This window comes from Balaenoptera ricei, chromosome 18 (genome assembly GCF_028023285.1).
Source record: "Balaenoptera ricei isolate mBalRic1 chromosome 18, mBalRic1.hap2, whole genome shotgun sequence".
Taxonomy (NCBI): Eukaryota; Metazoa; Chordata; class Mammalia; order Artiodactyla; family Balaenopteridae; genus Balaenoptera; species Balaenoptera ricei.
In genome coordinates this window covers 82,981,944-83,111,826 of record NC_082656.1, presented here as the reverse complement: position 1 = coordinate 83,111,826, position 129,883 = coordinate 82,981,944, and the positions used below count along the sequence as shown (strand labels likewise).

Sequence of the window (129,883 nt, the reverse complement as noted above, 5' to 3'; positions counted from 1 at the left end):
TTCCCTTTTCTCCACACCCTCTCCAGCATTTGTTGTTTGTAGATTTTCTGATGATGCCCATTCTAACTGGTGTTAGGTGATACCTCATTGTAGTTTTGATTTGCATTTCTCTAATAATTAGTGATGTTGAGCAGCTTTTCATGTGCTTCTTGGCCATCTGTATATCTTCTTTGGAGAAATGTCTATTTAGGTCTTCTGCCCATTTTGGGATTGAGTCTTTTTTTTTTTTTAATATTGAGCTGCATGAGCTGTTTATATATTTTGGAGATTAATCCTTTGTCCGTTGATTCGTTTGTAAATATTTTCTCCCATTCTGAGGGTTGTCTTTTCGTCTTGTTTGTAGTTTCCTTTGCTTTGCAAAAGGTTTTAAGTTTCATTAGGTCGCATTTGTTTATTTTTGTTTTTATTTCCATTACTCTAGGAGGTGGATCAAAAAAGATCTCGCTGTGATTTATCTCAAAGAGTGTTCTTCCTGTGTTTTCCTCTAAGAGTTTTATAGTGTCTGGCCTTACATTTAGGTCTTTAATCCATTTTGAGTTTATTGTTGTGTATGGTGTTAGGGAGTGCTCTAATTTCATTCTTTTACATGTAGCTGTCCAGTTTTCCCAGCACCACTTACCAAGGAGGACTTCTTAATTCAGCCAAACGGTCCTGTAAAACCATAAAACACTTTATCACACGTATAGCCTCCCTTCTAAGTGGTATGTTCCTTATCTTATAGGCTGAGTATAATCAGGAGGCCTGTCTATACCGCGTTTCTCAACATTTATAGGCCAGGCACAATTCTGATAAGTGGCTCAGGATCACCTTCCTAGTGATTTAACAGAAACTACCAGTGAGATGATCTAGTTGAACTTTATTTTCTGCACTTTACTTGATGAAATGATGAGTGCTTTTTTCTTTCCCCAAATATAAACTTTCGTATTGTGTACCTTTATAGAAAACATTTTTATTGAGATATAATTCACATACCACAAGATTCACTCCTTTAAAGTATACAATTCCATGGTTTTAATATATTCACAGAGTTGTGCAACCACCACCACGAAGTTTAGAACTTTCCATCACCCCCAATGAAAACTCCTCCCCATTAGCCCTCACTCTCCCCCCACCTCCCCCAGACCTAGGCAGCCACTCATCTACTTTCTGTCTCTGGGATTTGCTGATTCTGGACATTTCATATCAATGGGATCATGCAATACGTGGTCTTTTGTGACTGGCTCTTTCATGTGTTTTCACAATTCATCCACGGTGTGGTATGTGCCACTGTTTCCTTCCTTCTGATGGCTGCATAATGTTCCATGGTCTGAATACACCACATTTTATTTGTCCATTGGTCAGTGGATGGAGATTTGGGCTCTTTCCACTTGTTGGCTATTGTGAAAGATGCTTTTACAAACATTAATATACAAGTCTTTGTGTGGACATATGCTTCCACTGCTCTGGGGCCTATACCTGTGAGTGGAATTGCTGGGTCACATTGTAACTCTGTGTGTAGCCTTTTGACGAACCGCCAGACTATTTTCCAGAGAGGCTGCACCATTTCACATCCAGCCAGTAATGTATGGGGCTCCAGTGTCCCCACGTCCCTGCTGGCATTTGTCATCATGTGCCTTTTTATTATCGCCTTCCTAGTGGGTATGAAGTGGTTTCTCATTGTGGTTTGGATTTGCATTTCCCAATGGCTAAAGATGTCGAGCATCTTTGCATGTGCTTATGGGATCCTTGTATGTCTCCTTGGGAGAAATGTCTATGCAAGTCCATTTCCTTTTAAGATATGGATTGTGTTTTTGTTGTTGAATTGTAAGGCCTCTTTATATATTCCAGAGGCAATTTTCTCATCAGATACATGATTTGCAAATATTTCTCCCACTCTAGGGGTTTTCTGCTTTCTTAATGGTATTTTCAATACAAAGTTTTAAATTCCGATGAAGTGCAGTTTATTTTCATGGGTTCGCTTTTGGTGTCATATCTGAGAAACCATGGCCTCGTTTTACAGTTTAGGTCATGAAAGATCAGAGGACAGGGATGATGTCTGTCTTGTTCACTATCCCCCACCTTCGCGGTGCACACAGTAGGTTCCCAAACAATACCTGTCGAATGAATACAGTGCAGCAGAGGCCATGTGCCGGGTGGTCTCTGGAAGTGGACGCTCACCCTGACAGCCCCTCACTCACTGCTCTGCGTCAGGCTGGAGAGACTTCGCTCCTGGGTGCCTCCCCCTCCTTACGCCATCGAGCTTCTGGCAAAAATGACACTGGGTAGCAAACCCCATCCTGTCAAGAGGCAAGCCGTGAGTTAGCACGTTAGACCCCCGGCCCCTGACCGGGAAGGTGTAGCATGTGTGGGCCTGAGCCAGAGTGACCCCCACGAACAACATATGAGGTTGAACTATGTGATCTAACCCCTATATGACCCACTTTACCTAGAAAAATTGCAGCTGCAATTGGTTCAACATAAAAAATTTGAATTAGTTTCCACCAAAGAAAATGAAAATGCATTTAATTAAAAATCTTTGTTTGAAACCTACAAAACTCCCTCCCTCATCCGGGGTTTTTCTCTTTCTCTCTCTCCCTCCATGCAGGGAGCACGTCCAGGCCCAGCTCCCGTTCCACTGGAAGGGTGCTGGGACAGGTCCGCCCTCTCTCCCGATGGTGCGAGGTAGGCGCTACCCCGCACGTGGCATGGTGGTGTCTGAAGCAGGACTTCTTGGGCCTCAGACTTAAGTTCCCTGACTATTTCTTACAGGGGAACTTACAGACAGCTGGTACCAGGCAGGGGCCAAGGACAGAGGACATTCTGTACGCAGCAAACCAATGTCATTAAATGAAGTTCTACATAAGTGATGATCTGTTTTTCTGCATCTACCTGGTGACTAAGGAGAGGAATTTCACTTCGTTGGTTTTTTTGTTTTTTTTTTTAAGTGTTTGTCATATTTTGTTGTTACTTGAATGATTTGGAGTTTTTCCTTTCCTTTTTACTTCACTAAATTTACTTTCCCATTTTCTAAGTCAAACTTGACAAGCACCTTGGATAATACATGATACATTATTCATAAGGAGCTGCTTGAAGTAAGGAAATTTAAGTTAGCCAGTTTCCTGAGAAATTCTACTTATAGCACAAAGTTTGTGGTCTAAGTGTTGATGAAGTCCATTCATGAATAAAACATGAATATCAAGGAGGGCATTTTGCAACCGTTTTATATTCCGTTTTGCTTTTCTGACTTTCCTTTTACAATAGCTGTGCTTTTCCTGTGCACCAGGTACAGCCCAAGATTTCAGTAGGACGGGGAAACTTTATAATCAAGGAGCCTGCATGATAATAAACTTCAAAGGCTGGTGTTTTAAAATTGGAGGTCATGTAAGGTTTTGAACGGCAAAATGCCAATCATTGTCCTAAATGCTCTCCAGGCCTTATCTGCGTGACAAGCGTTAAAATCAAGATTGGCCAGAGTGCTGTGTGGCAGGTGACATGGGACCCTGGAAAGTTCAGGAACATTTCAGGACCCAGGGCCTCACAGTGGATGGAGCACAGGGTTTCTTTTTTCTTTGTTTGTTTGTTTGTTTTTTATTTATTTATTTATTTTTATTTTTGGCCGCTTTGGGTCTTCATTGCTGCGCACGGGCTTTCTTTAGTTGCGGCGAGCGGGGCTACTCTTCGTTGCGGTGCGTGGGCTTCTCATTGTGGTGGCTTCTCTTGTTGTGGCGCACGGGCTCTAGGCGCCCAGGCTTCAGTAGTTGTGGCACGCAGGCTCAGTAGTTGTGGCTCTCGGGGTCTAGAGCTCAGGCTTAGTAGTTGTGGCGCATGGGCTTAGTTGCCCCGCGGCATGTGGGATCTTCCCAGACCAGGGCTTGAACCCATGTCCCCTGCATTGGCAGGCAGAGTCTTATCCACTGCGCCACCAGGGAAGCCCCACAGGGTTTCTAACACAGCTGGGTGGTGGTGCAACCCGCCATCTCCCAGATCTCGGTCACAGGGTGTGCCTGTGCATGTCACTCCATCTTACTGGGTTCCCACTTTTCTTGCTATAAAATGGGAAATTTTGCACCACCTCTCCTTCGAGGGAAACTTGTTCCTTCCTCGTGCTTACAGAGTCCGTGTGGTCACTCTGAGCTGCTTTACATGCTTAACAATGGTGCCTTTGGGTGTTATTGTTATTATCTTGGAGTTCTACCTTGAATTGTTCTTTGAATTTCAAAGCTTTTGAAGAAACACCTTCTGATTTATTTGCCTGGCATAAGGCTCTGCTTGGCCCGGAGAAGGTCCAAGGTAGATGATTCACAGGATGAACAGAGAGGTGGGGGCTTCAGATGAGACTTTGCCTCGGATGAGCAAAGGGAGAGGGGAACTTAGGAAGGAACACGGCTGGCCAAGAGAAGTTGTGTGAAATGTCTGCTTCATGGTGAGAAGTGTGAATTCTCACCCGTCGAATTTTCCGTAAAAATGTTTCTCGTTAATGAGCTGGATATTGGGTCTGTCTGTCGGGGTGGGGTGTGGAGGGGGCCGGGAGTGGCCTCAAGGTGGCGGCAGGATGAGAGCCGGGAGCTCTGTTCAGCCACGGGGGAGGGGAACGCAGCCCCACCGCTGGTTCTCGCTGGTGAGGGGCCCAAGAAGCCGCAGTGGGGATGGGGCCGCCATGGCCACGACGTCCCATCCCGAGGGAAGTGCGCATTTCCAGACCCTGATGGATGGAGAAGAGGCTGCCTACTCAGAGAGCCCCCTACACCCTCGTCCACGTGGACCCCGCACGTTTGCAGCAGACGTAGAAACCCTGAGGCTTCGTGATGTTTCTCTAATTTTAGACCACACAATGGTGACAGTGAGCATCGTGTTATCCTTCACTTGCAAACGGTGGGACCGTCCCCACTCGTCCCCTCCCACCACAGAACTGAGGGTCCAGTGTGTCTAGAAGGAGCACGGACTGGCCTGGCTCAGAGGAGGAGGCAGCTCTTGCTTTGGTCGATGCTTGAGAAATATTTGTGGAGCAGAGGAATGAGTGAATGAATGAAGGTGTGAATGGATGAATGAATGAAGGTGTGAATGGATGAAAGAATGAAGGTGTGAATGGATGAATGAATGAAGGTGTGAATGGATGAATGAATGAAGGTGTGAATGGATGAAAGAATGAAGGTGTGAATGGATGAAAGAATGAAGGTGTGAATGGATGAATGAATGAAGGTGTGAAGGGATGAATGAATGAAAGTGTGAATGGATGAAAGAATGAAGGTGTGAATGGATGAATGAATGAAGGTGTGAAGGTGTGAGGCGTGCTTTCCCGGGCCTGCTGGCCCGACGTTTACCACATTCTGTGTTCCACTTGATTAAACTCCAAAGTCCCAGGCGATGCAGTGAAGACGCAATTGAATATCTATGCTTCTTAAGTCCTGAAACTCACACATTTAGAGAATCAGATCAAGACCCAAGGGCAGAGGGCCTGTGGTCCTTCTCCTCGCCTGACTGGGCCCCTGTCAGCACCCGCATGCCTTGCCTGTGCCCCTTTCAGGCCCTGATGGTCACGTCCACCCACCGTCAACCCTCACCTCATGGGCCCGGATCCGTCACCCTTTCCCACACCACTGGATTGTCTAAATCGTCTGACCTAAGCTTGGAGGCCAGCACCCTCAGCTCCACCCAGGCCCCAGAACCTTTGTTGGAAGCTCTGAATCCCCGTGGGACCCGAGCTGGGTGCTGGCCCCTCTCCCCTCCAGGCGGGAGTTGGCCCTGGTGGGGGGGTTGGGGGGGGGGTACGTGTCCGCACTGAGACCTGACACCCATCGCTCTCCCGGAATGAAGAAGTCCACCATCTCATTGTACTTGTTGAGAAAAGAAACACAAAAACACTGACCGATAATCTAGGGAACTTCCTGTTGGCAAATCCTTGGAGCAAGATTATTTTCACCTATTCAGCTGTTAAATTCATAACTTGATCAGGCCTTTTAAGAATTAGGTAAGACCCCCGGAACCGGAGCCTCCCAGAGCCCCGTTCGGAAGCTCAGCGCTGAGGACCAGCGGGGATACGCACACGTGCTGGGTTCGATCCCGAATTCAGAGCGCCCATGTGATGCTCCGTGTGGACGCCAAACACAGGTCTCTCCTGCGAAGAGGCGGAGACACAGGCGTGAGACCGGTGTTTCTGGTTCTTATCTCCCATGGGGCCATGTAAACAAGCTGAGGGGACCCAGCTTTACGACAGAAACGGCCTCAGAGCTGAGCTCACTTACTTCTCACTGTGTTCAAAACACTGACCAGGTTGATGCAAGGCCACAGACTCAGCAACACCAAAAATCCACTAGGGTCCCTTCAGGGGTTCATCCAACGCTCCTACCAGGTTCCTACGAGGCTTGAACTGAGAAGGGCCGAGCTGAAGAGCCCTCGTCTGGGTCAGCAGGATGTAGGGACATGAGGTCAGCCCTCTCCTTCCCACACTCTGCTCAGAACTTGAGACACCAGGTGAGGCTCTGAGCTGCAGCCCCTCGCCCGGTATCTTGTCTGCAATGCTGAGGCACAAACAGAAAGACATTGAAACCCCGAGGTGAGTGAATTAATTATTAAGCAGTCTAGCACAATCGATACAATATTGCTGCTGTGTTTCCTTGTAGATATTTCTGGAGTTTGCTTCAATATTTAATTCAACCCCAAACTGTAGGTCGTTAGAAAATGTGTACTCCAGGCTTCCACAGGGTACAGCTTGTGTTATGTGGTCACCCCACAGGAGGCCTGGAATCCTGGATGCAGATCTGGGGTCTGGTTTCCAAGACCCCCTCCCCCTTAAAGGAAAAGTCAGGAGACACTCCTCAAGGCTCTTTTCTTGTCCGCCATTTTTAAAAACTGAAATATACTTGACTTACAATGTTGTGTTAGATTCAGGTGTACAGCAAAGTGATTCAGTTATACATATACATGTATCTATTCCTTTTCAGATTCTTTCCCCTTATAGGTTATAACAAAGTATTGAGTAGAGTTCCCTGTGCTGTACAGTAGGTCCTTGTCGGTTATCTATTTTATATTTAGTAGTGTGTATCTGTTAATCCCAAACTCCTAATTTATCCCCTCTCTATCCCCTTTGGTAACCATAAGTTGGTTTTCTATGTCTGTGGGTCTATTTGTGTTTTGTATATAAGTTCATTGGTATCACTTTTTTTAGATTCCACATATAAGTGATATCAGATGATATTTGTCTTTCTCTGTCTCTTGTCCGCCTATTTAAAAACACAGGTGGGGTTACTTCATTTGCTAATTCTTGAATCAACGAGTTGCCAAAGAGTTTGGTGTGGTGGGGTCTTTGTTGAAAAGAGGAAGAAACAGTGTGATTATACCGAAGTGCTGTGTCCTGTGTTTCTCCTTATTAGTGTGTAAACAATGAGATCAAAGGGGGGGGGGGAAACTTTCATGTTTTTGGTGTTATTGAGGACGTGGAGAATCCTGCCCAGAGCGCGTGACTGGACTTGGCTGCATTTTCTATTTGACCTGGAAAAACAACAAGCCAGAAACCCCACACAGTACCTTTCATCCTTTTAAAAGTGACTGAATTGTTCCACTGGATGATGGGGTGAGCTGCCCCCTCCCAGGCCGAGCGTCTCCTCAGTGGGGAGGAAGCGGGGATGTCAGGCACGTCTGTCTAAACTTTACTTGGAAAGAAAGATGTGTGATTCCTTGGGTTGACCTGGCTACTTTGACACAGTTGCTTAGAAGAATGACGTAAAGCAGCTTCCTCCGACCCCTGTTGAAGCCCAGGTGAGGCCGGGGCCCCCGGGGGCCCTCCTCCCCCATCCTCCCCTCCCTGGCGTGTGGCTGATTCTACGCTGTCACCGTTTGGGATGTCCCCGTCGGGGCTGAGCCACGATCCCGCCGATAGAAAGGGCAGCCCTTACCAGCCGTGAGCGCCTCCCGTGGCGGCTGCCAGGGCCAACGAAGCACCACGGCCGGGCAGCGAGCACAACAGAAAGTCCGGAGGCCAGAGTCAGGACCCCGGGTGTCGGGGGCCGGGCCCCCTCCTTGGCTCGCCCAGCTCCCGGTGACGGCGGCTGGCTGGCAGTGCTTGGCTCGCAGGTGCAGCTCTCCAGCCTCGGCCTCCGTCTTCACGTGGCTTCTCTGTGTCTGTGTCCAAGTTTCCCTCTTCCTATAAGGACTCCAGTCGTGTTGAACTTGGACCGGCCCTACCCCGGGATGACCTCAGCTACCTCGATGACGTCTGCAAAGACCCCGTTTCCAGTGAGGCCGCATTCACAGGCTCCTGTTGGGCGTGACTGTGGGGGGACACTGGCCCTCCCTGAGCAGCTGCCACTGTCCTCTGGTCTGACCGCCGAGGACCGTGATGGGATTCCTGAGGCAGGCTGTGAGGTCAGGGCCTGGACACCGCTTAGGGCAGAACAGGATGGCCGAGGCCTTCTGTGTGTGGGCAGGGGTGGCCGGGGGTCCGGGGTTTAGGAGAGGACGACAGGGAGGCAGGAGCCCAGAGAAGAAGCAGCACCCACTTCACTTCTGTCTTGGGCGATGCTTTCCAGCCAGGTCCCGCACCCGCCATGTCCCAGCCCTGCACCCCACGCCGCCCGGGCCGGGGAGGGCGCTGAGGGTGTCACTGCCCCAGCCAGGGTCGGGGGGGGCCGGGTCTGCCCCTTACTCTGGAGCAGGTGGCCCAGGGCCACCGCCAGGCGGCACAGCCTCCATAGGGCCACTTTGTACCAATTTTAAACAGGATTCCTTCCCTGTAGGTGAAGAACGTGTTTATATTTTAGCTTTGTGCAAGACTTGCATGTGGTAACGAAAGGCAAATTACAACTTTCAATAGAGTACATGGTAACATTCAAAAAATTGACTCCAGAATTTCCCTATCTGGTTCTTAAACAGGATGCATTACAGAGGCATTAAGATACTTTTGATAAAATCCAATCAAATTTCAAGAGTCAGTTATTTTTACCAGCAATGGAGACCCTGTGGAGAAGATCCGACCTGTGACTTCAGTTCACACGAGTTGTTGTTCCTTTTCTAATTGTTTCAAGGGTCTAGAGGTAAAAAAATGACGAGAAAGCAGAATCTTCACTGTAAAAGAAGGAAGCAACGTGACTTTTAGAGAAGGTAGATGTGTCTGAGGGATGCCCTTCTCTGCTTGAAAGTAAAATTGGCTCTGAGTTCATAAACGGTATGAAGGGGTGAGGGGTCTGTGTTCTTCTTAATGGAGGAGAAACGAACGTCTTGTGGGAGAATATTATGTAAATAAAGGAGGGAGAACATTTTGGGAGGCCGTTCTAGATTGAAACAGACAAAAGAGACATTTGAAACAAAGCACAGGGCATGAATCTTGACTGGGCTCTGTGATTAGAGGCATTGGGGCAGGATGGTTGGCGTTCCCTGTACGACAGGAGGACTTCGCTTGTGTGAGAGACACAGGGCGAGGCGGTTGGGGGTGAATGGCCACCACGTCTGCATGAAATGGATCAAAAGAAAAAAAAGCAATAGTTAAGGACAATTGGGTTACTTTTTTCAAATGTCCTCTATATTTGAAACCATTTATGATGAAAATAATCTGACAAAGCACAATATTAGCAGATGCCTGCGATCATGAGGCTGGCCTCCGTTGCCTCGGCCCGGAGTCCCCGCAAGTGCTCAGGCGTCTACCGACGTTCCGTGGGCGGGCGTGGAGCGGTCGCCGTGTGGCCGGGGGGCAGCCTGCGTGGCCCGAGCTATTCGGTGACCGCGCTCCGGCACGGGGGGACGACCTCCTTTGTAAGTTCTCTCCTTGGCCTTGCATCTGTTTGTGGAGTGACATCCGTACAACCCTGGTCTTTCTGGGGAAAGTTTGTTTGGAGACCGTTGCTTCGGAACAAGGACGTGAGTCCTGCGGGGTCTCGATTTGCCAGCGATGAAAGCTAACGCTCGTTCGGTGCTTCCCACGGGCCAGTGATGGAGGCACGTTAACACTTACGTGCAGCGTCGCACTGCTGGGTCCACATAGAGACACGTCTCACAGACGAGGGGCCGGCAGAGACTGGCTTGCCCGAGGTCACACGGCCAAGATGCGGCAGAGCTGGGCTGAGGAGGGGCTGGTGTCCCGTCAGGGAGGTTTGGTTTGAAATACACAAATAGCAGGAAGGCTTGGGGAGAAGGGCAGGTGGATCAGACGGCGGCTGCACGGCGCCTAGGCGGCGGGCTGGTCACTGGACGATTCATTCACATCTGCCGAGTTGGAAGTGTTTCGTAAGAAAATTTTGGGAAAACATTTAAAAGTGGCAGGACTGAATTTCAGGCCAAGGCAGCCGTGCTCCAGGGTCGAGCTTCTTGGCGTCCGTGTGCCACTGCCTCCCAGGCAGGGGGATTTGGGCCCCAGACGCTTAAGGGATTTGACCAAATTCTTGCTGCAAAAGCATCACAGGCCTGGGCGGAGGCTGAGAAGTTTCTGCTCAGCCCTCCCCCGAGGGATGAGGCTCAGGGCGGGGGAGGCTTGCTCGGGGCCTGGGGGAGGGGTGGGACCGTGTCCCCGACCCCCCTGGTGCTCGGTCCAACCTCCCTTCCCGGCGGCCACGCCCCTTCCTGGGAGCAGCCGGGGCTGCTGTGTACCGTCTGCGTGTTTGGCCCCAGAACAGGCCTTCTCACGGGCGGCCGGGCCCTGCCTCCTGACGCCTCGTTCGCCGTCGCGCCATCCACTGCCCCACGTCAGAGCGCTGTCCTTCACCTTCCGTCCTGAGTGCCCAGTGTACTGACCTGCACAGGACATTCCGCCCTCTCGTTTCAACGTCTGCCGGTTTCACTTCTATTTTTAGTACCTCGGATTCATAGAACACCCTTCTCCGATGAGGTCAGGAGCTTCGCAGACATTAGGTCTTGAACCTTCCCCTACTGGTGGGGCGGGTATTGCTGACCGGAGGCCACAGAAGGAAAACAACGACCTCCGGAGCTTCAGTGACTCTCCCCAGCTCGCAGGTGCAAGAGGAGGAGAGGAGCCGGCGTCCCCGCTGCAGGAGGTCTTCATCTTCTAGGGGCCGGGAAGCGACGCCTGTCCGGCGCAGGGCTTACGTCCGAGCGCAGACGCGCAGCATTTCAGCGCACGGAGGGACCGCGTCTGCCCTTTACTGATGGGGAGATTAGAAAAGTGGAGGCTCGTATGAGGGCGCAAACCTCCTTGATGGCGAAGCCTCTCGCAAGGTCCTGGGTCGCCTGGGTCTCGGAATTCCACTTTCGGATGGTTATTCTTTTATTTCCTACGAAGTAATATTAAGCCACGCACATAATTCCTTGCTTGGGGACCATGCAAGCCTTTCTCAGCCCAGGACAATTCTGCCTTTCAGGAAAATCCCCTTGGAAGGTTGCCGTCAAGCCTGGAGACCTAGACAAGTCTGTAAATTTGCGTCCCTTTTCCAAGTGTGTTAGCACAGGCAGTGCCACTCTGGGGGAGGAAACCAGCTGTGCTGGGGGATCCCGGGTGAAAGGTCGGGTCCTAAGAAAGGCATTGACATGGAGAGCACGCTCAGGGCCGCCTGGACCAGGCAGGTCAGCAGGGCGGCGCCAGTGGGTTTGGGCCGGGCTCAGAGCTGCCGCCAGGATGCTTCATGTCTTGGCCTGAGTGTCCTGTGCGGGGCACCTGGGTTCTCCTCCACGTCCCACCCATGGCCCAGTGGACGCTCCACAGGAACCAGTAACCACGGTTCTGTGTTGTTTCTGGGCTCCCTCAGCACCTTTGGGGTTCTAGGGGGCCACCTCCCAAATGGAATACTTTTCTTTTTTTTCTTTTTCTCTTTTTAAAATTAATTTATTTTATTTTTATTTATTATTTTTGGCTGAGTTGGGTCTTCATGGCTGCATGTGGGCTTTCTCTAGTTGCGGCGAGCGGGGGCTACTCTTCATCGCGGTGCATGGGCTTCTCATTGCGGTGGCTTCTCTTGTTGCGGAGCACGGGCTCTAGGTGCGCGGGCTTCAGTAGTTGTGGCACACGGGCTCAGTAGTTGTGGCTCGCGGGCTCTAGAGCGCAGGCTCAGTAGTTGTGGCGCACGGGCTTAGCTGCTCCGCGGCACGTGGGATCTTCCAGGGCCTGGGCTCGAACCCGTGTCCCCTGCATTGGCGGGGGGATTCATAACCACTGCGCCACCAGGAAGCCCTGGAATACTTTTCTAGGAGTTCAATTAACGCTGCAGATGGGTCGATGTGGACACCTAGCCAAGTTCAGGGAGGCCTAGAGTGGGAACTTGAAGGAGGTCTTTGGCCTCCACAGTATAAGACGTTGATACCATTGGTGTTTTTGTAAAAAAATTCTGCAGAGGCAACAGTTCTCAGTTCTTTTCAATCAATGTCCCCCATAATATTTTCTCATTTCATCTTCCAGATACCACCTCAGTAAGGAAGATTTTGGGGGGCTCAAGCTTTATTCCATTATTTATTATCCATCCATCCATCCATCGACCCATCCATTTATTAATTTAATTAATGTATTATCTCTCCCTATCTAACCAGACTCAGGTGTACAAGCCGGATTAGCATGTTTCATCATTGGCCAGTGGATGGTGGGTGAGTTACTCGTTAGATATCTTCGATAATGTAATAAGCATCTATAAACCCACACCCCAAACAAAGCTAGAACTTCTACCATAACCTACCTTGAACTGTGTAATTCCACCTCAACACCTGCTCCATGCCAGCCCCTTCACTTCCCATCCCAGGCAACCACCGTCCTAAATCTCATGTTCATTGTTGCCTTGCTTTCATTTTTCTGTGGTTTTGCATTCGTATGTATTTCTAAAAAGTATGTGTGTGACTTTGTTATACAGCAGAAACTAACAACATTGTAAAGCAATTATACTCCAATAAAGATGTAAAAAAAAAAAAAAAGTATGTGTGTGAGTGTGATTGTTTTTAACTTTGTAAAAAGGGTCTTGCCCTTTCTGTAGTGTTTCTGAACTTACTTTTTCACTTATTAAATTGTTGTTTCCCTGTGTTGCCACGTCTTGCTGTAGTTCTTTCACCATCATAGGAATACAGCACCCAGAACTGTGACATGACCAGGTGTTACCCTACTTGAGAGCTTTCATGTTAGCCCGTCAGGTCCACAGATCTGACAGGAGGCAGGAGACCCCCGTTGGGGACAGAGGACTGTGTGACGCCTGGCCCTGCAGGCAGCAGGGACATCGGCGTGACTGTGTGGTCCCCTTGTCCAAGTCCCACGGGGGACACAGGGGCCTGCACACACAGTGGGTCCCTGGGCTCGGGGAACGTGAGTCTTTTACTGCAGGCAGTCAGCATGCCTGCCCTCTGCTCCAGGGGGGCCCGGCCATTGCTATCCTCCAAGGCTGTCAGCTGCACAGACATTCTGGAAAAACTAGTGGGGACAAGGGCAGTTGGTGCCTTGCTTGCAGGATGTGCAGAATGTGAGAGATGGTGGGAAATTAACTTTCACACTTTAAGGTCCTGTTGCGAATGGAATAGAAACATCTCTAAGAAAGCAAACATCCTAAGCCTTATCCATCCATTTATATCTTAAGGAAAATGAATTTATCTGCTTTTTACCACTTTCAGAGGTAAATGAGCTAAGCTTTAAAGTAGAGAACGGGGAGGGGGAGCATTTTGGGTTCCCAAGTCATGGGAGGTGCATGGAGAGTAGAGGCTGCCAACGGGAGGATGGGCTGCTACACTTAATTTCTGCCTCTCGGGTGATTTTATCCGAAGTGACCATGGCCACGTATCTGATGGGATGGATGCCACCTGCCTACATGGCCATGACACCAAGTAGCAATTAATTGATCTGACTGCATTTTTATGCTGTGCTGATTCAGCGACAAAGTCAGGATGGACGAGAGGGAACCTGGTTCTAGGAAAGAGTGAGCTTGGGGCTGCAGCATGGTGCCTGGATGTGCTGACGTCAAGCTAAGACGACGCTGCCTTCTCAGGAGCCCCCCCGTCCCGAAACTCCAGCCCCTTAACAGCACAGGTGGTTTCTGGGGGCGGCTGAAGAGGTGGATATACCAGGGACATCCCATAGGAAGAGTCTGAATGCTCACCTCCCGGGCACAGCGGCTCTTGGGCTTGGCTCCACCTGGGGTAACCTGGGGACTGGTAACAAAGCCCCTGCCAGGCTATGGCCACACCAAGCGCTGCACAATCCCGGGGCAGCTCGGACCTCACACAGACCTGGGTACAAAATAGGGGTTCACCGCATCGGTGCTTCATTGAACTGAGCAGATGCTCCTACCCCAACCTGCAAGACAAAGATCCAGAACATGGCTTTTCACCCGTGTTCCCAGCAGAGTCACCCGGGATGGACTCAGAAGCCTGGTGGTGGAGCCCCGGCCGAGGCTTGTCTGGAAGGCTCCCCAGGTGAGAACTACAGCCTCAGGGGAAGGAGTGAAGACTCAGCCTGTCCTTGCCGTCGGCTCAGGGTCAGCCTCGGGGTCATCACACGGACACAGCGCAGGTCAGGGGCGCGCGGGAGCGAGGGGTCCGGCCAGCCTCCTTCTCCAGGAACTGACCGGGTCAGGGACTTAGCCAAGGGGTTGCTGCTCTTCCCTGTAATTGAATGAAGTGTTTCAAGAGCTCCTACAGGACTCCACCCGGTTTCTCCATGAGATTCTTTGGGGGGTTTAATCAGTGGCGGAAGCTTCCTGAAGCAGAGGTGGCGCTGAGTTGGCGAGTGTGAGCCGCACTGAGGAGCCTGGGATTTAGCCAGTTCTTCTGGGGCCGTGAGGCTCCTCTGTCTGGGGTTTCTCTGATTCCAGGGCGGGGAGGGGAATGGCCGGGTCTCTGCAGCTGGCCTTCAGCATCCCTCGTCTGTTGCTACGTGACAGAGCCTGGCTGTGCTGGTGGCAGAAGCAGCATTTAATTGTTTCGGCGTCTCCTTTGGGGCCTTTCCCATATTTCCCGTATTTCTTGAGAGGCGGTGCTTCTCACTGGAACCGATCGTGCTAATTGAGAGAAGCATCCTTAGGCTGAGTTTGGTGAAGGGTTTCGGACTGGTTGTGAAGCTGCCTGAAGCCTCTCAGGCCTCCCCCTGGAAGACTCACAGGGGGTCTGGGCTCCTGAGATATGGGTCTCAAGGAGGGAGTGGCCACATGAGGGTGGAGGTCCCACATGGGCCCTTGTCATCGACAGACCCCAGACCATTTGGCCCCGGCTTCCTGGTGCCCTGGGAGCCAGCTGGGGCCACGAGCAGACTCCGAGGAGCTCAGAAAGCTGGCGGGGGCAGCAGGACAGCATCTTGTGCTGGCCTGTGCCACATGCGGATGACACAAGTGCACCGCCCCTGTGCACGCGTGGACTCGGGAGGGGCAGACCGTGGTCGGCGGTGGGGGAACCAGGCCGCTGGGGGTTCGCACTCCGGCTCTACCCTGAGTCGCTGGACGTCTCCGTGTTCCCGGTTTCCTCACCTGTGACACGGGAATTGTAATAGTTCGCGAGAACCCTGCCTTGGACCGGCTCCTGCACGTGCTGAACACCACCGGGCGTTGGCCGTTCTTACCCCCGCCCTCCGGGAGGGAACGGGCAGCCCCCAGCCTGGGAGTGGACCGGACCAGCCGCCGTCCCCGCTGCGGGGAGCCGGGATCCCAGAGCTGGGAAGAGTGGACGCCGCACACCCAGCTGGCCTTGGACCTGCCCGTGATGCAGTCCCCTCGCTTTAGCGGGGTTTTCTCTTCACCGCGGCTGAAAGCATCCTGACGGTACAGCTGCTGCGTCTTTGCGCCTCACAGTCTTAAAATAAAAAGGGAAACCCAGTTCTGCTAATTCTGGATTGGCAACTTAGTCAATTTGCATAACTAGTTGACAAACTGTGAGCACAGGCTTGACAGAGGCAGCTAGCGGGGTGCACAGATGAGCAACGAACGCCGCAGACAGAAAGGGACCCACTTGAAAGGATGGGAATTTAAATGCTAAATTAAGGAAAACAGGATCTGACCTTTGAAACAGATGTTGATTTTTTTTTTTTCTATCAGAAAAACTTAAGGACAGAGTGTATTTGGAATCCCCCTGGAGCAAATAACCAGTATCAGCTAGAGCAATTCTCCTTTCAAATATGTGATCCTTAAGCATTTTCTTTTTTTTTTTAAATTTATTTATTTATTTATTTATTTATTTTTTAATGGCTGTGTTGGGTCTTCGTTTCTGTGCGAGGGCTTTCTCTAGTTGTGGCAAGCGGGGGCCACTCTTCATCGCGGTGCACGGGCCTCTCACTATCGCGGCCTCTCTTGTTGCGGAGCACAGGCTCCAGACGCGCAGGCTCAGTAATTGTGGCTCACGGGCCTAGTTGCTCCGCGGCATGTGGGATCTTCCCAGACCAGGGCTCGAACCCGTGTCCCCTGCATTGGCAGGCGGATTCTCAACCACTGCGCCACCAGGGAAGCTCCAGCATTTTCTTTTTTTACTTTAAAAAAGGCACTCATGTTCTGTTGTCATAATCCAAAATGCTTGCAGGGTTTTCATTTTTCCTTTGAAGATTTCCAAATTCTGAAATATCTGGATTCAGCCCAGCATTCAGATAGCCTGAAAGCGCTTACATTTTACCTAAAAATGGGTTTCGGAGGTTTTCATCTATCAGAGGCCCCACGGTTCTGCCTGGCCTTTCAGACAAGCCCAGAGCAAGGTGTGCATTTCCCACTGCTCAGTCAGTGACCCCCAGACGCAGAGACCACAGGGCAGTGATGTGGGACCACTGTGCAGCCCTTCGGCTTTCTCTGGACCCTTGGTCACTGGAAATGGCATTGTCGGTGCTGCCTCCTTGGGCCTGGGGTGGGAGTTATGGGGTCCCTGAAGTCCTCTTTCTCTTCCCCCGGACCCCTGTCCTCCCAGGGCAGAAAAGGAAGGCTACACGGAGGCTGTCCAGGGCCTGGGATAAGCCGCCCCTGCCTGCAGGCATTGCCCAGCTGCTTGGGGAACGGAAAGAACGTGTGGAGATCCAGGGACAAGTTAGGGGAGACCAGCTGAGGGCTGCTGATGCCCGTGGGTATGCCTTGCTGGAGGGGGGCCGCCCCCGGCCCTGCACATCCCCACCCAAACCGTCCGCGGCTTTGTGACCAAAGCTATCCGCTTCCGCGCCCTAAAAGACGGGAAGGCCGGGGACAGGAGACCAGGAGACGAGCAATCCAAAAGCAACGTGTGACCCTGGAAGAGATCCTGTCTTGGAGGGAAAATAGGATGAAGGACGTTATGGGGTCAGTGATACAATTGGAACACAGGCAGTAGATTAGGTAAAAACATCGTGTTGATGTTGAATTTACTGACCTTGGCAGCTGCTCTGTGGTTACGTTAGACAGCGTCCTTAGTCTAAGGAAACCCGCGCTGAAATAGTCAGAGGGCCAGCGACGTATGCAGCCCACTCTCGCACAGCTCAGGGGAAGGGATGCGTGTTTATACACGATCATACGTGTCAGGGAGAGAGCGAACACAAATGCCAAAGCAAATGGGGCAAAACGTTAACAATAAGTGAATCTGGGCAAAGGGTTTATGGACATTCTTTGCACTGGTTCTGCAAATCTGTAAGCTTGCAGGTTTTCCAGATAAAGTAGTTTAGAATCTCTGGACTGAACTTTAATATCTCTCTGAGGACCCTCTCTCTGACACACACACACACAAACACACACACACACACACACACACGGCATTTTCTGTTTCACTTTTTCCTTCCGTATCATTTACTATGGGACGAAGGCATGGTGTTCCACGATTCTGTTTCATTTGCAGAGCTAGTCTGAGAAGGTCGGCATTTAAATGGATGGGTCAGGAACGTGACATACTTTCCTCCAGTGTGTGGTGCTGTAGCTGAGCAAGGGTCCATGTGCCTGCAACACGCAAAGCCAAACTCTGACAGCGGGAGTTTGCGGCAAAGTCAGGGTTTATTTGCAGGTGCCAAGCAAGATGAACGGGCAGCTCGTGTTCAAAAATCCCGAATCCCTGCAGTCTTTCAGGGAAGGGATTTTAAAGACAGTCTGGGGGGAGAGGGTCGCAGGGTGTGTGATCAGCTCATGGACCTTCTTCAGATCGGTTGGTGGCGAGGTAACAGGTAACGTTTCAGGCATCTCGACCTTCTGGTCCCACCCGCTCCGGGGTCCACGTGCCTGTGGTCAGCATGTGGTCACCATCCCCCAGCTGGGTGGGGCTCTCAGTTTCTAGAGCACAACTCAGAGATATGCATGTGTCTTATCTCTGTCCCTTCAGAAGGACCCAGGCAGGAGGCCTGTGACTTTACTGTCCTATTAACTGCTGAATCTGCTCTTTGGAACTCAGGAAAGGCCTAGGGGGCTAAAGCCTTTTTTTCTACAAACAAGAAACAGGGGACACGGAGGGGATTTTGAACCCGAGAGGGCCCCAAGGGGTCCTGCTTGGTTCCAATCCCCCCTTTTCTGTGACACTTCTCAACCCTGAGAGGAACAGGGGCGGGACAGGAAAGGGAATAAAGCTTTGGATGGAGAGGTTCAACGTGAACTCAGTAAGGGGACTTGGTTTACGGGGGCTCGGTTTCAGTGGCTCAGTCTTTTCTGAGGGGTCTTTCATAGTCTTATAAGTGACTTGGCTGAAGGGATTAGATCAGAAACCAGGGGAACAAACGCCTAATACTTTGGGAAACAGCCCCTGATGGTCAGAACAGACCCACAGTCTTGCTCTCAGTGTTCTTAGGGACCTGAAGACAAGCAGGCCAGCCGTGAGGGCATCCTTCTGTTTTTGGAGCAGTTTCTCACCTTTTGGTACTAGAAGATGCTCCCCTTGTATTTCTCCTGCCCCAACTTGGAGAATCACCCTTTTCTCCAAGGAGCCCCACTTCTCCTTCTTCTTTTTTTTTTAAACATCTTTATTGGAGTATAATTGCTTTACAGTGGTGTGTTAGTTACTGCTTTATAACAAAGTGAATCAGCTATACATATACATATATACCCATATCCCCTCCCTCTTGCATCTCTCTCCCACCCTCCCTATCCCACCCCTCTAGGTGGTCACAAAGCACCGAGCTGATCTCCCTGTGCTATGTGGCTGCTTCCCACTAGCTATCTATTTTACATCCCGCTTCTTCTTATTGGAGAAAGGGATTAGAAACCAACATCTGGGCACAGGGTGTGCTCATTGCCTCTGGGGTGTCACTGCTCCTTGGCCATCTCGGCTGATGGAGCATGGAGACGTGTGCGTGTGTGTGTGCTTGTGTGTGTGCATGTGCTGACCCATGTGTGCACTCGCTCTCTGTCGTTGTTTCTGTATCGACCCACCTGCACACATGGTAAGCCAAGCGTGAGCTTGCACTGATGTCTCCAGCTAACCCAGAGCCACGTGGCAGATTCTAGCCTTTCCTTCTGTCACCTCTGAATTTCCTCTCCAAACAGTGGGCAGCCGGGCCCCCACCACCCACCGAATTACTTGTTCAACGTGAGGACGTATGTGGAACAGTTTCGAGACTGTAAACTCGCCCTCTGTGGGAACACATTTATCACCCTCCTCTGTGACGACCATGTCTATGTACCCCGGTTTCCAGACAGAACAGTTCCCAAATTTTCCAGCTTGATATGGTCGGAGTCACTCGTCACAGCCTGCACCCCATCCCGGGGTCCCCGACCCCCTGGTTCAGCCTCCCCCCACCCCCTCGGCTGGCGCATCTCTGTGGTGCCCACACGTTGAGTTCTGCTCACACCTTTGCAAGGTTCTCCGGGTGCACAGAGCTCTCACATGCATTCCTTCGGTCACCTTCCTTACAACCCTAAGTAGGCAGGACAGATAGTAGCAGCTTCATTTTACACACGGTGTTTGGAACGTGAACAGCACGCCCAAGACCGCGCAGGAAGGAAACGCCATAGCTGGGCCTGGACCCAGGTCTTCCGCTCTTCCTGAATCCTGACCTGCTACTCAGTGTCGTTCTCCATGCTGGAGATGCCCTGCCGCCCCGACAAGACGAGAAAGCCAGTAGGGTGCAGAATACACGATGTGTACACTCGACAAATGCCCTTTCTGGGAAGAACCGTCTTTCCCCTATACCTTTCCGGATATTTGGGGTTAAATGACCTTCCTGTGACAGACTGATGACAAAAACAAATCATAGCATTTTCAAAATACCACTTTTTTGGCAAAATAAGTAGTTGGCAACCCCATGTTGATCCCCTAGATGATGATTTCACGTTTAACCGTCCCGTGATCCAACACTCGGGGAATCCTTGCATTCTGTTATGTCCCCTGGGCCAGCCGTCTACACGCTGGGAAATTCCTCAGAGAGACAAGACCCCAGAGGAGGGGCTGCCTGCCAGCTCCACGTGACACTGTGATGTACAATAAAGAGAATCGAGACGGGCTTCTTCTGGGGAAACTCCCCCCGCACAGCCGTCATCCCCCCCTTACGCACGATTTCACTTTCCGAGGTTTCAGTTACTGAAAATATGAAGTGGAAAAATTCCAGAAATAAGCAATTCATAAGTTTTAAATGGTAGGCTGTCCTGAGTAGCGTGATGCTTTGTCCTGCCCCGGATGTGAACCACCGCTTTGTCCACCGTATCGACGCCCGTCAGCCACTCGGTAGCCTCGGTTATCAGGTACCCCAGGGCTTGTGCTCAACTGACCCTGACTTTACTTAATAAAGGCCCCAAAGCGTAAGAGCAGCGATGCCGGCCACTCGGCTACACCAAGAGAAGCCCGTGAAGTGCTTCCTCTAAGTGAAAAGGTGAAAGTTCTTGACTTCATAAGCTGAGAAAAAACCCTGTATGCTGAGGTTGCTAAGGTCTATGGCAAGAATGAACCTTCTATCCATGAAATTGTGAAGAAGGAAAAAGAAATTCGAGCTAGTTTTGCTGCTGCACCTCAAACTGCAAAAGTTACAGCCACAGTGTGTGATAACTGCTTAGCTAAGATGGAAAAGGTATTACATTTGTAAATAAGATATTTTGAGGGGTTGGGGGGGAGACCACATTCACATGACGTTTATTACAGGGTATTTGTAACCGAGCAAGGGCCAAACTCTTGAGGGTGAGAGTCTGCAACAAAGTACCGGTTTATTGCAGGCGCCAAGCAAGGGGGTGGGAGACAAGTTTCAGATCCACTCCCTCTTGGGCGTTGAGTTGCCGGGGTTTTTTTAGGGGAAGAACAAGGAGGCCGGGGTTAATCTTTATCTAGTGACATTTCTTAATCTCAGTTTCAGGAGCCAGGATGTCCCTGGTTTACGATTCTCAGGCCAGGTGGTCCCTGGCTCGGGGGTCTGTTCACTCATCTCGCCCTGGAGAGACAACCTGAGTTTGTAGGTGATGATGACGTCTATGAGAGCGGTTTTAGTCTATTAACAGTGTTATCGACAGCAGCGATCTTAGCCGTCTGACCCTGTTGATTAGTGTTCCGTGAGCACAGGATTGAGGTCAGAGGGCACAAGACAGGGAGTAAAGTGTTGGATGGAGGGATGAATCATAAACTCAGTTAGGGAACAAGGTTCTAGAGGGCTTGGTTTCATTCTGTTGTAATTGTTCTATTTCATTATTAGTTATTGTTGTAAATATCTTACTGTGTGTAATTTATAAATTGAACTTTACCGTACGGCGGTATGCAGGGGAGAAAACAGAGTGAACGTAGGGTTTGGTACCACCCGTGGTGTCAGCATCCACGGGGAGTCTTGGGATGTACCCCCCGCGGGTGAGGGGGCGACTGCACACACAGCTTTGTGCAGAGGTGAGGCGGAGGGGATGGGGACACACAGGAGGCGGTCCCGTTACACTCACCACCTCCACGGCCACATTGCTCTCCGGGCCCACGTGGACAATCTTCCTCACAAATACCCTTCTTCTTTTTCACATCTGCTGTCCATGGATAGTCTTTTCTGTCGTTTTTTTAAGGTTAAATTCTTTTCTTGCGTGACTTATGTTTACTTCTGTGTCTTACGTTGCTGGACCCCCCCAGCGTTCTCGGGCCCCTCAAATTTCCCCCGTCCCCCAAAGCCGAGTCGCCAGCCTCCCCCGCTGCTGCCCCCACAGCCACCTGGCTCCCAGAGTCCTCCATCTGTAACCTCTGAGCCCACCCTCAGGCCCCGAGCTTCCCTCTCAGAGTGTCGCTAAGCCCAGGAACCCCATTACAAATCACAGAAGGCTCAGAGGGGGGCTGGGGGGTTCACTGAGCACCCCCGGCTTGGCGCCGTGCCATACACGATCTATCGACTGATCGGTCCATCAGTGGGCGGGCGATTCACTCATGTCCCTGGTTTAACCTTCACTGTGGCTCAGAGAACATCCATGCCCTGTGCGCCCAGGGCGGGCGGGGACCAGGATGCCTGATTCACTGCTCAGGATGCTCTCCCCCATCCCCCTGCCTTTGTCTGTTTCTGGTCAGGGGACCGCTGGTTTGGCAGCCTGGTCTTTTCTTTAGAAAGGCTTCCTCTGTGAGGTGATGTATCGGATGTCCCAGGACAGCAGGTCGGGAATTCTTCTACTCCAACTCTAGGCAGCAGCCCTGGTTCCACACAGAGAAGAAGGGACTCAACAGCCACTGGCACAGTAAGCACGCAACTTGTCCTGGCCCCAGACACCAATTTGCTCCTCCACCTCTGACCCCACCCTGAACTGACGGCAGTTGTCAGACCTCCAGTGCCTCATCAGGTACAGGAGACAGCGGTGGGCGCGAGCCCCCTCTCTCCACCAGGGGTCAAGCGCGAGCAAAATTAATGCACCCCTGCCCAGATATCTGCTGGGGCTGCAGAGCCCAGCCTGAAAAGCATGCTGCAGCAGCGTCTGTGCTTTCTATGAGCAATTCTCATTCCAAATGAGTGAAATGCACATCGGTGCTTCTGGGTACAGGCACTGTTCCATGATGGGGCTTACCTGATCCACCAGTAATAAACACCTGGTCTGGGCCTTCCCTGGTGGCGCAGTGGTTAAGAATCCGCCTGCCAATGCAGGGGACACGGGTTCGAGCCCTGGTCCGGGAAGATCCCACATGCCGCGGAGCAACTAAGCCCGTGTGCCACAACTACTGAAGCCCACGCGCCTAGAGCCCGTGCTCCACAACAAGAGAAGCCACTGCAGTGAGAAGCCCGCACACCGCAACGAAGAGTAGCCCCCGCTCACCACAACTAGAGAAAGCCCGTGCGCAGCAACAAAGACCCAATGAGGCCAAAAACAAATAAAATAAAAATAAAATAAATAAAATAAAATAAAAAACACCTGGTCCTGGGAGAGGGGACCAGGGATCACAGGTGTGGTTAAAACACGGGTGGCAGGAGCGAGGGCTGGTAAGCAGCCTATTTCCCTTCTGCTCGGTCCCGGGCTACTATCCTCCAAGCAGCAGCCACGCATCGTCTGCGTCAGCTGTGTCCCAATCCAACGCCGGCCAGCGGATCATGCAGGTTCTCTCCTGCTTCCTCTCTCCTAGCCGCTCGTGTTTCCTCTTATCTCCTCTTTCCCCAGCACAAGGAGAATGCTACTGGTTGTTTGCTCTTATCACCCTGTCACTTTCCAGCCAGCATCTCAGGCCCTGTCCTACCACGGCCTACGCGTCTAGGTGACGACACCCCTGCACGTGGCCTTCACAGCGCTGGGTGGGGTTAAAATAACTCGATTTGAATTCCTCGTCATAAATGTTCCCACGAGACACTAAGAAATATTCCTTCAAATGTTGGTTGATAGTAAAACCCCTTTGATCTTGAATTTTAGAATTATGCCCAGAAATCCAGAATGATCAAGCAGTTTCCTCATTAATGAGTTGGTTATCCAACATTAGTTCAAGGGGTAATTTAATGTAAGCTTTCATCTTCATTAGAGCCGTGGTGACATTTCATTCTAACACTTTTTTTTCATAAAATTATTTCCATCACACTAGTCAACATCACTAGCTTGATTATGAAGTCCTGCCGCCTCCGAGAGAGGTTTTAAAGCCTGACTTTGTGCAGGTACAACTTCTCCCGGCTAAGGAAAGAAGGAGGCTTTGTGAGAGAAGAGACACGGTGAGCTTGGGAGAGACTGGCATCCCAGGAGAAGCAGGTGCTCGGGCTGCAAAGCCTTCTCCCCAGAGGAAGCACCGGGCAGGACGACTGCGGTGTGAAGCCAGCGCCCGATGTGCACGGTCCTTTTAGTGGCTGTAAATGGGCGTGTTCCTGTTCCCGAGCAGTGTGCGTGGAAACAGACACGTATCCAATAAACATGGGCAGAGAGCGGATAACAGTGCCGTTCCACTTTTTTACTGCCTTTGGCTCTTTTCCAGTTATTTGTCGAAAAGCTCCTTGGGCCCCATAAAAGGTGATACACTTAAATCAACAAATAAGAAATTACGATTCTTATTATGTTGAAAATTCTGAAAATATATCGTCTGTACAACTTATTTTAGAAATAGGTTCTGTCCCTTCCTCCATTCAGAGTAACTAGAGATCTTAATTCTTCATGAGACTCTTGAAACTTATATTCCTGAGTCAAGGGAATTTCTGCATTTATCCATTCATCCCGTATTTATCGTGTCTGCCCCGGCTCCCAGCTGGCAAGGCTCTGGCGCGTCTCTGCAGGAGCAGAGCCTGGCTCTCCCCCGCGGGGCTGGGTCTGCTGCTCGTGGCTTCTCCTCTAGTCTGTTTCCGCTTTCGGAAGGAGGTAGATGGTCCCGCAGGGAGGTGCAGGTCCCGCTGCATCTCCTCAAGTCTGGGGGCCTGAGAGAGGAGCTCACACCTGAGGGAGGGGTGGTGGACGTCGTTCAGCCCTGCGTAACTTCCAACAAAGGCAGACGGGGCGGGTGGAACGCGGGTGGACAGCAGCCCCCAGCGGCTGGGCTTGGGTAGGAGGCAGCAGCTCGGCGCCCTGACCTGGCAGAGGAGGAGAGGAATAAGGGCCTGGATTCAGGTTGCGGATGGGAGGTGTCCCGGAAGGAACGATTCTTCAGGATGGGCTTGATGAGCCCAGGTCCCAGGCAGGAGCTGTACCGGCAAGAACCCACCTCTGGGCGAGGACGTGGGGTCACCTTTGCTGAAGCACTTTAAAGGCAGGATTCGTTTCCCCCGTCTGGGGCAGGTGAAATCGGTCCTTCCGAGGGGCAGGAAATGGATCTGAGTGATGGTCAAGGTCCTTCCTAGCTCCGTGATTCCGCGGTTTCGCCACCGCTTGAAGTAAGGAAGGTACAACTCCGAATGCATTTGGAAAACTGAAAAGTCTGGGCAGGCTTTGCCAGGGCTCGTATGTGATCTGTTTGCACGTGCGGAGGTGATTCAGATGAAGGAAAATGCTCTGTCTGGTCTCTTCTAGACACCGGTTTATGAGAACAGCCAAACTCTGTAGGTCATCCAAACAGGTACTGGAGGTAGATGTACAACTCCAGCATCCTCTAGGACAAAGCACGTTAACTCCACTCTAGAAATTCTGGGAAAAGCTCAGACACTACAGCCCGAGGCACAGAGGAAGCATGAGAAATACTGAGAGAAGACCAATAGTAGTAGTCACCTAATGGGAAAAAGTAAGCTAGAAGGACAGAAATAGGAAGCCTTCAAGGGCAAGACTGAATTCTGTAAAACCGTGAGGGTCAGAGGCAGAGTGAAAAGACTGATTGCTAAACCCAGATCCCAGAACATGGATGGGGGAAGCTTCCTTTGACTTGGAAGAGACAAATTTACTACTTTTCAAAGAAGGCATTAATTTTTCACAATAAGTAAATTCATGGAACTCCTGATCCTATAATTAACACTAGGAAGGTTTAGAAGGCTTAAAGAGATGAATTGGCGATGGAGACACACAGTTCCACAGAGGAAAGCGGGGTTTTCACCATCTGCTGTTAGCTGTGAGAACACTGGCATGGCCCACGATGTAGCCCTTGTACCATGACTGTGAGGACACAGCGCCCTGGGTGGATGGACCCTGGGGTGCTGTGACGACGACTTTTAAGGGACCTCGTGGGGAGAGGCTGCCTCCTTCTCCAAGGAAACTGCATGCATTTGAGGCAGATTGAAGGCCCTGTTGATTTGAAGAAGTACAATTTTCAAGTTATTGCTTATTTGCCAAACTAATGAATATCAGACATCACTTCTGTCATCTCACGAGGACAAAATGAGGGGAAAAGGTGCCTTTTCTTAGGCTCCTGAAGTACTTACATATGCTTCCTACTTGGCCCTTCCTCTAAATATTTATGATTCACGAATGGTCTTTCCCCTAAGTGCCTTTTGAATCATATTGAATCAGCGTTCATTTATTTATTCATAGCAAATACTTATTGAAAGGCAATACGTCGGTATTGGGACACAGGTATTAATAAAGCGTGGCCTCTGCCCTCCAGGAGCTCCCGGTCCGATGGATGAACCACACGTTGAGAGGTGAGGGTGCCGTGCAGAGGACAGGCTCAGTCCCTGCTCCCTCAGCCCAGCGCTGACCGTTCCTAGCACCCGAGACCCCTTCTTGAGGGCTCCTCTGGCGCCCAGAAGCACAACTCCACCCCCGAGCTGGTGGATGGGGGAATGAACATACTCTGTATACATAGATCGTAAAAGCTAAACAAGGACAGAGGGTGAAAACCTGGGTGATCTACTGCTTAAGGGGTGGTTGACGGGGCAGGAACCACCGCAGGAGGCGAGGGCAGGGATGGGTGAGCTCCACAGACTGGGGTGGCAGGACAGTTGTCCTGACTCCAAGGGAAGAGAGTAGTCCCACTGGGCGAGAACTGAACACGGCTGGCGACCTGGGCGACTAGGAGGTGATGGGGGACCCGGACCAGGGTGCCAGAGGACAGGAGGAGCCCTGGGAAAGCATCGCACACGCGGACGTGTCCGTGACAAGCTGCCCTGAGGTCTGTCCGCGGGAGTGGTGGCCGCTACTCAGTGATTCAGCGTCTTAGCACCTGGGAAGCGTTTTGCGGTGATTGTCCGACTACTCATCACAACCCCATGAGGTAGACCCGGCAGCTATTCTCTCCCCAGCTCCACAGAAGTGTCCACGGTACAAAAGAGAGCTGAGTTTTAAAAAATTGCTATCATTTCAGTTGCATTTGGCATTTGTTTTCCCGGTTAAATATCAACCACCTGCCCAGACACTGCAGGGTGAGGTGAAGATGGTGTGACATTTGAGTCTGGCTTCAGGCATCCTGGGGAAGTGCAGGCCTCTGATAGGTGGGGTGTCAGGGCTAAGGACTCGGGGTCAGGGGTGACATCTAGGGGCACCGCACAGCAGGTGCACGCAGACCAGAAGCAGGCAGGCTCTTCTTTAGTGAAACAGGAGTCAGAGATTAAAAAGAAGAATTGAGACCCGGAGGCAGTTACGAGCAAAGCCCCGTGAAGAAGGAAAAGCAGGTGGCGCTGGGCCTCGGCAGAGGATGGGGCTCATCTCTGTTCTGCCCCGGGGGGAGGCCGTGACTGCACACGGAACACCCATCCTGGGCCCCAGGGATCCTGACGGGGCTTCAGAGAATTCTTCACGCTGTTGTGCAGCGGGGATTGGGAAGCACAGACCGTGTTGGCTAGCATGTTCTCGGGCATTTCTGGGAAGGTAATTTACATAAAGCACCTGCACTTAGTAGGTACATGGTGAATTCCGGTTTCCTCTTGTCTCTTTTACCTCTTTCTACATCATTTAAAAATATGACAAGGGCTTTTCTTTTCAACCATCTCCCATGTATTCTACAAGACTTGCAAGAAATGTGTCCTTGATTACAATGTTGTGACCTATGAGATCACTGCAGAAGAAAATCATTTTTTAACCATCATTTTATTTATTTTGCCAAAATTGCACTTTTGAGTCTGTTGTTGGCAGGGACCGCAGCACCATTTCTAAGCATTATTGCACAGCCGATGCCGGCGAATGGAAACCTGATATAAAACACCCCTTCTATCCTGCTTTGATATTGATTTAATATCAGAGTGCCATTTTCTCTTCATCTCTACCAGATGCTAAAAGGAACTTGAGGTGGATAGAAAGGACATTTCCTGAGAAAGGTAATGCTCATTAACCTAAAATAAAAGACAGCTTTTTTCCTTCCTTTGAAAAATCTTGTCGCATTTTTTTTATATATATAGAAAGCAGCTTGTAGCTGTGTGTTGAGACAGCAGGATTCTAAATGATAAAAATAAATCAGAAGGACACATTTTTGCCTCATTTTGCGTATCCTTCATTTTTTCCAGTTTTATTGAGCTATAATGATCAATAACACTGTGTAAGTTTAGGGTGTACAACGTGATGAGATACATATATATATATATATAAATGATTACCACATCAAGGTTAGTTAACACATCCATCACGCCACACAGTTACCTTTTTTTTGTGTATGTGTGGCAAGAACATTTAAGCTCTACTGTGTTAGCAAGTTCTAAATATCCGACACAGTATCGTTAACTTTAGTCCCCATGCCGTACATTAGATCCGCAGTACTTAGTCCTCTTAGAACCGAAAGCTTGTATCCTTTGAGCAACACCACCTTCCCACCCCGTTTCCCCTGTCCCCTTGTCCCTGGCAACTACCATTCTTCTCCCTGTTTCCATGAGCTGCACTTTTTTAGATTCCACAAATAAGTGAGATTATGCAATATATGTCTTTCTCTGTCTGACTTATTTCACTTAGCACAATGCCCTCAAGGTCCATCTATGTTGTTGGAAATGGCAGGATTTCCTTCTTTCTCTTGGCTGAAAAACATCGTTTGTCCACTCCTTCACTGATGCAGACTTAGTCGTTTCCATGTCTCGGTTATTGTGAATAAGGCTCCATTGAACATGGGGTGCAATATCTCTTTGAGATCCTGATTTCATTTCCTTCGGATATATACCTAGAAGTGGGATTGCTGGATCACATGGTAGTTCTGTTTTTAATTGTTGAAGGAACCTCCATACTGTTTTCCACAGTGACTGTACCAATTTGCATTCCCACCGACAGTGCACAAGGGTTCCCTTTTTTTCTACATACCTCTTGTTATTTCTGGTCTTTCTGATGATGGCCATTCTGACAGGCATGAGGTGGTCTCTCATTGTGGTGTTGATTTGCATTTCCCTGATGACTAGTGGCAACTTTTCTTGTATTTGTTGGCCATTTGCATATCTTCTTTGGCAAAACGTCTATTCAGGTCCTTTGCCCACTTTAAAATCAGATTATTTGTGTGTTTTTTGCTATTGAGTTGTAGGAGTTCCTTATATATTTTGGATGACATTTGGTTATACTGGGTTCACAGAATCTTCCCTTCTCTGCTGTTTGCTAGAGGAAATTGTGTAATTATTCTTTAAATGTTTGGTGAAATTTTCTAGTGAAACCACCTGGATCTGGATATTACTTTTTCAGAATTTTTAGTGCAAGGTCAATTTTTTACAAAAGGTTATATACCTATTCAACTTATCTATTTCATCTTGGTTGAATTTTGGTAGTTTGTGGTTTTCGAGGAATTGGTCCATTTCTTCTGAGTTGTCATATGTATGAGTGTATGTTGTTCATAGAATTCCCTTTTTATCCTTTAATGACCACAGAATCTGTAGTTATATTTATTGTTTTATACCTGATATTGCTGATTTGTGTATTCTATTTATCTTTCTCAGACTTTCTAGAGGTTTATCAATTTTGTTGCTTTTTTGGGGGAAAAACTGACTTTGTGTTTCATCGACTTTCTTGATGTTTTTATGTTTTTAATTGTATTGATTACTGCCTTTATCATTTTTTTCATTTTTCTTTCTTTGGATATATTTTGGCCTTCTTTTTCTAATTTCTTGAGTTGAGAACTTACGTTATTGATTTGAAACTTTTCTTCTTTTCTGATTAAGCGCTTAGAGTTATAAATGTTCCTGTCAGCACTGCTTTAGCTGCATTCCACAAATTTTGATATGCTGTATGTTCAGCTTCCTAGAGTTTACATATTTTCAACATTTCTTTTGAGACTTCCTCTTTGCTCCAAAGATTATGTATAAGTGTGTTGTTTAGTTTCCACATGTTGGAGATTTTCCTGTTGTCTTTCTGTTATTGATTTCTAGTTTGAATCCATTTGGTCAGAGAACACACTCTGTATGATTTCAATACTTTTAAATTTGTGACTTAGGTTACTGTTTATCTTGGTCCTTGAAAAACTGTGTATTCTGCTGTTACTGGGTGCAGTGTTCTAAAAATTTTAGATTCTGTTGGTTGAATGTATTTAGTTTTTCTATATCCTCATAGATTTTCTGTCTAGAAATTCTATTTATATCACAGAATAAGGTGTTGAATGAAGTCTCTAACTATAATTTTATTTTTTAAAATATTTCGGCTGACTTTTATTTTTATTTATTTATTTTAAAAAATACATCTTTATTGGAGTATAATTGCTTCACAATGCTGTGCTAGTTTCTGTTGTACAACAAAGTGAATCAGCCATATGCATACATATATCCCCATATCCCCTCCCTCTTGAGCCTCCCTCCCACCCTCCCTATTCCACCCCTCTATGTCATCACAAAGCACCGAGCTGATCTCCCTGTGTGAAGCAGCTGCTTCCCACTAGCCATCTATTTTACATTTGGTAGTGTATATATGTCCATGCCACTCTCTCACTTCGTCCTAGCTTACCCTTCCCCCTCCCCGTGTCCTCAAGTCCATTCTCTACATCTGCATCTTTATTCCTGTCCTGCCCCTAGGTTCATCAGAACCATTTTTTTTTTAGATTCCACATATATGTGTAGGCATGTGGTATTTGTTTTTCTCTTTCTGACTTACTTCCCTCTGTATGACAGACTCTAGGTCCATCCTCCTCACTACAAATAACTCAAATTTGTTTCTTTTATGGCTGAGTAATATTCCATTGTATATATGTGCCACATCTTCTTTACCCATTCATCTGTCGATGGACACTTAGGTTGCTTCCATGTCCTGGCTATTGTAAATAGTGCTGCAGTGAACATTGTGGTACATGACTCTTTTTGAATTACAGTTTTCTCAGGGTATATGCCCAGTAGTGGGATTGCTGGGTCATATGGTAGTTCTATTTTTAGTTTTTTAAGAAACCTCCATACTGTTCTCCATAGTGGTCATATCAATTTACATTCCCACCAACAGTGCAGGATGGTTCCCTTTTCTCCACACCCTCTCCAGCATTTATTGTTTCTAGATTTTTTGATAATGGCCATTCTGACCAGTGTGAGGTGATACCTCATTGTAGTTTTGATTTGCATTTCTCTAATACTTAGTGATGTTGAGCATCTTTTCATGTGCCTCTTGGTCATCTGTATGTCTTCTTGGTGAAATGTCTCTTTAGGTCTTCTGCCCATTTTTTAATTGGGTTGTTTGTTTTTTTGATATTGAGCTGAATGAGCTGTTTGTATATTTTGGAAATTAATCCTTTGTCTGTTGTTTCATTTGCAAATATTTTCTCCCATTCTGAGGGTTGTCTTTTCATCTTGTTTATGGTTTCCTTTACTGTGCAAAAGCTTTTAAGTTTAGTTAGGTCCCATTTGTTTATTTGTTTTTATTTTCGTTACTCTAGGAGGTGGTTCAAAAAAGATCTTGCTGTGGTTTATGTCAAAGAGTGTTTTTCCTATGTTTTCCTCTAAGAGTTTTACAGTGTCTGGTCTTACATTTAGGTCTTTACTCCATTTGGAGTTTATTTTGTGTTTGGTGTTAGGTAGTGTTTTAATTTCATTCTTTTACATGTACCTGTCTAGTTTTCCCAGCACCATTTATTGAATAGGCTGTCTGTTCTCCATTGTACGTTCTTGCCTCCTTTGTCATAAATTAGGTGACTATATGTGTGTGGGTTTATCTCTGGGTTTTCTATCTTGTACCATCGATCTATATTTCTGTTTTTGTGCCAGTACCATATTGTCTTGATTACTGTAGCCTTGTAGTATAGTTTGAAGTCAGGGAGCCTGATTCCTCCAGCTCCGTTTTTCTTTCTCTAGATTGCTTTGGCTATTTGGGGTCTTTTGTGTTTCCATATGAATTGTAAAATTTTTTGTTCTAATTCTGTGAAGAATACCATTGGTAGTTTGACAGGGATTGCAGTGAATCTGTAGATTGCTTTGGGTAGTATAGTCATTTTCACAATATTGATTCTTCCAGTGCAAGAACATGGTATATCTCTCCATCTGTTTGTGTCATCTTTGATTTCTTTTTTTTTTTTAATACATTTTATCACCTAACATTCTTTTTTTAAATTTTTAAATAAATTTTATTTATTTATTTTTGGCTGAGTTGGTTCTTCGTTGATGTGCGAGGGCTTCTCATTGCGGTGGCTTCTCTTGTTGTGGAGCACAGGCTCTAGGCACACAAGCTTCAGTAGTTGTGGTGAGCAGGCTTCAGTAATTGTGGCACGTGGGCTTCAGTAGTTGTGGCTCATGGGCACTAGAGCACAGGCTCAGTAGTTGTGATGCACGGGCTTAGTTGCTCCACGGCATGTGGGATCCTCCTCACCAGGGCTCAAACCCGTGTCCCCTGCATTGGCAGGTGGATTCTTAACCACTGTGTCACCAGGGAAGCCCCTTGTCTTTGATTTCTTTCATCAGTATCTTATCTTGATCCTATTCAAGTCTCCTATTTTATCAGGCAGTGCTTCTGGTTATGTTTCGTGTGTAAGGCCTAGCCTGCTTCTGACACCTGTAATTCCAATGACAATGTAGTTTTCAGGGCCCTTTCAATGCTATTCTGGTCTGCTTATATTTCAACAGAGTTCAAAATTTTACTAAGCATGTGTTCACTTTGTAATTAGCAAAATGAAAATTCCATGTGGACATGTATTTTTTACCCCATGTATTAGCATGGAAGACACCAAGTCCAAGTTAACAAAGAGTCAAAGGAATGGCCGAGGGTCATGGCCAGGAAAAGAGGAAGCAGATGAGAAGTTCTGGGGTTGGAGGGGAGAGGACAGTTTGACTGTACCCCAGGGAGCAATGGTTTGCTGGGGTGAGGTCTCTGTGGCCACTGGGTTAAGATGTGTCCATCTCAGAGATGCTCTCCAGCATCTGGGAGGGGTTTGCCCAGAGGCCAGACTCAGATTCAAATTTAGGGCTTCAGGCTCTGAAGTCAGAATGCTTTCTTTCAGCAAGTAAGACGAAAGACAACACAATCTCAAATAACTGACAAATTAGTTAATTTTCCACATTGAAATCTTGGTTATAGAGATTCCACCTTATATATGGGATCTCATTTGTGTCTCACGTGACTCAAGTGGACAGCAGTGCCCTTGACGGTGACCCGTGTACCATGTAGATAAAGTCAACAATCTCTACAGACCAGAGACCTGTGTACCATGTAGATAAAGTCAATAATCTCTACAGACCAGAGACCAGTGTACCATGTAGATAAAGTCAACAATCTCTACAGACCAGAGACCAGTGTACCATGTAGATAAAGTCAACAATCTCTACAGACCAGAGACCCACGTACCATGTAGATAAAGTCAACAATCTCTACAGACCAGAGACCCGCGTACCATGTAGATAAAGTCAACAATCTCTACAGACCAGAGCCCCGCGTACCATGTAGATAAAGTCAACAATCTCTACAGACCAGAGCCCCGCGTACCATGTAGATAAAGTCAACAATCTCTACAGACCAGAGACCCGCGTACCATGTAGATAAAGTCAATAATCTCTACAGACCAGACCTTTGCTCACTGGTTACGACTACTGAAATAATTTTACATATTTAGGCCTTTGGTTACTTTCAAATTATCTTTGATTAATTTTTAATACATGTCATAATACAATATTCACATATGTGTAATGCTGAATTAGTTTCATTTTTAAAATAGAGTCAATGTGATAAAAACGAATCTCTTTGTTCGTCCTTCTAATGTAATCTTGAAAAAATTCAAATACTGAAATCTACTAGTAGACATTCCATAACCTCCCTTACAAACTGTAATTTTCAAATGTTTACCAGGTTGGGTTTTTTTTTAAACATTAACTTGTTGAATCCTCTCAAAGTCTGGCAAGGTGAATATGTTCATTCTATTTTGAAAATTAGAAAATTGAAGCTGGAAGAAATAAGTTGCTCAGAGTCACACAGCTGGTGGTAGGGTTTGAGCCCCAGTCTTTCTGAAGAACTCTGCAGTACACTTTGATGTCTCCCACTTTCTCTCACTGATGGCAGAGTGAAACAGTCTCAGAAGCATTCTGAAAATGAGACTGACTCTTCCAACAGCATTTTTGAAGATAGCATTTAATTCGTTTGATGCAGAAAAAACACACTCCGGATTAGCTTTTTGCAGTAAGGCAAAGACTGTGGACCAGGATAGAAAAGTTAAGGATACAATTCTTACTAGGTTTATTCTCTAAAACCAGTTGATGGGATTAAGCTGCAATTTCCGGGTCTCAGGAGAGCAATTCGGACCATCCGGCCAGCAGAGGGCAGCACTAGGCCGGCACTCGGAGGACGGTCCAGCGGTGACCGGCATCACCTGGCCTCGCTCTCCTGATTGATTACCTGGGTATAGCCCATCCCAGGCCCCTTGCGGGGCACTGGTGACCTGGCGCTATTAAGTCGTGAAGGGCCTAATGGCAGAAGAGGGGGTTCCTCTCTGGTCCTCTGTGGGTTTACAGAATGGAGAGAAGAGCTGAGAAAATTCTAAACCAAAGGCACATTTTCTCCACCTAGTGATCCTGTCAGATTTCTGCATCAAATGTATTGAATGCTATGTTCCAAAATATTTCTGATTGTACTTCTTGCAGCAAGAATTCCAAATGATATCCCAGGAGCTAGATAACAAGATACAGAGAAACTTAAATTTCCCTGTAACCCACCAGGGAATTTTGGGAAGGAAACAGTGTACACTGGGGAAAAAAAACCCAAAAACGTTGCTTTTAAAAAGCGTACAGAGACAGCAGCTTTGACACGGTAGATGTCAACTGGCAAAGATTTTTTTTTTTTGGCCACGCCACCCAGCTTGTGGGATTTTAGTTCCCTGACCAGGGATTGAACCTGGGCCACAGCAGTGAAGGCATGGAGTCCTAACCACTGGACCGCCAGGGAATTCCTGCAAAGGTTTTTTTTAACACATGATTTTGCACTGAGTTTTTATCTCCAAATTTTTTTTTTATAAATTTTTATTTATTTATTTATTGTTGGCTGTGTTGGGTCTTTGTTGCTGTGTGTGGACTTCTCATTGCGGTCCCCCTAATTTTTAAATAGTGTTAAAATAAGAAGTAATAATTCATTTTAGGGACTTCCCTGGTGGCGCAGTGGTTAAGACTCTGTGCTCTCAATGCAGGGGGCCCGGGTTTGATCCCTGGCCAGGGAACTAAATCCCACATGCATGCCGCAACTAAGAGCTCACATGCCACAACTAAGGAGCCCGCCTGCCACAACTAAGACCTGGTGCAACCAAATAAATTTAAAAATTAAAAAAAAGAAGTATTAATGCATTTTATAGACCATCAATAATCAAATAGAGATTTAAAAACTACATTCTAATTGGTAATCCAAATTTCTATTACAGAGTTACTATAAGGTAGTGTGCTAATAGCAAAAACAGCCTCAGCCTGGAAGAGACATGAATCCTAGCCCCTGCTTGGCCATTTACTGCTGTGTGAGCTTAGGCAAAACACTCAACTTCTCTGAGCCTCAGACTCCTTATTTCTAAAATAGGGATCATAACCTCCACATCAGGGAGGCTTGGTGAGGCAAACTGTCTTATCTGCAGCTCCTGGTTAGGAGCGTAGGTATAACGAGACTTACCGTTCCGTGTCACTAAGAGGTTCAGTTTGTGTAGCATTTCGCGGTATGTTTACCTTCGCAGTGTGCCTGCCTCCTCTGTACTGACCAGGAAGCCATGACTCGAGTGTGTCCGTGCCTTTGCGATGGCCACACGGACGATCGACAGCAGAGCCAGGATGGGAAGCTCTCGTCTGGCTCCGAATCCTGCTCCCTTTCTTCCTCGCGGCACTGCCTGGTCAAATCTGTGAAGGGCCAAGCGGAGGCGGAAAGGCCGGAATCACTCCCAACTCGCTCTAACTTCTAATGAGACGGGCTAAGAGAATGTCATCCTCAAGGAAACAGTTCTGATGAAGACTTAGAGTGCTTGTCTCTCCAAATTCATGGCTTTACAAATGGACTTCAGCCGGCGTTTTGGGTCCAAAGCTGTCTTTATTGGCTTTAATGTTCTTTGCATATAATAACAAAACATTTGCAAACAAACAGGACATCCAGGATCATGAAGAGGGAGATTAATCACATAAATTGTGACATATCCATAAGACAGAATATTATGTAGTCATTAATGGTCAGGCTTTAGCCTATTTGATGACATAGAAAAACACGAGATGTGATATTGAGTGAAATTGGGGGTCACAAAATAGTACGTGTAGTACAATTGCATGTATATGGATGTGCACACACACAGAGGGCGACTGGGTGTATAGATGCTAAAGCATTAACGGGGAAAAAAACTAATGGGGGCTGTCCCTATGGGTGCCATTATGCCTGATTTTTATCCTTTAGGTATTTTTGTCGCTTCTCAATTTTTCCCATGTACATTTGTTATCTTGGGGGCAGAAAATAGTTTATTTTTAAATAGTTGTGTATATATAACACTGCCATTAAATAAAAACAATTTTGTAAGTTAATATATGGAGACCATTTCCCCAACTAAAAGATGCCAAAAGAAAACCTTAGAAAGATAAAATGAATGCATAAATTGAAAATAAGAGCTCATAATGCCAAGACACTAAGGAAAATTGGGTAAAATCTCATAAGACCTGGTAGAAATTAGAACAAAGCATTTGAAATTGATTGGATTGTTTTCTCACAGGACAATAAGAAATCCTATCAGTTTACCACCAAAATGCTTTTCGGAATTCTGGAAATAGGGCTTAAGCAGTGACGTCTTTGCCCGGAAATCTGCTCTTAAGATCCCAGGAAGGAAAACTGATCTGAATAGAGAAGGCGGACAGTTAAAGTTACAGTTACAGTTAAAACAAGAGAGTTGGAGTGTCGATTTGAAGCAGAGCCACCATAACAAAATTCTGGATATAAAGTGAGCAAAATCAATCTCTTGGGGCTTCCTTGGTGGCACAATGGTTAAGAATCCGCCTGCCAATGCAGGGGACATGGGTTCCAGCCCTGGTCCGGGAAGATTCCACATGCCGCAGAGCAACTAAGCCCGTGTGCCACGACTACTGAGCCTGCGCTCTAGAGCCCATGAGCCACAACTACTGAGCCCATGTGCTACAACTACTGAAGTCCGCACGCCTAGAGTCCGTGCTCTGCAACAAGAGAAGCCACCGCAATGAGAAGCCTGTGCACTGCAACAAAGAGTAGCCCCCGCTCGCTGCAACTAGAGAAAGCATGCGCACAGCAACAAAGACCCAACGCAGCCAAAAATAAATAAATAAAATTTTAAAAAAAATCTCATTCCTTTCCTCCCTCCTTTGCTTTCCTTTCTTTATGTACATGTTACCTTTGACCCCATTTTATAAACCAAAGATAAAAAATTAAGCACGATAAGTTTGTGGATGTTATTAACATTTAGGATTGTTATACTGAATTCTTAACGGCTTCTGAGTTTAAAAACAAAGCAAAACAAAGCTACCAAATACAGAGAATTAGTAATTAAATAAAATTACCCCCAAAGAACAATGACCCGGTTTTAGGAGGAGAAAATTCTGAAACAACCCCCTTATAACACAAAGACAGCCTTGAAAACTACAAAGATATCGCAGCCGTTCTTGGGATGCAATTTCTGCGAAGGCTGATGGGGGACCCTGAGGTGTCGCAGTCAGGCAAGGCCAGAGTGTACGGGGTGTGATCCACTACGTTGTTTCAACAAGAATCTGAAATTAATAAAATGCTGCAGTTTTTGTTTTTCAGATCAGAAAGCAGGCAAGAAGAAGTTAAGCGATCCGCCCGCGTAAGGACCAGGGCCGCCAGATGATCCACCTCTGGTTTTGGTGTTTTTCCTGTGCTTTAGTAAGTCTGCTGCTTTTTTAAAAAAAACTAATCAATTTTTTTATTGAAGTATAGTTGATTTACAATTTGTGTTAAGTCTGTTGCTTCTAAACTGTAAATTGAGGTTGTGCACAGGGAGACTTTAGAATGCAGACCTTGCCTTGGGAATATCTACACAGTAACTTTATATTTACATTATACACTGAATGTGAATGGCAGCGAGGGATTGTGGGAGAGTGTAATTGGTGTAAACTGAAGAGTTAATGTGTTGGCACAGGGAGATCAGCTCGCTGCTTTGTGACCACCTAGAGGGGTGGGATAGGGAGGGTGGGAGGGAGACGCAAGAGGGAGGAGATATGGGTTTATATGTATACGTATAGCTGATTCACTTTGTTATAAAGCAGAAACTAACACACCATTTTAAAGCAATTATACTCCAATAAAGATGTTTAAAAAAAAAAGAGTTAACGTGTAAGACAAAAGATGGGGGGATTTTCTCGGCTTTGATTCTGTGCTTCATATTATACAGACTCGCCTTGTGTTGATATATTCCAGCTGTGTCTTTAAAAATATATTCAAGCAAATTTTATGTAAAATGAACAAACAGTGTTGGTTGTGCATGATGGGTCATGGGTCCATCCCATTGTCTTCTGAGGCACAGCAAAAATAAAAATGTGACAAACAGCAAATGTCTTTTTCCACTATGCAGAGATGAGCTGAATTCTGTCGCTGCCAAGGTAACCTAGGATAGATATTTATAGAAATAAGCGAGCTGTCCAGACATTCATGTGCTTCAAATCAATCCCTGAGCACAAAGCCCCAAGCCCGGCAGAAAGAGTGTTATTCAAACCGCCTGGGAGACCTCAGCGGCCACAACGGCTCCTTGAAGAGTTTGTGGCTCAAAGAGGCTCCCTATCTGCCCATTGTTAACTCAGCGAAGCATTTGTTCAAGCAAAAGGGGACTAAGTGCTCTAATCATCTGGAAAACTAATTAACTTCTTTTTTCAAAGGCTTTATCAGATTTCTCCTTGCAGCGTTCCTCAAATTCCTCAGCACCGAAGGGCTGAAGACCCCGGAGAGCAGCTCCAAAATATATCAGTGATCAGGAGTGTCTGGAGGAGAGGCTGAAACACACCGTCTCGGGGTCCTGCGACCCAGATTTGAATCATGGGTCTGACCCTGGCCGTGAACTTGGACAAGGGATTGATAATTTCAGGTTGCAACGGGGAGAACAGGACTGGGTTTGTGACGATTAGAGATGGGCTAGCCCACACTGCACACAAAGAGCAGGTCGCGGCAGCTCTGTAACCTAGCAACACTGGGCCAGGTGGCCACGGTGGCCTGGTGGACATGGTGACCCCCGCAGCCCCTGCGGATGGGCCCTGAGGGCCTGGGAGTGATGAATGGACAAAGGTGGTCTGGGTCCCAGAAGCTTCACAGACTTTGGGGGCACAGGGTATATCCTGCCATGGAATCAAACACTGTACTAGGGCCAGCCTGGGCCGGCGAGGGCTTTAACCCAGGTTTCTTAGCCCCGGGAGGAGAGGAAGCCTCAGCCCACCTCATGTGCCTGGGGTGATGAGGGGCAGGCGCAGGGCACGGAGGGACCCACGCAGGAGGCAGCCCAGCTGTCACCTTTAACCTGACTTGAAAAGGGCGTCCAGTCCCTAATCCCGGAGGCAGGTTCTATCTTCCAAAGATCAGACGCCAGCACCACGAGCCGAGCACTGCAGACGCGACCCACCAGCTACGCAGACAACCTGCCCCACTGCGCACCTCCTCTTTCTTTACTCCTCACAACGGCTCTGCTTAGGCTTGAAGAATCTCTAAAACTCTGTTCAGTCTTCTACCAAGAGAATCCACCTATTCCCAGCCACCCCTAGACAACAGCATAAGAACATTCAACCAGATCATGAGTAAACTGGGAAGGTAAAGTTGGTAAATCCACAGTCAAAGGGGAGAGATGAGGGCAGGATGGAAATACTAGTCACAGAATTTTGTACCCAAACAAGGATATTTCATCCCCATTATAAAAAGTCATTTGTATTCTTTTAAAATAGTGTTTTTAAAATTAATTTAAAATACTTTTAAAATCAAAGAAGCAACGTGCCAGTTGAACACCATACTAAAAAACGTGATATGCTTCAAAAACTGTAAATATAGACCTGAGAAATAAGATAAAAGAACTCTGACAAAAACAATGCTAGAAAAGAGGGGAGTAGGGGCTCCTGCTTCCTAAGCTGGGGAGAAGGGCAAAGGTAATACTCAATCTTGGTGGTATTTATAGTAAAGCTGTGCCAGATGTCAGCCTTTGAAAACTGATTACAATTTTTTAAAAGTATGAGAAGAAACACTACATACTCACAAAACAAGATAACAGAAAGGACAGTGGCTCAAAAGACTTCTTGACTTCTAAAGTAATTTATCCATCCACTTACTAGGGTTAAATGACACGTTCCTGAAATATATGAGTTTTCAAAGTCTAATTGGAGTTTCTTTCTGTTGATCTGATGTCAGAACAGTAAATTATTATGGTCTCAAAAAAGAAAAGTGAATATCAATTTAAAAATTCATTGTAATTTGAAAGACTGTTCACTAGTTTTAGTCAATCAATCATTACTGATCTTTATAATCACTGAGTTGGGTACTGAAAGCTCGTTAATCACAAAGCTTCCGATTGAGGCAACTTGAATGGGTTTTTTCCTATGATATCAAATGTGACATAAGAGATAGAATATGAAAGAATTTTAAATGTAGCCCATATCAAGGAGAAGTGAGACAGAGCAGCAGATCACACGGGGAAGAAGGGAATGTGAATAGCCAGTTGTGGAAACTCTCTACTGTGGTATCCCACATGACTCTGCCTCACCGTTTTACAGAAAAGTTGAGACGGGGGCACCTGACCACAGAATTCGCTGTCTTACCACAATAACCCACCGCCCAGAAGCACTGGACTAACATAAACTACGGACTTTAGTTAATAACATGTCCATATTGGTTCATTAATTGCAGCAGATATACCACACTCATGCAAAATGTTAATAATAGGGGAAGCTGTGCCTGGGTTGGATGGGTGTATGAGCCTTTCTGTACTATTTACTCAACTTTCTATAAATTTAAAATGATACTGGGCTTCCCTTGTGGCGCAGTGGTTAAGAATCCGCCTGCCAGTGCAGGAGACACGGGTTCGAGCCCTGGTCCAGGAAGATCCCACCTGCCACAGAGTAGCTAAGCCTGCGCACCACAACTACTGAGCCTGCATTCTAGAGCCCGCGCGCCTAGAGCCTGTGCTCTGCAACAAGAGAAGCCACTGCAGTGAGAAGCCCGCACACCGCAGCGAAGAGAAGCCCCCGCTTGCTGCAACTAGAGAAAGCCCGCACGCAGCAACAAAGACCCAGTGCAGCCAAAAAAAAAAAAAAAAAAAAAAAAGATACTAAAAACCATTAAGTCTATTCACTATTTTTAAAGAACTCACGGCCATGAGGGAGTGTCCAAGGGATACAGGAGGCAGCTGAAACAGCTCCCAAGAGCCAAGGCTGGAACAATTTGAGCAAGAAAATAAGTGATGCATTATTGCATTATGACACAAAGTATAAAAATAAATACCCGCAAATGCATACTGATATAAGTAAATTGTTGAAAAACAAGCAAATGGGGGAGAATAAACAAATCTCCATGCAGAAAAATTTTACATAAATCTGTGTAGGTACCCCACACTTAGGGAAGAGGACCATAACTATCCACTCCCTAGGTGTGGACTGCACAGTGACATTCTTCCAAAGAACAAGAAAGGAAAGAGAAAAGGAGTAACTGTACGAACACCACTGGAGGGCAGCTGACCAAGGTCCACACCAGCAGTGATACGTCCAGTCAATAGACTGCAGCCTCGATGGGATGTGATTAGAATTGTTCTTCACCTCTGTGGACTTAATGCGTTTATATTTAATGTAATTTGTGAGCTACTTTGGTTTCAACATACCATCTTAATGTTTTCTCTTGTCCCTCCTGTTCTATGTTCATTTTTATTTCTTTTTTCTCTTTAAGTGGATGAAAATTTTTTATTGTTTTATATTCTACACTATCATCTACCTAGAGTGAGGGAAAGAGATTGAGTTATTTTAAGGGATTGGCTCACATGAGTGTGGGCATGGCAATTCCACAATCTGCAGGGTGAGCTGTCAGCTGGAGACCCAGGGAATAGCCAATGCTGCAGCTCGAGTCTGAAGGCTGCCTGCTGGCAGAGCTCCCTCATCCTTGGGGAAGGTCAGTCTTTTGTTCTAGTCAGGCCTTCAACTGATTGGATGAGGCCCACCCACGCTACAGAGGGCAATCTGCTTTACTCAAAGCCTACTATTTACATGTTAATCTCATCCCAAAACACACTCACAGAAACACCTAGAACAATGTTTGACCACACACCTGGGCACCACAGCCAGTCAAGGTGACACAAAAGTCACCCTCACAGCATTAAAATCCTGGCGGGGCTGCCACTTGTACCAAGTGGGCCCCCAACCTTGGGCTACTGTAGCTGGAGTGTCACCCTGTTCGTTTCCTAACAAGCCCCCTTTAGCTGGTGAGCCATGGCTTTTCACCTCCTGCCCCAAATTGAGCCCACCCCTTCTGGGACCAAAGCCGATGGTCGGGCAGCCACCATGCACTGGGAGTACCAGGGCTCTCCTGGGTCAAGCTGTGTGGTGGGAACTGGAACAGCCCTGGCAAGACCACAGATGCACGTTTTTTTCCCTAGAAGCTCCATCATTTTTTCAAGACTGAATGCTTTCCAATTTGTGGTCTATCTTTGGTTGATTTCCAGTGCCCTGGCTTGGTTCATCTTGGCAATTTGGTCCAGTTTTCTGCTTTTTTTTTTTTTTTTTTTTGGTGAAAAGGAGTTGCTTGCATCCTCACCCATCATCTCTGTAAGTCCCTCTGGCTTCACGTATTTTGAGGGTCTGTCATCAGGCACACACGCATTTACAGTTGTGTCTTCCTAAGGAATTGACCCTTTTATCAGCATGAGATGTCCTTCTCTGTCTCTGGACACTCCCTGTCTCCGAGTCTATTTTACCTGATGTTAATGTGGCCACTCCAGCCTTGCTATACTCACTGTTTTCGTGGTATATCTTTTCTCCACCCATTTACTGTTTACCAACTTTTTATATTAAAATATGGCTTAACCTGTAATTAGGTCCTGCTTTTTTCCTTCACTCCTTCTGGCAATCTTGGCCTTTTAATGGAGCGTTTCATCCATTAACACTTGTTGCAGTCATTAGAGTGGTTGGATTTAGGTACACTGTTTTAAAAGTTTGTTTTCTGTTGTCCTCTTTGATTTTTTGTTTCTCTGTCCACTCTTTCACTCCTTCTTTTGGATGACTTGAGTCCTTTGGAATTCTGCTTCACTTGCTGCTGAGAAGAGCCATCCTGATTCTTCAGAAAATGGAGGAAAGGCCAGACTCTGCACACACACACGAGGAGGGGTTTCCTGCTGTGTTTAAGAAAGTTCAGGTGACTTGGGTTTTCACGTTTTACCCAAACGTCTCCATCTCAAACCTCAGGGTCCACTTCTTCTCAATTAACCATCCACCCTTAACAGGAGAGACTTGGCAGGACTGTGTGTTCAACTTGCATCATAACTGGAGTCTGGTCCTCAGTTCTGATGACTTTGCAGGTACAAGAATAAGAGATTTCTTTTGGGGCTGTTATAGACGCCCTCTGATTCTGCCTATGGCTGCGCCTCTAGCTAGAAATGCACGGACCCCAGGTTTCCGCATGTACCCCAGCACAGTCCACCCCATCCTGTGCTCTCTGTAGCCATCATTACCCCTGACCGCAGCAGCTGCTTAATTTCCCCAAGTCTTGCCATCAGCCAGCCCTTTTCCCCAAGTAGCCACACGTGACCATATAACACATTTTGGTGGTCGAGCCTGCCCCCTTCTCTCGCTCTTGTCTGACTAGTTACCTGGGGCTGGGGGTGGGGAGGTGCCAAACAGCACTCTTATGAAAAGCTGGACAATGTGGCCGGTGTCGACGTCAGCCACGTGTCGAAAATCATAAAACCCTTGTACTTCTATAAACAGACTTCTCCACCCAAAGTGTAAGTAGAACCAATGATCCTTTAAAAAAAATTATGGACTGTGAAAGCGCTGCTGGGCACCCACTACTCTCACAGCAGGTCAGGGGCCGTCCTGCCCCTCTGCTGGGGACGTCTGGGGGTCGGAGCCGTCCTGACCCTCGAGGACACCTGGGCACGTTTGTGGGTCTGAGCACCGCGAGCAGCAGCGGCTGGGGCGCCTGGTGCCGGAACTTTCCTGGCTGGGCCGCAGTTGTCGGGAGGAACCCTTAAGCCGGCGCACCAGCGGCCCCGAGCGCCCGGAAGAAGCGGGGCATTGTGGGAGGGGCCCGCGTTTCGGCGGGTTCCGTCAAAATGGCGCCCTTCTTGCCGGCGCTGCCCGCGGGCCCTTAGCCTGTGGGGAACCCGGGAGCTCTCGGGGCGCGGGGCGGACGGGGGCGGCCGGGCCTCCGGAGCACGCCGGGCTCGGGGCGGGGCAGGCGAGCGCCAGGGGCTCCGCGGGGCCCCCGCGGGCAGCCCCGGGCTAGGATGGCGACCCCGGACCAGAAGTCGCCGAACGTCCTGCTGCAGAACCTGTGCTGCCGGATCCTGGGCAGGAGTGAAGGTAGCGGGGCTGGCCGGGCGGCTGGGAGGCGTCCCCGGGGCTGGCGGGGTCGGGGCTGGCGGGCCTGCGGGCGCTGCAGCCCCCGGGGCGGGGGAAGGAGGCCGGTCCCGGGGCGGCTGAGTCACCGCTGCCCGGCGCGGTGCCGGGGTGCAGCCCGGAGGACGGTCAGCCGCCGCGCGTCCGCCTCCTCCGGCCGCAGGGCCGGGCGGGCGCTCCCGCGCTTATCCGGATGGAGAGCGCGGCGGGCTGGCCCGGGTCACACGCCCGTGACTGCGCGGGGGCGACGCCGCGGAGGGGGTCCGGGTGGTGGAGCCACACAGTTTCCCCTTAACGTTAGCAAAGGAGCGGATTTGAGGATGATGCGAAGGTGCCTATGACGGTTACCTGCCACGTTTTCCTTCGATGAAGGGCTGAGGGTTGCTTTTCATGTAAAACCATTTCTGCAGGGTTCACATGGCGAGTCCTGCTACCAGATCAGTCCCGTGCAGTAGGTCAAGCCATTGTGTAGTCCTGGAACCGTAAAATACGGCACAGTTTGTCGTCTCTCGATGTTTGTTTTGGCGGGAGGGAGGGGGGAAGAGGGGGTGCGCTACGAAGGGATCTTTTGGGTAATTGAAGCAACTGGGTTCCTTATTCCTTGAGCACCATAATGTGGGAAAGGAAGTGTGCAGTTTTTACAGGAAGACTTAAGACAAAATTAAAGAATTGAGACTGCATTTTGACCTTTCATGATTCTGGACAATTAGCGTACATAATTTATTTGATGGTCTTAGGAGCAAAAAGATGAGTTTTCTTTGGTCAGTTTGTTAAATGACACTGACTTTACACGGTTCTTGCTCCAGTTTATGAAGTTTCACTCTTTTCCTTTGTTCATCTAAGAAATCTTTGGGCTCCCCCCACCTCCAGGCACTGTGCTAGGCGCTGGTGATGCAGAGGTAGAGAGACAGGTAATTCCTCTCATAGATGCTACATTCTAGTGGAGGATATGTGATAAAATCAGTAAACTTAGAGGCTTCCCTGGCGGTCCAGTGGTTAAGACTCATGCTTCCAATGCAGGGGCGCAAGTTTGATCCCTGGTCGGGGAAACTAAGATCCCACCATGCGGCGCAGCCAAAAAGTTAAATAAATAAATAAATAAATAAAAATTAAAGACAAGAAGATTTTCTCTTATTGTTAGAGTGGAAGAAACGTTACTTATTTAAAAAAAACAGTAAACTTATAATGTTTAGTGGTGCTGTGATGAAAAATAAAAGGGTAAAGGGATTTTTTTTTTAATTTACAAGTTATTAGACTAGATTTAATCTTTTTTTAAAAATTAATTTATTTTTGGCTGCGTTGGGTCTTCATTGCTAAAAGAGGGGCTACTCTTTGTTACGGTGCATGGGCTTCTCATGGCAGTGGCTTCTCTTGTTGCAGAGCACGGGCTCTAGGTGCACGGGCTACAGTAGTTGTGGCACGTGGGCTTCAGTAGTTGCAGCACGCGGGCTCAGTAGTTGTGGCTCGCGGGCTCAGTAGTTGTGGCTCACGGGCTCTAGAGTGCAGGCTCAGTAGTTGTGGCTCATGGGCTTCAGCGGGCTCAGTAGTTGTGGCTTGTGGGCTCTAGAGCACAGGCTTAGTAGTTGTGGTGCATGGGCTTAGTTGATCCACGGCATGTGGGATCTTCCCGGACCAGGGGTCGAACCCGTGTCCCCTGCATTGGCAGGCGGATTCTTAAGCACTGCGCCACCAGGGAAGCCCAGGGTAAAGGGATATTGAGGGAAAGCTGAGGATACCTAAATAGAGACCTGGGTGGAGAGAGAGAGGGGCCCTGGCACACCTGGGCCAAGGTCTTGAGGAGGGCAGGCCTGGCTGTTTTGTTTTTATCTCCAGCTCTTCTGTGTGTGTCTGAGTTGCCTTTCTGATTTGACGTTCCTGATCATAGGAGACACCAGGGAACTGAGATGGTTGGTCATGATTCACTCATGTTAAAGTCAGGGTTTGCATTACATCTGTGGGCCCTCAGTTTTCCTCCAGGGATAAACCACACATTCATCCGTTTCCATTGTCACAACTAGAATTTGAAGACCATTCATTCATTGCGAGGTGTCATCATGTTTCTCAAATTTTTTTTTAACATTTGAGGCTCCTTTTGATTGACTTAGTTTCACCCATTCCAGGAGGTTGAAAAACTTTTCAGAAAGTTCTGCACCATCCTCTCGCTCCATGTAGAATTGTGTCTAAATTAAGAGTAAATTGGCTCCTGTACACCTTAAACTTATACAGTGATGTATATCAGTTATATCTCAATAAAACTGGAAGGAAAAAAAAAGTAAATAAGCTGTCTGTGAGATCCTGAGGGGTCCTCTCAGAGTAAAATATATCATAAAATCCACTAAAACGATGCTCTGTTCTGTTCTGGACAGCTAGGATTGCCAAACAGTTGTATTCATAATTCCAAATTATGCTGCTACTTACCAAAGAATATATGTCTTTAATAGCTTGCCTTGTTCTGTTTTAATTTATTCTTCCTTAGTGAACAAAGGAGCAATGTTATTGCTGCCTTTACAGTGTTTGAGATTTTAAAAAAATTTCTTTTCATTGGTGGGTATTTTATCTGTTAACTTAGTAGAACATTTGATTAACTACATTTTCTAGTGACGTTACAAACAATTGGCCTTATGCTTTTATAATATATTGCTTTTTTAATACTGTGAAATTGAGGCATAATAGATACTTGTTACTTTTAATGTGAATTTCATATGAATTAATTTTTCATAAAGTTTTTTTTTTAATTTGTAGTTAGCTTCAAGGGGCCTTCAGAAGCAAAGCACCTAGCTATAATGATGCTTGACACTTTTATAAAGTTAGTATAACCATTATTTCCCACCTTTTCCAGCTTATAACACTTGTGAATTTGTTTGAAACACACAGTGCCAGTTATTGAGTGGAGAACTCTCTCCACATCCTTGAGCCTCTCCTGGAGAACATTTTACTTATTATTATGTATTTGGATAGTCATTATTTCTGTCTTTGGAAACAGTGTACTTGATGTTATAGTGTTGCCACTCTGCCAGAGGCAACATTCCTTTTCATACTTTGTAATCCTCTTTCTAACTAGAGATTAAGAAGAAATACAGGAGTTTTTTGTTAGGTAAGTGTTTTAGCACAAATGATTAGGTAGGACTACAGTAGCCCACATACTGAGGTCAGACGATGGCCCTGACTGGGAACGGCCATGTGAGGGCAGCGTGAGCCATGGTGCAGGCAGGGAAAGGATGTTGTCTTGGTGGTTTGTGGACCACAAGTGGTGTTGCTGTGGGTTTTATGATTTTTGAAAATTGTGAAGAGTTCTTGATGAAGTTCCAAAGAAAGTGTAGTCTTTACCTTGGGAAAATCAATGTATATTAAATATACATCAAAACATATTATGTGGGGAAAAAAAAACTTATTATGTGTATGTTAAAATGTACACTAAATGTTTATTAATGTGTATATTGAAATTTTAAAGGTTTAGGCTTCATTTGAAAATTGTACCTAATGGGTTTATTATTGCTGTTTTAAAATGAATTAGTATTTAAAAATGATCATGGTTTATGTTTCTAATACAGTAAATATAGATTGATGTAACCCACATAAATAAAAAACTTTTAGGGGTCCTCAATCTTAAAAGTGTTAAGGGGGCTTGAGACCAAAAAGTTTGAGAACCACAAACTAGAGCAATGATTTTTATTTTGTTTTTGTTTTAGAGCATTGCTTTTCAACTAGTGCTGTGATCAGAGTCATCTGTGATCTCACGAGAACCTGATAACACTGGCTGCTTTGGGGAGAGGAGCTGGTGGCCAGACAGTAGTGGAGGGGGAAGACTTTTTACTGTATGCAGTGTTACGTCTTTTCATTTTGAATTCTCTAAATGTGGCACTTATTCACAACTAATATTGTGGGCCCCATCTCCAGAGATACTGGTCCTGGCGGTGTCTGTTGGAGCTTGGCGTCTGGAACACAGTCATTCTGACCTGTGTCTGGGGTGGGGATTGCTGGTTCAGGTTACTGACCTGTTGGCCTGTCCTTTACGAAAGCAGTGCCACGTGTGCACAAGCCCACAGGTAGAGGAGGTGCAGGAAGGCAGAAACTTACGACTTGGACAGTTTGTCCTCGGTCACTTTCTGAAACTCTGGGAAGCACACGCCTGTAGAGTTTTTGTAATTCCTGGGGACTCGCTTATTTTTGTGCACCTTGAAGTTCAGTGGTTGTCTCTTACCTGACCGTGTGGATGAAAACCCTTCTGGGATGCAGAGGCAGCTGTCTTCCATCTGAAACCTCTTGGGCCCACACCTGCGTGCTCTCTGGGCCTTCGTGTGTCAGGTTGAGATCCTGTGGTCCCACGGTGTCGCTGGCCCTGGCTTTGCACCCCCTCCCAGTTTCTCTCCCACCCTGCAGCCAGAGGGTCATTTCTAGAAAACAGTTTAATCAGATCTGTTGAAGGCTGATTTTGTTCCCTGTCTGTAAGCTACAGGATGAAGACCACATTATCTTGCTTGAGGTTAAAAACTAGGGGTGCTCTGTTGAGTTGTAATTTTGATGGCTATGCTAGACACAATGTACATTTAAATGACATTTTCGGGTTGATAGTAATAAAGATAGCTAACGTTTGTTGAGTCCTTGCTATGTGCCAGATACCCTGCTTACCCTCTGGGAGGTTGCAGTGGTTATTAGTGACCTCATTTTATAGGTGAGGCCCCTGAGACCTGGAGAGGTGAAGTAGCTGGCTCGCCGTCGTCCGGCTGGTGACGTGCAGGGCCCCGACGGGCGCCCAGGGCTCTGATTCCGGAGCCTCTTGCCTTGAACTCACTCCCTCCCGCTGCTGTGTCTCTGTGCTGAGTAGCGGCGGGAGAGGCGCGGCCCCGCCTGCGGGCTGGGCTCTCACCTGCTTGCGGGAAAGCGTGTGTCAGCAGCGCGCAGCGGCCCTCTGGCCCTCGTCAGACAGTAAATCCTTGAATTCACTGGTGCCATTTCTTCTCAGAGAAATGTCCTCAGAGTCTTGGCGGGGGGTCTCCCCCTCCCCGCTCCTGATAACCAACCGCCCACGCCTCGCACATGCCCAGAGCAGATTGGAGGCGAGAGTACTCTGGTACTTTGTGGCCAAAAATTTGAATGCTCCTATTTTTAGTCTTGGGTTAAGCCAGATCCTCACAGAGCTGCCGTGTGGACCTCCTTGTCTGGGACTCTTGGTGGAATGAGTTTGGCTTTGATGATTTGGCTTTTAGAATCCAGTGTCATTGGCCTCCTTTGAGGAACAGTGTCCTGAGTAGCCCTGTGAATCCCACTACTGTGTCCTTTCCACCTGGTTCTCTGGCTTGTCACCTGGCAGGCTCCTACCCGTCTCAGAGGTCGCTTCCTCAGAGAGGCCTTGCTCAACCAGCGTGTTTCATGAAGTCTTCCCTGTTATTTGCCATTGTAATGTCCTGCTTATTTCTCAGTAGCTCTTGTCACAGTCTGATTACCTTGTGTATTATTTGCCTCATTTTTTTGTATTCTCACTAAGGCTGCCTTGTTAGCCACTATTTCTTGTCTCTTCTATTCTTAGGGCCTGTACTGTTTGGCATGTAGTAGGTACTTTGGAATTATTCATTGAATTACTGATTGAGTTTACTTTAAAAATTGAATGATGTTTTGGGAGTGTTAAAGGAGAAATTTATAGTTGACGTTGCTTGATATTTTGCATTTTAATCTTTGATGATAGTCATTATTAAATGATGGTCATTATTGATAGTCATTATTGATATCATATTGATGATAGTCATTATTAAATGATGGTCATTATTGATAGTCATTATTGATATCATATTGATGATAGTCATTATTAAAGAAGGAATAACGGCCTCTGCTAATTTCTTTCATAGTCTGCATTCTATGCATCTACCTTTGCAGCACAGGATAGGTAGATCTGGTTTAAGAAATAGCTGATGGGTTTTTCAGATATTTTATCATCCACAAGAAAGATAGACTGGAAATTTGGCTGGCAGGCAGATAGGGAAACTGCAATGTGGCTGCAGAGGCGGGAGGAATGCGACAGACACACAGAGGTGTGGAGAAGGTGTGAAGACAAGGACGAAGAGAGTGTGTCTGGTACTGAGGAGGTTTGCATTTTGGGCAGGAGAAAATTCAAAAGTTTATGAAACTTTTAGAATGGGGATTTTTGTGTGACGTCCTTGGGTATGTTGTTAACGAACTGTTGTTTGTAGAACTCAGGATTGTGGTAATCTAAAAATAATTTTTAACTAAAATAGTTATACAAGCACTCCTTTTAAATAAGAGATGTTCAGTGACACTTAATGTTTATAAAATTAATGTATAGTTGGTGTAGAAAATTTTTAAAGTGTGGGAAAACATAAGGAAGAATATCTCCCCTCTAATCCTGTGACTCCACAGAAACAGTTTGAGTTACTTCTTTTTGCTCCTTTCCCCCGTGTATACACTCACCTTCTGTGTTGTGGTGCAGTGGTGTTTAAGGAAGACTCCGCATGTGCGTGTGTGTGTACGTGTGTGCGTGTGTACATGTGCTGGAGGTGGGAAGGCGGTCTGAGGAGCTGGGGGGGGAGGGTGTGTCAGGGTTCTCAGCTGGACGTGAGTGAGGCGCCCTCAAGGAAGGGCAGGACCGCGGAGCATGGCTGGTGTGTCGTGAGCTGGGCCAGGAGAGCAAGGGGCAGGTGGCAAGGGGCCCAGTGTTGTAGGCCTTCCTCAGGATCAGCCTGACTGCGTGTGGGTCATTTACTCCAGGGGCAAAAGGAGGAGTAGGTCACCAGCTACTCAGGAGACTTGTTGAGATGGGCTAGTGGCTATGGAGTGATCGTAGTGGGACACACTTGTAGAAGTCGAGTCAGCAGGGTTTACTGATCTGCCTTGTTTTCTTTGCTCTTGTAGGTTTATGCCTTAAAAAAAAAAGATCCCCTTTTCTCAGTTTAGTGGGGTTTTTGAAGGGCGTGGAGGCGCATGTCTGTGTTTAAGCCATCCTCTTTACCTGGAAGTGCACACATGGTTCATAAGTTATTGCCCGTTTTGGTTGCTCGTGGCCACTCCCGGCGTGTGTGCGCACGTGAGCCTTGGCGCTCCTTGTGGGCTCTGCTGAGCAGGTGCCATGGTTGCGCTGGCACTTTTCCTGCTCCTTTTCTTAGGTTTATCAGTCCAATCTGTTTTCTGTCTCCTAGGAGTTTTCAGACTTTCTGTTGTTGTCTCCCTCTCTTTGTCTGTAAAACTGTCATTCTGCTCATGTAGTCGTTCATCCTGCCTCTTTGTGGCTCTTCCGTCCTCTCAGTTAAGCCCTGGGGAAGGTGGACAGTAGATGCACCTGCCCAGTGCACCGTGTTGAACTGGAAGCCTCGGGGGATTGCGACGTAACGTGATGGTGATAAGTTGCATCCTTTTATTTACCTTTCAGCCGATGTGGCCCAGCAGTTCCAGTATGCCGTGCGAGTTATTGGCAGCAACTTTGCCCCAACTGTTGAAAGAGATGAATTTCTAGTAGCTGAAAAAATCAAGAAAGAACGTATGTATTTTTCTTAAGTGTTATCATGTGTTGCATTCTTAAACTTGTCAAAGCTTAAGTTTATACACACACACACACACACACACACACACACACAGATATATACTTGTGTCTTTCCTTACATATGTATGTATTTCTTTGTATGTGTACGTATATATGTAGTTCCGAAGCACATTTTAATTATAGGTACTATTACAAATATATAAAAATATATATTAAAAATAAGGACAAGAACATAGTGGAAGGGGGTTGTTTTAAATACTGTTATAACAACATAATGTGGGTTAAGAATGTGAGGAAGATAAAAGGACTTCATATAACTTGCTGCTTATCTTGTGATTCGAAGTGTTTAATCTTATGCACCCTTTGACCAGATAACAGAGGGTATTATCTTGGCAGTTAAAACAACTCAGTGAGTCAACTTGCAGTACTTTAGAGCTTGCCGTTGAATGTTGTAATTCTGAGATGGTCCTGAAAGCTTTCATACACAGTGTTACCTTAGAGAAGGAAGCTCTCCACGTAGTAGCCCCCGGTTAGGGATGGTTGTCCGACTGTGCGTCCCCGGAGCATCTGAAGGGGGGGCTCTGAGCACCAGGACCCGCTTGTGAGAGCTGCCCCGTCCCGGTCGGAGGGTGGTTCTTCTCCAGGGACCGGGTCCCCTTTCCTCACAGTTCTCCAGACTCAAGAGCCTGGCCCCAGCCACCTAAGCAGCAGCCTGGCACCCGAGAAAGCAGGTGCGTTCTCCCTGCGGGCCCGGCTCTTAACCCGCCCAGGTGAAACGGGCTGTCGCAAGTGGTAATGCCACCTTCTCGACGGTAGTTCCTCATGGCACCGTTTCCCACCTCAGCTGTTGCCTTATTAACTGTTTGGCCGGGGCTCTGTGTGGACGTCCTGTTGCAGAGCTGGGTACCCGAGCTGGGAAGTGGCGGTTGCGGTTAGGGTTGGGACCCTGGCGTGTGAGTGGCTGGGTCTGGGGGCGGTTCGCTGAGCAGCGCAGGACTGGCGTGATTCCGATCTTGGGGTTCCCTGGCACGTAGGTACCGTGTAAGGTGGGGGGACGGACTGTTTATCATAGTGTGAAGACTCATTTTCCTTTCTTGTCTGTAAAACTGAACCTGAGAACATTGCGCTCGCTTCTTGACCCCTGATGATTGTTACACTTTAGGTCATTAGTGAGGACCCCAACTGCTAGGCACTGCGTTGAACAGACCTTTATGCCCTTTGTGAACGTACAGACCCAGGCCCGCTGGTGAGAGCGCTACACGTGCTTGGACTGGCTGACGGCAGTTTGTCCTCAGAGTCACAGGACTGGCGGCCACGTTGTTGAGTGGGTCCTGAAGGATCTTTGTTTAAGGAGAAAACTGTAACCGTGTGCAGTTTATTGTTCTGTGTAGTCTCTGTACCTTTGAAATGAGGCTTGCTGTGTAGACACAGTGCGTCTCTTCTGCCCGTTATCACCTGGTGTCCGCGGCTGCTCCTGGGCCCCCAGCCCGAGTCCCCAGCCCTGACGTGGCCCAGCTGTGGTTGAGGTGTCAGTGATGGTCCATGGAGTGGTCACCAGTGATCTATCATCTGGTGACCTATGAAAGATGACCTATCATCTTTCATTCATTCTTAGACATAGTTTTTACATTTTAATATTTTTGAAATTTGGTAATTGTTTTTGGTATATTAGATTAGTTGGGGTATGGTAGTTCTGCCCGCTGGAATAGCACAAAAATGTTAACTTGCCATTTTATATGGCTGGCTTCAGATATAAAATGCTAGTATGTTTTATATTGACACAAATTGCAAAACTCATCGTGTGTGACAAAATTTCACACCTATTGGTTTCTTCATTTTTCACATTGGTAAGTGAGGTACATTGTAACTCAAGGCTTGTTTTGCTTTATTTAGTCGTCTATTAGATAAAACATCATTTTTTGGGTGAATATTCTGTGTTCATTTTTATTAGTATTATTTACTATATTTTATTGTCCTGTGACTTTTATATCTGAGTTAGCATTAGTCCCATTCTGTAGAAATAACATGTAAAAGTAAATTATATTGAATTTTTAACTGCATTCATTTTGTTGAATGCATTTTGTAATAATGCATTTTAAAGAGAGCTTTACCGTTCTGCACAGGAAGACTTGGAGGTACAGCTTTGATTAGGATGAAGCGGCCTCTGGTATGTCCATACGAGACATACTGGGCCATACGATCAGTACATGATACGGGGACCCTTTCCTAGGTGATGAATATGAAAAGGTATTGGCTGTCGAGTCAGTCATTGTCTTTCTAGAGAAGAATTCAAACATTTAAACTAAGTGAGCTTGGCGGATGAGATTTTAAGAAAGCAGTCCTGCTACTCTGGGGTAAACAGACGCAGAGGTTCCTTGGAGAACAGTGAGGCCGTAAGCCAGCTTCTGAGGGGGTGCTTTTCTCTCGGCCGTAACGGGGTTCCTTGGAGAGGCACCCGTGCACGGGTGGTGCGTGCAGCGTGGTGGACGTGGGTGAGCGTCTCCTCCCAGGCCCACGTCCTCCTTCAAGGAGCCGCGCGGCGAGTGAGCCTCTCGTTGGTTCCCTTGGCTTCTAGAGAATGGGCTGTGGCCGTGAGCCCTGGGGACACACAGGCATGGAACGAATTCCTGGGTGAAGATTAGCCCCTTAGCTGTTTCGATTTCGATTTTGAAACAGTAACTGACTCTTACATCTTACACCAAAGCACGATGAAGCATTGCAGTATATATTAACAAAAATGCTTAGAAGGTGTGGTTTTAAGTCACACTGTCATGAATGGGGTACTTCTTTGTTATTGCCTTTTGCAGTTAGGATCCCAAAGATGTTTTCACTGCCCATCCCTCCCTCCAGGTGGCCTTTATTAAACTCGTGGTACTTTGCCTCACTGGGCCGTTTGTTACTATTTATAGATAGGATCTAAAAAAAATCCCATCATTTCTGTTACTTTAGCTAATTTTCACATAAACTCTTTGATTGCAGCCTAATTTTGTCCATATTTTACAAATCTCAGATCCAATGACTTGACGAAATTTATGGAGCTGAAGTGACGTTGCCTAGTTATTTTGATTCTTAAGCTCAAGGTTCGTTGCAGACGTCAGAGTTATCCATTACTGTGGGTGAAATAGTATCATAAGAATAAACTTCGGTGTGTGTCATTGACATGCTCATTTTCTGACTTTCCAGTTACCCGACAGAGAAGAGAAGCAGATGCTGCATTATTTTCAGAACTCCACAGGAAACTTCACTCACAGGTATCACGCACGTGTCTGAAAGCTGCTCTGCCGTTGGCGAGGCAGTTATTGTGGCGGGAGCACGTGGTCACCTTCTCTGTGTTGGGTAGTGGCTTTCAACTCTAGATAGTGTTTGCTTTTCAAAGACGTTCGGTGTTAGAAGTAGGTTCTAGCTGGGTTGAATGTGAAATTGCTTATAAAGATGAATGAAGCTACAGTGAGAAAGCGATCAGACTTCCTGGGCAGTGAGCGTGTCACCGAAGTCTTAGTTACGTCCCTGGGAGGAAGCACATCAGCAGGAGCTTTGACGTGTCTACACACTACAGCAGAGGCTTAGCTTGTTGGTGCATCTCACTGTTCATCAGGTGCAATTCCTGCTGTTACTGTGAATAAATTACAGTAAATTACTGTCACAGTAAATAAATAAAAAATTGATTTGAACATTTTGTGCTTGGATGTTGATACTTGCACATGAGTGGTTTTTCTAACCTGTTATTTTTATAAAAGACTCTGCTGGCCTTTACTCCAGTAAACTAACGAATCCTAGCGGGAGATTTTTGTGGTTCAGACTATAAAGGAAGCTAGACAGCTAGGTAGCCGTCTCCCTTCTCTTACAGAGAAGAAAGTGAAATCCTGAGAAGTTTACTGCTCTGCTCAGCAAATACTCGGTTAGTCTCACGATGGTGAAATCACGGAGCAGTGCCCGATGCTGCCAGTAGTAGAACTTGTGGTTCTTTCAAGTCTTCCTCTTTGTTCGTCTGTTGTGCCCCTAAAGAGAAGCCTAACCTTATTTGCTGACCTTTTTGATTCCTTAATTCAATTGGATTTACTTGGATTCACTGCTTTAAGTATGTTTTTCCATCTTTATGATATTTATGAAGTTAAGAAATGACCTTGCAAGAGATATGATTTAAAAAAAAAACCTTTCAATATGAATATAATCTAACATTAAATTATAAAATCAAAAAAAAAAAAGAGGAACCTTTTTTTGTACAGTTGTTTCCAGGCAGATAGTTTCAAACTGCTGTATTATTTGGTTTTCTTAATCTTTCTCTATTTTTAAAAACAACTTCACTTGTGCATTGAAAATTACCAAGATCTGCTTATCAGATGTCACATTCCCGAGATGCTTATTAGCCTTACTGAGATCCCCAAAGGGAGATTTCATCAGTAAGAGCTGTTATGTCTGTTAACACTGGCCATTAGGTGAAAACATATTTAGGGAGTTTCTAATTTAAGTGGCTGTTTTCCACAGTTCAGTTTGGAGCCCCAAATGCTTATTCCTAAAGCAGCGATGTTTTACATGGTAGCCGGCTTCCTAGGGCTGGAGGCCGAAGCATGAGGCAAGGTGTTAGCGAGCGGCGGGAGCCGTTCCTTCTTGTTGCTGAAACGTCTGCTTCTTTGGAACCACAGCCGTGGTCGGTGTTTTGTCCTCCCTCCCGCCCGTCAGGGCCTTCCAGCAGTGTGCCCGTGGGCACCAGCGCAGGTCCGAGGGGCCCTTTGCCGTTTGCCACTGTGTCCTTAGACCCCAGGCGGGAGTCAGGGAGCAGAGGCGTGGGCAGGGTGTCCTGGGCCAGAAGCTGGACCGCGGCTGGCGGGGCAGAGCTGAGGACGAGGAGGGGCTGCGGGCGGGCGGAGGAAGGCGGGGCTGTGCGGGGCTGTGCGAGAGGAGCGGGGGGCCTCAGGAGGGGTGGGCTGGGGTGCGCGCCGGTCTCAATAACTGTGCGTGCAACGCTTGTCCCGATGCTCCTGCAGAGCTCACGGGGCCCTGATACGTGTTTCCACATGTAAAATTCAGTGTGTGCACAGCGTTCAACGTTTTATGTCTGAATTGAGGTCCTTTCAGTTTCAAAGTCTAAGACAACAGGGTCTGAAGTGGTTTAGAATCATCTGAAACGTGTGCTGCTGGAGTTGTTGATTCTGGTGGTCCCACCAGCTCTGTTCTCTCCCCCTTTCTGCTGCTTTGGGCTCCGGGGGGCTGACGGGTGTGGATTGCAGCCCCTAGGCTCCCTTGCTTCTGGTTGGCTTCCCCTGGAACAGGCAGCGTAGGGAAGAGTGAGCCCCTCCTGCCGCGCTGCAGGGACACATGTCTCTGTTTCTGAGAGACGCACGTCTCCTCGGGGGCTCCTCTCGTGAGCCTGGGCCACTGAGCGATCCTCCTGTGTCTGGAAGGGCAGTTCATGAAACCAAAGTGTATTTGCCCGAACGTCTGCTTCCCTCTGGGCTGAGGCCTCGGTCAGGGCTGGCCTCTTCCTTCCTTGCTGTTGTCCCAGCTGGGGAGTTTGCTGTTTCTGAAAAATTCTGTGTGAATCAATTACATACCTAGAATGAGCTTGTTCTTTAAAGAAACTTTCTAGGAATATTTTATACATATAACGAAGAACTTGTGCAACGTGAGTAACCGTCCCATAATTTGTTTTGTAAATAAAGTATTTATAGTTTCTAGCCTATGCATGGGAAAGGTAGGGATACAGGAATAGAGTGCAATGCGCTGTAAGTTTGGGATAACACGTATGGAGGGTGGGCTGCTTGCTGTGAACGGTTGTGAATCGGGGGGAGTGATACACGTTTGGAAATTAATGAAATCATCATGATTACCTTACATAGAAGCCTAGGGGCAGTTATCCTGACATCTAAGTGCTTCAGAACCTTGAGCTTCCCAAGAACGCACGATGCTGAAACCTACGTCTTATACTTTGGAATTATTTTCTTTTTTCCTAATACTCTTGTTTTACGGCTTAAATTGGACTTAAGGCGGGGAAAGCATTCACACATTTTGTGATGGCATTATTCTTATAATCAACTGTGTTTGGGAAGTTGGTTATTATAAGAATTATTTCAGGGAGGAAATACCGTTAGACAGGAATAGGATAATTGAAAAAATGTTCACGTTGGGACTTTGGAGTTAGATTTCAGGGGGTTAAAGGTTCCAAGGGTCTTGACCTCTTGAGAACGTTCTCTTGCCTTCTTATGGATAGCACTATGGTAGTGCCTGAAAAATGGACAAATTTAGATTTGACGTTACCAGGTGAATTTTAAAATGCGTTTCTATTTTGGAAATAAGGGTAATTTAGGAGAGAGGAAGATAAAATTGGGAACTAGTACAAAGTTGTTCTTTTAATGTTTTCTTTCTAAACAGGGAGTTTTGAAAAATAAATGGTCAATTCTCTACCTCTTGCTAAGCCTTAGTGAAGATCCACGCAAGCAGCCTAACAAGGTGAGAGTCTCTATTTTCACAGCTCGATGCCTTTTTAAAGCACAGTGTCTTTTGCTGGGACAGTTATACCAAATTTTGGTAGGAATTGGCTTCTATACTTAAGAAAATAATAGGAGAAAAGCAAAAAAGTTTGTATAGTTTTCTGGGCAGTCATGAGGGTCAAGAGATTTCTTTTTCTTTCTTTTTTTGTTTTTGTTTTTGTTTTGTTTTTAAGGGCATTTTTAGTCAGTATGCTGTGTTTCCTTAAGATGTTTTTGAGAATCATGTTATTACTTCAAATATAACAATGTCTGGTTAAATAGAGCATAAACTATCAGTTTCCAGATTTTTATTCTGTAAAGTTATTAATATTAGCACAGCTTCATTATTCGTTGGGTTAGAAGACCTTTTAAGGTTTTCTTGGGTTTTCAGATATCATGATGAACATTAATTACTGTTATACCATGAAAAGTTTGTTGTCACTGGGTTCAGTTTTTGACCCGTGCGGTGTTTGAAAGAGCTGTTGGGCTGCCGCCCGGAGTCCCAGAGAGTCTGGTGTAATAAGATGCTCGACCACAGAAATTTGAGTGTTTAGAGAGTTGAAGAATGTGGGTGAAAGAGTCATATTTACCTTTAAAGCCTTAGTCTGAGTAATGAGCATTCTTTCATTACATAATAATGCCAGACTTTTAAAAATGTTTGAGTAATTGTTTGAGTTTCAGTTTGCTTGGTTTCTGAGTAAAGTGTTTAGTTATCAGACCATGTGGGAGTTTTGAGATTCAGAAAACTTTCCAGAACCTTACCAGTTCAGGCATATTTCAAAACTATAATACCTGATTTATCGTTTAATAAGTACAGGCACATCTCGTTTTATTGTGCTTCGCAGATACTGCAGTTTTTACAAGTTGAAGGTGTGTGGCAACTTTGCATTGTCAGACGATGGTTAGCATTTTTAAGCAATAAAGTATTTTTAAATTAAGGTGTGTATATTGCTTTTTAGACATAATGCTGTTGCATACTCAATAGACTACAGTATAGTGTACACATAACTTTTATATGCACTGGGAAGCCAGAAAATTCGTGTGACTTGCTTTGTTTCACTACTCGTTTTATTGCGGTGGTCTGGAACCGAGCCCACAATATCTCTGAGGTCTGCCTGCACAAAATCCAGTTACAGAAATAGAACCAAAGTCTGAATGTAAATTATCTTTGCTGGTGTGGGAAAGCGTTCTGTAAGTTCGTGCCCATATTCGTGACGCCTTTTATTTGCAGGTTTCTAGCTACGCCACGTTGTTTGCTCAGGCGCTACCCCGGGATGCTCACTCCACGCCCTGCTACTACGCCAGGCCTCAGACGCTGCCCCTGAACTACCAGGACCGCAGCGCCCCGCCGGCCCAGAGCTCTGGAAGCCTGGGGAGCAGCGGCGTGGGCAGCGGCAGCGCGTGCACCCTCGGCGGCCCGGCCCCGACGCCTCAGCCTCTCCTCCCGGGGTAACCCAGCTCGCGGCGGGCGTCCCCACGCGGTGGGCGCGGGGGGGTGCTCGGCCCTTAATCGGGCGTCTCGTCTTCACCGACACTGTCTTCAGAGCCGCGTGTGTGCCAGGGATGTTCTAGGCGCTGGGTCTGAGGTGCTCTATCTAGGACGTTCCCTTCCAGGCGCTCCCTCCGTTTCAGCCGGGAGCCCCTCCCGCGTTTAGTCCTCGCTGCCTGTGAAGGGTTTGGGCCGACTCCGCCTGTTAAGGAAGGCACAGGCCCATTAGCGGGGGGCCTGCGCTCGCGACGGCGAGCAGAGCCTTCTCTGGCCGTAACTGAGCGACGGGCTCTTGCTGGGCTCTTGCACTTCTCTCGGTGCACGTTGTCCCCTTCGTGGGTGTGCTGTTCCCTTCCTCAATTATTTAAAACGTCTGGAACATAAGATAAAGCTGCCTCGTCCTCGAGTGCTGAGGTCTTCAGACTGAGGCATGTGGCATCTTACAGTACATGTGTGACATCAACGTGCTGTCACATCCGATCACACGCAGAGCTCATGGCTGAGAGTAAAGCCAGTGCCAGTGCCCGAATGGACGTGGAACTTTGCTCTCCTGTGTGTTTTTCCATGCACATTCCTAGAAATCACATTAAAGCAGACTATGCTTTAAAATATCAAAAAGTGGATATTTTTCCAGGAGAACAGTGACCAAGGATTTACCATCAAATGATGTTTTCCACATGAGCATAATACAGTTATAAGTCATTGTGCGACTTAATCAAATTTTGTTAAAGTTATTAGAAAATAGAATGTGTGTACCACACATGTGGAATAAATGGAGTCTAGTATTTTAGAAAGACAGCACAATACATCCCAAAATTTAATCTTAAACTCATATTCTGGCTAAAAGAATAAACAGATGTTCTTATTTTCACCTTTAAAATAAGTATTTGAAATAATTAGTGTCATGATCTAAAAAAAGCTGTATAGAGAACTTTGAGCTGAAGTGGTCTTTTAGAATTTTTTCTTAAATTTAGGACTGTATTCAAAAACATAGTTTTAATTTAGTGTTGTTGATGACTTTTTCCCCCTGTCAAAAATAGGAAAAAGTCAGGGCCGTTTCAGGTTTTTCTTTCCTCTCTTACTCGACCAGTTAAAACCAAAGCTCACCACTTGGAAGCAGTAGTGCCACTGAGATCCTCGTTTCTGTATTTTGTGGTCCCAGGAAGCACTATTTTTGTTGCGGTTGTCAAAACGTATGTCATTAGAAATCAGCTGTCAGCTTCCTACATCTTCAGGGAGCAGCTTTGACATGTTCTCCAAATTATTAGAGGCTGTCTTGACCTTGGATGTGCCTTTGCCTTATATTTTATGTTTGTGCATTTTTAAAACTAATTGCAGATTACGATGTTTCGTTTCGTATCAAGTGCTGTGAAGACTGAGGGACAGTAAGGACAGGGAAGGGGGACAGTTTCGGATTTTTTAACTCAACGAATGTTCACTGGATGAAAGATGTTAACTTTTAGGGTAAAACCAGTAGTGAATCTCAAAGTGGTTTTAGCTGGGTGGTGTGTGTTATGTATTTGTAAAGAAAAGTCCAGTAGGTTGTGACTTGTGTGTTGAGAAGTCTGTGGAGGTGGCAGGAAGAGCCCGAGAGCCACCTCGGGAGCCCAGGAGGCCTTGGGCGTCGTCGCTGGGACACGGCGGCGGTGGCGGGGGGGGCGGTGGTGGTGTGGTCGCTCGGGCGTCTCAGGTTCTCAGGATTAAGTCACTCAGTATAGCAACTCAAGCAGCGTGTCTTCGGCTGTCTCAGTGTCCTCCGTGACTAGTCTGGCATTTGAAGACACAGACGGTCCCTTCCTCTTTCAGACAGTCTCACCCAGCTCCGGGCGCAGGAGATTGTCTCCGACAGCAGCTGGGCTCACGTCTTGCGTGGACTTTAACTGCAAACCAGCCTCCTTCACAAACCGCTACCTCGAAGGGCGTCCCCAGCTCTGTGTCCCGCAGCGTGACAAGGCCACGGAGAGAGGGGGATGTGGGTGGTGAGTAGGACGCACCCCGTTGTCTTAAACGCTCACAGCCTTGGCGTGGCTCCCGCTCTCGTGGCGGGGTTCAGGAGCCTCAGTCCTCCAGGCTGGCCTTGTCGCCCTGTCACCCTGGCCGTGCCTCCCCGCAGCCGCCCACCGCTCAGGTCCTTGCCGAGTGCTTTCCTGGGTCTGCTCTCCCTTCCCCGGTGACGGTAGGCCCGGTTTGCTGCAACCTGGTATTTATAGACCGTTGTCGCCACAACTGACTGCAGCCCTGGAGTGGGAGCCTGACCCCGGCTGGGCTCTGACTGTGTCTCCTCCCGCCGAGACCTTGGGTCTGTGGGCTTTGCCTCTCATCATGACGTTGGGTAATACCTAAATTCTGAGTTAGCTTTTGTTCCAAGGTTTGTGGAAATCGTAGACCCCTTTCTGCTGTGTTAGCTCCTTTTGTCACGGTGACGGAGACGGAACCAGGTTTGCGTGCTTACCATATAGCCAGTTTTCTAAACATCGTATGAAATAATCATCCATCCTTTTGTGATTGATTTGTGCTGCTCCCGATCATATATTAAACTCCCACATATTGCTTTCTTTTTAAAAGACTTTTGGAAGAGAAATTATATGATCTCCATATCCTTTTCAGAAAATCCTTTTTTCTTAAAACTTCATATTCTTTCTCATCTTAAATTCCTTTATTTAGTTTTTAAATTTTGTTCTGGTTGCAAATATATTACCTGAAGCGAATTGTGTTGTGCGATTTATTTCACCTTGTAAAAACCGTGTTACAGGTGCTGTGGAAGTTGCCGAGGCAGCCCTAGTCAGAGATATTCTGTACGTCTTCCAGGGCATAGACGGCAGAAATGTCAAGATGAGCAACGCTGACAACTGTTACAAAGTGGAGGGAAAGGTACGGTCCCTGAAACCCCGTCTGAAGTGTTCAGAAGTCAAGACAGATGGCATCAGGACCAGGCAGGCACGGTTGGTTTGTGAGGCAGTACTAGGGTCACGAGGGCTGGCGTGCAGATTCGGGAGTCCTGGTCAGCCGGCACCCTGGAACCCTGGTTTGCTCCCTGGTTTGATCCTCAGCGCGTTGCCCCCTTTCATCCTGTGACAGTGGTGCGCGAGTTACCTGACGGCCAGGTATCCTGGCATCTTTGCTTCTGTCTTCCAGAACCTGCCTTTCCCACAGTCCTTCTTGTTGACCCTCTGTCCTCTTGCGACTCTTAGCCGAGTCACGAGGCCACTGACGTCACAGACTGTCCCTGCCACGCCGGGCACCGTGGCCAGTCACTGCTGGGGCGGTGGGACCCAAGCCTGACACTCGCTCAGAGGCGTCTTACTTCCCGGCCTTCTCTGTGATGCTTTTTGTTCCCTAGAGTCTCACTGCTTTCACTTTAGTGATGGTGTGTTAGTTGTCTTTAAGTTTCTTATGTTGAAGCCTAAGAATTATAAAAGTACAAATGGTTAAAAAAATAATAATAATTAAAATCCTAGTGTTAAAAATTTTTTTTATTTTAAACTCTGGATATATTTACTTTTTAGGCAAACCTAAATAAATCTTTGAGGGATACGACGGTCAGACTTGCTGAGTTGGGATGGTTACATAATAAAATCAGAAAATACACTGACCAGAGGAGCCTAGACCGTTCATTTGGACTTGTAGGCCAGGTATGTTCTTTGTGACGGAGACACGTGGGGTTTTGGGGTGACATTCACCTCGGGAAGTGCTTAATCTCCTTAGAATCTTATAAGAAAGTCATTCTGAAGAGGGTTCTTTTTACATAAAGAAGGTTTGAAAATGGACTGTCAGTCACGGTCAACTCAAGAAAAGAGAAAACATAGTGGATAGTGACAAAGATAATCAAATATAGCGATTTTTTAAAATGTTTAATGAATACTTGGGAACACTGACCATGTATGAGTCACTTTACATATTTTAGTGTATTTTCCCTTTGACTTGATTCTCTCAATTAAAAAAATTTTTTTTAATTGAAGGATAGTTGATTTACAGTGTAGTGTTTCAGGTGTACATCAAAGTGATTTGGTTATACGTATATATGTATATATGTATGTATTTTTATTACCTTCCATTGTAGTTACAAATATTGAATATCATTGCCTGTGCTATACAGTAAATCCCTGTTTATCTATTTTACTATAGTAGTGTGCATCTGTTAATCCCATACTCCCAGTTTATACCTCCCTCCCTCCCTTCCCTCCCTTCCCTCCCTTTCCTCCCTTTCTCCTTTGGTAACCATAAGTTTGTTTTCTATGTCTGTGAGTCTGTTTCTGTTTTGTAAATAGGTTCATTTGTATTATTTTTAGTCCACGTTGAAGTGGTATCATATGGTATTTGTCTTTGTCTGACTTACTTCATTTTGTATGGTAATCTCTAGGTCCATCCATGCTTCTGCAAGTGGCATTATTTCATTCTTTTTTACAGCTGAGTAATATTCCATTGCATATATATATATATATATATATACACACACGTATGTACACACACACACACACATCTTCTTTATCCAGTCATCTGCTGATAGACACTTAATGTTTCTTTTATGTTCTCTAATGTTCTTCACTACTGATATTTTTAAATTGGCAACTCCATGCCAGTTCCCCCCGTTTTGGTGAGGGGAGTTGTACCATCCACATTATTAAAAACTGCCTTGTACCTTTTCAATCTTAAATTCTGAAAAGGTATCAGAAGGACCTTCACATACTCCTGTGACTCTGGAATGAACTCTGGGCGTAAGCCTAAGGGTATGCAGGAGGAGAGCCTGTGACAGAACCTGTAAAGGATAGACAGGTTTCTCACGGGCATAGAAAACATACTTACGGTTACCAAAGGGAAGGTGGGGGGAAGGAGAAATTAGGAGTTTAGAATTAGCAGATACACAGTACTATGTATATATAAAATAGGTAAACAACAAGGACCTACTGTATAGCACAGGGAACTATAGTCAGTATCCTGTAATAACCTATAATGGAAAAGAGTCCAAAAAAAAAGAATATAGATGTATACATATATATGTATAACGGAATCACTTTGTTGTACACCTGAAACTAACAGAATATTGTAAATCAACTATACTTCAGTGAAAAAAAATTAGAAGGGACGTAATCTGAAAATAAAGCATCAGTGTCTAAAGTGAATACCCCTTAGCTTATGAAAAATGCACTGTGTTTCTCCACTTCCCTCCTGCAAAGCTCATGCTGAGGGACAGCCCTTCCCGGATGCTATTAAATGCGTATGTCTTGGTGGGTACACCTGCGTGGGGAATGTGGACAGAAGCAGACTTTCATCTCGCAGACACCCGAACTTTGTCTGAAGGCGTCGTCCTGCGAGGTCCCCGTGTGTTGTTGTGTAGTGACCGTCGTGTGCAGTGACCGTGTCCTGCTTTAATTGTGCTTCGTCCTTTCTCCACAGAGCTTTTGTGCTGCCTTGCACCAGGAACTCAAAGAATACTACCGATTACTCTCTGTTTTACATTCCCAGGTAAATACCTTATTTTTAATTTCTTCATGATTTGAAGTGTTAGGAAATACCACTATACAGAATTTTTAAGTTTCTTCATACATTACTTTTAAAAGATAAAAATCTGATAATCCTATCGGGAAGGATTGGATATCTGTAAAGTTTCATTGTGTCCTAGAGCCAGTTCATTGCTAATTTTCAGGGTCCTGTCTGCCATTGAAACAGACCTCCTCTGTAGCTTGAAGGAACTGTCGCTGTCTCAGAGGGACCTTCTGTTTCATTTTCATGAGGATAATCCTTTCCCCGTGTCTACTTCACATGGATTAAGACATGCTTGGCCTGTTTGGTGACCCGTACTTACAGATTCTGTCTTTCCTGTTTTTCAGCTACAGTTAGAAGATGATCAGGGTGTGAATTTGGGCCTTGAGAGTAGCTTAACGCTCCGGCGTCTTCTGGTTTGGACGTACGACCCCAAGATAAGACTGAAGACCCTGGCGGCCCTGGTGGACCACTGCCAAGGTCATTTTGCTTTATTTCAAAGCAGGTTTTAGGGAATGTCACCGAGGTTTATTTTTGTGCCTGCCCTTTTGTATGCTTAACAGCCAGAAGGATGCTGATTAAATACAAATTAATAGACATGAACTTACAGGGGAGAATAACCAGCTGTCCGCATAGCCCAGTGTTTATGCTTTGGAGGCTCAGGACTTCCTTGAGGGGAAGGGGGCGGGGTCTAGTTTTCAGAGATTTTGCCTTTTCCTGTGGCTCATGGTGTTACAGCTGCTTATCTCTGTTCCTCTTTTATTTGTCTTTCAATTAGCAGCCTCTCCTAGCGCTTCAGTCCCCCCAGGTTCTGGCCCACGTCTGGGCTCAGCAGCCGTGTCACAAGTTCCCTTGTTTGTGCGTCTGGGTGGGGCCCCCCCTGGGCTCTCGGCCTGTGTTTCTAGTTGCTTCTCAGCATCTTTCTCACTGTGTGTGCTCCCTTGGCCAGGAAGCCCTTTGTCTCTCCTCGTCTATAGCCGTGGGCACTGGGGGTCCCTGCCCCCTCGGGGTGGGAGGGCCAGGTGAGGTGTGGGGGCCGGTGGCCGCCCTGCCCTCTGCCTGTGCGTGCGCTGCCCCCTCCCGCGGGGTGGTTCTCAGGGCCACTGATTCCAAGGGCCCGGTGTGGGTGGCACCTTCCTCAAAAGAAGAAAGAAGTCGAATACAGTGAGTAAATGCCTCCTTTCTCTCCAGCTACTGGCAGCCCCCCAACTGTCTTCCTGCCGCCCCCATCCCTTTCATGGTCCTGGCGCCTCCAGCTCCTCCCTAGGCCCCCAGGCTTTGCCCTCCCGGGGACGCTGGGGTCCCCGCTCCGGGCCTTCTTCATGCCCTGTCCTCATAACCTGCCAACTGGCTCTGTCTCTGTTTGTGTACACATGCCAAGAGGGATCCTACTAAAGTCAGAGCACGTCAGTCCTTTCCTTAAAATCTGTCCGCAATCCGAAGACGCAGACGTAGAGAATGGACTTGAGGACACGGGGAGGGGGAAGGGTAAGCTGGGACGAAGTGAGAGAGCGGCATGGACATATATACACTACCAAATGTAAAATAGATAGCTAGTGGGAAGCAGCCGCATAGCACAGGGAGATCAGCTCGGTGCTTTGTGACCACCTAGAGGGGTGGGATAGGGAGGGTGGGAGGGAGACGCAAGAGGGAGGGGATATGGGGATGTATGTATACGTATAGCTGGTTCACTTTGTTATACAGCAGAAACTAACACACCATTGTAAAGCAATTATACTCCAATAAAGATGTTAAAAAAAAAACAAACTTTCCGCAATGTAATAAACTCCAGAATTACTCACACGGGAAACTCCTCGTGTGCTTATACTATTGGATCTGGTTTTTGCCACTCCCGATATTTTGTGCTGAGCTGTGCTCCTGGGACACCGGGCACTGTTAACACAGGGCCATGTTTTCACACTGTAGGGCCACCAGTTAGTTAATGGGTTATGACATCAGTCTAATGAGTTGAGACCAGCATATTATACCAAAAGAGAAAAAGGAAAAAATAGAAAATCTTCAAGTGTAAGTATTGTTTGTAAAGCTCCTGTTTTCTATATATGCTTATTTGTGTACTGGATCGCGGTATAAAGTGTGAGTCTTGATGTGGGTCTCAGTCAAGAAAAGGTGAAGAATTGTGTTCTCGATCGTATCTCGAGTCACGTTTTCCATAGGGGTCGTGGAGAGTCACGTGAAGCGCTCTGACTCACGTGAAGCCCAGGTAGACCCTAGGCCTCTGGGCTCCTGGTCCGTCGCATGTTGACTGCTGCTTCTACGTCCAAACAGTACTAGGAGAGCAGACACACTTTATCTCCGTGACTTGGCCATTTGCATTACTGTTCAGTTGTTGGTTTCTACTGTGAGTGTCAATGTGGGTGTTTTTTTGCTGTGTCCCCAGGAAGGAAGGGAGGTGAGCTGGCTTCAGCCGTCCACGCCTACACCAAGACGGGGGACCCCTCCATGAGGTCCCTGGTGCAGCACATCCTCAGCCTGGTGTCGCACCCCATCCTGAGCTTCCTTTACCGGTGGATCTACGATGGGGAGCTCGAGGACACGTACCACGAAGTAAGGGACGCCCCCCTTCTCAGGCGCGGCTTTGAGGAGCATGGGAACAGTTACTCTTTCTTGATTTTTTTCCCGAAACTATTTTCTCTTCACAGTGATGCCACCATACTTCATTTGCATGCCTGGCCTATTTTGCCAATTACCTCATTGATCAGAGTTGTATTTGGTTAGTGAGAAACTGTTATCCTCGTTTGAACAGTGGGAAACTCAGCAAGGTCGGATCGCTTGTCCCTGTTTATCAGCAAGTTGGCGGCAAAGCTAGGACTAGGTGTCCCCAGTCTTAGTCCGGGTTTCCTGGCAGGGTGGTATTACATGTTCTGATGCTTTGCACCGTTACTGTATGAACTAAACTCATGCTGGTTAACTGTGGTGCTGACAATTTTAATGAGACAAGTTATTTGTATATGTGTATATGTATATGTACCTATTGAAATACAGTTAGTTCCGCCAGAATGTAACATATTTGTCCCTAAAAATCACTGCTATGCAAAATCATGTGGTAAAAACCAGACTTCTGACAAAAAGTAGAGTGAGGGGCACCACACTCAAAAACCTTGTCATTATGTTACATTAAAAAAGGATAGGAATTAAATGGAAGCTGTAGCACAGTTTTTAACACATATTAGACGGTTAAGAAATGGGTAAATTCTAGAGTAAATATGGCATTGACCTTGACAGAGCCCTGGCATTAGCTTGTGGGCCTGGGTGGAGGCGGGACAGACGATCGCGGCTGCTGGAACGCGTGGGCGAAGGCGGCAGGGCAGTTTCAGGTGCGTCTCTGGGGATGTTTGTGTGGCCCACGTGGCTGGGCTCCTGTTTTCGCCGAGTTTTTCGCGGGTGAAATTGCACGTAAGCAATCACGGAAGCAGATCCGACCGTACGTGGTACTGTTTCGTGCTCTGGGGACTCACACGGCGGCCACACGTGCGTGTGTGCTGTGGAGGCCCCCAGGGTGCCCTGTAGGCCTCCTGTGGAGGGCTGGGCTTGTAGCTGTTGCTGCCTGGACACAGCCCTTTTGCCTAACGGCTCTGCTATCCGAGCAGATTCTGTTCTTTTCGTTTTAAATCTTACCCACATTATTAACGTGAACGTCCCTTTATGTGCCTCCCTGGGAGTGTTTATGAGCTTCTCTGAAGTCGGTCCTGGGAGATGGGCCGGCTCGGCTGTGGGCAGGGCACAGCTGTAGGTCTGACTCCGTCTCGAGTGCTGGGTGGCTTTCCCGGTCCCCCCACCCCATGCGCCCCCGCCGACTTCTTCCGCCTTCCTGTGTGCACTTCATGTTACCCAACCTGAGTAAAAGTGTTTTTAATCTAATGTATGAGATGTGGCGTCTCCTATGGTATTTATGTATTTGTGTTTCACTGGTTACTAGTGAGATTGACCAGCTTTTCATGTGTATTGGTTGTTTTTATTTGTCCTACTAATTGCTGTTTGTATTGTTTCCCCATTTGTCCTGTGGATTTGTCTGACTTTTTAAGAGTCGAATCATGGGATGAGTTCATACATTTGGATATCTTGTATCTGTAATTGCACTTTTTTCCTTTAATTATTTTTCTTCAACCATTTGTTTTCACATTATTTCAGACTTAGAGGTGTAAGAATAGTACCGAGAATCATGGGCTTGACGGATGCTCTCCAAATGTTGGTTTTGCCATGTTTTATCATATGCTGAATTCCCATTTATACCCGAGTCTTTCTGGACTCTATTTTTTTCTGATTTTTTTTTTTTTTTTTTGGTTTGCTATTTCTTTGTCAGTAATACTTAAACGTAGCTTTAGAGTTTGGTATCTGGTAGGAGCAGCTCTTTTCGCAATCGTCCTTGTTGTTTCTGCACATTTCCACTTACATATAGATTTAGAATTAGCTTGTCGATTCTGCCAGATAAAACCTGAGAGAGTTCCTAGAAACACAAACTGTCAAACTGACTCATGGGAAATAGAAAATCTAAATAGACCTATAACACAAGTAAAGAGAATAAATGAGTGCTTTAAAAACCTTTCCAGTAAAGAAAAGCCCAGGGCCAGATGGCTTCACTGGTGGATGTGACCAGTGTGGGAACAGGGCCATCTCTGCCCCTGTCTGCCTGGCGGGGTTCCTGGACCTGCTTTCTCTGACCCGCCGTCCACTCCTCCTCAGTAACTTTCCTGCGTGCAGCTCCTATTCATCTTTGTTGACGGCTGTTCAGAGCTCACTTTCTGTGTAACGTGGCTTCATCCTGTGGTCCTTCCAGGAAGCTCTTTGAAACGCCCGTGTTTACCTGGTTCCGGGGAGGCTTTTCTCTCCCCCTTCTGCTGCAGAGCGGTGCTCAGTGTCCCACCTCGGCTGCCTCTGGGTTTGACTGACTTGCAACCCAAGGATGAGTTTGCAGTCCTTTTATCTGAAAGAAAACCTTCCAGGTGGCCTCTGAGCTTTGCTATTTCTGTGGCGTCATTAAAACTGCCTCTGGGTCCACCAGTTGGGATTTTACTTTTATTTTATTATTTATTTATTTATTTAAAATTAAGTTTTGGCTGTGTGGGGTCTTTGTTGCTGTGCGCATGCTTTCTCTAGTTGCGGTGAACGGGGGCTACTCTTCGTTGCAGTGCACGGGCTTCTCATTGCGGTGGCTTCTCTTGCTGCAGAGCACGAGCTCTAGGATGCGTGGGCTTCAGTAGTTGTGGCACGTGGGCTCAGTAGTTGTGGCTCGTGGGCTCTAGAGCGCAGGCTCAGTAGTTGTGGCGCACAGGCTTAGTTGCTCTGCGGCATGTGGGATCTTCCCGGACCAGGGCTTGAACCCGTGTCCCCTGCGTTGGCAGGTGGATTCTTAACTACTGCACCACCAGGGAAGACCGGGGCTTTACTTTTAATTGTTAAAAAGATATGATCCTTTAGTTCAGTGGTGCAGGGATTAGTATCCAGCTTTTTTTTGTTTATCTTGTATTAGGATGAAGTGCAAAGGCAGGCAAGACTAGAGCCCTGTAAGAATTTACAGATGTCCTCTGAATAGACATTTTTCCAAAGAAGACGTACAGGTGGCAAACAGATACATGAAAGGATGCTCAACATCACTAATTATTAGAGAAATGCAAGTCAAAACCACAATGAAATATTACCTCACACCTGTCAGAAATGGCCATCATCAAAAAGACAAGAAATAACAAATGTTGGCGAGGACATGGAGGAAAGGGAGCCCTCGTCCACTGTTGCTGGGAGTGTAAACTGGTGCAGCCACTGTGGAGGGTTCTCAAAAAAATTAAAAATAGACCTACCATAAGATCCAGCAATTCCACTCCTGGGCATATACCTGAAAAAACGTAAACACTGATTTGAAAAGGTACATGCACCCCGATGTTCATAGCAGCATTATTTCCAGTTGCTAAGATATGGAAGCAACCTAGGTGTCCATCAACAGATGAATTAAATAAAGAAGATGAGGTATATATACACACAATGGAACACGACCCCGCCATAAAAAGAATGGAATTTTGCCATTTGCAACAACGTGGATGGGCTTGGAGGGCATTATGCCAAGTGAGATAAGTCAGAGAAAGACAAATACTGTATGGTATCACTAATATGTGGAACCTAAAAAATACAACAAGCTAGTGAATGTAACAAAAAAGAAGCAGGCTCAGATGTAGAGAACAAACTAATGGTTACAAGTGGGGAGAGGGAAAGGGGAGGGGCAAGATAGAAGTGGGTGATGAAGAGGTACAAACGGTCATGTATAAAACAAGCTACAAGGATATACTGTACAGCACAGGGACTATAGCCAGTATTTTATAATAAGTATAAATGGACTTTAACTCTTAATCATTGTGATTCAATATATTGTACACCTGAACTTATATAATAATGCGCATCAACTATACCTCAGTTAAAAAAAAAGATTTTACAGATGCACTGAATGATTAGTGTAGAAAGTACTTTCAATGTTTGGGGAGAAGTTTCTAATTATTTTTGGTTCTTACAAAGTAGTACTGTAAAAGGAAACCAAAGTTTTTCATTTTGCTACAATGACTATCTAGGGAAACTCTATGCTGAGACATTTAGTGGCTCACATGGGTTTTCTCCCCTGTAAACTGAGGGAGGTAAACAAATTACGCCCGTGTGTTCAAGGTAAGAACACGATAGCTCAGTGTTAATTTGTTTTATATTTTTGCCTTTTGGATAAACCTGTCAGAGCTATAAAGGATTGGGGCCTTCAACTAGGAACAGGAAAAGAAGGGAAAAGTTAAAAGTCAGCACTCTTGCTTTCAAAATTAGAAAAATTTCAGACAGCAATCAAATGTTAGCTGAAATGCTCTGACGGTGCTCCCAAATCTGCATCCTTGGATGGGAAGGGCAGTGCACTCACTAGAGAGAACGCAGGGGCTGCTTTTTGGACTCTCTCTGTGGATGCCTTCAGCACTCTCCTTATTTTGTTCCTCTTACACTTTTGCTAGGAATTATTGGATTTAAAGGTTGACCATGTACCTATCTTACACTTTGGCACTTTCACGCCCACCCCTGAAAGCTGTCGTCCGCCAGTCTGCCTGGTCAGCTCCCTCTGGCCTTCCCCTGGTCCAGAGCCTCCGGCTTCTCTCCGCGTGGCCAGAGGCGGGTCTCTTGGTGGTGGCCTGCCTATTGACCCGTTGAAGTTGGGGTCCTTTGTGGTCTGAATGAATGGATCTGGTCTTAGAAAATAAGTCGCTTGCTGAGGAAATTACCCTCTTCATTTCTGTTTTTATCAGGAAGGCCTTGGCATTTGTCCAGCACTTCATGAGAAATCATGGTTCAATTATGCTTTATATTTTCCCTCACTTCTTTCTGTGTTTGACATAATGGTGCAAATTAAAGAACCTTGAGTGGAAAGTGCATCAGTAAAATAAAAGCATATTGCAATTATATTCTAACCTTGATTCTTTTCCTCTGTAACTATATTTTTTGCAAGATTAATTATGCCCAGGCCTCTCGGTGTTTGCTTCTAGATGTTTGCTAGTAGGGTGATTGAGTGCTACTTTGCCCTCAGATGAAATGATGCTTTCATAACTTCTAAAGATGACTGAATGCCTGAGTTCTTTATCTTTTAAATTAAATTTTCTTATTGTTCATACTGATAAAAATCCAGCTGTACTCCAACTATCAGGATAAATTAGTGTGTTGTCTGTAGAAACTAGCTATTCTGTTTAAGTGAATAACAGATAAATAACAATTTATATGCAGTTAATCTAATCTGTTGAATGGCAAGCCACAGAGCAGACATAGTGTGGTGACTGGGTAACCTCTTAGATTGTTCATGGTGAGCTTGTGACACTTTAATTTCTATCAGGGCTGATTTGAGTTTATGTTAAAGTGGTGATAGCCTCATTATAATAGTACTGAAAGCAGTCGTTAGTTATGTGTTTAAAATTAGAAAGGGAATATAAATCCAAAAAAGTCTAAAAAAAGGAATATCAATAAATACTTTCATAATTTAAATTGATATCTAAAGATAAGAATATGAGTTGGAAATAAATGTAGCAGTCTCATCCTCATGGTCATAAAAATGTTGGCATTTGTTCAGATACCTACTTAAAGGAAACTGGCTGTATTTGATCCTAGATGGCTCGATACCATCTAGGATCAAATACAAGGATCAAATATAAGACCTTAACATCATTAGAAATTTTGTTTCCTTAAATAGTTACCCTTGGGAGTAGATTTCTGTGAACAGGAAAAAAAAAATCTTTTTTAGTTCATCGCCTTGGGAAAACAGTGTTTCTAAAAAAATTCTTACTTGTACCATATGTTCACTCATTGGCTTGAATTACTCAGTTCTTTTGAACAGTATTTTTTCCTGATTTAAAAATGTGCAATTAAAACGTTTTCGAGTATGTAAACACGGAGGGGAAAATTAAAATTTATTGAATCTCATCATGAACCTATAACCTCTGTTAATATTTTTGTATATCCCCTTTTTATATATTTTTATGTGTGTGTATATCATACCACACATAGTATTTTGTAACCTCTATTTTTTTTAAAAAATAAATTTATTTATTTATTTTTGGCTGCGTTGGGTCTTTGTTGCTGCTCACGGGCTTTCTCTAGTTGCGGCGAGCGGGGGCTACTCTTCGTTGCAGTGCGTGGGCTTCTCATGGCGGTGGCTTCTCTTGTTGCAGAGCATGGGCTCTAGGCACGTGGGCTTCAGTAGTTGCGGCACATGGGCTTCCAGGAGTTGTGGCGCACGGGCTTAGTTGCTCCGCAGCATGTGGGATCTTCCGGACCAGGACTCAAACCTGTGTCCCCTGCATTGGCAGGTGGATTCTTAACCACTGCGCCACCAGGGAAGTCCTGTGACCTCTATTTTTACTTGAAGTAAATAAAGAAAATAATTTCATGCCATTAAACATTATTCTTCTATACCAAGGCTTCTTAAAATGTGATCTCTGAAACTCCTGAATAGCACATAAAACTGTGTATTTTGTGGATATAAGCATTTTTTTTCCTGGGAAGAAAATCTGTAGTTTTCATCAGATTCTCAGAATGGCTTCTGATAGTTAACAACCTTCATTTTAATTAATTAATTAATTATTTTCCAGCCATGACACGTGGCTTGCGGGGTCTTAGTTCCCCGACTAGGGATTGAACCCAGGCCATGCAGTGAAAGTGCTGAGTCCTAACAACTGGACTGCCATGGAATTCCCAAACTTCATTTTGAATGACTACATGATAATATTGTGTAATTCATTTTTACACATTTAGTGTGTATTAGAAGTATGTTGTGCCCCAAAATACTTTATTCCTGTAACGCAAGGATAATGTTTCACTCAAACTTTCTTCATCTGTATTCACAAATGAAAGTGGTCTGTAGTTTCCATTTGGGGCATTATTTTTATCAGGATTAGCTTGTGTTAAACGAGATTCATTAAATAAACAGGTACCGCACATTCTTCTGTGGTCTAGAATAATATAAGAAAGATACCTTTTTTTACAGTTTAGTAGGCCCCATGTCTTGGTGATAGCAGTTTACATTTCTGATTTCTTCTACAGATACTGCTCTTTTTAGAGTCTTCTCTCTCCCTCCCTACTTCTCTGTTTCTCAAGCCCCTTCCTTAGGTTTATTTTGGCTATTTACTTTTTGCTAGGAAACTATTAATTTTGTATTGCTATATATTTGCTAAAAATATTTTTTAAATTCTTTAAATCCATTTTGTATCTGCAGACACACCTTTGTAGACAGGGTTGTGTGTTATTCACCAATTGGTGATTTGGACTTTACGTAAAAATCAACAAAAAGGCATTTAGGTATGTTGGGACTTAAATGGATTTTACAGTCCAGTGGGAGGACCAGGCTGCCATGTGCAACGTTGCCGGTGCTGCGTCTCAGACATCCAGCTGCTGACTGAAAGTACTGCCGAGTACCCAGGCTGTGGTCCAAATGCCATTTCTCCCCAAAAGGGACTGGGGCTCCTTGGAGAAGTGGCTGATTCTAGGTCGGGGGAGCAATGAACACTTAGGAACCTAGAGCCTGGATCAGGCCGGCAGCAGGGAAGGCACCTCGCGTGGAGTCTGAAGGACGCGGCGTCAGCTCAAGGCACTCCGCCCTCCCAGGACGGGCAACGGGACGCCGGGAGGGATAGTAACCGAGATGGAGCGAAGCACCAGATGCACTCCAGTGCATCTAACTGGTCGCCGTGGACGGGTGTAAACATACTATCAGACACTCCTCAGCGTCTCTTGGTGGAGTCAGTTTTTCCCCTTTTAATCTTTCGATGTAAGTGACTGTAATGATCGCTCCTGGTGAGGAGGCTAGCTCAGAGGAAAGGGTGCTGTATTAAATAAGAGGTGCTGGCCTGGCCAGTACAGAGAAAATGCAGCCCAGAAGGAAACAGACCCCAGTGTCGCCTGTGTGCAGGGACGGAAGATCTAGGGAACGAAAACAGCGCAGCGGGAGTACAGCTGTCTCTCGGTATCCATGGGGCATTGTTTCCAGGACCCTCGCAGACAAACATTTGCAGATGCTCAAGTCCCTTGTGTAAAATGGTGTGGTACCCACCCCACCCGCATCCCTGGGTTCTGCATCCGTGGATTCACCCAACCATGGATGCAGAGGGCCCAGTGTACTTACTAAAATTGCGGAGAATATTTCTGTAATCTAGGATGGGGAGCTCTTAGGAAGACAGGAGACCCAGAAGCCATAAAGGAAGACAGTCACCAATCTGACCCAGAAAGAACAAGACAAAACATGGAGCAGACCATAAACAGTGGCAAGCCATTAATTTGGAAACATTTGTAATTCTTAATGATTCACAAATGGTCACTCTCCCTTATATAACAAAGAGCCTCTGTGTATTGGTAAAAAAAGACAGTAGAAAGATGGGATGAAGATATGAAAAGACAATTCACAGGAGAAAATCATGTGGCAATCAGCATTATGAAAATAGGCCCAACTTCCTTTGTTGTCAGTAAAAGAACAGTACAAGCAACCATGATTTTGCCTGATTGGCAAAATTCAAACCGAGCAAGGATGCAGAAATGTAGAGCTTCCTGTGGTGGGAGGGTCAGTTGACAGGGCCGTTTGGATGGGAGATCTGGCATTGTTTATAAAAATTAGAAATTACTTGGACTCAGCAGTTCTGCTGTTAGAGATCGAGTTTATAGAAATAAAAGCACAAGTCTGTTAGGACTATGGCTGAAAAAGGAGAGTGGCCTCGGCGTGGTAGCAAACGGGCTGGAAACAACAGCAGCTTAGTTTTCTCCTTAGCACCCGTACCCTTTTGGATGTCAGGGAACAGGCCGGTGGGCGGGGTTAGGGAAGGTGAGGAAGTGAACAGGGGAAGCTTCCGAGCGCAGTGGGTTTCGGGGAGAGCGCCACGCGAAGGTCGCTTCCTGCAGTGCTGCGGGTGGACCTGGGGCCTCTGCCGGCGGCGGCACAGCGGCAGGAGGAGACGAGACGCAGCTGATTGGTAGGAGGAGGAGAGGAAGACTCTGAATTGGCTTGAATTGAATACTCAAACAGCCCCAGAGGCCTGTGTGCCTTTCCTAAGGTTGTGTGAAGAGTCCGTGTGGATTAGGCAGGCCTCACACTCAGATCCATGATGTACACAGCAGAGGCTGTGATTGTTATTATATTTACAAGGGCGACCACGTGTCTTCGAGAAAAAGCTTATCTTATTTTCACTATATTTTGGTTTTAAAAAGTGGGGAAGAAGTGATTCCATTTAGAGAGATCTATCAAAATGCCTCTTAAAATAAGATTTATTGTATAAATGGTAAGCCTCCCAATATCTGGAGAGAATTTTGCTTCCTAGAATTACTTATTTCTTGATGTTGCTGTTAGCTAATATTTCGCCATAAATATCACTTTTTAATGTTTCACTGCCTCTTTCCTTTCAGTTTTTCGTAGCATCAGATCCAACGGTGAAGACAGACCGGCTGTGGCACGACAAGTACACCCTGCGGAAGTCGATGATCCCGTCCTTCATGACGATGGACCAGTCCAGGAAGGTGGGGTGCGACTGCTGTGACCGTGATGTGCTAATGCTGTATTTACCTGCATCCGGTGACAAAACCAGTCTTCAGTTAACACAGTTTTGTGGCATTTTAGGATTTACATTCTTGAGATGAAGTATATGTTAATTGACTGCCTCAACGTATTAATATGTATTTGTTAATAACAATTTTTTCAGTTCCTGGAGTTCACTTGATACTATCCCAGATGTTCTTATTATTTAGTTTTTAGTCAATAGAATAATTTGTAGTGCTTGGATGTTTGATCGTTTTAATTTCGAATAAAGGTAACTCTAGAATATTTTCCTTTTTTTAGGTCCTTTTGATAGGAAAATCAATAAATTTTCTGCACCAGGTTTGTCATGACCAGACGCCCACTACAAAGATGATAGCTGTGACCAAGTCTGCAGAATCACCCCAGGACGGTATGATGACGATGATGGTGGTGATAATGTGATGGCACGATGGTGGTGATGATGGTGGTGGTGGTGATAGTGGTGATGTCGGGGTGACGCTGGTGATGATGGTGGTGACAGTGCTATATATTGCTTGAAGTATGTTTCGTTCAATAGGACTGACAGATTTTCGGAATTATTATCTAAGATGCCTTAATACACAGTGTGATACATATAAAATATCTATTACTGTGTAAATTTTGAATTTCCTTTCTTATACAGTTAAAAAATAACTAGGTGTAGCTATTTTACTCTCCTTGGTAACTTGTGTTACTTTTTTTGTGATGCAGTGACAGTATGCCAAAGTAAGGAAATAAAGGAAACACTTGCTAATGAACTCAGAGGCTTGTTCAGAAATCAGCACGGATTCCCAGCGTTTATGTATTCAGAATGCCGCACTGTTAACCGTTCCGTGGTTTTGCCTCATTTCCTACTCTCCTCTCTGCCAGTTTCCCCATTTGCTGCCTGCCCCATCCTCAGTAATTTCATGTGTTCTCTGCGTGGCTGACTTAACGGACAGCTGTCCAGTCTTGGCTACATTTGTTACTTATACTGTTGTCTTGACTCATTCAAGTTTATTTTGTGTGAGGCATTGTGGTAGCTGTAGGGGAGATGGTATGAATTCACCATGATGATGCTTTTCATGAACTGTGCTCTAGGAATGGAGATTAAACGTACAATAAAGTGAAATAATAAGTAGTAAATGGTAGAAAGTGATACATGAGATGAGGTGTACAGATAACGTGCTTGAAGTACACAGGGCAGTACTGCTAGCTGTAGGCACTATGCCATCTGGTGTATACAGGTCTCCAGAGCTTATGCATCTTGTATAATCAAAACTTGGTACCCTTGGACCTTCACCTTTCCACTTCCCCCTCCCCACCGTCCCTGGCAACCACCATTCTACGCTCTGGTTCTATGCGTTTGACTGTTTTAGATTCCACTGGTAAGTGAGATCGTACAGCATTTCTTTTCTCTCTCCGGCTTACTTCACTCAGCATGATGTCATCCAGGTCCATCCATGTTGTCACCAGTGGCAGAAGCACCTGCTTTTTTACGGCTGAATTATGTTCCATTGGATATGTACACTGTATCTTCTTTATCCATTCATATGTCCGTGGACACTTTGGTTGTTTCCATGTCTTGGCTTTTGTCAGTAATGCTGCAGTGAACACGGAGTGCAGAGATTCCTTTGAGATCCTGACTTCATTTCCTTTTGGATGTGAATTGCTGGGTCGTATGGTAGTTCTATTCTTAATTTTTTGAGGAACCGCCATACTGTTCTCCACAGTGGCTGCATCAATTTACATTCCCACCGACGCTGTACTAGGGTTTCCTTTTCTCCACGTCCTCATCAGCACTTGTGATTTCTTGACTTTTCCACGGTGGCCATTCTGAGAGGCACGAGGTGACATCTCACTGTGGTTTTGGTTTGCATTTCCCTGATGAGTCGTGATGCTGAGCAGCTTCTTGTGTTCCTTTTGGCCCAGCTTGATTTTCAGCATCTGAGAGGGCTCACTAGGGGAGATTCCAGAATGTGCTGGAGTTGTACTGAAAATCCAGATCAAGGTCAGGGCTGATGGGAGATGTGGTCGCACCTGTGTCGCCATGCGGTTAAGGCCAGGGCTCCAGGGCAAGGCGGCGGCTGCAGCCGCGGGCCAGACACATCTCCCTCTCACCCCTCTGGCTCCCCGTCTCAGGTGTGTTTGACATGCACTGTTCTGTGTAAACGTTTTAGGGATTCAGAGATGCCAGGTTAGTTCTTAGAATATGGAGGTCCCAGTACAGAATGTTTGGAAACACCTGTGTTGAGGAGGTAGAAGGAGGAGGAGGAGCCCGGTGAAGAGTTGTGTTGATGCCTTTCGACGTTTCCCTAGTGGCCGGAGAAGATGGCACTCAGGGAGGACGAGTGCTGTGCCCGGCCGGCCGTGGAGACCCGCAGCGGAGGCCAGCACCCGTGAGCGCCCAGCGCCCGGCGCGCGGCGGGCAGGCAGGAGGGGGCCACAGAGCGCTGCTGCTCTGCCTCAGTCAGCCACCCTTGCTCTCCCCGCTGCTACCCTCTGCGGAGCGAGGGGGTTTCGGCTGCCAGCGCCGCCGGGAGGAGGAGAGACGCGGACTCGGAAGGGCTGCTAGTAATGATACAAACAGCAGTGGGAAAAGTCACGTTTATATTTCTCATATGGGAAAAACTTTGGAAATTTAAAAGGGAGCCTAGAGAGCTAAGGGTAGATGTTTTCCTGTGGGAGCATAAGGAACAGAGACCGGCCAGCAGGTTCTGGGTCGGGTGTCGTCTGACAGGCGCTTTGGCTGCCGTTGGTTGGCATTAAACCTTTTCTCTGGCGTGAAAACCCTTCATGAATCGAGCAATGGTACAGCAAGAACACTTCTGGGGGAGGATCTTGACATTTTAAAAATGACACAGATCAACAGAAATTTGTGTTGCCCCTCCCCCTCCCCCATCCCCCAAATGTGACCGTGGTCAGCGCAGCGCCTGGCGCCCTCACGTTACTGCACCAGCCGACCTCCCCTTCTACAGAAAGCTACGTTTTCCTCACCGTGGACACCTTAGTTTCTCCGCAGTAATGTATAATTAGAATAGCAGCACTACTAAAATAGGTTTTTCTTTTTTTTTTTTTTTTTTTTTTAAATTATTTATTTATTTATGGCTGTGTTGGGTCTTCGTTTCTGTGCGAGGGCTTTCTCTAGTTGTGGCAAGTGGGGGCCACTCTTCATCGCAGTGCGTGGGCCTCTCACTATCGTGGCCTCTCTTGTTGCGGAGCACAGGCTCCAGACGCACAGGCTCAGCAATTGTGGCTCACGGGCCCAGCTGCTCCGCGGCATGTGGGATCTTCCCAGACCAGGGCTCGAACCCGTGTCCCCCGCATTGGCAGGCAGATTCTCAACCACTGCGCCACCAGGGAAGCCCGAAAATAGGTTTTTCTTAACGGGACCGTTATTCTGAAGAACAAACAAGCCCTCCTGGTCTGCCCTCCTGACTGCGCCCTCGGCCTGTCAGCGAAGCTGTGAGCAGGTGTGGAGTGACTTGTGTGTGTGTGAGTCTCTCATTCCTCCTTCGTAAAATGCAGATTATGTACGTATGCGTACTTTTCCCCTTTGTTCTTTACAGCTGCAGATTTTTTCACAGATTTGGAAAATGCATTTCAGGGGAAAATTGACGCGGCTTATTTTGAGACCAGCAAGTACCTACTGGATGTTCTGAATAAGAAGTACAGCCTGCTGGACCACATGCAGGCCATGCGGCGGTACTTGCTGCTCGGTCAAGGAGACTTTATCAGGCACTTAATGGATTTGCTCAAGTAAGAAGGCTCTTTAGGTTTTCTCGTAAACGTGCAGTAGAGTTCAGCATGATAAAGAGCTTTACAGTTTCTCTTTAAAAGAATAAGCGACATTAGAGGAAATGTGTTGAATTCTCATAGAACGTTGGGAAGATGAAATCCGAGGAGAGAAAATTGTCGCATCATCAAGCCAATGTCCCTTTAGTTCTTGTCCTGTGCTTCACTCGCGGGGCTCGTGTGCCTCTTGAGCACTGGCACCGACCAGCAGGGGTATGAGGGGCGCGTGGTGTGGTCGGTTAGCTTAGCTTCAGTTTGAGAGTAGTCTGCGAAATAAAATGTATGTTTTAAAATGGAACTTTTTCTTCCATGTTTTTAGTTTACATTATTTCTTGCTAAAAAAACCAAAAAAACAAAACAACTTCATAGGACAAACTTCCATTAGTTTGTCTCTTCTGTTAGTAGTTCTTCGTAGAACTACTCCTTCCATTCAGTTCCATGACGTTCCTCCTGGCACTGTCCCTTCTAGAAGGAAGTGTGTGTCCCTCCTTCCTGCCATAGAGACAGGAGGGCCAGCTCTGTAGGAGACAGCCGGGCCCCGGGCAGCCGAGGGTGGGCACAGCGTGGACTCGGGCGCCTAGGACTGGACGTGTGGCTTCTTGGCGCTGCCTTTGGGACACTTCAGTCGTGCCTGTGTCAGTCCAGCAGTGTCTCAGGCCTTTGGTCCCCAGACTCCATGTGTGTCGGAATCCCCTCCAGGGACTGTTGGACTGGACGGCCGGGCCTGCCCGCAGAGCCGGCTCCGTGGCTCTGGGCTGGAGCCAGGACGGTGCGTCCCTAGGAGGGTCCCGGCCGAGGGGAAGCTGCTGGTGTGGGGACTGCACTTGAGAAGCTGCTTCAGCCACGGAAGCGCCGTAGTTCCACCTCCAACCAGAAGGCCGTCTTCAGTACGAAAGATGATTGAGTTTTGGGGGCACACATAGCAGGCTCAGGGGTAACCTTGTTTGAGGAATTAGCTCATGAAAGAGTTGATGATCTGCTGAACATGAATTCTTGGTGGTTATACTTCCTGAAGGAGCCTTTCTGCTCTCTGTTAGGAAGGGGGTTGCTGGTGACTTAAGTACTGGTCCCAGGGCAGCACCTGTGGGGAGTGGGTGGAGATGAGTTTTTAGGGGGAGATGTTCTTTCAGTGGCCCAGGGGGTGGTGGGGCAAGTGTGCAGGTTTGGGGTGGAGGAGAGCAGGTGTTTTGTGAACGTTTAGAGGCCATGGCCACATTGCAGATCGCATCATTTAGCTGACTTACCCGTGTTTGCCTTATGCTGGGTTTTAATAATCAAAGTGTCTCATCCTTGATAGTAAATGAAAAATTTATTTCTTCTCAAAGGCCTGTTTTAAGTTTCCAGTTTTAAAAGGGGAATGTCATCAGTCTCTAGCTTGCCTCAGATTTATTTGAGCGACACTGACGTTGTTGGCCCTTTTTCACCCTGCGCACACCTGGGGCGGATCTCAGAAATGTTAGCTTCATATTTAGGAACGCAGATGTCAGTTTCATATTTAGGAACGCAGATGTCAGTAACCCTTAAATGTTTGCTGGTAATGCAGTAGTTTTTAGCCTTTAGAATCATGGTATCCACACAGCTAATTGTTTTGATTTAATCTAGTCCTTTCTGCCCATTGGATTTGTACAGGAAGTTACAGTAGTTCATGCTACTGTAGACCAGGCTTAAGTTTGAAAACTGTATTTGTTAACATGCGTGGCTCACTTAAGGATTTTCAATTTTAAGCTGAATCAAAATTAATTTTAAAGAAGTGTTTTGCTCCCCAAAATACTTGATGAAATCTTATTTATAGTTTATTCTGTAGCATTCAAATTTTATAGTCATTTTGTTACCGTGTTGTATTGGTTCCATTTGTCCTTTTAGGTTTTGTAATTTGAACTCTTTATAATTTTAAGTTTTTAGGAAGTGCATTAAGAATTCAAGTAACATTCTCTTTTACTTTTACAAAAATCTGTTAAGACCAGAACTTGCCCGTCCGGCTACGACTTTGTACCAACACAACTTGACTGGAATTCTTGAAACAGCTGTCAGAGCCACCAACGCCCAGTTTGACAGCCCTGAGGCCCTCAGAAGACTGGATGTGAGGCTGCTGGAGGTACCGCAGCTCTGGTCCCACCCGGGGCTCCTCGCTGATGCCCTCCATGTGGCCTGAGGCCCCGCTGCTCCGCTCTGCCCTCTCCTCTCCTCTCCTCTCCTCGCTGCTCCGCTCTGGTGGGGGGGGAGCTGGCCACCATGCGTCGGAATCCCTGCCCAGTGGCCTGGCGTGGTGTGGCCTCAGACGGGTCCCCGCACCTCAGTGTGTTCTCCTGACAGAGGGCCCCCAGGGCTGCGGGCAGGGGACATGCAGCTCTGTCCTGGGGCCTGGCCACGTGGACACTTAGTCACCACCACTGCTGCTGCTGGTGACGATACCGGGCACAGAGGTGACAGATCGCAGTAGCATTGATCACAAATAGAGGTGTTTAGTTTTAGTTGGTAGAAGATGACTTTTTTTAGGGGAATGAGTATTTCATAAACATAATACACTGTTTGCTTACTTATGATGGAGGACCATTAGCAGAACCTGTGGGTTTTTAACAAATGTTTACTTTTAAGGGTTAGGAACCCAAAAGGCAGTGGGTTTTTGTCATTTGAGAAAATGCTGATGAATGTTAAAACTGATTTTACAATATTCATTGAAAATATGCTCTTTATTCCAGAATATTTGCAGGGCACCGCGTATGTGCCTGTCACTGTCTAGATGCTGAGGGTACAGGAGTGGACAAAAGATGCCCTCCTCTGCTGTCATGGAGCTCACGCTCAAAACTGCTGAGTGGTTTTTAAAAATTGGGCTTTATTTTAATGCCTCTTCTTTGAGGACTCGACAGCCTCACAGTGGTGGGAAGCCCTGCAGTTGTGTGTTTGTTTTTGCGCTCAGGTCTCTCCAGGTGACACCGGCTGGGACGTCTTCAGCCTGGATTACCACGTCGACGGGCCCATCGCAACCGTAAGATCCCGCTGGGCGCCGTCATAGCTGTTTGGGTGGCTGCACGTCCTGTTGCTTCCGAGCCACTTTCTCTCTAGAGCACCGCGTGAAGTGCTCGCTTGTATCCCGGATGCATCCATTGAATGAATGCTTGAGCCAGAGTCGTGTGTGTGTGTGTGTGTGTGTGTGTGTGTGTGTGTGTGCATGCATGCGCGTGCGTGTGTGTGTGTGTGCGTGCAACAGTCACTAATGAGTGCTGAAGTGCTGGATTATTTTAAGAATTCTTAGTATCATTTGTTCTTATCATAGGTTTCAGCAAGTACTTAATAAATGGGTTATTCATTTTGTTCCATTATTCTTAGACTGTAGTGACTAATTTAGGATAATTTGAAGGGAACTATAAAGTATTTTAGTGGAGTTGTATTTTTACTACTTGGATAAAATTTGATATTTAGTATTCATTTAAACTGATGAGAAAATAGCTGTCCTATTGTTCATAGTGCTTTCACTGTGTTTAAAGAAAAGTACTATTTCCTTGAATGGTTCCCAGATCATAAAGGATTGACCAGCACAGCTCTCTTCTTGTGTGTCTGCAATTAAAATGCCCTCTTGAGTGCTCAGTTTTTCTTTATTCAGACTTGAGTGAACTCTCCTTGAGCAAGGCATCTCTTTGAACTTATCTCAGTCACTTTCATATCTGAAATATTGAAGAAGGACATGCATTTCTTCTACTTCTTGGGAAAATATTTTGTTAAGAGGCAGTGTAATTTGGCTCTACAGTGTCTCCCGAGCGGTCTTGGCGGAGCTGGAGTCTGTGGCTGTCCTTCCTCTCCAGGTGTGACATGGGCCCGCCTCCTGCTGGAGAGCTTGCGCCGAGGCCAGGCTCTCCTGCATTCCCTTTGGGCTGACGGCTTTGCTCTGGCAGGTGCTCTGTCTGTCTCCTGTGAGGCGGTGGCTCCTGGGGCAGGCTTTTTACACATAAACTCCCCGTGTTTAAATTTTACCAGATCAAAGCTACTACATTTTCAATACATAACTGTGCTCAAACTTAATTTTTGGTCATATTCAAACTAGTTTTTTCTCCTTTGATGTATGTCATAAATAGTTTTAAGTAATTATAATGTAAAAAAGAGGCTATTTTAACAAATTATTTATGTTAGAAACTTTCCTATTATCTACCTTGTTAATATTGCATATTTTACATATTATTTTTTTCATAGTATAAATGATACCATAGTGAAGGCAGCTGCATCGATTATTTCACAAAATGTAGGTGCCTGGAGTAGTAGATACACTGAACATGGTCTGTATACACGGTTACTTAATTATTGTATGATATTGCACATCTTACTGAGAGTATCGAAGTTACGCATTGCATACCTTGTGCATAAACAATTGATCACGCTATGTTATATTTTCAAGATTTTAGATTTTTAAAAGCTCTAGTAGAGTCAAGAAAAGAAGTTTATATCATAGATGTATTTAAAAAGAAATTTAAGATAGATCCCTACCTGTGGCTCATAGGCGTCCATTTCCTTGCCAACTCCAGTGGGTTGATGGTCCGACGGGAGAGGCTGGATTGGAAGGAGAAGAGGTCTTGTAGTTGGTTGCTGGAGTCTGCCCAGGACTCACACGGGGCGTGGCCTCTTGCCCGTCTGGTCTTTGTGCTCCAGTCCCAGGGTCGGCACACGTCCTGGGTTGGCATGTTCTCAGTGGAGTGGCTGTACCTGTAGCCGTTTTATTGAACAGCTGCAGATAATCAGACTAACGTTAGAAATGGAAATAATTTTTAACTATCACATTAAATTCTGTGCAGTTGGATACAGAAGTTGCTAGAAAGATAAAAAGAGGGCTATTTTATTTAAAAATTTATGGTTTTAGAATCAGATTTTAGAAGCAAATGGATTTCCTGATTTTTCCCTGTTTAATTTACTATATTAATCTCTATTTCCTTTCTATTCTCACTGAAATTGTCATTTTTTGTATAGAATTTAATTAGAATGGGTACATATCTTAGTTACATAGTTATATCTTCTATAACACAGCATTATTTTAGATTCTTACAAATTCTGTGAAGAAGGATTTGGAAAGACAAATGTCATTTTGACAATGGGCAGGATAAAATCCATTTATTTCTACCCTTGATCTCCAGGGTGTTACATGAGGTGTCAGGAGCTTATTTGTTGAATGTTCCTCCGAACTTTATTCTGCAGTAAGTGATGGACTGAGGGACCACGTCCTGTGGGTGCTGTTTCCCTGTGTGAATGCAGTGGGATGTGAACGTCCCCGCTCTAGACAGTTCATAGGTGTAAGGAATTTCGGTCACACTGAACTTTTGTGCGTCAGGTCCGTTGAATGTGCTCTGACACGTAAACGATCAGCGTGGTTGCTGTGTGATGGCGCCTTCCTGAAGTGGGCTGTGCTGGTTGCTTACCTACTACTTAGAACGTGTTAGAGCTGGTTGTGTGTTCTCTGGCTTTCTGTTTAAGGAAAAAAAAGACTGAGCCCTGCCCTGGGAGGACCCTCACCTTACAGGTTCCTGTCAGCCTGTGTTCTGCTCTTCCCAGGTGTTCACTCGAGAGTGTATGAGCCACTACCTGAGAGTGTTTAACTTCCTCTGGAGGGCCAAGCGGATGGAGTACATCCTCACTGACATCCGGAAGGGGCACATGTGCAACGCCAAGCTCCTGAGAAATATGCCAGGTAAACCCCGGCAGAGGGCGTGTCTCCGCCTGGCCCTTGGTTTCCAGCAGCTTCGCAAAAACAAAAGTGTTCTTAAAGTAATTGAAAAGTGGTTTCCTGTGCTTTTGGATTTGTCTTTTGTGAAGAGGCTCATTTGTAATATGCTTATCTTGACTTCAGTGCAAATCAGGAAAAGAAATTGAGTCAAGTTAGGTTTTTTTAGACATTGAAGTTTCTTTTAGAATCATGTAGTGTTCATATATGTACTTTAATTTTTTTTAAAAAAATAATTTTTAAGGAAAGAAAGCCGTTTAGTAAATCACTGGCTCATTTAAAATTCACTAAGTGTTTTAATTAAAGTCTATTTGGGAATTGCTTTAATATTGTTTTGGTTCATAAACCAGGACATGGGAAGATTTTACAATATTTTACAGTTAAAAGCTATAATAAAACTCTCATGTCATATAGTCAAGTTCATTTTAATGTTATAAATATTGAGTGTCTTCAGTTATGAATAATTTTGAAATCTTTATATTGAAAGTGATTTGGTCAAAACGTTTGAGAAAGTATTTCAACAAATTATGTCTCCAGAGAAGAGCCGAACGGTCACACTGTTAATCCTTTGGTGAAAGCAGTTACTAAAAAAGGAGCAGTCGTTTGCAGAACGGCCTGCGTGAGATCTGCTTGTTTACTAGGTCGAGGCTCCTCCCTGGGCAGCTCCCAGAGTTCCAGAACTGTGACACCCCAGAAGCTGGGGGCTGGTGGGTACCCGTCCATGTGGGAACACGCAGAATCACAGGTTTACTGGCGTCCAGGCTTTCTGTATTCCCGGCGGGACTCGGCGAGTGGTCGTGATGCTCTTAGGCTCCTGGCCGAGCTTCCTCCGGACTCACTTCGAGAAGATTAATGCTAGGGTCCCTCTGAAGTAGCTGAGAAGGAGGCAAGAGGGGGCATTTTCTCTGAAAGCCTCTCGTGGTTGTGGACGGTAAATATGCCTTCAGCGTCCATTTCCTAGTCGATGAGGGCGGAGGCGCTGGCTCCTGGCTTTGCCTCTGCCGCCCTCCCCGGAAGTCACACGGTCGGTGCACCTGCCAGGTGTTCACCGGGCCCGCCCTCCCCGGAAGTCACACGGTCAGTGCACCTGCCAGGTGTTCACCGGGCCCGCCCTCCCCGGAAGTCACACGGTCGGTGCACCTGCCAGGTGTTCACCGGGCTCGCCCTCCCCGGAAGTCACACGGTCGGTGCACCTGCCAGGTGTTCACCGGGCCCGCCCTCCCCGGAAGTCACACGGTCAGTGCACCTGCCAGGTGTTCACCGGGCCCGCCCTCCCCGGAAGTCACACGGTCGGTGCACCTGCCAGGTGTTCACCGGGCCCGCCCTCCCCGGAAGTCACACGGTCAGTGCACCTGCCATGTGTCCACTGGGCCTGCCCTCTCCCCCTCCCTGCGAGCAGAGGGGTCTCATCTTCCTCAGTGTCTGGTGGAGATCATTTCAGCACAGTGCAGATATTTGTCATTGCATCACTCTTCTCCTTTCGAAATGAACAACTGTATTATTTTTAGCTGTGGGAAATCTGAGCTCTGTAACAGTTCTAAGTATTAGCTGGTTCTGATAACGTTTTTCTGATTTGAATATCAGCAATGTCTATGCGAATTGGCTTTTCTCTTATTTTGAATAGTCAGAAATGAGTTTTGTTTTCTACTTGAAGATAACTAATGCATTTATTTGATCAGTTTTCTGTGTAATTTTAACATAACTTGATCCTATTATATCATGTTCAGTTTCAGCTTCTTTCACTGAGCCTTTTCCCTTGTCATTAAAACTTCTTGTAAAATATTTTTAATAGCATAATATTGTCTCCTGTGGACATACCATTTTATCTTTTCTCTTTGGTTGGACATATAGTTTTTTGGGTTTTTTTTTTTTTTTTTTTTTTACTATTTTTCCACTAATATAAATAATGCCATAAGCTTTGTGTAAATATATATTTATATGCCTCTGAATATTTGTTTAGAATAGGTGAATTGGAAATGGAATTGCTGGGTTAACAGATACGAATCTTAGTTTTACTTTACATTTACTAATACTTATATTTCTTAGTATTTCTATTTTAACTCTGTTGGTACATATTGTCAGATTACTTTTCAGGAAAGTTTGTACCAGTTTAATTTACATCCCGGTAAGCACAGCTGTCACTGGCTGATAGTTGTCTGTACTGCTGTTTTCTTTCTTCTTTTTTTTTTTTTTGACTAACATTGGATACTATGTTCAAACAAACTGTCAATTTGATAGGTGAAAATGGCAGTTCATTTTATTTATTTGTTTGCTTTCTATGAATTTTTTTAAAATTCATTTTTTATTTTTTTTGGCCACACCCCATGGCATGCGAGATCTTAGTTCTCTGACCAGGGATCGAACCCGTGCCCCCTGCGGTGGAAGCACGGAGTCCTAACCACTGGACCGCCAGGGAAGTCCCTGGAAGTTCATTTTAATTCCTTTTAATGCTTTTTAAATTAGCTTTGAATGTAAACACTTTTCTTTCTTTCTTTTTTTTGTCATTTGTGTTTGTTTTTTCAGGAAATTGTTTTTTTGCCCATGTTTCTGTTGGAGTGCAGCGTTCTTACCTTTGACTTATAAGGAAGTGTTTTAGTTATTAATGGCCAGGCAACTTGATGAACAGAGATCAACCAGGTAGTTAGTCTTTTTAACACGGCAGATTTAGAAATGTCCCACCAACCATAAATCTGAGGCAGAAATACAGGAAAATTCCAGAAAACGCTTCTGAAAGCAGCCCGTGGAATCCTCCACGTGTGCACGTGTGTGTTTGGTCATGTGCTCAGTACCCATGATTGTCATCCCAGAAATAATTTTAATGCTCATCAAAATAAGTTGTTTGGAGTAAACAGTTACACCTGAAAATGATTTGCTCAGAGCAAGAGTTTTTGATAATGGTATGCCAAGCCGATTAAACCCATTTTTATATATATTTGCCATTTAGCTAGACAGAAAAGATTGTTGATCTGAAATGGTTTAAAGGTTTTTTTCCTTTAAAAAGAAATGGAAGTTCTTTTGTTAGATTCAGTTAATCTAAAAACTGCTGCTATTAGTGGCAACTAAATGTGTATTTCAAATAACATTTAACCAGATGAAATAGACAAATACGGAACTACAGGTAGACGAGCTTTTGCTGCGTCCTTCTCAGCCTTTGTGCCCCGGGGGGAGGGAGTGCATGGAGCGTCCCCTCCCCACAGAGTGGTGTGAAAATAGTCTCCTTTTTGGTCCTCGTTGGAAATGAAACGGAACGAGGAGGAGGTAGGGGAAGTGGTCGGCTCCCCTGCTGGCGGGGGACTTGTTTTCCTTTCTTGGTGATTTAATACGATAACGATTCGTCTTGCAGTGGGCGTTCTAGACTTAGCGGAATGGCGGCTCAAAGATGAGTAGACGTTTTTCTCTTTGAAAGTTCCTTTTTGTGTCTCTCGTTTTTGTCCACGTGGGTGAGTAGGTAGTCCTCAGTGATTACACGGCTGTGAAGTGTTCTCTTCTTGTTCGCCAGACTGCTAAGCCGAGTGGTTAGCGCTCTGCCCAGATGCTGGGCTGTGGCCTCGAGCTGATTCTTAGTCTTCTGCCTCAGAGTCCTCGTCTGGGTCGGGGCTGGTTGGCAGCACTTGCCTTCAAGGGTTGCCAGGATGGAATCTGTGCAGCGCTCAGCCCAGCGCCCCTCGGGGAGCCCCACGTGGACACGTGTCCTCACACTTGCCTGGTAGACAGAGGACGCCAGACGGTGTCTGCAGGAGGCCCTGACCGGTGACCAGAGGTCTTGTACCCAGGAGACAGGAAAGACCCAGGATCTTACCAACGTCCTTTGACTCCATAGCCTTGAGAAATGAATCTCATGGGTAATTTGGTGAAGTCGCTTTTAAATATCATCCCCTCAGCTGTAGATAAAAGTTGAAGGAGGTGATTTTGAAATTGTGAATAAATTGTTTTAGGGTATTTTTTAGAAAGAAACTTTTGTAATTTTTAACAACACTCAAGGCTATTTCCAGTGCATCTCCAGTTGGGCAGAAGCTTCTGGGAAAGATGTCCAGACCACACGGTCAAGCCTGTGAGAGCTGCTGGTGTATTTTAAAGCCCTGAAGTCCCTCCCGCAGCCTTGAGGGGCAGTAGAGGATTACAGACGGGTCTAACGTCTCACGCCTAAGTCCGCCGGAGGGGAGATGGTCATTCTTGGTGTCTGTGTAAAGCTATCTGCCGCTACGCTAGTCCAGCGGGAGATGTACTGTATTTATGTATTTATTGCACCTCAGGGTGAAGGTTGCTTTGCTTTTGGGATTTTTAGAATTATATGGTTATTTGTGGTTCAGTTATAAAAACACAAGTACTTATAAGTATGTTTTAAGTGTATTTTCAAGGTTCTGCGTAAAGAGATTCAAGGGCTGTTTCAGGTGTAAGTTGTATTTTTTAGGAGCTAAAGGACCGAAGTATACCTTGTGAATTCAGTCTCTGTGTGAACTGGGTTCATAGTCGTTAGAGCCTTAACTGGGCAGTGAGCAGTTCCGAAATCCTTCAGCTCAGAGCGCTTGCTCCCCCCCGTGGGGAAGGGAAGCACTGTGGTGTTAGAGGGACTGCAGACTTTACCGTGTGGGTTGTTTTACCAGATCCCTTTTCAGGAGGCAGTGCCCTCGGGTCCCTTCACTCTCAGAGGCTTTATCTTCGAGGGAGGGTGCATTAAAGATACTGTCCTCCGTGCTCACTTCAGACTCGAGAACAGATGATTTTTCTAGAGTGAAAATACATTTGGTAGTACTTGAAGACCTATAAAGAAAATAACACATATTTTAACACTGTTGCCAAATTTGCCTTGGTCATGGAAACCTTTTGAAAGGGATGTGAATGAAATAGTCAAGACATAGATGATGCAGACTGTCTCCTTAAATTTTGAGGATCGAAATGATTCATTCAGTAAATAATGATTGGCCTACTTGGTGCTGCCCGTTCTTGGTATCCATTGGTGGATGTGACAGAAGGTCCCTGTGGTCAGGAAGCGTCTTGTCTCGCAGGCCAGCTGGACGTGTCCGCAGGCGCTTAGGGCACTTTGATCGTCGTTTGAAGTGGGAAAGACCAGGTGCTGTGGGAGTATGGGAGGCAGACCCCCACCAGGTGGCGTCATAGGATGGAGGGGCTCCCGGGCTGGCATCTGGAGGTGAGGGCGTTAGATGGGAAGAGCGGCTGGGGGCCCGGCAGAAGAGCGTGTCCAGAAGGGGTGCTGGGCCAGGTCCACGGGCCTCGAGGCCACGTGAGCCGGTGTGACTTCAGTGCAGCGGGGGCCAGAGAGGGTCCGCCCCGAGGGGTGAGCAGGGAGGCCAGCAGCCCGGTCCACCGTGACGGTGTGCAAGGCTCACGCAGCCCGGGTTGCCAGCAGCCTCGGGGCTGAGAGCCGTGGGGTGGGCGGTGTGGCCGGGTGGACGCCTGGGCCTCTGCTTCTGGGCACTGCGGGAGGAGCGGGGGCCGGCTGCCAGGTCAGGCGCATCTGTGTGAGATGTTTTTAAGGGTAAATGGATCTGCAGCCCAAGACAGATCTGGGCAGGAGGAAAAGACTTCAGCTTAGGTGATACTTAGAGGAGACCCACACTACACAGAGCAGTGGAACCTGGAGTCGCGCTTCTTCCCCGACGTGTGGAAGATTGTCCTGGAGCCGGAGGCTGGCGAGTGGCCGCAGGTGTGCTCTTGCTCCTGCACTGACCCAGGCCCCGAGAGACCTGGGGCGTCAGTGTTCTCAGGTCATCCGCCGGGAGCCGGGATGAGACCTACCGTTCTGTCTGTGATCTTAAACTTTCTTTGGTGGGAAAATGTCAGGCTGGGTTAGTGTAAACTGCAGACCCGTCGCACGAGGCTGGGAAGCAGGCCGCCCCCGTTTGCTGTGAGTGCGGGCAGAGCCGTGCCTTCAGCAGTGGTGAGATTGTGCTGGACGAGGCCTCAGAGACGCTGGGCTTCCGGGAAAGGTCCACCCGGAGTTTGTGGTGACGTGAAGAACGCTAAAGAAACAGACCCTTCCACAAGGCGTTTCTAGACTATTTCGTATCACAGACCGTTTCATGGAACTTTGCCGCTCTACGAAGAAATCACATCACACCGAGAAAGATGTGGAGAACCGGACTGGCACGTGCCCGCATGCCTGTGGGATGTTTGAATGTGCACGGACGGCTCTCCAGGGGGACTGCCTGGAGTCGGGGGAGGACAGCCCGCCGTTCCAGCTCTGGTTAAACCCCAGATGGAGTTGCGCACTGGGGTTACTTCTCTGAGAAGCTTACCTAAACCATAATGCAGATGAATATGGCTGAAACAGCATGTTCTTACGCCTTTTTACATGGAAAAGTAATTTCAGTTAAATAGACTTTGAGTGCTAGACTGGAAGTCTTAGCCCCTCTGATGGTTTTAGTAGGAAAAGTACATCCTTCACTCTGGACTTACAAATGAAATAGGAAGCTTATAGCTGTCTTTCAGAAGAATATTAACCGTATTCATGGATTGCAGATTCCTGATGGTATGGGGGACGTCAGGCTTTGGAGCCTGTGCCGGTCTTCTGAGGTGGCCATGCTGTTTCTTCCCTGGCCGAGGAGGACCTATTAGACAAGGCAGAATCCCCACAAGTGTCGCTTAGTCCTCAGCTTGTAGAAAGCAGTATTTTTTCAAGTATATAGCACCACTATTGTTTTTTTCACACCTGTTTATACGTCACTCCGTCATTACCCTTTGAGGAAGGGACAAGAATGATTTCTCAAATAACTGCATGCAGCGACAAGTGAGTTATGCAGGTAGCTAATTGAAGGCCCTTGGAGTGGTAACAGAAATATGTCCAGTCTGGCCCATATTAAAGTCGTTCCCCCAACGGAGCCTTCAGGGACAGTAGTATCCCATAATAGTCCAGCGGAGTCTCTGAACAAAAATGAAAAGTCCAAGCAGAGAATGGCTGCTCCCTGGTGACCTTCCAGCCTTTTCCTGGTTTTATAATCTCACAAAGAACAGGAGTGGAGTCTGGGCCCTGCCCACCCCCCTCCAAGTTCATGTTTCTCTCAGGTGACAAGGTCACATTCGGTACTTAGGGAAATGTCATTTTTGTCGCCAAATAGCTAGGGAATAGTAAAAGTCTCACACACAGTAGGCAGACTGACTGATTGTAAAGAAACCATAAAATTGAGCTTATATTTATTTAAGATATTGCATTATTGTAAAACAGAATTTCTCTAATTTTCAAATACAGTTATTTCATTTTATGCCATTTCTTGTTAGATCCTTATATTCCGTAATCTGTCACTGCATGACGAGGTGGCTAAATACGTGTTTAAATAGCACAGAGATGGACTCTGGAAAGGCTGTTTCCTGCCTTAGGGGTCGAGAGTGAAAGTGAGGGAGTTTTGGGGAAGACAGCTTGCAGGTGGCCAGGAGGGCGGGCTGTGCTGGTGTCCGACGGCGGTGTGTCCGGCTCTCTTGCAGAATTCTCTGGGGTGCTGCACCACTGTCACATTCTGGCTTCCGAGATGGTCCATTTCATCCATCAGATGCAGTATTACATTACATTTGAGGTACGTTCGAGTCAGCCCTTGATTCTGGTTGAGGTCATATTGTCTCAGGCCTTCGTGCTGTGCTTCATGGAAGGCGCCGCGCCAGCGTGGCGCCGGCTTCTCCGTCAGGCTCTCGTCATTTCCAGGTGCTTGAGTGCTCTTGGGATGAACTGTGGAACAAAGTGCAGCAGGCCCAGGACCTGGACCACATCATCGCCGCGCACGAGGCCTTCCTGGACACCGTCATCTCCCGCTGTCTGCTGGACGCCGACTCCAGGGTAAGACGAGAGCGGACGGTCAGCCAGTCCTTCCCTCGGGCTCGTCCCCCGGTGCAGCCACAGCCCTGGTAGTCGGGACGGGATTGCTGCTAGTGTGGTGTTTCCCATCGGGGACAGGCTTGCTGCTAGCGTGGTGTTTCCCATCAGGCTTGGAGCGGTGGTGCTCAGGTGAGAACGTGCCTTGAACTGGGCATGAGAGGGTGAAGACCGGTGGCGCCCATCCACCTCCTGGGGTGGCAGTGATGTCCTCGCGTGCTGCTCAGGGGGGAGTCGTCCTGAGGGACGGCAGTGCGAGAACAAGCATTCAGAGCCCATCCCTCAGTTCAGGGGGTGTGGGCGCAGGCCAGGCCTTCCGGAGCCTCTGGCGGCAGAGTCGGGACAGGCTGTCTGTCTGGATAAACCCCTGCTCGTTTGCTGACACTGCTTCCCGTAGGCTCTGCTGAAAGTTGCACGTTCCGTGTGGCAAGTCTTCCCGGAGCTTAGATTTTATTCAGAGATCTGGGAAAATAAGGGACACTTTGCTTTCACTTGAGACAAATGCGAAGTAGGAAGCAAAATTTCAAGTGCGTTTTTGACGTTAAATGTGTGACTTTAAAGACGTTTCAGGATTGCAGAGGGCTGCTTCCCCCTAAACCTCCACCCGCTGCAGGGGTCCTTCTGTGGGAACACGCTGCTTGAAAGGGCTTCTGTTTTGTCTGATTTTTTTTTCGGTAGATAGCTTTATTAGATATTGCCAGAATCCCTGCCAGAAGCGTTGTGTGCATTTGCATTCCCAACAGCAGGCGCATGAGAGTGCATTTTCCTACAGCCTCGCCAACAGAACATGTTGTCATACTTTTAAATTTTTGCCAGTGTGATAGATAGGTGAGAAATTGTATCTTAGTGCTGTTTTTTTATCATTTTTTTTATAACATCTTTATTGGAGTATAATTGCTTTACAATGGTATGTTAGTTTCTGCTGTATAACAAAGTGAATCAGCTATACTTGTCTGATTTTTTTAGTATATCTGGTTAGCCATCCATGGCTGGGAAAACGGGTATTTTGATATGCCAGATTTCATTATTAGAGAATTATTGATCATATGTGCTTCTTTATAGATGCTTCAGATTAAAGATGCTTCTATATAGAATGTTTTATAAATATATTGAAACAGCGGCACAGGAGTAATTTAAGATACTTGGAGCGTAAGGAGAACTTAAGAAGCACACACCTCAGGGCTTTCAGCCTCGCTCACTGCACCTCGTCTGTATCAGGCTGACACCACGGGCAGGTCCTGTGAGGGGTCTGCCTGCTGACACGCTTGTGTTCGGTCCAGGTAGATGAGTGTCCAGGGCCCGACCGGACGGGCTGCGGGCGTTCGCTGCCACCGTGTCCTCGTCCACTCGCACGGCACGGGGCACTGCGGGCAGGTGGGCCTAAGGCTCTGTCCCGCTTCTCAGCCTTTGGCCCCAGCGTTCCCGTGTTCTGAAAGAGCGCGACACTCCACTCTCTTCCCTACGTTTGTGAGAGTTAAATTGTGTGCTGCTCGTAAGCCGTCACCATAGTGCCTGGCACATGTGAGTTGCTACTGGTTTTAAACAGTTAAAAGTCATCTTGTGTGTGTGTGTTTGGCGGGGAGATTTACGATCGTTAGATCTAATGCTTTTTAGAACACGTGTGAAGGGCTGAGGGTTGTCCCCGGGCTGGCGAATAGAGAGCACATGCACCTGCCAGTAGCGGCGTCTCTGCCCGTTTGCACCTGTGGAAATGCCATTGTAGACAGCTGGAGGCCACGCTGCTCCCTGCTAAAGATGTCTGCGGAGATGAACAGAATCCAAGGGAGAAAATATTTTTGCCTGTAGCATAATTTTCTCATGATAGTAAATGTTTACATGTGAGTTGGTCCTGGCTAAATTCATGGAAGGAGTCGTTTGCTGAAGGCTCTAATGTTCTTTTCTGAAATGGTCCGTCTGCTGAGGGTTTTACTTTTAATTTGATGGTTTGTTCAAAGTAATCACTAGAAGGTTTTTGTTTTTTAAGAAACCCAATATATAAAACAAATTAAGGCAGTCTGTTATTGACAAATTAAATGTATTTTTCTTACGTCACTTAGTAAGAAAAACAAGGCTGTTTGATACACGTAATTTTGAAGTTGGAGGTTGTGACAGGTGTGTGTATACATTTTTGTAATTTCTGTTTGTGCATTCTTGAGAAAAATCCTGAGTCACACTGTAAATTGTTGCAAACCGGTATCAGCACAGAAGGCACTTCTGTAGTCGCCCCGTCTGAACAGATTGCTGATAACAGAAGCACATATTGCACTCTTAGCTTGGAGTAAACAGCAGTAAGTCGCCCCAGCTCCAAAAATAGTAAATTTTTATTTGACTACAATAAAGAAACAAACTAGAAGAAATAAATCCTTGTTAGAAAGTCGTCTCCAGTTTTTGTTTTGATTCCGTGTTGCGGCTGGGGCCCCACCAGGAGCAGGCAGCTCTGAGCCGAGCGCGGGGCTTGCTGCCCACGGAAGACCCCCCGTGGGTGCTGGCTCTCTTGTTACCGTCCAGCCCCCCGCCCCTTCCCCTCCGCTGGCGCCGGTGTCGTGGTGCTCGCCGTACAGCCCTGGGTTAGGGTGTGTATGGTGCGCGGATATCGTTTGGTGTACATACGAGACTGTGTGCTGTGGTCTCCTCCTTTCCATGCCACACTAGAGAAAGAATGAATCACCTGCGGTAGGCGTGTGCCCTGAGGAGCCCCGTGAATTAGGGAGACGCACTGTCGCCCTTGGTTTAAAACCATCCTTTCATTCCTGGTGTAAAACATGATACCTTTTTCTAAAAAACCTTGCAGAATTTGTTTTTTATACTTTTTAAAGAATTTCCTCTCTCATATTCTCCTTGTCTGGTTTTGGTATGTGCCACCAAAAAAAAAAAAAAGTGTTTTCCCATCCCTTTCTAATCCTCGAGCAGTCCCACTGCGGACGCAGCTCCGTGCTCCACACTTTGGAGTTGGGCAGCACCTTGGGTTGCCAGGTGTCGGTGAGGATGGGAGGTGATTCGGCCGAGAGCCTGGGCTCTGTCTGCTTGCTGTTGCTATGGTGATTCAGAATTCGCGTGTTTGCCAGGACCGGGTGTTCAGTCAGTGTCTGCGGATGCATGAATGAACAGCTAAAGAGCGCCTTGAGAATTTCACTAAGTGTCAATATTTTGTTTGAAAAACTTAGTAGTAAGCGTGTTGGGGGCTCTGTTCATAAAAAGAAAAAACTTGTCTTCTCTCCGCAGGCACTTTTAAACCAGCTGAGGGCCGTGTTTGACCAAATCATCGAGCTTCAGAACACCCAAGATGCCATCTACAGAGCCGCCCTGGAAGAGCTACAGAGACGCCTGCGGTTTGAGGAGAGGAGGCAGCAGCGTGAAGCCGAGGTACGGTTTCGGTGCTGGTGGGCTTATCCGTTTAGATAGTGGACTGTTGCCGCAGTAGTTACCAGCGCAGCAGAGACTCTGCCGCTGAAATGTAGCTGCGGCTGTGGTCGTATCCACGTGCGGCCGGGGTCCTGAGCGGCTGGGGACTCTTTACAGGGCGCGGGCACCATCACCATTGTCCTCAGCTTTAAAAATAAACGAAGGCGGCGGTCACGGGAAGCGCTGGTCTCTGCCAGCGTTCCTCGGTAAGCGTCGGGACGTGCGTCTGCTTCGGTGTCTCCGCTGGGCGGTGCCCGACTCCGCATCGCTCTCATCTGGAGCCGGTGGACACATGTATACCCGTGGGAACCGGATTTCTGCACGTCGGCTATTTTCAGTGACCTTACTGAAGTAGTTCCTGTCCTTCATGACCTTGAAGTACCAAGATTTATTGAATGAGTTTGAGTCTTTATGGGATTTCTTGTATCGGATATAATCTGTACAGTCTTTCACTTTTTCAAGATGCTTATTCTTGGGGTGGTGACAGACTGTTACCCGCCAGCGCCTCGGAGCGGATCGCCTGATAAGGCAGGTTATTCGACGTGTTTGTTCAAATGCGCTCGGGTACGCGGGAGAGGGAAGAGCTGCGAGCTGCGAGTGTGCCCGAGGAAGGGTTAGCGTTCGTGAGGCCGACGATCTGCGGCGTCATCAGACCCGAGGCCCCCGCAGGCTGAGGGGCTGTGCAGGGCGGCTCGGGGCGCCCGGGGCGCCTGGTCGGGGCCTCGGCGTTCCGCGTCCCTGCTGCTGCCGCCGGGCTGGGGCTCCCGGGCGCCTCTTCCTCCTGCAGCCCCTGCCCTCAGCTTTCTGCTTTCTTCCCACCTCTCAGAGCCGTGTGTGATAATACGTCCAATTCAGATTTAGGGCTAAAGGCCTTCTCTTTCTTTCTTTTTTCTGTCTCACAATTGGAAATCTTGTTTTCTAGCAGGAGCTCGCCCAGCAGTTTGTTCCCTGACTCCGCCTGCCCCCCACACACCTGTACACACCTGTACACACCACGGTCTCAGAACAGGCATCCTGACCCTCCCCCCACAGTGCAGCAGCCGTGCGATTTCCCAGCCACGTGTCCGCTACCGCAAGGTGACCTCCCTGGAATAGCTCTTCCCGTAAGGTTTTGCCACCAGCTCAGTACCCAGTTGGATTAATTGGTTTCATTTTTGCTTTTAATCATTAGGGATAGCTTTTTTTTTTTTTTTTTTTTTCTTTTTTTTTAAAGGGAACGCTGTTTATTTATTTAGGCTGTGTTGGGTCTTCGTTTCTGTGCGAGGGCTTTCTCTAGTTGCGGCGAGCGGGGGCCACTCTTCATCGCGTGCGCGGGCCTCTCACCATCGCAGCCTCTCTTGTTGCGGGGCACAGGCTCCAGACGCGCAGGCTCAGTAGTTGTGGCTCACGGGCCTAGTTGCTCCGCGGCACGCGGGACCCTCCCAGACCAGGGCTCGAACCCGCGTCCCCTGCACTGGCAGGCAGATTCTCAACCACTGCGCCACCAGGGAAGCCCAGGGATAGCTTTTATTTATAAAACAAAGTTGAATTTAACTATGTAAAATCGTTACCTGGTCGCAAATACAAGACAAAGTGTTTGGACGCGGCCGCTGCGCTGCTGACGTGAACGTGCGTGTCAGCCCAGCTGTGAGGTGTATACCGCGTTGTGACGATGCATCGCGCTCCCCACTGAGGGTTCTCGTGCTTTTTTATATGCGCTGTACTACAGTAAGATAGAATATTTAAAAAATTTGTTTGAAAAGACAAAAGGTGGTAGGGGAAGAAGAGGTAGAAAGTAATACAACTTTAGTAATTACTTCATCTTTTAAAGCCCAGCATCAAAAGATATTTTTTAAAGCTCATGAAGTAAGTAAAACAGGTATACATATATTAAAAGATACAGACATGAAAATAATGTCGTCTAAAATCAGGCAGCAAGAAGGGGGGCGCTCACCATTTGCGCTCAGGTTGGTTGTTAACGCTGTCTGAAGAAATAGAGCGCAGGGATGGCCTGTTTTATGAAGGTATCCTTTTAAAGGTAACCACTGGAACAAACTTAGAAGTCTTCCGGTTATCAGAAGAAACACAGACCATATGGTAAAAGATGACCACTGTCAGGTAGACCAGAAAGCGTCTCATTGATATGATGACAGTGAGACCAGACGTGTCTGTCCTATCAACAGAGGTAACGGGGCTAAACCCACCTCATCAAAGGAAAGGCCTCTGGGTAACCTCTGGTCTGGGGCTGCCCCCTGGACCCGTCACCTGCTCGCCCACGGCTGAGGGCTTGTCTGGGCAGACCTGCTTGGTCGGGAGGTTCTGGGACAGAAGAGACAGGACAGAGTGGAAAGGATGGACGATGCACCGGGCACTGAAGTTGTCCAAAGGGAAGCAGGTTGCCGTCGAGGGCACAAGGCAGTAGAGAGGACAGGGCCAGCTTGTGATGGAAGATGGGGTTGTGGTGAGGACCCGCCACGGCGGGAGGTCCGGGGGGGCACTAGGGGTGACCCGTGTCTCTCAGGCTGCGGAACCCCAGGACGCGATTCTGAAAATGCACAACCCTCGTGCCGACGGAACTAAACGGGGAGAGAGTCACCCACACGCCCGCTGAAGCCGCTGGGCAAGCACCGAAACCCGGAGGCGGCCGGGCAGCAGGAGGAGGGCCCCGGTGAGATGAGGGTGAGCGTGGACGGAGGGCGTCCCAGGCCCAGGGGGAGCAGAACAAGCCGGGCACCCGCCCACGAGGCCGTGGGGGGAAGACAGACACACCGAGGCGGGGAGGAAACGCCGCCTGCAGGCTTGCTCGGATCCGCGAGGCCAGCCTGCACACGGGAGGGAGACGAAGGGCTTTCTCTGGACTTGCTAGCGTTGACCCCAGGACAGGGGGCAAATTCTGCCGCCGGGAAGGGAGCGGCCGGACCTCTCGGCGTGGAGAGTGCTGTGCTCGGGCGCCAGTCCAGCTGCGGGGGGTGGGAAGCGCCCAGAGCCCGCTTGCGAAGCTCTGTGAGGTTGGCACCCGATGCGAGAATCTTTACACCAGACCTAGGTTGTGAACGGTGATGGAGAAAGTCTTACAGAAAACACAGTGGAAACATTTAACAGAATATTGAGAGAATAATTCACCAAGACTGGGGTTTATTTAAGGAATGCAGGGGTTCAAGAGATCTATTCATGTAATTTACCAGGTTAATTGATAGAAATGATCCTGTGATACTTCCTGCGTGTGCTGGCCGGAAAGCAGCTAGTCAGCTTCACCAGTGACCGAGAACGGTCTTTTTTTTTTTTTTTTTTTAAATTAGCAAACAACTGTTGAGTGAGCTGAATTTATTTATTTATTTATTTGCTGTGTTGGGTCCTCGTTTCTGCGTGCGGGCTTTCTCTAGTTGCGGCGAGCGGGGGCCACTCTTCATCGCGTGCGCGGGCCTCTCACCATCGCAGCCTCTCTTGTTGCGGGGCACAGGCTCCAGACGCGCAGGCTCAGTAGTTGTGGCTCACGGGCCCAGTTGCTCCGCGGCATGTGGGATCCTCCCAGACCAGTGCTCGAACCCATGTCCGCTGCACCAGCAGGCAGACCCTCAACCACTGCGCCACCAGGGAAGCCCGAAAACAGTCTTTTACATGCATCACAGCTAAGGGAAATGGTAAGAAGCGTTCCCATTCAAGTCAGGAGTTAATGCAACGTGTGAGGGTGCCAGTGCTTTGAACCGTCGGGTTCAGTTTACAGACACGTAAACTGTCTGCATTGAAATACGTACAAAATGACAGACAGATACAAGGCTGTTTATTACAGCATTGTTTGTAATAGCAGAAGACTGGTGAGCTGTGACAAATCGTCTGAATTGTTGGATGTCACAGAATGTAGCACTGTGGCCAATGAACATTGTCAAGAACAGTGAGGGAGTTCTACGTGTACTCACGTGTATTGATGTAAAATACTTCCAAGGTATGTTATTAATTGAAAAAAGTAAGCTAGAGAACATTTTGGCATCAGAAGGCGATCATGGACGTTTCCAGCAGCACAGAGGGGCGGAAGTCAGCCCCCGCCACTGACACCCACCTCAGCCCCACCCCCCGGCGTCTTCCATTCAGAGTCTAACCCGTTTGCTTCCCTCTGACTCTCAGGGCCAGTGGGGGGTGACGGCCGCAGAAGAAGAGCAGGAGAACCAGAGGGTCCGGGAGTTCCAGGAGTCGATACCGAGGCTGTGCTCCCAGCTGCGCCTACTGACGCATTTCTACCAGGTGCGTGTCCAGCGACGGGGTGCCGCCCACGTCGCACTGCTCTCCTCCCGTAACTGACGCTCGGTGCCGGATGACGGAAGGGCCGTCGTTCAGTCGGTCCAGCCTTTGCCGCTGGGTGGGAGTCTTGCCCTCGCTGCTGTCCGACCTCTGGTGGCCCTTCCTTCCCGTGGCCGCTCTGGTGGGCGCAGCTGTGCGGCCCCCTCCTGTGCGGACACGCGGGGAGCTGCTGCGGGACGGGCCTCGGGCTGCTGGGCCGCGGAGGCCGCGCGCTCTGCTTTGTCTGTCTCTTTTGAGGGTTTGGTTTCTGATTTCATGTTTCTCGAGGTGATTTTAGTGATGGAAATAGAGATGAAAAGATTTTATGAAGAGTTCTTCCACTCAGTGGCTGGTAACTAATTAGACAAATCAAGCGTTGAACCCCAAACTTTTAAAAATTATGTTTTTGTGCTATGTGTTCATTGGTTCAAAATTCTAAATGAAACGTCACGACCCTGTTCCCTAGGCATCTAGTTTGCTTCCCAAAGTCCTCATACTTTTTAATTTTGAATTTTTCTTCAGCATGACTAAGGGGCAAATTTGTCCCTTTTGTAAGTGACCTCACTTTGGCATTGGCCTCCTGTTACCTTTTTGTTGAAAACATGTTTCATAAATGGCGGTAATGACTGGTTTGTGTCCAATGCAAAAATATCTTTATTGGGCCGGTGTTTTGATGACGAAGCGCCGTCTTGACCCAGGTCGCATATGTGGTGCGGGTTCATAATCCTCAGAAATGGGTGCCTCGTGGTTAGGTTCGTGCTGTTGATTAAGGTAGTTGCCCAGCTGCGGAGGAGTAGTCAGTAGCTTAAAACGTGTCCAAGTGCTGGTCTCTAAAAGGACAGCGGTGCTTACATGTTTTCCCGGTACAGTTAATACAGGTTTTAAAAAGTAATCTTAATGTAATCCCAGCACTACTTAACATTCATTACAGCCTTGATCTTTGTAAATCATTACCGTTCAGACTTCTTGTCTTGAACACGTAAGTCCTTTGCTGTCTTCTTTGTGTCGGTGGCTGAAACACTATAGAGTCTTAACAGCCGTCCGTGCTTTGCTGCTTGTGAGCGGCCCTGGGCCCGGCCCCGCGGGAAGACGTGGCCTCACGTGTCCTGGTGGAGGCGTCCTTCGTCAGCGTGTTGCAGTTTCACGCTCGCGAGAAGCCCTGGCAGTGTTTTGAGCAGCACGGTTCCTTAGGGACTTTCTCCTAAGTCCTCCTCACCCAGAGAGACGGTGACGCACGCACACGCACGCAGGCAGTGTGTTCGCTCAGTGTAAAGTGACTCGTGTCACATATACACGTCTGCACGCGTCCCAGCTTCCAGGAGCTCCACCAGAAGCAAGGGTGGGGGGCAGTGTCCACCCCGAGAGTTTGGGAAGGAAGGACAAGGGTGTGTTGGTGACCTTTTCTCTGCTGATCAGAGTTTTCCCGAGTGCTTCCCCTGAGCAGGTGACGGTCAGCTGGCGTGAGACGGGTGGGGGCTTGACAGGGATGGGGGTGTCCTCACTCAGTGACTCAGCCCGGACAGAAGCAGTTGGGAATTCTGTTCTGTTAAAGTTGAGTGAACATCTCTCACACTCTGTCGTCATCTTTGCAAACCACCCCCCCACACCCCCAAAGGCACCGGGACCCCAAGGCCGTGGTTTACATCACGTGTCTGTTCCTGGTGTTCTCAATTTGTCCTCCCGTCAGGGCTTTATGATTAAATACTCTTTCATAACTCATGTGAACGGTGAAAAGTGTCACACTGAAGTTATCTATTCAAAATTTTAAAAATAGGGTGTTTTCCCACCAGTTGCTTTGCTGTTTTGCTAGTTCTTGTAGAACTTAGGGGCAAAAAGGAAAAATCTGTTGGTTAGTTCTTTTCCATGAAATTACTGTTGTGAATTTGCATTTGTGGAAATGGGCATCTCTTCCCCGTGGGGCTGTCCTTGGCTGGGTGAACTCTGGTCCCAGGGACAACCGCTAGGGTGGGTGTTGGTGGAAATAACCCCGGAGGGGGTTAAAGGCGGGGCGGTTGTGTGGGCAGTTCCTTTCTGGACCTGAGATGGGCGTGTGTCCCCTGCGTCTCTCCAGGGCATCGTGCAGCAGTTCCTGGTGTTGCTGACGACCAGCCCCGATGAGAGCCTGCGCTTCCTGAGCTTCAGGCTGGATTTCAACGAGCATTACCGCGCCCGGGAGCCGCGGCTCCGCGTGTCCCTGGGCGCCAGGGGCCGGCGCAGCTCCCACACGTGAGGCCCCGGCCGCAGGGCGGGGCAGGTACCGCTGGAGGCGTCGTCATGGAAACGCTCGCATCGCCTCCTCGGGGACCGCCTGCTGCCCTCGATCCCGGCAACCTCGACAGCCCGGCGTCGGGCGGCGGCAGAGTCGTGCTTTCCTATGTTGGAGTTGAATATATTTGTAATATCACTACGTTAAAGAGGCTGGCTTGCACTATTCAAATTTATTTTTTAAAGTCTTCATATTTAAAAGATACAACACTTTGTTGAGGCTTTTAAGCTCTCTGTGATGTAATTCATATTTGTCACTTTTTGAAAAAAACCACAGTTTCTTTTAGAGAGAATTAGGGTGATGGATATTCATCAGTTAGGATGGTAACATCGTTGCTATTTTTTTGGCATCCTCTTTAGAGGCAATTTTTGTTAATATAATCAAATTAAATTGAAACCAAATGTCCCTACTAAAGAAATATATAGAGTATTTTATTTTGGTTTTTAGTGTTGTAAAATATTAACCTCTGTAAGGACCTTTCTATCAGTGCATTTACACGTGTTCTTTTTTTCTCTTCCTTCAAAGTTTACATTTTTATATTTAATTTACTCTCAGATAACTTGGAAAATAGTGTAGAAAAAGAGCAGGAGTGATTAGAACAAAACCTCCTTAAGCCTAGATTCCTGGAACCATCAGCTGAATCAACATGTAAATATGGATGACTAAGAAAGGTAATGAAGTATTTTATTTTCAAGATTCTGATAAGCATTGGAAAGAAATTGTCTTGAACAATGAAGATTTCCTTTTTCCTTGCCTATTTTTTCATTGTAAATATTTATATACTACTGCCCAGATGCTGGGGGGACATTTTTTGTAAAAATGTCATATCGAGTCACATAAAACTGCCTTTATTATGTTGCGTAAGTGAAAACTTAGAACATTAAAAGCAATTATCTTTCAGATGTGTTGGTTCTTTCTTGATGGTCCATGAAGAGACATAGTTCACTTGCCAGGTTCGGGGGCTGGGGGTTGGCAGAGCTTGTGCTTCAGTATATGAATTATTTAATCAGTGAAACCAAGAAATCAGACCGTGTGCGACTTTCAGTGCAGATCCAGAGGGAGCGCCCCCCTTGCTGCTTGCGTGATGCATCCTTTCAGTTTTTAGCCACATCCGATTCCTGTGGGTGCAGAGTCCCTTTAGAAGAAAAGGGGCGTCAGGGGCGCTGGCTGTGCAGAGATGGACCCAGGGCGAAGGTCAGAACTTCTTAGGATTTACGTTTAATTTCAGTTTAAAGATTCATACAATCAGAAATTTGAAGCAGGTTTCTCTACTGCAGAGCTTCCCAGAAATGACGATGTATTGTGTATCTCCCGGAGAAACTGCCCGAAGCTTTTTGACCTTGGACCCTGCTTTTAATTTATCTGAAGCATTTCTCCAGAGATGACTCTGCAGTAGAAGCCACTCTAGAAAACGCCACTCCAGATTTGGGGACAGAAACGCCCTTTGACTTAGGAGCCATCAGGTAATCAGGCCGAGTCGTGGGTTGTGGAGTCGCTTCCGAGAGGAGCCCGGGCCGGGCCGGGTCGAGGGGCTCACTCAGGAGGGGCTGTGGGCCTGGAAGACGGAGGCGCTGACCGCAGGGGGTCAGGCAGCCTGTCGCCCCCGAGCAGGGTCTCACCAACCAGAGTCGGCAGCGGCTTCGGGGAGCGGGGGGCCGCGTGCTGGGGCGGGGAGGGGAGAGCCCGCTGCAGGCTGAGCCATCTCTGGAGGCGGGTGCCCCGCGCGGCCCCGGGAGGGCAGGGCCGCCGTTTCACCCAGAAGGTGGTAATCATTCTGAGCTTTAGGTTGCCGCGGCTGGGGAGCTGCATGCAGAGCCCGGCGCACGAGGTCCGCGGTCCTGGGGCCGTGCGCTCAGTGGAGAGAAGCCCCTGCCCGGGCCCACGCAGGCCAGCCCTCCCCCCGCGCAGGAGGCCACTCGCCGAGGCTGAAGGCCGAAGGCCGTCCTCGGGCTGGACGGACCTGCCGCCCTCCCGCCTGTTGGCTTAGCCTTGGACCACGTCGCCGGCAGAATTCCCAGCGTGCGGCTCTGTCACTGGGGAGGGTGTGTCCTGCACGCTCTGCAGGGCAGAAGGAAACAGCCAAGCTGAAAATCCCGCTTGTTGCGAAAAGAGCCCTTCGATCAAATGGCCACGGTCACACTCAAATTGGGTCACGAGGCACCACAGCCACGTGAGGGGGGAGCGCGACAGAAACTGCAGTGGCAGCAGGGCTGTGGGCCGGGGACCCAGCGTGGGGCGGGAAGGCTGGGACGGACCCCGGCGCTACCGGGCAGCGCCCGCGCTTTCCCTCCCCTCCAGCCGCCCCGGAGGTGTTTCCATTGCTGTGTGTTTTGCGGGCCGACCCAGGTTCAGGAGGTGAGGTGGCTGAGGTCGCCAAGCCCGGCCAGAGCGGGCCGCCAGGTGCTAAAGCTGCGCACGGGGACCGGGGCCCCCGGGGACACTGGGTCAGATCCCGCCGCCCGCCTGGAGAAGGCGCTCGGGGCCGGGGCACTGCCGCCGCAGCCTCCCCGCCGGCCTCGCCCAGCTCCGCGGGGGCTTGGGGCGCAGGGGGGCGTGAATCACACACGGATCTCTCTGCGCCGAAAATAAGCCTCTGCTTTCCAGAAAATTGAGTCAAATGGTATGGAAATTTGACTAAGTGATTATGGATATTGTTCTGTGGACGTGTTGCCAGGTGTCTCTTCAAGAAGAGAAATAAATTTGTATCATCTCTCGGCCTTTATTCCGGTTTAAGGTTTTAATAAAAATGCAGCCGGGAAAAATCGCATAGCAACTTGCCTGGAGCCCAGATTCATGCTGCTGACAAGCGCTTTCGACTGGCTCTCTCACACGTTCCCCGGTTTCCACCGGTAAGCTAAGCCTGTCCCCCCGAGGGGCGCCAGAGAGCCCGAGAGCCTGCGTCTGTGCCCACCGGGAGTGCGGGCCGGCCTCTGCCGTCAGAGCGCCCCTCTACTCACCCTCCTCTCGCAAAGCTGGGCTCGTGTGCCGGGAGGGGCCTGCGGCTCCCCTGCCCGCGGGGATGCTCGGGCCGGGGTGGCCTGTCTCAGCCTCCGCCCACACCTGACGGGCCGCCACGTCCTGCAGCCTGTGCTGCCCACCCTACCTGGTGGAGAGCTGGGGTCCTTCCCTTAGATGCCCTGACATGAAGGGTGGGGCTGGGGGAAGGCCGCTTCGTTTTGGGGGCTGCAGGCCTGAGCTGGCTGGGGTCACCCCACCAGCCTGGGCGCCCAGAGAAGCTGCGCCTGACCCCTGCCCCTCAAGGGAGCGCCAAGCCCTTTGAGGGCATCCTGAAGCCTGACGTGGTCCACCCAAGGCTTCAGGGCAGATTCCAGAAGGGCTGAGCTGTGTGCTCCAGCCCTGGGGGCCCCGGTGACCCCGGCACCACGGGCGGGAGCTGGGAGCCCCCGACAGGGGACCGGAGGGGTCACAGGTTGGGGCTGCGGAGGGGGAGGAAGGATGCTCAGAAACATCGGCGTGCAAAGCTTTCCGAACCCTGAGAGCCCTGCCGGAGGGCGCGGCGCCATGCCGCCCACGTGTCGGGGACGCCAGCCGTACGTGTGGGGAGGGGTCCCCCGGACAAGCCTCCGCCCTGCGGTCGGCGGGCAAGGGGGCCTGGCTCCTGCGTGTCCCCAGCAGGGGCACAGGGGGCCCCACATGCCGGCCCCCAGAGGAGTGAGGGGCCCAGCGTTTCTCTCGGGGTCTCCAGGCCGCTCTTCCTGCGTCTCAGCTGCCCCGCGGGGGTCTGTGGGGCACGGCTCCTCCGGGACCACAGGCCTCGCATCGTCTCGGATGTGCCCCCCTCGCTGCCCCCCTTCCCAGGACATCACAGCACATGGGCCCCTGCGACGGCCCTGCCTGGGAAGGAGCTGGGCTGCCCCCGTTTCCACTTGACCTTCGCAGCCCAAGCAGAAGCAGAAGTATCAGTTTATCCTTTAAGTAGTGGAATCTTCACAGTATTTTGCCAGGAGATGGGAAGAGGCCCTGAAAGTCCTCTCTGATGCCTTGTAACCTCAGGGCTGAGCTTGCACACAGTCAGATGTTCGATTTTACCGAAGAATAAATGTCCGAATTTGCAGGTCTTCCCTTGAGGAGAAGTGGCCACTGAGCAAACATTTCCAACAGCGTTCAGACGCGCAGCCAGCCGCGAGGGGAACCTCCCGAGTGACAAGTGAGGAAGCAGCTACTTTTCAAAAGAAATGTGTCTGCAGAGAAAACGTTTTGAAAATGAACGTTCAGAAATGTTATATAATCGTTACAGGATTTTTTTGTGAAGAATGATATGTATCCCTTATTTTTTTGTAAGTTGGGCTTAAACACTTAAAAAACTTGGGAATCCACTTTTTAAACTTGTTTTAAGATATTCCAAGTGGAGGGTTTCAGTTGGTTGGGCCCATTTATTAGAATTGTTAAAATGCAACACATTCTAAGTGGTCTGGAGCAGCAACTGATGGTTGTCATGGAGCGCAGAGATTTACTGCCCAAACTTTAACAAAATCCCCTGTAGAATCGGTCAGCAGGTTGGACTGACCCCCACGCGATGAAGAAGTCCAGCCAGTGACACACTTCTCATTCTGATCTGCGTGTCCTGGTGAGGAATCTTTTCCAGACATGATAGTCGTTAAAACCAAGTATCAAGGCTTCCCTGGTGGAGCAGTGGTTAAGAATCCGCCTGCCAATGCAGGGGACACGGGTTCGAGCCCTGGTCCGGGAGGATCCCACATGCCGCGGAGCAACTGAGCCTGTGCGCCACAACTACTGAGTCTGCACTCTAGAGCCCGCAAGCCACAACTACTGAGCCCACGCACCACAACTACTGAGCCTGGGCTCTAGAGCCCGCAAGCCACAACTACTGAGCCCTTGTGCCACAACTACTGAAGCCCAGTGCCCATGCTCTGCAACAAGAGAAGCACCTAGAGCCTGTGCTCCGCAACAAGAGAAGCCACCGCAATGAGAAGCCTGCGCACCGCAAGGAAGAGTAGCCCCTGCTCGCTGCAACTAGAGAAAGCCCACATGCAGCAACGAAGACCCAACACAGCCAAAAATTAAATAAATAAATAAATAAATAAATAAAATACCACGTATCAGAATTAACTGAACTTAAATGTCATGTCAGATGGTTGTACCACAGAGTGTTAAACCTGGTGTTTCAGAGATAAAGAAGCATCTTCAAGCACGGAACTCACTAAAATCACTATTATTTATGCCATATTTTAGTAAAGCAAAAAAAGTTGATAATGTTAAAATTATTTATTTTTATTTTTATTTTTTGGCCGTGCCGCGTGGCTTGTGGGATCTTAGTTCTCTGACCAGGGATTGAACCCGAGCCCCCTGCAGTGGAAGCTCGGAGTCCTAACTACTGGACCCCGGGGAAGTCCCTAAAATTATTTTAAAATAATTTATCTTACCTTTTAAAATTTCTGCTTTTTGTGATGTTAATATAATATGTATTAACATTCGTATACAACTGTAAATAAACATACATGCTCACTGGGATTTGTGCTGGAATTTTTGAATCATAGTTCTCGTTTTAAGAAGCTCAGAGGCCACGATTTGAGGTCAGTTCGTAATTGCACCATCAAGCGCACTGCGTAGTCAGGATTTGGGGGGTGTTGCTGATAATTTGTCGATCGTAAAATACTAAAGGTGGCACGCGGTTCATTTTCTTAGTGTGAATGGAACGGATTCAGGGTTGTCCCCGTGATGCGCTTCCTTCGCCTGCACCCTGGACGCTGGTGTGGAGAGGTGGGGGGGACGAGCAGGGGGGGCGGCGTCCTCGTGTTGCTGGTGGAAGACGCAGAGGCTGAGGGTCTCCAGCTGGAGGGGGAGGGAGTCCCGGGAGGGCTGTTGGATTGCGAGTGTTCAGGCTGAAGGTGTGGGAAGAAAAGGGCGTCTTGGTCGCGGCTCCGGCCGGGCTCCCGGCCGCCCGTGCTGACCTGGGTGCCCGTCGGTGTGCCCGGCTGCTGGGGCCACAGGAGGAATCCCGTCTCCACGAGGGGCCGCTGCTGGGATGCTCCTTCTCGGCACCGTCCTGAGCAGCCCTCGTCGTCGTCCTGCTCCTGGACCAACAGAGGCCGCTTCATCTGCAGGATCTGGGGTGGGGACCCCGCAGGTGCAGGGGAGGGAGGGCTGCAGGATGCCCCAGCGCCTGTTTCCTTTCCTCGTCCTCTGTGCCTTTCACAAGACCTGGAGGAGGCCCACGGGGGCCGGGGTCACCACGCAGGTGGCCGGGTCCAGGGGCGGAGCTGCCCCACCTGGCGTCCGGGTCCATGAAAAGATGCAAAGGTTAAGGAACAGGATAAGGCAGATTTAGCCCCCAAGTTAGGTTCCCTGTGGCCTGACGCGTGGCTTCACCCTCTGGGACAGGGGCAGAACGAGGGCGTTTGCTGACTGTCACACTGGGGGCTGCCCCGCCCTGGCAGTAACCCCCCCAGGTCCCCATCAGCACAGGGGCAGCGCTAGCTTGATGTGCTGTGTCCCCTGGGTTCTCACAGATAACCTATTTTAAATCATCACTCCCGGAGCTGATATGTTTTTTCACGATAATCTGCAGATATCTTTGTGAATCTCCTCTGCAGAGGGCAGAGAAGCCCCGCCTCGTTTCCCGGCGAGGATGGAGCCCCGGCCGTGCCCAGGCCGATGTGTGCCCACCGTGTCACTGCCCGCTTTATCTGCACGGCCCTGCTCAGCGCTGCACGCCACCGTGCGGCCTCAGCGCCAGGACCCACGCGGCTCTGAGACGTCCACTCACTTTGTCCCCAGAGGCTCACGCTGGTTCCTGCTCAGCCGTTCACAGACCGGGAAGCGCAGAGACGCGTCACTTAACTGACGGCTCGCGTCAGCCGCCTGGCTGTGGGTCCCGGCTCCTGCCCTCCTCGGGGCGCATCTCTGGGGCCTGCGCTCAGCGCGTGACATCGGGTGGGCCGCGTGCTTGTCCGAGAGCCGCAGGCGGGATTCTCTGGAGACGCGTGGGCACGGGAGAGCCGATGACGCTCGGTGGGGGGACCCAGAGGGTGCAGGCTGGGTGGGGAGCTTCCTGAGGGGCTCGGGCAGGGCTGCTCGCTGGCGACTCCTGGCCGCCTCCTTGCTCCACGTGACGGTCATCCCAGGGGCGCAGGCCTGAGAGCTGGCCGCCGTTCCCGCCTGGTCTGGACAGCGCTCTCCTCTGGGGCGAGGCCCCCGCCACCTCGTGCAGCACCCGTGTTCCCGCGGGAGGTTGATTTGGGGGGAGCGGTGGGAGGAACAGCCCCTTCGGCGCAGGTGCTCTGGAGCCGCAACTGGTCCTCCTCGTCTCCCCCCACCCCGAGCGTCCTTTCTAAGACCCTGCTCTCAGCAGCGCCCGTGGCTCTGGCGGCTTCCCTGGTGGTGGGACCCGGACCCTCACTCCCGGGGCACCCGCCGTGGCCGCTGGGGTCCCACGCGCCCCTCCCGCCGCCGTGCAGCCTGGATCTCCCGGAGGGGTGGCGCCCTCCCCTCTCCTCCGCTCCTCCCGGGACCCCAGCAGCTCCGAGGAGGGTCAGAGTCGCGGGAGGGAGTGGGATCAAATTGTCGTCACCCAGCTGTGATGCGCTAACTGATGGGATTTGTGTGTCCTGTATGTTGGGGATGGCAGTGAGGCGAATGGGGGCCCCCCCAAAAGACATGTTCACATCAAACCCTTATTTGGAAGAAAGATCTCTGCAGATATAATCAAGGTTCCTGAGATGAGGTGGTCATTGTGCGTCATCTGGGTGGGTGCCCTCCCGAGAGACACACAGACGGACGAGGAGGAGGAGGAGGGGGCAGAGTGAAGAGATAGGCCGACACTGAAGGGTCCTCCCTGCCCCGCCTCCGCCTCTGTAGGGCCTCGGCCCTGCCAGCACCTTGATCTCAGGCCTCCAGCCTCCGGAACTGAGAGAGAATAAATGTCTGTGGTTCGAAGCCATCCGGTTAGTGGTGCTTTGTCGCGGTGGGACACGGACACGGGGACGCCTGATTCCTGTCCGCTGAAGGACAGAGTGGACGCGGAAGAGCACAGATGGACCAGGGCTCAGGGCCGTGGCCGCTGAGCCACCCGTACAATTGGACTGTGGTCTCGCAGCAGGTGTAGCCTCGACGAGGGCCAGCCCTGCTCCAGTCGTTCCGCGGCGGCCCCCGTGGCCAGTTGTCTGGAGATGCTCCCTGTGGGGACGGGGCTGGTCCTGCCCGCAGTGGTCTTCACCCCCCGGGGGACGGGCCTGCCCTCTGCCTGCTCCTCTCTGGGCACCTGAGCGCCTGCCGGCCCGCACCCCCCGGGCCTGCTACGACAGGCCTTGGGCAGCCTCTCCCCACCTCCCGCCCTCCTCAGGCGCCGGGACACGGCGTGGAACTTCGGACAAGAGATTCCGCAGAACCCCTGGGCCTCCTGGACGTGCTGGGCCGCCGCGTGCTGGCCGCGAGGCTCTCTCGTCTTCACGCCCTCCTCCCGGCTCCCAGCCACGGCTCAGGGGGTTTGCTGCCATTTCGGAACGATGCTTCTGTTGTTGAATAAGCTGAAGCAACACTGCTCGTTAGTCAGTCGAATTTAGTAAATGATAAGCCATCTCCTTCCAAATCGTCCTTAAGTCTTCTTTCCCATGTCGCCCTTCATTAGAGTTTGTATTGTCCTTTTTTTGGCTCACCAAAGACAACGAAATCTGCCTTGTTAATTTTGTAACTGAGGTCTCTACAAACACATTGCCTTTGCCATGAGAGTCGCTGACTGTCTTGAAGCTGAACACACAGCACGTTTTTAGCTGAATCAGATCCAACAGAAAGACACACATCGAGGGTCTAAAAACAGGATGAGGATCACAGAGCTCGGTGTGTCAGTACCCTGGCCAGCAGGGCGGAGGTTAGATGGCCGGGGCCCCTGCTGAGACTCAGCTTGCCCCCTCTGTGTTCCTCCATGTTTCCAGCTCATTTCAGAAAACCTACGAGCGTCCTCAGGCAGGACAAGTCAGCGTCAGGAGGTAAAGGTCAGCAAAGGGAAGGAGATTGTAAAACAGTTACCTTTCCCTTTATCCAAAAGCTAACACCCGCTGTCATTGGTCTTTCTCGTGTCTGTGAAGGGACTTGGAAGTTCTCACTCTGTGGTGAGAACTCGGGCAGAGCTCTGGAGGGAGCAACGAACGCACGGCCGAGGTCGGACGCGTCCAGACCGGATGGCGTAACCCAGACATAGAGAGAAGAACCAGCTGCCCTGGCACACGGGGATCAGCCTGAACTCCCACGGACATCTGGGGACCGGGTGGAAGCCGGCGGAGACAGGACCGGCCAGACCCTCCGTGGGAGGAGAGAATCACCCTGGGGTTGGACGCCCTGCGTGTTGCCCGTGGACCTGGGCCGTGTGGGGCTGTCGGGAGAGCTGCATGAAGCTCTGTTACCTGGGATTCAGAATCAAGCAGGAAAAGTGCATCCTGAGTTGAAAAACATCATGTGAGATTTTTAGCTGAAAAACATTTTCTTACAAACATGTTTAAAGTCTATTTGGTCACTTAAAAGGTAACGTGCTAAGGGTCCACTGGCATCACATGCAGGGAAACAACTTTCAAATCACAAAGTGCTCGAAAAATGTTCTCTGAGATTCAAGCATAAAACAGAAAAATTAAAATTGTATGTCTCCAAACAGAAAAAGACAGCACTGAAACATCCATTTATTGATAGGGAGCTGCAGAATGAGGCCGTAGAAATAGGAGAGGCTGGAAATCAGAGCTATTTGCTTCCCGCTCAGCCACCGAGTTACTTGGTGACTCGCGAGTCTTAGGACCTCTCTGTGCCTCAGCTTCCTCGTCTGGGGTCTCGGGGTTGGATTAAAGGCCTCATTCTCTGATTCCAATCCCCCAGTCCTCTATTTTACAGTCGTCTTGGTGACATCAGGGAACAAGAGAAGGGTTTTGTCTGTCCTGAGAAGAGCACACAGCCGGCAATTACAAATAAGATGGTTTAGTTTGATCTAATCTCCAGCTGCCTTTAAAAGCAGGGTTTTAGGGACTTCCCTGGTGGTGCAGTGGTTAAGAATCCGCCTGCCAATGCAGGGGACACGGGTTCGAGCCCTGGTCCGGGAAGCTCCCACATGCCATGGAGCAACTAAGCCCGTGCACCACAACTACTGAGCCTGCGCTCTAGAGCCTGTGAGCCACAACTACTGAAGCCCGTGAGCCACAACTACTGAGCCCGCACGCCACAACTACTGAAGCCCGCGAACCACAACTACTGAGCCCACACACCACAACTGCTGAAGCCCGTGCGCCTAGAGCCCGTGCTCCGCAACAAGAGAAGCCACCACAATGAGAAGCCTGCGCACTGCAACGAAGAGTAGCCCCGCTCGCCGCAACTAGAGAAAGCCCGCGCGCAGCAACAAAGACCCAACGTAGCCAAAAATAAATAAATAAATTAAAATTTATTAAAAAAAAAAAGTGGGGTTTTAGAACCAACACCAATCCATTGCCAAGTGTGCACCTCGGAACAGAAGTTCTCTCTCCGTGGTTACTTCTAAGGCAGGATTCACGACCTTCTTCAGACCCGCCTTTCTGGAGAAATGGGACAACCCCACTTTGTCCTAAGGAACTCTTTCCACGAGTCAGGCAGAGGTACAACCTGCCCACAGTCAGAATGGGTTTGGATTAAAAAAACCTGCCAAAAGCTGTGCTCTCGTCGCCCCGCCAAGAAAGCGCTATAGGTCGGAAACCCCACTTGGAGCACGGCTTCATCTCCCACACCAGAGAGACCCAGGCTGCATTTCCCCAGCCCGGCAAACGCGAGGACACGATGGCGTCGTGCGTGCGCGCACGTCTGTGTGTGTGTCTGCGTTCATGTTGTACACGCGTGTGCCCTTTGCTGCCTGAGAAGGGGAGGTCGGAGGGCTGCCGTTCAGGCCTTCAGGCTCTGGTTCTTCACAGACAGAATTCTCAGAGGATCTCAAACCTTATCCTGTTAGAAAAGAGGAACATTTCAATGCTCTTCCTTTCAAATGGAATTATTTTTGGTTCCTTGTTTCTTTACCAAAACAAAAACAAAAAGAAAAGCACATACCCTCTAGCTTAACGTTTAAGTAAACGACCTCTACTTAAGGTCACGTGAACAGAACAACCTTCTGCCTGCAGAGCGGTTAACAGTACGTCTGTGTGTGCACATATCCGCTTTATTGCTAAGGATGGGGGGGCTCTCGCGCAGTCTGGACTTGCTGCTCTGGGGGCTCCCTCAGGGCGGACGGCCTCCCGACGGCTCTCTGCGACTCTCCTGGGCCCCGCTCCTCCTCTTCCACTTACTGGAAGGAGTTTCCTGTTCGGAGAGAGATTTCCTTGAGAAATTCTAGGAGTTCCACGCACTGCTGTGAGCTTGCATTTCAGAACCTCCCGTGGGGTCCCGTCTGGAGACGCCTGAAACCCCTCCAAGGGCCCCTGGCCTGTGGACAGCAAGCGGGGAGCCGTGAGGCGGGAAGGACACGGGAGAGGCGGGCGTCCAGCGGGGGACGGAGGCCGGCCGGGCGTTCTGAGTTTAAGGTGCTGGGCGTCACCCCGGTCGGGCTCAGAGGATGTTAAAGACGAAGGACAGAGCCCCAGGCGACCCGGGCGTGTTTGCAAGGAGGGAAAGTGGGGAGTGTGGGTTGAGGGGAGATGGTCAGCGAGCGAGGAGGGGAGGGAGCCGGCAGCTCTGGGGGAAGAAGAGGCCTTGGCCAAGGTCGGGGCAGAGCCGGCAGGGAGGTGGGGGGAGCCCCCGGACCAGCTCCGGCCCCAAAGTCCAGGGCGGGGAGGCCCCACTTCAGAGCAGCTGGGCCTGTGCCTGACGACACCTTGAACCCCTGGGAAGTCCCGGTGCCGAGCCTGGAAGCCCGTCCTCGGGGGCGTTGAGCCAAGGATGGGATGGAGGCCCTGCCGTATGGGGATGATGGGGGCCCGGAGGAGCAGCCGGTAGGAAGCGTCAGGACCCAGAAGCTCCCCCAGGCTGGGCCGCTGAGGCCGCCTGAGCCTCCCCGAGGGCCTAGGACGTGCACTCGGCGAGGGCGGGGCCCTGGGTCGGGGCTGGAGGCGGTAAATGCCGGGAACTGAGTGCCTGGCATGAGGCAGGTGCTCGGGGCTCGTCAGGTGAGGCCGAACGCGGGTGACAGGTGCGCTGGAGGAGTCGCCTGGAGCCTCCACGCGGCTGCCAAGTCTACCTCGGCGAGGCCGGGAGGACAGGAGGCCAGCCGAGGGAAGAGGCTCAGAGGAAGGTCCCGGTGACAGGCGTGGGCCCAGGGCAGAAGGCGCGGGGGAATGTGGGGACCGACTTCAGCGGTGAGTAGGCCTTGGGGGGGTGGGAAGCGGGGTCCCAGGCGGGGTGGGGGGCGCCTGCAGAAGAGGGCGCATCCCACAGGCTGCGCGGGACCTCCCTGGGCCCGGTCACGGGGGCAGGAGACCGCCGCACGTGGCTGTGTCACGGGGCCCCACGTCCCCGTTATTCCTGGGAAAGAGGCACGGCCTCGCTCGGTCCAGCGGGAAGGGAGGGGACGCCCGCAGGTGGCCCGGGACTCCTGCAACATGCACGTGCTGGGCCAGGAGACCCCCGTGCGCCCACGCTGGTCCCCCCGGGACGGCACCACCTGCTCCTCCGGAGCTGCTCTCAGGGCACGCGGGGCCCTTGAGTGGACGCCTTACGTCCCTTCTCACCAGGGAAGAATCCTTATTAGAGCCAAACTGTTGTTCCCATTTACCTGGAGATTTTCCAGTATTTTGAAGGACTGTGTCCAGAACCGATTGTTTCGCATGTTGATCATTTTCTGAGTTCTTCTTTCCTGGAGGAAAAATAAGTATAGCGATCAAGCTTTGGTGAAGAGTTGTTAAGGCAGGATTCCAAACATCTTTTCAACTTTAGACAACCACGAGCTCTGCGAAAGCAGTATTTCGCAGAGCACGTGACATGACATGGCCTCGGGTGAGGCTGTCGAAACATCCTTCCTTGCAGGGGCCCAGAGCCGAGAGTGCGTGCGGGGCACTCGGGCGCGGGGTGGGGGCCACGTCGTCATGCCTCCCGCGCGCCTCTCCTCGCTCTGAGCACACGCTAGCGTCATGTGTGTCGTCTGCCGCGCGTGGGTGCACTGCTTCCTTCTAGGGACGATGCCCCTGACAGCTTGGCTGCTGTCCTTGGTCCTGGACACACATTTTATAAGACGCTTCACCCCTCAAAAGGGCGATTCTCCACCCTGCCTCCTGTTCACCCCTTCGCACGCATGACTGTGTGGGACTCACTGGTCCCGCTGCCAAGGAAAGGGAGCAGCATGAGGGGTGGGGGCCACTTCAGGCAGCTTTTGCCCATGAGGGTCCCTGCTGTCGGGGGACGACCTGCCCTGCAGGAAGCTGCCCTTCCCACCCGCCCTACTCACAAAGCTCACCAAGAAGACCTGCCTCCGTTCGGTTTTCCCAAAACTCCATGTAAGTACAGCCTGGAACACTTAAGAAAAACCTTCAGGTTTAGACGTTTATATTTGTTGAACCCATGAGAAATAACTAGTCGTTGGCTACTCTGTGGGTTGTTGGAAAAGAACCCCTTGTTCTGAGCAGATGCTCAGTAGATAGTTACTGAGTGAGTGAATGAATCTTTTGTTAAAGCTAATGTTAATAGGAAAGTAATGATTATGGCATAAAATTATATCTATCCCATGGGACACTTCAATCTCAACAGAGCCCCAAGTCTAAACCGGGCGTCTAGGCACAGTCAGGATGTCGGGGACAGTGCCGGGGACCAAGAGGACTTTTCAGACACCCCGGAAATCACAGAGGCAGAGCTGGCTGGGCTGGCAACAAGGAAGGGAAGATGTCTGCAATTCCAGTGTCCTTCAAGATGCTTCAGGCTTTAAAAATACTAAGCTAAATTTTATTTAAGTACCACATTTGTATTTTTAATGGTACAATTTTTAAATTGAAAAAGTCTGTCCGTGATAAGTCAGGCCATTCCAATCATTGGCTCTAGTTTCCTCTTGGAGCCGCAGCTGTCATGCCCTCCCTGTGTGTTGTCCTTCCAGGGATTTTCTACATCGTAGAGATTATTACCAACATCATCCTCTCACTGAATATTTAAAACCACATCTGTATTTTTAAGAGGAAATTGTATAGGAAATTTTGGCAGATAATTCAGGCTGGGAATTTATGGAAAATCATACAATTCATCAACAAATATAAAAATTTACATCTTTTAAATTTGCTTATTTGTGCAGTTGGGAGTCCCAAGGGAGCACATATCATGACAACATTCGCATGGTCCCTATGCAGGTGGGGTTCCATTTGACCATCAATGCACCTGACGAAGCTCGGGAATGATGTTTACTTTCCTTTTACAGGTGAGACCCCAGAGAGGCAGGTTTTGCCTAAGGTCACTGGGGCCGCAGGTGACCTAGCTGGGAAAGAACCCAGGGGGCTAGGGTCTCTGGCCTCTGCTCTTTCCAGGCCACCTGAATCTTCTCTCTGGGTTAAAATGCAGAGATTGTCATAGCTACAGGATTCCCAATGGAACCACATCAGTATAATCTAGTATTTGAATTTTCATGACTGGAAAAGATGGAATAACAAGGACCAGATTTATCCTCCCAAGTTAATTTAAAAACTAGAAAAAATATGTATATGAAATAATGATTTCACGTACACCAGACAGGCAGCAAAGGATAGAAACCCCTGAGAGGGGAAACTAATGAAGGGTTCCCTATGGTCCCTCCAGCTTACTGCCTGGAGACTTTCCAGGCCAGGCAGTGACGGGGGACACAGCCCAGCCCAGCGGTCTCAGTGTGCGGAGGAGATGGGGTTGGGGGCAGGGAGAGGCCAAAGCAGCTGGAGTTCAAAGATGGGGTCGGAAGAGAATTCCAGAGATATGTGTGTGTGTGTGTGTGTGTGTGTGTGTGTGTGTATACACCAGACATTTTAGGTAGAAATAATTTCCATTTCATAGAGACATATCAAGAAGAGGGAACACTTCTCAACTCATTCTAGGAGGCCATTATTACCTTGAAACCAAAACTAGACAAAAACATCAGAAGGAGAAAAAACCAGAGGCCAATATCACTCATGAACATAGATGCAAAAATTGTTAAGTAAATTTTAGCAAATTGAATCTCAAAAATATAGAAAAGAAACTATGTCATGACCAAATGGGTTTATCCTGGGAATACAGGACTGGTTCAGCACTCAAAATCAATCACATGTGACTCATCATATGAACAGGATTAAAAAAACCCAGCTGATGATTTCAAAAGATCAGGGTTGGCAAACGATGGCTTATGGGCCATAAGATATAGGATCAACACCTGTTTTAGTAAATAAAGTTTTATTGACATACAGCCACACCCATTCTTTTATGTACTGTCTCTGGCTGCTTCTGTGCTACAATGGCAGAGTTAAGTAGTTACAACAGGGACCATATTGCCCTCAAAGACTAAAGTATTTACTCTCTGACTTTTCACCAAAAAGTTCACTATGTCTGCAATAGATACAGAAAAAAACTTTGTCAAATTTCAACATCCATTCGTGATCAAAACGCTCAGTGAACTAGGAGTAGAAAGAAGGTAACTTCTTCAACCTAATAAAAGGATTCTATTAAATGCCCACAACTAACATCAGCTTTAGTAAAAGCATCCTTAATGTTTTCACTCTAAGTTATGAAAGGATGTCTGTTCTAACCACTCCTATTTAACATTCAACATTGTATTGGAACTGGTGAAATAAGGCAAGAAAAATAAATAGAAGGTGTATATATTGGAAAGGAAAAACAAAACTGTTCACAGATAATATAATTTTGTAGAAAATCCTGAAGAATCCACAGGAAGACTGCTGGAACTGAAGGCAGGTTGATCAGGGTGGTGGGTTACAGAGTCAGTGTGTGAAACAATCACATTTCGATATGCTAGAAACAGACAATTGGAAATTAAAATAAGTACCATTTGTAGTAGCACCAAGAAATAGGAAATATTTATGTATAATCTAATTATGCAGGGTTTTGTTGCATAATTTGATGAGGGGAGTCACAGGAGACCTAAAGAGATGAAGTCATTGCAAGGTCAGAAGACTGGATATGTCAAGATGTCAGCTTCTTGCAAAGTGATCTACAGATCTGTAGCAATCCCAATCAAAATCCCACCCAATTTTTTTGGTTGAAATTAACAAGCGGTTTCTTAAATTTATATGGGAAGACAAAGGAACCAGAATAGCTAAATCAATTTAGAAAATCAAGACCAAAGTGGGAGGATTCACGCTACCTGATTTCAAATCTTGTTGTAAACATACAGTGACCAACACAATGTGATATCTGAAAAAGAATAGATCTTATGTCAGTGGGACAAAAGAAAGAATCCAGAAATAGACCCACACATATGTGATCAACTGATTGTCACCATCTGGCAATTCAAAGAGCAAAGTGTCAGCAAAAGCAACTCAACAGAGAAAGCTGAGTTTGTCTAACAAATGGTGTTGAAACAATGGAGTATCAGTATGCAAGAAATCAAACCAAAACAAAGTATCTATACCTTTCATCATGGACACAAATTAACTCAACATAAATCATAGTCCTAAGTGTAAAATCTACAACTGTAAAATGTCTAGAAAAGAACATAGAAAATATTTGTGACTTTGAGTTAGGCAAAGATTTCTGATATTTGACACCAAAAGCATGATCCATAAAATGAAAATTGATAAATTGGACTTGATCAATATTAAGAATTTCTGATCTTTGAAAAACAATGTTATGCAAATGAAAAAGCAAACCACAGACTGGTAGAAAATATTGTCCAATCACATATCTGGTGAAGGACTTGTATCCAAAATGTACAAATACCTCTCAAAACGCAATCATAAGGAAACAAACTAATAAATCATGGGCAAAATATTTGAACAGACATCTGACCAAAGAAGATATACAGATGGCAAATAAACAGGACAAGACGCTCAACATTACTAGTTACTAGGGAAATGCAAGTTAACAGTACAATAACATACCACTGCAGGCTCATTAGATTGGTTAAACAGTAGAAAATATCAAATGTTGAGGAGGACCCAGGGCAACTCAACCCTTCTAGTCAATTGCAAAAAAAAAAAAAAAAAAATCTGTTTTGACAGTTTCTTATAAAGTAAAACACAGTTATACCATATCTCTAGATATTTACCTAAGTGAAATGAAAATCTGTATTCGCCCTAAAACTACTATGCAGATGGTTACAGTGGCTTTATTTGTAGTTACCAAACCTGGAAACAGGTCGGATGTCATTCCGCTGGTGAGGAATAAACAAACGGTGGTTCCAGCGGAGCATCAAGGAGGCGATGGCGGATACGCACACGACATGGCAATTTGCTGACGGAGGAAACCAGACTCACGGTCTACACAGCGAACGACACCACGTGTACGGCATTCCGGAAAGGGCAACGCTAGAGGCACAGGAAACAGGTCCGTCCTTTTTAGGGCTGGGGGTGGTGGAAGGAATTGACTACGCGGAGGCGTGGAATTTGGGGTGACGGACCTGTTCTGTCTTGTTCGTTGCAATGGCGACATGACCCTATGTATTTGTCAAAGCTTGCAGGACTGGACGGTAAAAAGGATGGATTTCACTGTATGTAAATTATACCTTAATAAAACCCAAAAAGTCTTGTAATAATGCCTGACATTTCTTATGAACCAGACTCTGTCTGCCCCAAGTTGTTTACCTTTGTCAATTCGTTTAATCCTCACAGTAACTCCGTAGCTTACAGACGATGAAACAGGTTCAGAGAGGTGAAGTAACTTAACCAAGGTTGCACAGCTAATAAGAGGCAGAGCCAGGATCTGACCAGCTCTTGGCCTCTACCCTGCACTGTTTCCCATGCCCCACCACGTCCCACAGAAACTTTTCCATTTCAGCTCCTGTTCAGCAGAGAAAGATAAAGGAGGGTAGGTTGGATTCCTCTGGAGTATGACAGATACCAATAAGAATCTAAGACTAGGCTAAAATGGTCACCGTCAGGGAAAGGTGATATTACATGGTCAGTGGCACCACGCCCCTTGTGGTGAGGAACCTCTTGCAGCCCAGGAAGGGGAGTGAGAGCAGCTCCCCTGCTGCGGAGCCTGGAGTCCACGTCACAGAGTCACCCCTGGGAGCCCTCCTTTAGAACCTCTCTGCCTCGTGACTCCGAGGTCTGGCTCATGAGGACGATGTTACGAGGCCTGTACGTTTGTGTCTCTGGGGGGTCAGTGGTGGGTTCAGGGTAGCCCCGAACAGTGAGTCCGGGAAACATGGGATCGCTCCGCTCGTGGAAGAAATGAACGCACCCCCAGCGGGTGTGAGGCAGCCTGTGTGCTGGGGGTTGTGCGTCTGTCTGGAGGGGAGGCCGTTGAGCACAGGGGAGGCTCTGCCTGTGGTGAAAGGGGCAGGAGGCCCGGCATCTGCTCAGCAGAGCGTGGGCGCCCGGGGGACCGGGGATGGAGAGAGGAGGGCGCGCCTCCCTGCGGGGACCCCGAGGGGCGGGAGCCCCCCCTGGGGCAGGGGCCTGGAAGGCACCAGGGACGGGGTGGGACCAGTGACGCTGCGGGTATTGGACCATGTTTGATCTGCACAAACAGGGATTTCCAACGGCTCAGCCTACCACGTGGTCCCCAGGAGGCGTTACAATCGACTCATTCTTTCCAATTTTGAGGCTCCCAAGTCCCCCAAACAGAGACACGTATGACGACTGTCTTCTAGGTGATCATTTGTCTACAAAGAATATGGGGTTGACCTCTAACCTGGTTCAGACGAATCGCTGCAAACGCTGGGGTCTTGATGACGCGGGAACAGAAGTCCCTCTCGCGCTTAAATCAGTGCTGAGAGTCCAGCCAGCCTCCCGTGAGGCGGAAGGGCAGGAGCACTTTCGCGGAGGTGATTTCATCTTTGGCAACGGGAGAAAGTTCTAGATCAATCTGCCCACAAGACCTGGGGGATGGATCCTGCCTGCTCCGGGGGAGCCGATCTCGGTGGGGCGCCAGGGCTCGGGGTCCCCTCGGTGTCACGAGGGGCAGGCGGGGGGCGCTGGCTGCCGGCTTCAGGACGGACAGGAGCGCCACAGTGAACACGCACTCGGAGGGCAGACGCCGCCGCGTTGTTCTCAGTGGTGACGCTTCCAGCTCGTTAAGAGCCCCGCTCTCAGTCTGCATTTCTGAGTTCCCACGGAGCGGCCACCTCTGGGAGCTGCTTTCTCCTGCTGCACTGTTCTAGAACAGAGAAGACAGCGCCGGTGGCCTCGTTCCAGAGCGGTCAGGGCTGCTGCCAGCCTGCGTCTTAAACAACTTCCTGTTCCGCAGAGGGCACACATGCCCACCCGTGAGCTGCGGGAAGACAGCATGAGGGGACGCACGGGGCCACGCCAGGCCCGTCCGCACGTGGCCCGAGGGCGGTCACGGGACCCACGGATTTGTGGGGCTGCGTCTCTCGGGAGGAGGCGCTGAAAGGCACGCGCACGTCGTCGTCATTACCAGGCTGATTCCTATTACTTCCGTTCCTGGCAATCCCGCGCTGGGTGAATTTCTGCCCACGTTCCTGCCCAGGACAACCAGGCTCAAGGCAGAGACAAACTCTGAGCCCACAGACGAGAAAAGCAAACGCTCTTGGTGTGGCCCACGGGCAAGCTGGGCACACGTCAGTCGAGGCTCACACGTGGGAGAATCTGAGTCGTGGCTTCCCCCCCTGGCCACAGCCTCTTCGGAGGGCTGTGCTCGGGGCTGGACTTGATGTCCGAATGGGCTCGACCCCCAAACCGCCTTCCAGTTGTCCCGGCGGCTCTGTCCTGAGCAGCCCGGGAAGCCCCTTTTGCGAGACATGGGCGCCATCCCCACGTGCCTGGGACCAGGCATCACGGGAGGAAATAACACAGGAGAGAAGACAAGGCTCCCAAAGCCTCACTCCACTTCGTACTCAGAATAAACTGGCAAAGTATTTATTTTTATTCTGTAGAAAAGGCAGTCAACATTCAGCGGGGAAACTCCCCTTGGCTTGAGAATTTCCTGGGCGCTGGCTGGAAGGTCTTTGCTGGCAGGTGGGGTCAGGGTTCGCCCTGAAGTTCACGTGTTGGGGTCCTGACCCCCGTGCCTCTGAGTGTGACCTAGTTAGAATGGGGTCGTTGCAGACGGGACTAGTGAAGGTGAGGTCCCACTGGAGCAAGGCAGCCCTGATCCAAAAACATGACTGGTGTCCTTATGAAAACGGGAAATTTAGCCGCAGACACAGACGTGCACAGGGACGGAGGCTGGGTGACGGCGGGGGCAGAGATGGAGTGATGTCTCTACAAGCCGAGGACTGTGCAAACCACCAGAACCGGGGTCGGGGGGCACGGAGCAGATTAAGGGCCCAGCCCCACTTGGTCTGGACTCTGCCTGCATAGCCGACAGGTGGGTGGTTCCTGGTGTTTCGGCGCCGGATCTGAGGTATTTTGTCCCGGACCCAGGCGGATGGACAGGCCGCAGGTGCCGGCGATGGGCCTCATTCTCCCTCAGGATGAGAAGCTGAAAGCAAGCAGCTCCCTCAAGCACCGACATCTGCCTGGGAAGGGGGGCCCCAGGGTAGACAGAATGCGCCCGCGGGCCCCCCAGCAGGAGGTGGGTCGTGGCTCCAGACCAGGGCAGCGAGGAGAGTCGTGATGCACACGTGGCCCAGATCTCAGACTCACAGAAGGGTGAGCGCATCCCCCGAAGCTGTGGCTTTCACAGTCTTTTTTTTTTTTTTTAATTTTATTTATTTATTTATTTATTTTTGGCTGTGTTGGGTCTTCGTTTCCGTGCGAGGACTTCTCTCTCGTTGCGGCAAGCGGGGGCCACTCTTCATCGCGGTGCGCGAGCCTCTCACTATCGTGGCCTCTCTTGCTGCGGAGCACAGGCTCCAGACGCGCAGGCTCAGTAATTGTGGCTCACGGGCCCAGTTGCTCCGTGGCATGTGGGATCTTCCCAGACCAGGGCTTGAACCCGTGTCCCCTGCATTGGCGGGCAGATTGTCAACCACTGCGCCACCAGGGAAGCCCTTTCACAGTCTTTGAATCTTCCCAGACAGCTAGGAAGGCGCTTTGTACCGTGACCAGTGACCACCTCCTGTCTCTCGAAACAAAAGTTTCATCAACACACACATGGTTTTTATTGTTTTCCTCTTCTAGATGTTGGTGCCAACCCAATGAATTGATTTCAGGACCCACTCAGTGGCTTGGGAACCACTGGCCTGGTGGAGCCCCCCACCTTCCCGTGGAAAGGTGTCAGCCCACCAGGTGGGGCTGAAGGGACCAGCCGTGTCCTAACCCCCCAGCAAGGAGACGGGTTCCTCTCCAGCTATAGCCGTGCCGTTGTCTGATCTTCCCTCTGTTTCTGCCAGACTTTATCTTTGCCCTTTGCCTTCAGTGAACACGGAGGAGTATTCCTTTAACTTTTTCCCCAGTTTTTCCAGCCCAATTCCTCCGTGACCACAGGGTCTCTCTCTGGCACAGTTTCCTGGCCGGATCCCGACAGGACAGTGAGTGAGCACCTCGGCAAGGCCCTCGGTGGGTTTGCCTGCGGACCCCAGAACCCGCCCCTTCTGCCACAGCAGAAACTCTGTCAAGTTGCATCTGAGCTGCTTGTGAAGTTACTAGATCACGATGGGACTTCACCTTTTCTCCGTGTTAATGAAACACATGCCTGTAGAAGCCGGTCCTCTGCTCAGATGAGCTCCAGGGCTCAGTGTTCCCTTCCAGCTGGGACACTTCCGTCATTCACCTGCCCGTTCATTCATTCAGAGTCTGCAGACACCTACCCTGCAGGTTTGGCCTTCACGACGCCGTTTCCCTTCAATTAAATGGGCTGAACCTCTAAGAGGATGTCACCAGCCACTGACTGGCTGTGTAACCCTTCTGCCAATCCATTCTTTCCCGGAAACTAGCAGGTCCTGGTGGGTCATCCCGACCCCTCCTGGCCCTGGTATCCCATCATCCTAGATGACCTGCAAAATCAAACATGGACGCCTGCAGAGCAAAAGGAGGGGGAATCAATGCCTGATCAGGAAATAGGAAACATTACATTCGTGCAGTGAAAAAGACTGGACAAGTATCAATGTAGTGGCGGTGGAGATGGGGGAGTATTTCCCACCAACTCCTCATCACGCAGAGGCAGTGAAACTTGCCTGGATGATTTGGCTGGGGAGGAGGAACGCCTGTTTGAGGCTGGGGGGCGACCAGCACCTGCAGAGGGGTCACCAGCACTCACGGCTGCATGATCATGATGAGGCAGGAATTGCTTCGTGATTGTTGTTTTACCCAGGAATCCTTGTTTGGATTTACCCCATAGTTGTCAGTTTGTTTTAAAACAAAATTCTATCAGTGTGAAACTCTTAGGCTTTTACAGTGTATGTAGGCTTAACGCATGCATTAATTTTTTTTTTTTTTGCAATACTCCTTAGAAAGCAAGATCCAAGTATATGTAGTATGCTGTATACTTAAAGTGATGCTGAATGATTGAAAATAAAGGAAAGGAGGTGAAAGACATATGTTGAGCACTATGAAACATTGATAAAGGAAACTGAAGCTGATTCAAAGAAATGGAAAGATATCCCATGCTCTTGGATTGGAAGAATTAATATAGTTAAAATGGCCATACTACCCAAAGCAATCTACAGATTTAACTCAATCCCTACCAAATTACCCATGACGTTTTTTCACAGAACTAGAACAAATAACCCTAAAATTTATATGGAACTACAAAAGACCCAGAATTGCCAAAGCAATCCTGAGGAAAAAGAACAAAGCTGGAGGCATAATCCTCCCAGACTTCAGACTATACTACAAAGCTACAGTAATCAAAGCATCGTGGTATTGGCATGAAAACAGGCACATAGATCAATGGGAGAGAGGACAGAGCCCAGAAATAAACCCTCACACCTATGGTCAATTGATCTACAACAAAGCAGGCAAGAATACACAATGGAGAAAAGACAGTGTCTTTAATAAGTGGTGCTGGGAAAACTGGACAGCTACATGGAAAAGAATGAAATTAGAACATTCTCTCACTGTCAGGATTTAAACACCTAGATCCTTGCTTCTCCTGGGCACTTACTTTACATGAATGCCAGCAGGCATTATTGAGGATGATGGCTACCTGTAGAAGCATTGCCAACCTAGAGGCATTCAAATCCAAAGGGTTAAAAATATTACAGCAGCCACTGTGGAGAATAGTATGGAGGTTCCTTAAAAAACTAAAAATAGAGCTACCAAATGATCCAGCAATCTCACACCTGGGCATATATTCGGAGAAAACTCTAATTTGAGAAGACACATGCACCCCTATATTCATTGCAGCACTATTGACAATAGCCAAGACATGGAAGCAACCTGAATGTCCACTGACAGAGGAATGGATAAAGAAGATGTGGTACATATATACAATGGAATACTACTCAGCCATTAAACAGAATGAAATAATGCCATTTGCAGCAAAATGGATGGACCTAGAAATTATCATACTAAGTGAAGTAAGTCAGACAGAGAAAAATATCATATGATATCACTTATATGTGGAATCTAAAAAAATGATACTTATTTACAGAACAGAAACAGACTCCCAGACATAGAAAACAAACTTATGGTTAACAAAGGGGAAAGGGAGGGGGAGGGATAAATAAGGAGTTTGTGATTAACAGATACACACCACTGTATATAAAATAGATAAACAACAAGGACCTACTGTATAGCACAGGGAACTGTATTCAATATCTTGTAATAACCTATAATGGAAAAGAATCTGAAAAAGAATATATATATATATATGTATATCTATCTATCTAAACGAATCACTTTGCTGTACACCATAAACTAACACAACATTGTAAATCAACTATACTTCAATAATAAGAAAAAAGAAATAGGTGAGGAAGATTAAGAGGTAGAAACTTCCAGTTGCAAACTAAATGAGTAATAGGTATGAAATGTACAGTGTGGGGAATATAGTCAACGATTATGTAATACCTTTGTGTGGTGACAGATCATAACTAGACTTACTGCGGTGATCATTTTGAAATGTAGAGAAATACTGATTCACTGTGTTGTGTAACAGGAACTAACGTAGCATTGTAGGTCAATCATAGTTCAAAAACAAGCAAACAAACTCATAGATAAAGAGATCAGATCTGTGGTTACTAGGGCTCAGGAGGAGGGGAATGGGGTGAAGGTGGTCAAATGGTAAAAACTTTCAGTCATAAGATAAATTAGTACTAGGGATGTAATGTACAACATGATAAATGTAATTAACCCTGCTGCATGTTATATATGAAAGTTGTGAAGAGAATAAATCCTGAGTCCTCATCACAAGGAAAATTATTTTTTCCTATTTCTTTAATTTTGTATCTAAATGAGATGATGTTCAGTGAACTTATTGTGATCATTATTTCATGATGTATGTAAATCAGATCATCATGCTGTACACCTTAAACTTACACAGTGCTGTGTATCAATTCTATCTCAATAAAACTGGAAGAAAGAAAGAAAATCATTATCATATTACATAAAGAAGCAAGATATAGAATTTATATTGTATGTTTCCAACTATATTTTTAAAATAAGCCTTGAAAAAAGACTAAGGGAAAGGATAAAAGGAAAGATTTTGAAATGATGAAAAAAATGGCCTTTAAAGTATGAGATGTTCAAACTCGCTCATAATTAGAAAACTGCAAATTAAGCAAGACACAAACACCCTCCGCCCCCATCAGATTGGTGATAATTTACAAGTGTGAGCACACACTGACGGTGAGGCTGCGGTGCCAGCCACGTTCGATGCGCACACCCCGTCCCTCCACTGCACGCGGGATACCAGCCGGGGGAGTCACCATGTTACATTTACCATTGTTGCGAGACCTGTCTTCAAGGCCAAAGGAGAGCTGTGATTCATGGTAAACCTCGGGACCACCGACTTGGTAACTCTCATCAATTTTGGGTTCTTGGATGAAGAACATGGAAAAAATGGGGGAGCATTTCCTTGATTACATACTTATGAACATTTTGGCTCACACTTTATTTTAAAAGGCTAGGTTGAAACACTCCTGTTATTTGCAAATTTTATTGGAAAGCATTTTGGAAAGTTATTGTGTAAATACAGAATCAGGCATTATCTGACTATTCAGATTACATAGTCACTCATTTTTTGATCCCGCCATCCCAGTTCTAAGAATTTACCCTGGAGATACATCTCCAACAATAGGAAAATATTTATGCTCCAGGCTGTTCATTGCAGCAGTGTTTATAACTGCAGAAGGTTGGAACCAAGTGAAAAGACTGTACACAGATAGCAGGGCGCTAAGTATGGTTCACACACGTTGTGGAAC

At 48.0% G+C, this 129,883-nt stretch overlaps 1 protein-coding gene across 3 annotated transcripts; it reads left to right on the top strand.

Moving 5' to 3' along the window:
• The first annotated feature begins 44,147 nt into the window (after positions 1 to 44,147).
• TUBGCP3 (tubulin gamma complex component 3) lies at positions 44,148 to 105,503 on the top strand. 3 transcript variants are annotated; one of them, XM_059902890.1, is made up of 22 exons: positions 44,149 to 44,368; positions 51,783 to 51,890; positions 55,077 to 55,144; positions 58,263 to 58,340; positions 59,592 to 59,809; positions 61,656 to 61,828; positions 62,602 to 62,720; positions 63,356 to 63,481; positions 65,244 to 65,312; positions 65,678 to 65,810; positions 67,729 to 67,895; positions 77,235 to 77,345; positions 77,665 to 77,773; positions 80,949 to 81,120; positions 83,116 to 83,251; positions 84,074 to 84,142; positions 86,689 to 86,824; positions 94,298 to 94,386; positions 94,512 to 94,643; positions 97,902 to 98,042; positions 102,183 to 102,299; positions 104,407 to 105,503. In XM_059902890.1, the coding sequence occupies exons 1-22, from the start codon at positions 44,293 to 44,295 to the stop codon at positions 104,563 to 104,565; spliced, it is 2,706 nt and encodes a 901-aa protein (XP_059758873.1). In that variant the 5' UTR covers positions 44,149 to 44,292; the 3' UTR covers positions 104,566 to 105,503. The 3 variants fall into 3 exon arrangements, with proteins under 3 accessions (XP_059758874.1, XP_059758873.1, XP_059758872.1); XM_059902889.1 differs by having other exon boundaries at positions 44,152 to 44,368; positions 80,931 to 81,120; XM_059902891.1 differs by lacking the exons at positions 80,949 to 81,120; positions 83,116 to 83,251; positions 84,074 to 84,142; positions 86,689 to 86,824 and having other exon boundaries at positions 44,148 to 44,368.
• The last annotated feature ends 24,380 nt before the right edge of the window (positions 105,504 to 129,883 follow it).

Coding starts and splice junctions, on each gene's coding strand:
- TUBGCP3 (XM_059902889.1), top strand. CDS start 44,293: ATGGCGACCCCGGACCAGAAGTCGCCGAACGTCCTGCTGCAGAACCTG. Junction 83,252..84,073: donor TGGATGTGAGGCTGCTGGAG/GTACCGCAGCTC, acceptor TTTTGCGCTCAG/GTCTCTCCAGGTGACACCGG. Junction 98,043..102,182: donor GGCAGCAGCGTGAAGCCGAG/GTACGGTTTCGG, acceptor TCTGACTCTCAG/GGCCAGTGGGGGGTGACGGC.